At 31.8% G+C, this 136,112-nt stretch overlaps 2 protein-coding genes across 2 annotated transcripts in view; both read left to right on the top strand.

Annotated features, from left to right (window-relative positions):
* COX7B (Cytochrome c oxidase subunit 7B) overlaps window positions 1-6,460 on the top strand; it is a 10,929-nt gene extending 4,469 nt beyond the window's left edge. The window contains exons 2-3 of the mRNA XM_076506711.1: window positions 3,912-4,084; window positions 6,188-6,460. Of these exons, the coding sequence (XP_076362826.1) occupies window positions 3,912-4,084; window positions 6,188-6,241 (227 nt within the window). The 3' untranslated portion in view covers window positions 6,242-6,460. The remainder of the gene's footprint in view (window positions 1-3,911; window positions 4,085-6,187) is intronic.
* Window positions 6,461-51,748: 45,288 nt separating this feature from the next.
* LOC143251680 (uncharacterized) lies at window positions 51,749-135,689 on the top strand. The gene is made up of 9 exons (XM_076502933.1): window positions 51,749-51,921; window positions 52,973-52,979; window positions 108,108-108,171; window positions 109,494-109,579; window positions 110,899-110,991; window positions 118,335-118,394; window positions 122,650-122,730; window positions 131,240-131,693; window positions 134,224-135,689. The coding sequence occupies exons 1-9, from the start codon at window positions 51,749-51,751 to the stop codon at window positions 134,424-134,426; spliced, it is 1,221 nt and encodes a 406-aa protein (XP_076359048.1). The 3' UTR covers window positions 134,427-135,689.
* Window positions 135,690-136,112: the final 423 nt, after the last annotated feature.

Raw genomic sequence — 136,112 nt, 5'->3', positions numbered from 1 at the left:
CTGGCAAGTTATTATTAAAATATTGCTACAAGTCTTTTTAAATCTTTTATTAGATTACTTTCTGAAAATGGCCATAATGTCAAATAAGTCAACCAGGACTGGAAAGGCTAACTTCAGGTGACTGCTGGTGGTTTTTATACTTACCTGTTAGTCTTCCTGATGAGTTACGATAATTACAGTTATGCTACAGAAAGTCTTCTACAACTTGTACTACTGTAGTTTTTCTGTTAATGCTGTAGACTAGATGCAAACATTGGTTTTATGCTATTTATGTTTGTTTTTAACTTTGTTATTTTACCTCAATTTCCTTCATTGAATTTTATTAAATTTACTTTAATTTTAACTTTTTACCAAATTTTTGGTGCAGATAGCCTAGTTCCTTTGTCCCATAAAACACCAAATCAACCAACCAACCATCTCCATTTGTCTTGTATAATTGATGGTGATTGGAGTGTTGGCTTGATCAGTTTTGCATCAATCACTTCTAGCTTCTCCCTGTTTTAATAAATAGTCTTTGTTCACAATCAGGTAAACAATTTCTGCAGGACTGAGAATTCCCACTGTACACATTCTTATTTTTAATTTTTTGGGATGTTGTCCTCGGTTTTTTTCACTTAGTGATTTAGTACCAGTCTTGTAGCTTTACCCTATGAACTAGTTTTGTTCAAAATGCATTTTATCAAGTGATCTGCATTGTACCCAACATCTCATGGTGGTTGCACATTTTTGTGTTTTAAATTGTTTCTTCTGCACTACCAATTGCTGTATTTATGCCAAAGGTGTTGTGTTTGAAGTGTTTCTGCTCTATTTGATTTGAGTGGGATATGTGTGTGTATTATTTCATGTCTTTTGCATATTTTTTGTTCACAGGTTGTTAGTGGAATTTCTTCCTGTTGACTGCATTGCAATAAAAATAGCATGATCCCCTTTCATATTTTCCTTGTGGCTGTTGGTTTCCAGCAATTAAAATTTGGATGTGGTCAACTTGCTATGCACAATCTGTTGCACTCTGCACCTTGGACACGTCTTTTAATTTATCCACATGCTGTTCATTGGGGAGATTGAAATTATATTGTGGTTAGTATCACTGTCCAACTGCTTTCTTTACCAACAGGATTTGTTCCTTTCAGTTTTCTGTCCAGATCTGGATGAGGAGTATACCTGGTACAGACATGGTGTAGTCTCCCATATATAATCCTCTTATTAGAAGGTTCCTTTGTTAGCGTGCCCTTAGGACACTTTCTCAGGATGCTTCTACTTTCTCCCTTGTGTTGGTCTATCCACTTACTCAGTGTGAAATTTTAGCTATGTAAGTGAGTAGAAATAGAGTAATTTGGAAAGTTTTAAAATTTTCCTACACTGAAAATGTACTTTACAGGTTCTTACTTCTACTCAAACTTCTGTTCCTCCCCATTGTTTCTTTTTAAAGTTCTTGACTAATTTTCACACTATACTATTGTATTCTTAGCTAAAGTGTCAGTCAAACATTTTTTTTGATCAAACAGTAGGTGTAAAAGCATAAAATGGTATGCTTATAGAGAATTTTGAAATTTGATTGGTATAAAATTTATTTACAAAAAGATAAATCTAGAAGTGTGATGTTTACAGTTTACACAGTAAGTTGTATGAAAGGTATGTATGTTTGAATTATTTTTAGGGATAATTTGCAAAATAAATATTTCACATTGTTAAAATATAACTTATTAAAGTATAATTGAAAAAATTCATGGAATAGAGCTAGTTGCATTTTTTATTGAATTAATAATGTTGTGTGTCCCAAGCATGAGACCATTAAGGAAAATTGTGGGATTGGTAGAAAGAAGTATTCTTTTTTCTGCATATGTTACAAAATTTAAGAGCAGGAACATTATAGTAACTATTTGAAGCAAAATACAGTTAGGAAATTTTAATTATTTTGCATTATTTTTAGTAATAGGTTTTTCTATAATTTTCATAATATACCAATTTTGTATTCTAAATTAATTTCCTCTTAAAAGGTATTATGTAAAACAAACTTATTGTACACCTATAGGATGTAATGATGTTCTGTTTAGTCCATGCCATTCCAAATCTGTACATATTTTACACGTACATACACAAGTGGGTATTTTGACTGCCAGAGGTACTGAATTTTTCTTGATTAATATAAACATTACATTATGTTGTTAAGGCAGAAAAACTCTAAACATAATATAACTATTAGGCATGAGTTAACATAATTTATGTATACTTATTTCTGGTAGATGAGTTTACACCTTTTAATATGAACAAAACTATATGAAGATAATTAAGCATTTGATGGTGAATGCAACTTGCTACTATATTCATGTGATCAGTCATCTGGTGACATGAATACTTTAGATACAAAGGGACCATAAACTTAACATTATTTGTTAGAGGTAGAGGAGAAGATTATCCAGTTCTACAGAATGAAGTTAAGGTGAAACTGAATATAAAAATTGGGATACAGGAATTTCTCCCATACCTGATATATAGAATATATTCATGTCAAGCCATATGGATGTGGTAAACATTCAATATCAAGGAAAACTGTCTGTGGATACATATCCTCCTTAAAAGAGTTGACTAATCCTGAATAACCTTAACATGCTAACTTAGTAGTTTGAAAACAAACAAAATTGATATTGAAGTTTTCCAATTTTTTGAAAATTAATTATATTTTATAAAATAATCTCTATCATCATTGCATTAGCTGTTGTAAGTAGTTTAGATTGAAGAAAACAAATACCACAGTGAAATTCTACAAACCAAAGATTGTAAATTAAATTTTCAGCTTTTTGTCTTTTTTCCCATATTAACCAAAATGTACAGTAATAAAGTATCCAGCTTCAATGCAGAGTATACAGATATAACTGCTGTTTACATTTCTTGTTCTTTTCTGAATTAGAAAAGTTTGTAACTAAAATATGTTTAGGATATTTCTTACTTTGTGATGCAGAATACAGTTTCTGGTTTCTCAGTGAAATTTAAGAGTTATTAGATTTATCAAATTCCAACTGCAGGGCTCTTAACCATATCTCTACTGTGAAATGGACTACATTAAACAAGTAACAAAGTGCATTGCAATATTTGCTAAACTTTTCAACTTATGCATTTACTTGCTTCCAATCGACTACCCTTGCCTTGGAGCATTTTTTGTAAAGATTAAATGCTACTAAAAATTGCTGTACAAATTTTATACACATAAAAGTTATTATGTGTATCATAAAACATTTAAAGTGGATTACAAGAGCTTCAAAAAAACAAAATGAATATGGACTAGATTTAGTTTATTTTTAGTCTTTTAATGAATCTGTTGGGCATTTACCAAGGGCAGATTTGGGTATGCAGTTTGCCTCTCCAAAAGTTAGTGAAATTTCTCATCTATTTAATTATAGGTACGAAATTAGTTATTTTGTACAAAATATTTTGGTACAAAGTGAGCCAAAAGGTTATTATTTGAATCAGTAATTAAGATGATTGAACAATCATCAATTAATTTAAAATAATGAAATTCATATTGGCACTATATCGAATACTTGGAATAATTAAAACAATCATAATTCGGCATGTAATTTGATGGTTACCATGACAAACTGACTTAATCATAATTCCAGTTAACTAATTACTTTTATCTGACACTAATTCATGTGATCAATGCTTGTGCATGTGACGTAATTAATGAAATTAATTGCTTTTATATAATGTGTATGTATAAACCATCAGGGGCTTGAGCAATAACTGATCTATATTTCATATAGACGTGTAGTCTTGTGTATTCTGAAATGCTATCCATTAAAAAAAAAAAAGTGAATTATACCTTCTAAATACATCATTGTAACAGTAATGAAATTACTTCTTAAATGGTTATTATCAACTGAAAAAAGTTTTTATTCTTTTTTTTTTTATAGGACAATGCAAACGAGGGATGGCTGGACATGCACCAGTTCACTTTAAACCTCCTTCTATGAATGAACTCCCAGTTCCTTCAGTATCATGGCAAGAATTATATAATAAGAAACAAAGCAAGTATAACATCCAGCTTCTGCTGGGAACAGCATTCTTTATTGCATCAGTAGCTTACGTAAGTATATAGAATTTTAACCTCATCCTCTATTTCACCTAGCATATTTTGTCACAAATACAAAGTTAAGTGACAAAATAGCAAATTCCAGCACATTAACTAGAATTGTAACTATTGGCAATTTTTATTTAAAAAAATCTTGTTTATTTGAATTAAATGACAGTGCAATAAGTATTATTTTAATGAAAAATTTCATAGCTGAAGAAACAGAAGTTATAGGATTATAAAGTTAATGTAAAGTTAACTGAAAATGTTGAAATTTGAACAAATTAAATTTAAAAAAGTAGAGGTGGGATGTTACAATTTAAACATCTTAGAGCATTTGACAGAGGTTTTTTTTTTTTTTAATAAATTAAGTAAGCATTCTAAAATATCAGATTTATGAAATTTTAGAGAAAAAAGTATTAGAGTTCAACTTATATTTTTGAAGTGAATTATTAAAGTTGAGTTGTGAATTTACATTCAAAGTTATGAGTGACCATTTCAGTCAAAGGGTAATTAACATGGATTCAATGCACTTCCGATTGATAGAAAAATGTGATAGTTTACTCTCAAATCATAGTCTTTTTCTTTTCAATACTTTAGAATAGAACTATTTTTATACTAGTAATATGAATTTTAGAAAAAATGTTTATGGTCATTTATTTACTTTTTTCTTTCCTTTTCATTGTGAGGTGAACAGTGATCCACAAGGCAGTTATGATTTTCCTTCTTTCATGTGGTAATTGCTTTCAGTTGATTATCAGATAATTCTTGCACCACATTAAAGTGGAAGCTTCAACAGGTTTTTTATGGTCTGCTCTTCTATGGTATGTCAGCTAATTGGTGAAAAGTATGACAGATTTAGAAATGAACCTGGCATATCTTTTACAAACATCCCACTCTTCCAACTACATAGCCTTTCTAAAGGCCCATGGCCAACAGGTCAGGTTCAAAGCCAGAAGGAGTGTTGGATTAATTTCACTTCCAGCATTTCTTCTTCCACCAGTAGACTGAAAGTCTCTTCCAACAAGACTGAAAACAAGAATGGGAAATAAACATTCCATCATTTTTCAGTCCTGAACATAATGACCAAGAAATGACTGACAGGAAATTTCTAGTTTTTTTATGGTCTTTTTCCCACCACCCTAATGCCTTCACTTGTTCTCTCCTGCTTTCTTGTTTATTCAGATATCAGTATCAATATTCTTACTTTCTTTTTGATCTAATTATAATTTTATCATAACTGACCATTTACCTTTTCGGAACTGCAACTTGGTCTTGCATCATTCATCTGGCTGTATATCGGTCAAATCAGATGTTTGATATGAGATGATATGCTATCTATCTTACTTTTTAATCAGATTTGGCAGGAAGAGGAGTTTCTTGATTTATGTTGTCTCAATATTATGAAGCCTAGGAATAATCCTGGCATTTCTATTGCTGTGACATCTCTTAAACACCATGCATGTAACATGCATTCCACCACTATGTGAAACCTAGTCTGTTTTTCAATTTGCCTTTGGCCAAGGTTACTACTGATTAATGAAACTGGTACCATCTAATAATTGAGTAAATTTAATGATAGATTGAGCAACATATTTCTTTTTTACCTAAGATAACAGTCTTTTGTAATTGAAAACTGAATGCATGTATGAGAAATGTATAGTTGCCAAAATTACATTTATGGTAGAAGTATCTTTTTAAACAGTTGAAAAGAATACTAAATAACAACAATCCAACAGAAGCAGATAAAAAAATCAATGTTATTGACATTTTAAATTTACCATATTTGTGTTACTTTTGGGAATCTGATTTCCAATTTTATATTATGTTTTGAGAAATTTATGAATATTTTCCTATTTACTAATAGATATTACGTAACAGTTTTTCTGTAATTGCACTGTATGTTATTTACTTGTAAATTTTAGTATTTATTAAACTGTTGTAAACTGCAAACAGTTTTGTCACTTTTCTACCTAGTAAATATGAATAATTGACATGTAGTGCAAAGGTTGTTAATGTAAAAAAGCATGGTTGTTTTCTTTTTTTATTGATATAGCAAGAATATGTTATGTATTTGTTGGCCATGTGGTGTTTAAATATCTAACTTTTCCTTTACAGGCTGTAATAAGTGGTGATATTGACCTTAATTTGGCTCCACCAATGAAGAATTAGGTACAGAAGTAAAAAAAAAGGAAAATAAAACTCCTTTGCTATTAGAATTTAAATTACATTTTGAATATTATTATAAAAATTAAACTTTGCTGTAAAGGTAATATATTTGGTAGCCATTCTGTATCACTTTGTAAGTTGTACATAGTGTTCCAGTCTGCGTATAGTGTAAAACATGGTTGTAGAACAGCATTTTAACTTCCAATAAATATTGGTATGGACTGTGGTAGACTGTGCTCATTTTCCATCTGTTTTATTATTTCTTTGCAAAATTATAGTGGTTATTGCTTTTTATACATTGTTTCATAATTGTATAAAGTGAGACATGGTCTATTAGTTGTCGTGACCCAACTGAGAATCTGACCTATTTGTGAAAAGATGTGCTATGCTCTTTAAAGCCCTGGATTATTACATGTCTTTCAGTATTAGTTCAGTTTCCTGAGACTGACCTCATAACCATTTTGTGCTTGTTATAATTTTCATGCTATAATGTTTAAATTAGTTAGTGTATGTTAATGAAATGTGACAGATTACACTGGTTTACAAAAAAAATATTTTGTCTGAGGCAAGAATGTGAATAGGTGTTTTTTACTAATTTGAGTGTGCTGAATTCAAATTTATAAACAGTTTTGCTCTATCACCTCTAGTTTTCTGGCTTTTAAATAGTCTCATTTTAGTATATACAGAGTTTATACGTGCTTATTTCAACAGTTGCAGCAGCTTATTACAGATAAAACAGGATAGATAAAGAACATTGACGGAATAAATATACTTGGATGACACAATATACACAATTCATAGTACCGCAGACAGTTAGAAGTGTGTTTTCTTAGATGATCTGGTGTATTTTGCCTCTGGGATGTCACGCAAGAGCATCCAGCAGAAGTCTCCCATCATGCTGTGGTTCCACTTGCCTTGGTAGTTGCTCTCCATCTTCGTAATGTCTTGGTGGAATCTTTCTCCGTGCTCATCACTCACTGCTCCAAGGTTTGGAGGGAAAAAGTTGAGGTGGGAATGGAGAAAATGAATTTTGAGTGACATTCGGCATCCCATATCCTCATAAGTCTTTAGCAACTTCTCAATATAGGCTTGGTAATTTGGTACGCGTGTGTTACCAAGGAAGCCACTACAGACTGACTTAAATGCTTCCCATGCTCTCAGTTCCTTTAAGGTAAGAAGCTCCTCAAAATGAGTATCCTTCAGCACTTCTCGGATTTGAGGTCCGACAAAGATGCCCTCTTTGAGTTTAGCAGCACTGAGACCTGGGAACACAGTAGACAAGTGTTGGAAGGCAGCACCATTTTTGTCCATGGCCTTCACGAAATTCTTCATCAAACCAAGCTTGATGTGAAGAGGAGGAAGAAGCACCTTCTCCATGTCAACCAGAGGATTCTCCTTGACGTTGTGTTCGCCAGGAACGAAAGTGCTTCTAGACCCCCAGTCTTTCTGTTTGTAATGCTGGGATACAGCTCTACTATCCCAGAGACAGAGAAAGCAACAGAAAGCATGACCACTTAAATAAATAAATATATATATATATAAATAAATTATTATTATTTCATTGTAGAATGACAACAGAATATAACATAACACAAATGTTTAGACTAAATAACTTATCTTGTAACATTTTTATATATTTATAGTTGTTATATTCACCTTTCAGCAATACCTTGCCAACAAATACACAAGTTAAAACGATATGGGTCATATGTGCTCATTTTCCCATATCTAACATTAAACTGACCTTTAATTCTTTACAAAACGGACGTCTTGGTTGTTTTAGTAGACTAGTTTCTTCTTTTTTTAATATACTATCACGTTTTAATTATTACACTATATATATTATTACTATTTATAAATAAGTTATTAAACTTTTTTTAGAGTAATAAAACAGTAAATAAAGAAATTAAGCAAATAATTCTCTTCTAGCTATGACCTTTGTAGTTTGTTGCTGCTTTATATAGGTTGCTAAGCCTTTTAAAGTTTAGTACATGAAGGATATGAAATAAAATAATTAAGGTTTTGTATATGTACAGTTGAATAACTAAATTTGTGAAGTACTATACCAATACCATAGGATTTTGCTGTAATTTATCAAGCTTAGTAACTAAGATGCATTTCTGTCTAAAAATATGAAATTTCGAGCAGACCTTAAAACATAACCTACCTGCTTGAAATCATATTTCAAAAGAATGAGATGGCTTACTAACATGTTAAAATGACTGAGAAAACAGTATGGAGACATTATGAACCTTCAGTTAGTTATTCACATGTCATATGTTGGAGTAAGGGATCATTTCCAAAAATGGAAAAAAGTGAGCAGGGCCACTGTGTTTGATTCAGTACATAAGTGATGTCTCAGGAAAATTAAAGGATACAAATTTCTTGTTTTATATTCTAGCTTGTTAATATTTATAAATTGAGTTCCTAATTCATACAAAACTATAAACTTAGTATTTTCATATGGCAAACATCTAATTTGAACCAGTGCTGCATTCAACATATCATGTGATTCACAAAAATTGATATTTAAATGTATTTTTTTAATATTTACTCTGAAATTAAGAAATTAACTAATGTATAATACTACAACTTGAATACTATAATCTACAATCTGATACCAAACATATTGATATAAAATAAGTTTAAAATTTTATTGAATGTGGGTCAAAAGCGTGATGATTAGACCTGTGACCTCTCTAGAAACGGATAAGTAACAGTAAAATTCCACCAGTTGATCATATAGCAGTATCCGAAAAGTTGGCTATAGGTGCTAGTCACAAGCTGCCACTTTCCTAGTTTATTACTAATTTCTTAAAACAAAAAAGGATATGGAAGTATCTGGTGAGGTAGTGTAGACAAAATATATTGAACGTTGCTAAAAACCATTGAGTTATTCCTACAATTAAAGGTATTTACTTAAAACAATTAATTGCTCATTAAAAAGTTCTTGTTTTGTTAGATCATTCAATGACAGTTTACTTGACTCCACTGTGTATTACATTAATTATGCAACTTACTAGCTAACTGTTTGCAATGAACAATCTTAATATGGCTGCATAGTACTTAATTTCTTCATGCAATTACTATGTATTTTAAATCACTTTATGGTTTAATGCCAATAGAATATTCTGCCTTCTAGACCTTAATTCAACTTCTTTAATATCTTGTCCAACTTGATCAAAATATTGTAGTTTATTTGTACTCTAACTTTATGCATTGTTTGATTTTGCTCACCTACTCTCTTCTGTGATTTAACTGTATCCTTTCAGAGTTTTTTAACTATCTAAAGATCTCATTTGAATGTTGAAGACTTTGTTTAATTTCATATGCCATCTCTTTTACTAGACGTTGCACTATTTCTTCTCAACTTCACAATTTTATCTAGCCATACTTATTTTGCACATCACATGAAACATTTATTATGTATTATTTTAACAAATTCATATTCAGTTGAACTTTATTTTTCTTATGTGTGACTAACACATTTTTTTACAGTGAGTAGTTTGGTATATTTTTATAATGTGATTAGTGTGTATTATCTTATTTTATAATTCTTTCAGAATTTTTTTAAGTTTGATTTGATACACCTCTGGGAGTGATTTTAGTAATTTGTAAAATTGTTTGTGTTGAGGAGGCAATAGGTTCTGTAGCAGACTTATTTTTATTATGTTTATCTCTATGATGAAAGAGTAAATATCCTTTTGACTTATTTCATAGTTATCAACTTTAAATGTTTTGTCGTAATTCAGTTTGACACTTTTTTAATGTTGTCCACTTAAAATAGGGATTTAATATGAAGTCTCCATTTGTCTTATTATTTATGCCATTTTCTACATTTTAGGTTTTTCTCTTATTTTCGATGAGATTAGAGTAGTTTGTTTATCATACTTTCAGTAGATTCATTTGATGTGTTTTACTTTACACAAGTTTGCATTCACTATCCAGTTATAAACTCGTGACTGTTTTGAAACTAGAACTCTCAAATGTGATTCTTCAGTTACGAAACTTTTTGGCTATGCATAAACTATTCCCTGATCTTAAAATGAATTTTAGCTAACCACATGTTTCTTTTCTACATATCTGGCTTTGTAATTTCAAATTTGAAGTTTAAATGGGATATTTGTATAGAAAAATATAATATCAGTAACCATGAGGATATTTGCTTGCCTAAAGTTTAACTGTGCATCAATGAGTTTGTGGGTAAAGTTATTTTGAACATTTAATATTTTTGAAATATAACTGAAAACATGGTAGCTTTAAATGATAATTTATAATATTAGTTTAGACAGTAAGCAATACAAAATATCAAATTGTAGGTAGAGTAATTTGAACATATTACATTAGATGTTCAAGGAAGTTCACACAAAATTTGAAATGCAGTGTTGAGGCCTTGAATGTTTAAGGCCTTGTTTTACTGTAACTCAGTGATGATTATTTTCTCGTGTATTGGCTCTTATCCTTCTTGTGAGCTATATGCTGATTGTGAGAGTGTCATAGTTTGACCAGCAAATTTACGATGGAAGAAAATGTTGTATGTATCCACCCTCGTATGAAAACACTTCTTGCATTGGAATGGTGACAGAATTTTTTTTTAAAATTATTTATGGACCAAACAGTTAATGCACAAGAATTGTTTACTACTAGCTCATTAATAACCAGTGAACAACAATTAAGAAAATCCATCGGTATTGCGATTGTATTATGTTACTATTTATTGGTGAAGTTTATTGTGTATTTCATCTAAATATTTCGGTTGCAAAAAATTGTTCAGTGTTATGTAAGTTTCAGTTCTCTGGTAGTGAATGATATGAAAACAGTTTCATGATGTAGGGGGGCTTAATGTGTCTGACGCTATCCAGCACTAGAAGTCAAGGCAAACAATTAACAAAGCTTATTTTTAAAAGGAAAAAATGTTAGAAAATTGGAGGATAAAACTTCTGTTGTTTACTTTTTTATGTACCTTTGCATGTATATATTTCTCCGATAAACTAGACATAAGTTGGAGCCCACCACTCTTCCTGCATTCTCTGTTGCATTTAATAATAATGTGCAGTATCTGATAATTTTCAGTTTGTCAACCAACTGAAATTGATTTTGTGTGTGTGTGTGTGTGAAATTTATTTTTCAAGTGAAAGAAAGTTTGATATTTAATTTCTTCAGTTTATTATTGCACTTGGTTTGGGAAGTATTTGTATAATACAGAATTGTCACTGATCTTATATAAAGATATTTAAGTCAATTTTGACTTTTTAAAGATTATTTACAGTTTTACCTTTTCAAATTTGAAAATAACTAACGTTAACACATACACACACACGTTGAAAGCTGGAATATTTGGCTAACTAACTTAAAAGTTACCACTCGTTTTACCATGTGGCTTTGAATCTTGTGAAGTAGAAACACTTAGCGTTCAGAAGTTGGACATTTAGTATAATTTGAAACTTTTAGGTATGCGATCTTTAAATGAAGAGTGATATTCTTGTGATTATTTAAGACCAATACATTTTGAAAACTGCAACATGCTCTAACACCTAATGAGGCACATCCATTTATTATAATTGGTTGATGCTTGTCGTATACGTAATGAAGGCTTCGGAATTTGAAGGTGAAATGTGATTCTGATATTATATGGTTGATTACATCTTTATTATTTTATTCTGAAAAATAATTTATTTGAGGAGGAGGTATTTATAAAGAAACATGTAATTACGCAAAGAGCTACGAATTGCCAACTCCTAGTCTAGAACATTCACGTTACTTAAGAATATTAATATAACTAGTTTTCCTGTCAAAGCTACAGCATTGCTTTCATAATTGCGTGAGCAATGAAGGACGGATTAAAAGAAAATTGGCTGAAAAACATCTTTTAAAACACAATCATCGTACACTTCCTTCCCTTAGGATGGTTGAGACTGGATTTTATAGCATCTTGGAGGACACCTTGTACATGGCTCTGTCGTGCCAACTACGAAAAGTAATGTGATAGTATCTACGTGTGGATCTGTTGTATTTATATCTTACTCGATTTACTGGTTTTAATGTGAGTAGTTAGTGTGTATTGATCTATTGCGACATTAATAAAACAAAATATATACAAAAAAGGAAACCCATTTTCAGCTCTTAATGCATCATCAACACGTAACTAGTGCTGCAGCCGGCAGCGGTTTGATAAAATGCCTAGAATTGGTCTTGACTACTCGTAATGTTTGCGACTTTTTCGAACAGCAACAAAATAAACAGATCCTAAAATCTCTATGCACTTTATCTGAAGTGGGATCATCTTATCCAAATTAGATATTAACTGCGAAACGTAACGTCTTTTTAAGGTGTGCTCTCATAACAGTGTAAATAACAGCGCATGTTATTTCGTTTAGTGTGTGTAATAAACATATGCTTTTACCAGTAAAGTTATCTCATCCACATAAACTTCTGTTCAGCTGTAATTCCGTAAATTTAGTTTTTGGTTTGTTTTTCTCTATTACGGGCTAAATGTGACCACATGGGTTGTGGAGAGTGTGTTTGGCTGTGGGTCTAACAATTTGTTCCCTTACTACAAACACAAATAAGCGACACAGTATTTGTAGCAAGTGAAATTCTTTTATGCAGGATTAAAGTAATTTATGAGAGCTTGAGTATGATCAAATTCATCTATCTAAAGGGTTTGACTTAACTCCTGAGTCCACAATTATAATTATATATCAAATCGGTCGAAGGATGAGGGAGTTATAAGTTAAAAGTTTGTACTTACTTACAAACTCGGAGCTATTTTGTAAGACATCATGCCGCGGCTAAACATTGTAAGAATAGGACTCCTAGCTTCCATAGACATTCAAAACAAAAGTATAAATTATAGATAACAAGCTGAAGTGACTATACTTTATCCTTGCTATAAAATTTAAAAAATCTGGGTGGGGATGTTATGATAAATAACAAACAATTCTAAACGTTCACACAAGTTATTTATTATAACGTATTGTTACAGTATTCATTATTACCTCACCAAACGTTTTGTATAAGTTTAAGAACTAATACTTTTATACTTAAAATATGATATACACTGTGCGATGGTTAGAGTGACTTTGTTGGAACAGGTAGTGGATCAAATAGTGGTGGTATGGGTGAATTCTGTTAAGCGCTTTCAATTACCATTTTTAATAAATTTCCACAGTGTTTCACGTGATTAATTAATTTTAGAAGTAACTTCCGGGCTCAAGTTGAAAGGTCACGGGTTAAAGTAGGAAGTGGGTGTAATTCACGAAACAGATCTTTATATCAGCCTTATGGTGGCTGTTGGAATAGAAACTACCTCTTAAGTTATGTTGCAGTGCAGTAGTGACAACTATATTTTTTACTGCATTCTTCCATAAATAGTGTTCACACATACACTAGATGTATAAAAAGTTTGTGTACGCTCTTCCCACACTTTGTATATGTTGTGTTACGGAAAATTGAATGTTTTCTATGTGTGTGTGTGTGTGTGTATGTGTGTGCAAGGAGGTGGCACCATTTATGACTGTAGTTAATTTATGTTAAAGATAGTAAACGCTCGGTAACAACATAATAATTATAGGGGTTGTGAGCCCCCCATCAACATATACCCTTGTTTCACACTGTTATCTCACTACGTTTGGTTGATATTGGCCAGCGACCCAGAGAAATAACATAACGGACATATTTAAATAAATAAAACAAAAAACATTCAAATGCTGCAAGAAAATACAGATTTTTGTACAGCATTGTGATACATTAATTAAAAAGCAAGAGGGTTATGAAACATAAGTAAGAAAATAAAAGTAGACCACTGCCGTAAAACAAGAATTTGTGTACTGTTAACTACGTAACAATGCAACTTAAATATTAACATTTTATGTTGCTTGCAGTAATGTTTCAAAAAATCTGTAAATAGGCATACGTGAAAAGTTTAAAGTTACGTATCTATTAAATTGATAAGTAAAGATGTTAAAAGGCGAAGTAAGTGGGTTGATGGTAAGTTTACAGAGTTGTAAGTTTGGAATAGATTGTTCGATTCCCTGTGGGAAACAGAGAAAAGATAGCTTATTATATAGCGTTGCGCTTCACAATAAACAAACAAAGCGGTTTAATTCTTTGCAACATAATCACTTTACATGTATTTTCTCTTTAATAAGGTATTTAGAGAAAGTGTCCATATTATTGGCTAGATAACATTTTATAAATTTAATTTTGAAGATTCTAATATTTTTGACTACGAAGAACAAGTTATTGTGAGGAACTTCAAAGCATTTAAATTGTTGTCACAAAGGAAGTATAACACAAGTTAAGAATGGAAATCCATGCAATCAGGCAAGAGCTGTAAAAAATCAACCACTCAAACTTGAGCTACTCAATACAAAGATAAATAGATGAAAACAGAGTTTTAAATAGGAATGAGAAGACACCTTAAATATCATATATTTGTTACTAAATCATGTGAGTGTAATATTTCAACACTTACGTACAGAGAAAAACAAAACATATATCCAGTATCCTTCAGTCGGTAGCAAGATAAATAAATGCAAAACATTTATTATTATCATTACTATTAATAAGGGAAGTTCCCCGGTGGTACAGCAGTAAGTCTACGGACTTACAGCACTAAAATCAGTGGTTCGATTCCCTTCCGTGGAATCAACAGGTAGCTCGATGTGGCGCTACCCCAATAAAACACATGTTAAGGGACCACAAGTATCGATATCGAAGAAAAATAGCATATTGAAAAACTAAAGCTCTAAGATGATTAAAGTGAAAAGTACTTAAAATCTTAAGTTTAGTGGTAAAGAAGAAATGATTCCTTGAATAATTCGTGTAAGTGATTCAAATAAAGTTATACATCTCTAATAATAATTTTTAATAGAGACGGAGAGTTGTATCTTCCAGTTTTACAGAGCTTTAAAAACATCAATACTCTAACTTTGAAATGTGCTAAGAATTATGCATCCTGAGAAAGGTATGGTGGAAGTCCAATAAAACAATCCTGACCAGGTGGTTAGGATGCTCGACTCGCAATCTGAGGGTCGCGGGTTTGAATCCTTGTCCCACCAAACATGCTCGCCCTTTCATCTGTAGGGTCGTTATTATGTCATTGTCAGTCCCACTATTCCTTGGAAAAAGAGTTGGCAGTGGATAGTAATGACTATCTGCCTTCTGTGTAGTCTATCATTGCTAAATTAGAGACAACTAATGTAGATAGCCTTCATGTAGCTTTGTACGAAATTCAAACAATTCAATTTATCTGAACTTCAGAATAAAAAACTTTTTAATGGAAGTTTGTGTATATAGAGTTCGTAATTTTTACGGATTCTGGAAATGCTTTTCTCTTTCAGTGGTAAATTTAAATATATACGAAAGTCGGATCATCGTCAAAAATTCTAGTATTTGTAGATGAATAACGTTGCTTTCTTTTGGTAGTTTCATAAACTCTATACTAAATTTTAGATATTTATCGATTGCCTAGAACCATAAGCTTCTTACAGTATTAGATCAGGAACTACATTTGATTGTATTTCCATTATTTATAAAATGCCTCTTATTTTAAAAGTGTAGGACTTTCTAAAACAAGATAATTGTTTTAAGTTATTGTTTAATAGAATAAATGTGATAACTTTTTTGTTTTGAATTTCGCGCAAAGCTACTTGAGGGCTATCTGCGCTAGCCGTCCCTAATTTAGCAGTCTAAGACTAGATGGAAGGCAGCTAGTCATCATCACCCACCGCCAACTCTTGAGCTACTCTTTTACCAACGAATAGTGTAATTGACCGTAACATTATAACGCCCTTACAGTTGAAAGGGTGACGAGCATCTTCGGTATGACGGGGATTCGCACCCGTGACTCTCAGATTACGAGTCGAGTGCCTTAACCACCTGGCCATACTGGACCAATAATGTGATGGTACGAGCGATGGGGGTAAATGTCTTCAAACTTAGAGGAGATATGTTTATAAATGTTTATAAGCCTAAAATATGTTTATCCAACGTTATCCGACATCAATTTTTACTGCAAAAAGAGTTTGGGAAAGTCGGCAATCTCAATCTCAGACCTAAAAATCTTGAAAAATTTTGGAAACTGTATAACGTAAGTAGATTTCAGAAACGGTATTTAAAGATATTCCAGCATAATACATTTTTAGTCTGAATGTCAAGATTTATAAGTTGAAAAAAAAACGAAGTTAACGTAGCGACAGTTGTGCTGCTACGTGGGCCAACAAACTTCAAACTAATTATCGCCTTGACTAATACCCAACAGATGCCGCCACATGGGATGAAGTATCAAACTCCTTTGTACAAAAAATTTCTAAACAAATGAGTAACAATTCTTCATTGATAATATCCATATTTCAAAATAAAAATAATTAAATAAATTAAAGATCCACAAGAATAGTAATGTATGACAACTTTGAGTATGTTGAACCTTTGTTACTAAGATTTGGTTTGAAAATGTGCATCGAACCAATGGAATATTGCAAAGCATTATATTTTGGTATAATTCTTGGGGAAAGAACCTAATTATTTATTTTGGGAAACTGACAATAATGTTGTTTATACAACCTTTAATCACTTACATCAGTGTTGTCTCTATAAGCAATAACAATGCAGTTAAAGTTTCGTACGAAGAAATTTTATTATTACTATAAGATAGTATTTTAAGGACATTTATAAGAAAATAAAATTGCATGTTTTCAAAGACGCCATATTCTATAACGCTATTGTAGGAGTGTATGCTTTCTTATAAAAAAGTCACATCAAACTATCTTGTTGGTTGCACCGAGAGGAATCAAACGCCTGATTTTAGCGTTGTAAATCTATAGACTTACCGCTATACCAACGTGGGACTTGTCCTAGTAAATAATACTTGTTGAATTATAGAAAAAAGTCCAAGGTTTTAAACTAATTATGTATCGAAGTAGTACATATTTTGTTGTTATTTTTGGGGAAGGGGGAATAAAATGTATGTTTTCCTTCATCATATCTTACTCTCCAATATTTTCTCTTTTACTGCGACATTTAAAAAAATTTTAAACAATGTATATTCATATACAATTATACATCGTCTACCACCCCATACTCATCAATTCTCGATGCAGATACAGACGTTTGTGACCAGAATATGTCAGAAAAGGTTCGTCTATTTTAGAATTAGTTCCAGTAACGTTAAGTAGAAAAAAAAGTTACAAAATCTCATAGTGAAATATATAAAAATTAATTGCCATATTCTATGACTTCTCATACGATTTCATTAAAGCACAAAAGTCCATTTGAGCTGATCGGAAAAACTGACAAGTGAACAAATGGGATTGCCACGATTAGAATTCTAGGACCACCACTCACATAAATACAGCCATTTATTTTAACGTGTTACGAGAATCTTACACACCTTTGACTTACGAGATTTCGTAGCCATCGTTTTCACTTTGTGGATGAGGGCGTTGTTCCAGATTAGCATGAGAAGCGGTTTTTACGCCCGTTGTTACTCCAGACATTATGCTGTATGAGATTTTCTAATTTCTCAAAAGCTTTTGTTTGTAAGGTTGTGTCATTTGACCCTACCTTGTTCAATAGTCACCCTGTATGAATATCCTTCATTGTAAAAGTGTAGTGACATAGTTATGTACAGACATTATGCATACTTAATATCATTTGAAATACCTTTTGGGTCTATTTTACAAAGTTTTTCAGTTTACCTATTTTTGTATATATCACAATACCCCAGAAAACAGACTACGCGTGAAATACGTTATGATAAAGTAAAATTACCTCTCTGTAAACATGGACTTTCTTAACACACTACAAAAATATATTGTGATTGAATGCATATTTCAAATTTATGCCACAAAATAACATGTATTGCTTTTAGGGAGTTTAATTTCATTTATAATATCTTTATGGTCTATAAAATATAAAGTTTTTCTGTTTTTATATGTCTTAATACTCCCAAAATATCTTTAACTGCTTAAACAAACTAGCTGACTGTATAGCCACGCCAAATGGAAAATTTGAGACTCATTTGCCTTTTCAGCCCACTCGGTTCCCCCGGTAGGACAGTAGTAAGTTTTCGGATTTACAAAGCTAGAATTAGGGGTTTGATTCCTCTCAATAGACACAGCAGATAGCCCATTGTGGCTTTGCTACAAGAAAATATATATAACTACATACAATCCACTTGCTATACTAAATTAGCGTGAACTTCTCTCAGCATGAAAGTGAAAAAGCCCATGTGTTCACAATACCTTAAGATTATTTGAATAATGATATACAAACTTCCATATGTTAGGTGAAAATTAAATATGTTAATTAGAATTTATTTTCAGTACTTCAAACATCAATTTCAAGTGCGTAACCATTTCTCTTTTTAGAAATGTTTGTAAGCATTTAACTTTTTTGTTTGTTTTTGATTTTCTCAGAACGCTACACGAGGGCTATCTGCGCTGGCCGTCCCTAATTTAGTAGTGTAAGACTAGAGGGAAGGCAGCTAGTCATCACCACCCACCGCCAACTCTTGGGATACTCTTTTGCCAACGAATAATGGGATTGACTGTCACATAATAACGCCCCCACTGCTGAAAGGGCGAGCATGTTTGATGTAACGTGGATGTAAACCTGAGACCCTCAGATTACGACTCGAACGCCCTAACCCACCTGGCCATGCCGGGCAGGCATTTAAGCATATACAAATTGTAGGATTAGCAAGGCTCTCATTTGTAGTGTAATAAATTGTGTGAAATAGGGATTTGTGTTATACAATGAGTGTCATAAAATCATTGCTATAATTTTCATTTGATTTAACAGTTGAGTACAGATGAAGTTAATGTACGCCATGGTTAAATATTACTTTATTTTCATTGATCCACACAGAAACCGTAGTGAAATCCTTAATGAAATTTCCTGAGAAAGTAGATTTAAAAGCATTTATGTATCCGGAAGCAACTAAATTAATTGCTTCTAAATTAATTTGCACATACACGTACATATCATAAGATAAAAATGTATACACAGCATTAATAAGTTCCCTTTCTGTTATAAACATGAAAAATATAATTACTATTTATTAAAAATTTTCAAATATACTGAAAAGCTTCAATAATATTTAAGAATTTGTAAAATAAACGAGTAAAACTGTGTTAAAACCAATTTTTTTGTGTTTTTGTTTTGTTCATTCCTTTTTTTATCAGTTTATCTACACCGTATGGGTTTGACATTTTCACTGTAAGACTCTAGAAAGAGCTTTCTTTGAACTTCACTAACATGCTCTTTTGTTGCGAATTTCAGTAGCTGCTTGGTATTTCTTCTAGTAAAATGAAGAACAAGTAATTATTTCTAGTGCAATTTTTACGAAGATAAAAAAAGAAAATAATCCAGTGTTTATGAGCAATACGTAATTGGAAAATATCATAAAAGTAGATTTTTTTTTATATTCTAAGTGAAATATATTTGTTTAATCACAATATCAGAACACAGTTTAAGTAGCATTGAAAGATCCTGTACTGTATATTTGTTTTGAATTTTTCACAAAGCTGCACAAGGGCTATTTCTGTTAGCTGTTCCTAATTTAGCAGTATACGATTAGAGAAAAGGTAGCTAGTCATCGCCACCTATTGCCAACTCTCAGGTTACTCTTTCATCAACGAATAGTAGGACTGACTGTAATATCTTAACATCCCCACGGCTGAAAGGGCGACCCTCAGGTGACGAGTTGAGCTCCCAAACTACCTCCCCATGCCAGGCCAAGAAAGACCCTGTAAATGCAACATTGTGACATATTGTAAATATTTGTACAATCTACCTCCTTTTGTAAATTGTTGTAATTTACAAGCATAAGTTTATAAAATAACGTTAAGATAGAAATACTTCACTAATATAAAGATATACTTACTTGTATAATTTCATTGGTCATTGAATATACATGATGAGTAATTGTGGTCTAAATACTTCGCTTCTGGCTTACTGATTGACTGTGCTATTCGTATCTATATCTGATGTATCACTTCTAAATATTTATCAAAATTGATAGATCTTCTTGATCCTCGTCACGTCAAACATGTTTGCCCTTTCAGCCGTAGGGATGATATAATGTGACGGTCAATCCCACTATTCGTTGGTAAAAGAGTAGCCAAAGAGTCAGTGGTGGGTGGTGATGACTAGTTGCCTTTCCTCTAAGCTTATACTTCTAAATTATGAACGGCTAATGTAAATAGTTCTTGTGTAGCTTTGCGCGAAATTCCCCTTCCCCCCAAAAAAAAAGAAATATCCTCTTGGCGTCATTTAGAATATTTCAGCTATTCTAGGTCTACTTTAATGTTATGCGCCCTTTAACTGACATCTAAACTGAAACGCTGAAAATAAAGCTTATTACAATATACCAATACTTATTCTTTTGATCGTTCTTTTGTGTGACATTGCATCATAGCAAAACTGATAATAATTTTAGCAAATCTTTCTTTACTTGATTTTTAATACGTGTTTTCAGTAAGAAGAACATAAAAACATTTTTATCAAACACATTGTGAGCCAAATAACACTGTCGACATGGCCTTTTATTCAATAAATCTAGTACAAAAATATTAAAAACAAATATTATTAGTCTTATAGCAATGTAATGTCGCACAAACTCTGATCAAACAAATAACCTCTTTATTCGACAACATAACGAGATGCGTTTATTAAATTCCTAAGCTTACTGCTTGAAATTTCTTTTAGTTTTGTTTTTATAGAGAAAGAGTTTAGTTTTCTATGAAATGTTTTATCAAGTGCAAATTTAAAATATAACTAAACACTTTTTTGTTTCAGAGAAAATATTATGTGAATGGAATATAATTATATATATCTTAAATTGTGTTATTCTACTAAAAACAAAGCAACAGAAATTTAGAGAGTCTCAGAATCCATTATTAACTCTAGGAGTTGGTAGTGGCCAGTATTATGTTAAAGTCTTTAGTAGATGTTCTCTCTGGCCACTGGTTATTATTTTAGCCTGTATTGAATCAGATGCAGCCATTACATCAATGGTGATCGTTATAAACTAACATTACTCAGAGCTTCTCTGCCATTGCTCTATTGTTAAAGGTAGATAACAGAATCATGAATAGTTCTCATTATGGTATAGCTTAAAGACATCTTTCATACTTTATAGAGACAGATGAGAAAAGCTAATTATAATAAAAAGAACGTAGTAAAATATAACAGCAACTTTAATTTGTCTTGAAAATAAAAGTTGCTTATTAGTAGCCAGCGTGGTCTACAATAGGTCAGAGATCTGTCCCATTCCTCATTCTATCCTTATTAACCGGCAACTTTATAATCACTGAATTTATTAAAATGTTTAATATTAGTTTGTTTGATAACAAAAAGAAATACTTGATTTTCTCCTAACATATTTTAAAAGTTGTCCTAATTGCAGTACTTCAAAAGATCTTCATAATGTTAATACGAGTTTTGATACCCGCAGTGGGGACAGTACAGATAGCCTAATATTTAGCCTCGTGCGCCACTGCAAATCAACAAATTAAGTGATTTGACTAGGTTAGTGCTACACTTTTTAATATTACATCAAACAAATTATAATTCTCAGAATATGACCAGCAAAAAATGTTATCAATGAGCAACGGTTATATAGCTGTTTAAAAATCTACGTATCAGAAATAACGTATGAGCTGTAAATTTTATTATAATGCCTTTTGTTAACGTCTAACAATCTGTATATTCTAAGCAAGACGCTAGCATTGTAAGTAAACAAACCAAATCATGGAAATATATCCTACCTTTTCACACACGATTTTAATATACTTGTTTAATGCTATTCAATTTAACTGAGTCTAATTAATAGCACTCGTCCCCTCATCTCCCATAAATTGTAATACGAAATAAAATTATTACTTTATAACATAATCAAATAAATGATACATTAATAAACTGAGTAAACATTTACTAAGTAACATGATTAGAAGCATTACATATTTATGGAGTGAATACTTAAATTAGAAACTAACAAAGAGTTCAAACACGAGTAATATCAAAGTTACACTACATTCTGAGAGCATACTAGAACAGAGGTTTCCAAACTGTGATCAGAACCCCTGAGTGTCCGCAATAATACTTAAGGGGTAGTGAATACTGCTCAGTAATACCCTAAATTTATGAAATTATAGCTCACTTAAAGAGTAATGAATAAAATAAAATGCGAAGGCGTTATAAAACTAATACAGTAATATTATAAATCCTGACTTAGTAATTGTGCTTAACATAAACTGAATTATGTAAATTCATTGTGCAACTGGCGCCGTTGCCCGCTAATCGCAAAAACAAGTAGACAAACAACAAGACAATTTATTTCCAGTTGAATTGACACATATAAAATCGAAGTATAGAAATAAGATGAAGGTGGGGCCTGATCATCTTTTGAAATTGTCAGACATTGATCCAGAAATCTGCAAGATTGTTTCAGCAAAGCAGTATCATCCTTCACATTAAAGTAAGTCGTTTTGTTTTTTTAATTTTCAATATTTAAATATCTTTTAATTGATCTTTTCTTAAAACTAAAATGAAGTTGTAAAGGTAGTAATATATACATGTGATACACCAGTTATATATGATAAAATCTATTTTTAATGGCAGGTGGTCCACCAATACAGTAAAGAAATTGGAGTAGGTCCTCTGGTTGGCAAAGTTTGTGAACCCATGTACTAGAGAAATGATGTTAGCGCTTATCATGTTTATTTTTTTGGTTTTTGAACTTCGCGCAAAGCTACTCGAGGGCTATCTGCGCTAGCCGTCCCTAAGTTAGCAGTGTAAGACTAGAGGAAAGGCAGCTAATCATCACCACCGACCGCCGACTCCTGAGCTACTCTTTTACCAACGAATAGTGGGATTGACCGTACCGTTATAACACTCCCACGGCTGAAAAGGCGAGCAAGTTTGGTGCAACGGGGATTCGAAAACACGACTCTCAGATTACGAGTCGAAAGCCTTAACCCACCTGGCCATACCGGGGCCTCGCTTATCATGACAAACGCGAGTTGGTTAATCGACAAAACATCAGAAATGAGTCTAACAAGAAAGTAGCTCATTTTAGATAACCATTGGCATAATTTTTATTTAATATTGAAAATGCTAGAGCATTTGGTTCATCTACAAACTTAGAGAATATTTTACGTATTAATAGTGGATAAGCATAGAAAACTGTAACAAGTTTTTCCATGATATAAGGGCAACTAGTTAGAACTACAGTACTCAAGGAAGTATGTACAGAAAGCTCATTATTATGAACATATTATTATGAAAAGTTTAAAAAAGGGAAAGAAAACCAAGTAAAATAGCATAGTTTTCACGTGCATAGCGAACATTTTAACGTTCATTCAAGAAATTTCTAAAGAGAAATTCCTTGACCTCAAAAGAAGAGATGCTCTGACCAAACTGGATGTTTTTTATACAAACACAAAGAATTCACACTGCAAGCCGTATCCATATTTAAAGCTGTTTGAGCTTGATGTTACAGACACTTACTCAGTAAGGTCTACTAGCCAAGGGGTGTCCACCAACCAATAGTATTTAGAAGCTAGTTAAAGAACATTAAACATCAGCCAATAGTCTTTCTTCTTTGATGAGTTTCATGAATTTGATTCAACCGTAACAGAACAAACTTCAACTTCTGTATAAAAGTTTTATATTAAATACGTTAAGCTGTATAAAATCATGTGTAACTGAAGGTAATATATATTATTGTAATAACTGTAGACGTTGCTAGTCATTAATTACTGTTGACTGTTTGTGGATGGCGCACAGAATGGTGAATATTTTGCTTATCTTTCAGAAATATATACTTTAAAATAGTCAATAAATGCTTACTTTATCAACACTAACTAAAACTTTATTTTCTTTGTTTTTCTGTAAGCTTATTCGAGTTATTGACCTATGTATTACCACAATTTGTAAATTATTGGTATGTTCAATAAATATTATTATAATTGAATGTTCTAATCGCTCGTTCTTTAAAGAACCATACTTCCTCGTTTCAGGTGAGAAACACCGATCATTTTAAGCTGAGGTGAGGCCCGGCATGGTCAGATGGTTAGGGCACTATACTCGTAATCTGAGGGTCGTGGAATTGAATCACCGTAACACCAAACATATTTGCCCTGTCAGCCATGAAGGTGTTATAAAGTGACGGTCAATCCTATTATTCGTTGGTAAAAGAGTAGCCCAAGGATAGGTGATGGCTAGATGTCTTCCCTATAGTCTTACACTACTAAATTAGGGACTACTAGCGCAGATAGTCCTCGTGTAGATATGCGCGACATTCGAAAACAAACCATTCATTTAGTTGGATGATGTAAAAAAGTTAACATATCTTCAGCATATGTATTCCACTTCATATTCAGCAAACCAACCATTAACTTTTACAACGAGTCAGTAGCAACTATTTGTCAAACAAGCAAGCAAACAAAAAATAACAGCTGTAATTTTGGGGTAAGGTATTTTGATACGAAAAGTTACAGCTTCGTTTGTTTGATTAATTGGAGTATTCTAAACATGTTTATGCCTGTTGGCCTGGTTTATACATGAAGAAAAACAGCGACTTTAAAACTCATACGGCTATACCATAAATCTATGATGTTGAATGGCTTGATTTATTTGCCACTTTAAATATTTTCAGTTATATCATCATTGTTTGTTAGCAAAAACTCTACCGGTATAAAGTTTTTGTTATTTCATTTTTGTTTTTTGATAGAACCACCATTCTCATTCGAGATACGATGTAGTTTTCTGAGAACTGTACCATTCCATTCAATTTCATTATAACTGATACAGTTGCGAAACATCGAGATATTAGAATAAATGAATTGTAACCTATCGAGTGCCTCATACACTATTTAGCTGAAATTCCTCCTGGGAAAATAGCAATCATATTTCGTGCATATGACAGTATGTGTACGTGCACTGCTCTCTTTGTGCTGTTACCTCTCTGCACTGTGTTATAATACTTAAGATCATTTGTCTTCCTCAGTAATGCATTTTAACATGTTAGATATTCACTGCTTGGATTACTATTAGGACTCACACCATCATTCTTAGCAGGACGAAATTTATTCCTTCGATTTTTTTGACACGATTCCTGATAACTGAAGGGTGACAGCTAAGTTTTCATCTTACAGATAGTCTAGTTAATACTTACGCGTCAAGATCAATTGTATACTCATTAATTATTGTTTATGAGGTCAGACTGTGATTGTTGAAAAGAAAGGTGATTTAGACTTCTATACTTGAGTGAAAAAAATAATTTCATGTTCCTGTTCTCTTATTAACCTCTTTTAGTGTTTCACTCCAATAGCTTATTATTTATTTATTTTGACGTCAGTCGAACTTACTAGAAGTGTCTTATATTTTTCAAAAAATAAAAGTAAACTAGGGAAGGTAGAAAGCCTTAACACAGTTTGAATTAGATCAGTAGCAGCTCAGTTTAAAACTTAAGCAAGGAAGACAACCGCGAAAGAATACGTATTTGTTTTAGATGTTTGAGACATATGTTTTAGGTTCTGTGGACTGGATAAGCGATGGTGCCTTGTCAATTTACATTTATATTGACAGTGAAAACGTGTCAGAATCAAATAACTATTGTTACACGTTTCGTCAGATTCACACACGTTCTGTTTTGTTGTTGATCGGCCTGTGTTAGCTAAGTGTTGCGTTTCACTTGTGAATTTTTTTATTGTCAAGTAATATATAAAATATACAAGTAACATAAGAAAACGAAATTGTTCTTTATGTAAAAATATTTAATATTAATGATTTTCAATAAGATCGTGAATTTTATGGATACTGAAGATTATGCCAAAACGCTATATACATTGCGGGCGATCTCGCAGTATATCACAATACCGTTGAAATAATAACACTTTGTGTATTTCGGCTCCACCACGATAATTTAGTGAAATGTTTGAGAGCTTATAACATTAAAATTCCACTTCCCGCTGTCAACACAGTACATGCAATCTATTGTGTAGCTTTGCAGTTAAAACAAACAAATTTTTGGTGTGCTTTAAGATATAATTTGTCGTTAATGCGTATGGAAAGATCCAGAACATTTGAGACAATGCGCCCAAAGCAGCTCATCAACAGCTCAACTTTTGCTTATTTTTTTTCACTTCTATTTTGGTACGGCCTACCGGTTAACCAGACAGATTGTGGATACATTTTTGCGCCTGTTACTGCACCCCCCTCCAAAATAAAAGAAACAAAAAAATGATCACACTTCTGACTCTTTGGGGACGTAAGTGCGTTGTAAGAATGACGATTAAATAACACTATTTGATTTGGCGATCGATGGTGTTGATTAACTGCCTGCAATCTAGTCTATCATTTCATGATTAGGAACGTCAAGCGAAGATATTTCTCGAGTAGCTCTGCGCTAAAACCAACATACAATAGTTTTTAGTTGTACTTAATTCCATTGTTTTAATGCATCTTATCGCTAGTAAATTAATGAATAAAAAATTAGTTTTTATTACAACGATCCTCAATATTTTATTTTCTTATAGCATTGATTTGTCGGTTTGTCTGTAGTTAAACGCAAAGCTACATAGTAGGCTATTTGTTCTGTGCTTACCATGGTTTTTAAGAGTTATTTATAAGTCCACAAACCTATCACTGTGCCTTTGGCGAATGAGAATTATAGTATCAGAAAATGTAGTTACCAAAATAAAATCGAACTTTCTCACGCTATAGATCATGAGGCATGAGTATCTAAATCTCATTGTTGTTTTTATTATGTTATCTCTTTAACTGATGATGAAGTAAACATTATAGACGTAAGAGGGTCTTGTTTTTATGACATAGCATAACAATTTACAAAATAAGTTTACCTTTAGATTTATATTATATGTCATATATATTTAACAGACACAACAATACTTGGTTTATGCCTTATAATTACATGGAAGTACTTTTGCGATTGGAAATATGAATTGATTTTTTATACCTTTGAGCTATTTTGTTTCCATACCTTTCTCACATACTTTAAGTATGCAAGATATAAAACACTACAAAATATCTTCATTACATATTTTTATGGATGGAGGGGTCAGACTCTTTATGTGTCTTCAGGCTTTGGACTCGTTCGTATGTTCCGACTATCAACTCGCAATCTACAGGCCACAGTTTTGAATCGCTGCTCTTTTAGCTTTGGGGCCTTTATTATGTGACGGTCAGCGTCATTATGCATTGTAAACAGAGTAGTCACAAAGTTGGAGGCGGGAAATGTTGACTAAATACCTTCCCTCTAGTCTTAACTTCTAAATGAGGGACGGCTAGCGCAGATAAACTTTGTGTAGCTATGTGTGAAATTCAAATCAAACAGATCCTGGCATCGTAGTTGAATGGTTGTGATTTTGAAACTGGTTTTCGTTATGCTGTTGTGTCCTTAAGCAAGAAACTATAACCCTATCATTTCATTCCACTCAGCCATATGATAGTACTAGGTATAATGTGTTGGATAACTTGCGGCGGACGGACATCTCATCCATAATGGATTGTGTCACCATTTTCGTCCGTGAATAACAATTAAGCCACCGTTCAGCATCAATTCCCGCATCTTGGTATGGGAGGGATTTGATATTGTTTTTGGTATTTTGTCTAATTTTTCAATACGTTTATTTTTACGCAGATAATAGTGTGTATAGTAGTTACAACTTTTTTTTCTTTGCTTACTTTCATTTTTAGCTATTAATGATGCACGTCATTTCATTTAAATGATTTTGAAAAAAAACAACAGAACATTTTGTTTTAATTTTTTCAAAAATGTTAAGTTGTTAAAATTACATCTATTCGCAGCAACCCTGTTTCCAAAATACTTTTTTATAAACTAGTAAATTTTTGATTATTTTATTTGATACGTACGTCATCGTAAAGAGAGATGTGTATACAGTTATACACATAAATGTGTCATGGATCTACACTTATAATTTTTATTACGTAAAGCCATATTAAATAATTTAATGTGTTACATAACGTATTTACGTATATGCGCTTGAATAAGGATGAAGGATTATAATGCTAAATATCGTGTTTTAATACCTGCGATGAGCACAGCATTGTCTAGTTTCGTGTTTACCAATAAACAAATAAACCTTTGGTTTACACAGAGCATTACATATTATTTTGATACCTTAAAGCTAATAATAGCACAACTGTGGAAAATTGTCCAAGATCTCATATAATACTCACGTTAATTTAAATTAATCTAGTTGGTGCCTTTTGACTTCCTCGATTTCAGTGTAAACCAATGCAGACTCAGGAATTTTAATATAAGGGAGTTGCACAGATAAAAACATGAATAAGCGTTTCACTGATTTTTTTTTTTTTACCATAAAGATATCGTTTCACCACATTTGGCATATGGTTCAGATTACTGTGCTGCTGAAACATGAATCCCTTGACAGTAACATGAAGAATCAGACTGTATTTGTATATGTCAGTCGTCAGGGTATTACCTGTTTTATGTAAATTACTGACACCTTTAGCTGGACTGAATGTAGCCACAGAATTGCTGCAATCCCTTAAAGTACTTCACTATAGATATTGCACATTGGTTATGACGTCATTTTTCTCTCTGATGTCAAATAAACTATTGCCAATTGTTGCCACTCAATCATATTCTGGATTCATTGCTAAATAGTATATATTTCTAGTTTTACTCATTTTACTGTTCGTGTTCCAACGCCCACTTCACCTTTTACTGCGATTACCTCTTCAAAGCAACGGTATTTGAACAGCCATATGCCAATTGTAATCACCGCCAGCTAATCTTTGTGTATGTTTTTATTATAGCAAAGCCACATCGGGATATCTGCTGTGTCCATCGAGGGGAATGGAATCCCTGATTTTAGAAATGTAAATCGAAATAATGCTGTCTCAGTGAGAGTCAGTTAATCTTTCCTTCTTTTCTCGAGGTAACTTTCATATCTGTTATTACAATATGGTCGATGTCCAGATTTGTTCTCGAACGACGTCTAACTCAAAAAGAGCATATCCAGAAATACTTTACACCAGATTTGAAGATCTGAATTTTTATCTCGAACATTTCTGTTATAAACAGTGTCAGTTTCTCGTAAACTTTCCAGAATCTTGTATACAACTGCTATAATATTGCTACTCATTATTGACTTTAAAGCCATTAATTGGCAAAACAAATCTGGTTAAGTCAAAGAATATTTGACTTAAAAACGGATTATAAATTAAGTACAGTTTCTTAAACTTCACTATCTTCGTTTTGCAATATGTTACTCTGAATGAAGAAACTTTCATCGTTCAGAAAAGACTGTTGGAAGGCAATGATAATTTATCATTAATTTATTTATATTATGTTTATAAAATGCATTGCATTTTTTGTGTACAAAGGAAGAATTTAATAGTGATGTATTTTGTGTAACGGTCAACTATAAACAGATAGTTTTTTTGATGCTATTGATTTTGTTATTATTATTATTGTAAATTATAAGATGATCTATGACGAAGTTTGTGATAATAAAGAAAACTTCCCTGGGCGAGCCTGTTCAGATGTCATATAGCGGAAGATGTTTTTGTTAATTTGCTTTAAGTTTTCTTTGGTAGTATTTGTAAGTTATTTTGTAAAATCATGTGTCAGTGTTTTTGCAAAAACTAGTGTGAATAAAGCTGAAATCAGTAATGTAGTATTTATTGTGAAGCGACCTAATAGCGCTACGTTTATCAGAAGCTTCTATTATAATATATGTGTCAGCCATAAAGTATATAATGGTAGCTATTTCTAGTCACCGGAAGTTGTTATGAGCGGGTTTGAATGGTCTCAAAGTTTAGACAAAATGTTTTTTTGTTTTGTTTGAATTTTCGCGCAAAGCTACACGAGGGCTATCTGCGCTGGCCGTCCCTAACTTAGCAGACAAGAGGGAAAGCAGCTAGTTATCACCACCCACCGCCAACTCTTGAGGTACTCTTTTACCAACGAATAGTAGGATTGACGATACATTATAACGCCCCCACGGCTGAAAGGGCGAGTATCTTTGGTTTGACTGGGATTCGAACCCGCGACCCTCAGATTACGAGTCGACTGCCTTAACCCACAGGACAAAAATGTAGAGCCTTTGATTTAATTCTGTCAGCTGTTGTCTGAAACTAAATGCGTTTTTACAACTTCGGTTGTAACTTCTTCAATTTTAAACAGAAAAACGAATTAAGTATCAATATTAGTTTCTGTTACATAGCTGTTTTTAACCTTTACGATTTCTCCCAGAAGAAATGTATGCAATAGTGTTGTAATCACAAATTTTTAAGTTAATTTCCAACAAAATGGTACCAGTGAAACCAGCCCTAATAATTTTGGAATTGATAATTATAACGCACACAATACATATATAAATTAATGTAATAAGGGAAATATGTTTTAGTTAAAAATCATAAACATACAGTTTTTTTTTTTCTCTCTCTCTCTTTCTGTATTTTGAAAAAGTTAGAACACCTTATGAACGCCTGTATATTTTTGTAACGTTTTTGGATATATAGATGTTTAATCTCAGTTTTAACAATATTGAGAGTATAGGAATATAACTAAACAATTAAAACTGAAGAAAAGACTTTTCAAGATCTTCTGTAAATGTAATTCTTCAGTTTTAATTGTTTAGTTATATTTCTATAATCTTTCAGTATTGTTAAAATTGAAATTAAATATCTATATATCCAAAATTGTTACAAAAATACACAGGCTTTCATAGGGTGTCCTAACTTTTTCACATGACTGTACATACACATCCTCTTTGGAGGGGTAGGGAAAACAATGTTATTTAAAGCGTCATTGTTTTTCTGGATTCCTTCGAATCAATAAAAGAATTATTGTGGAATAAATAAACGAAAATCTGAGCCATACAGTCATTACAGCCCAATAAAAGTGATATTTTCATATAATAGTCTAAATCAATCACTCATAACTTTACTGTTAGCCTGTAATCTCCCGTGGATACGTGTATTTTGATTGCAATTATTTTTTGGCAGCAATCCCATTCGGCTTTCTGATATATTCTTCACACATACATAAAAAAGTAATACCTCAATGTAAAATCAATGATCGTTTTCACACATTCAAAATTACATATATATATATATATATATTATCCATTTATTTTCATCGGTGTTTTTGTTTAAAAACACTGAGAATAGATTTTTTTTATTATGAATAAATTTGTGCCGTTATACTTATGTACGTGTGTTGAGAATAAAGAGAAAAAAGTTATTTCTATCTTTCTGAGTTTACGGGATAAGCAACGTAAAATAGTTTAAAACTACAATATGATGCTGCTTTTGTGCTTATTACCATTTTATAAGAAATATTCAAGTATTTAAGTACTTTATTCCATCTTTTCTTTGGGAGGGGCAGTGCAGTTTGGATATTTTATTTCTTATATATAAGAACTAAAAATGTAAAGTACCTATTTTAATGAAAATATATTTAATCTTCATGACAACTTTTAATATTCTATTAACACAGGGAGCTATAGTTTCAACAGGTACTAAGTTTACTACTAATAATTTTTTATTGCTTTTTAAACTAAGTACTGATTTTGCAAACGGATGGCTCCTGTGTTTGTCAAAATAGAAAACGATTGGTTGCGCTCGTTTGTTGTCTGTGGACGATTATTTATTGATCGCGGACTGAAGGAGACGACATCCTTTGTGATTTGACTACATAAGTATGGGTTGGTAGCGTGAACGACTTAGTCAACTTGCCACTAACATGAAGTAAAGACCGTTTCCCCACTTTAACTTTTCACAATTGGTTGCCTTTCATATTTACTGTTCTGACCGATATTGACATCAAACCATTTATTACCGTATCAACTTGATATTATTTACTGTTGCGACCAAGGCAGACATTTCAAAGACAGTAAGAATATCTTACAAAGATTAAAATGGCCATATTAAAGTCCTGTTGCTGTTGGAGGTCTGTACGTCAGGGATGTTTCGCAAGCGCTATCTTTACTTTGGTAAGTAGTTTCAGTTGTTAAGCGCGTAGTTACGAGTTGGAAAGCTTTCATTGTTGTTACTGAAAGACTACATTCTTTTTGCAGTTTAAAATCATATGATAACAATTTCGTCAAACAAAATGCAAAATAATATTTGACTAAATAACACGCATCGTAACGGTAGTGAAAAGATATATATGTATTTTTAGACCAAACTAATTCCTCGATGTTCCATTTGTCAAGAAATATTTTGTCGAGATATAAGATACATTAAACCAGTCGACTGAAAAGTTAAAGACATGGTCTGCGATTAGTAAGCTGGTAATGTAAGTTTTATTTCCTTGTTTATTTGAAACTTCGTTTAGTAAACGCCTTTTTTCGCTTAAGTTAAAAGCAGATGTTACTTTACCAATCGTACCTAACTTTGTAAGAAACAACGATAAAACTGAAACCATTTGCTACATACTGTTGTGAAACAACATAACATGGATTTAGAATTAAAGAGGCCATAAAATCAGGTTGAGCAGAAACGTATAATTTCAAAGATTCGTTGATCATAATTCTTGTGTGAAACATATTATCTTCAGTCATTAACGTAAGAGATAAGGCTTCAATTACATATCAGAAATTGTAGTAAGTATTCTGAATAACTTAAAAAATTGAAAGAAAATTCGTAGGAAATCCGGTTAAATCTTTATGTTCTTCGTAATACTGTTAAGTTGTACAATGACATTGGAATCTCATACTAAAATCGACCAACAAATTATGGTTAGAAGGGGGCAAATTTCGAATGCTTTTAACACTATTATTTGATCCTAATTGTTAGCACGATTTTATTTAGTTCAGTTGCTTATTGTAAAGTAGATAGTTTATTGGTATTTAATAGACACATCATGCGTGAAATACTGCTTTAAGTTACAGATACTGAACATTATCAGTGTTATATTTTGCAACTTATGATAATCATATCACAATATGTCTGAACAAACGCTTCGTGAAATTGGCAAGAGCATTATTGATATATCACAAGGACAATAACATAATAATAATTAAATGATCAGTGTGTATATAGAAATTCGAGCATTAAAGCTAAAAATTAGCAAGCTGTAATACATTTAATGCCAGCACAGTGAGATGCATTCATCCACAGAAAAAAAACACTTCAAAACTGAATGCGATATTTGATCTGATAAAAAAAAAGTTTATAGTCATAAGATCGCCTGATTTTACATACATATATGGAAATACAGAAGTTGTCTTTATTTATGTTGTAGTCTTCTGCCTTTCACGAATACGTTATCGAAGACGTAGTTAACACAGTCTGTATCCTGGAGCAAGTGGGGTCTCTTGACTTTAATTACTAGTGTTGTTTATTAACAAAAAATGAGCTGTAGACATTTATGAATACTATTACAGCTATGCTCGTAGATCAGTAAACTAAGTATTAGCTAAAAAATACACGTTATGGAAAAAATCTTAGATATATTTATAAATCAAGGTTATACTTGTAATTTAGAGAATTGAAAACCTTGTAATCCTTGTCTGGAATGTAAGTTGTTTCACAAGTTATCTTTACAAATAGTTAGGTTGACAACCTTTGAGTAATGGTCTTAAGATTGAGCAGTATATACTAAAAAAGAACCTATCAACAAATAAATGAAACTTCAATATTACTTTATTACGAGAAACGTCTAGTTTTTGTTGTTTTATAGAAAACGACGTTCGTTCAAAACAAGGACAATAAAATATAATTCTGAAAAAAAAACTTGTTTTAAGACTGAATTTAAAGCTATCTTTCCAGTTGTAAGTTGTCAAATGAGGCTTGTGCCATAAATTCAATTTTACCAACCAAACATGCATTTTTCAGTAAAACTAATAAAGTTTAATGAATTGTTTTTTGTTTTTTTCTTTTAGCAATAACACTGATTTGAAGCCGGGTGTGCAACCTAATCGGATTTGTGATAATAAATTTTATCATGCTGTATAGATACAATGACATAGAAAAATAAAATTAACAACTTCAGTGCAGTAAAAAATATTTATTATATTACAGTCATAAACATTTCATAAATTAAAAGGATCTTTGAATATACTCTGAAAAATGTTTTATTGCTCGTTATTGGTGCTCATTTGTCATTTGTTCAGCACTAGATACTTCACTTTACAACCCGGCATGGTCAGGTGGGTTAAGGCGTTTGACTCGTAACCCGAGGGTCGCGGGTTGGAATCCCCGTCGCACCAACCATGGTCGTCCTATGATCTGTGGGGCGTCATAATGTGACGGTGAGCTCACTATGCATTGTTAAAGAGTAGCCCAAGAGTTGGCGGTGAATGGTGATGGTGAGCTTTTTTCCCTCTACTCTTCCACTGCTAAATTAGGGACAGCTAGTGCAGATAACCATTAAAATAGGGAATACTACTGATACCAGTTAATGATTCAATTAATGTTTTGCGAAGTTACAGATACATCAGTGCAATATGAAAGAAGTAACAGTGCATTTTAATTATTACAACATATAGAAAGTACATAGTATGTTTGATTTTTTTTATAATTAAGGATGTTGTTTTATGTTTTTAGTACTTTAGTAAACATAAATGTTAATAGTATGTTATGTAAATCATTCGATAAAGCCCTAATTAACGGTCACAAACATTAATAGGTATTGTAGCGATAAAAACCTTTTGTAAAGTTGAAAAAAAATGCAGTTATTATACCAAAACTAACAGAGCTAAGATTTTATAATCTGATTCGGATTTTCAAATATTAGTTCAGATAATCAGGAGATTATGAAGGAATAATGACAAATAATAGGAAAAAAGGAATGAGCCAAATCTTTTCTGCTCAGACAGAGAGATATCTCTAATCTAGCGGTTCTGCTAAATAAAATATTTCGTAAAATATTCCATTTTTGTTTGTAGTAAGTTGTACCAAATCTTATTTGTTTTTGTGTTTAAAAATATTTTGATTGCAATTTTAGTTATAAAGGTTATTTTACACAGTTGGCTTACATCGTGTATTCATGTCTAACCTAAACTTCCTTGGCTGACTTAACTCTGTGGTTATGGTTATGGTTAGAAATATCATTAACAGTGAAGACACTCTGTGGTGATTTAAAACACTCTAATCATTAAATATTTAATTTTTGATTCATAAAATTAATTATTTTCAGACAGTTGTTTTATGGGATTGTTTTCATTAATAAATTTAATTTGATTTTGAAATTTGTTTAAATGGCTGCTTTTTATCAGAACCTCTTAGTAACTGTGTAAAGAAGAAACCTGGCAAAAGAAATAAATTAAGAAAATCAGCAGATATTTATTTGAGCAACGTGATATGAAACAAAACATGATAATGAAATTTTAGAGAAGCATAACGTTGCTAGAAAAGACGTAGAAGTAAAACACGCGAGAGGATTTAAAGTGCAAACTTTATTTATATGTCACTGCTATAACTTTCAGTTATAATGGTTAATTCTTCTGATCTAAGGGTTAAAATTATCAATTTTATTTTATGCTACAAAAGTAACGTTAAAAGTAACTCAAAGTACAATTCTGAAGTTATTCACAGAACTATTAAACCTCACGAAACAACACATTGCTGACGCTTCCAAGGGTTATTCTTTCTCATCGCCAGATCTCTTGGTTCAGTTCAACCCTCGTGAATGATTTTAGATCGATAAATTTACTTTTACGATTACTTATGCATTTAAACTTAACATTTTAATTATACAAATAGTTTATTTATCAGATTATATCGAAATCGATTCATCTTGACAATAGACGTACAAATAACTCTGCTTTATACAAGTCTAGACAAAAACAATGAAAAACCTGATTAAAAAGTACCCATCTTTTTCTATATGTTATTTGGACTAGCTAGATCTTTAACTGACTGATCAACTGATTACTTCAGTTACGTCTAAGATAGCTCATCTGCATCATTTAAGCATGTGCAAACTCTATTTCAACTTAGTTGCCAAGCAAAATACGAAAGAACAATGATTTGACTGTTACTTTCAAGGAAGAAAAAACGATTATAGGAAGTCGGTTTATAAGTGCTTTATTTAATTAAATTGTACAATTTTGGGCTTTGCAATAAGATTAACGTCAAAATTTATTACAGCATGACATACTTGTCATCAAATAAATATATTAGTGCTTGAAAGATCACCATAATGAGACTTCGTGTCAAACTGTGCTATATAATTCAGCTTCTAAATGCTCTACTCTAAAGAATTGAAGCAGGTTAATAGATAAAAGAGGAACCTCACGTCATTTAAGTGATAGTACAGCTTTTTTTATCTGATATTGTATGTATAGATGATAAAAACTCCATCTCAACGTCTATCTTACATATATCTGTTCTAAGTAGTAATAAAATTCAAGTTATTTTTATCATAAGTTTGGGAGCCATCTTCGATAGATGTAATACTAAAATTTGCACACAAGCGACATAAAACGTAAAAATTAGAATATAGAAGTTTTTTTTTTTATAAAAGTTTGGCAGTGAACTGCTGCTGAAAAGGCTCACAATTTTTGTTGTTATATTCATTGATAGTATAGTTCTCTTATCCGTTATTTTAACGCTATTTTAAGCAGTGTTAGGTTTAATGGAATGTTGCTCTCTATTTCTATCACGGGAACGCACTAAAGAAAGACACTTCAAAACTTATAACTTTGACTTCGATTATTATAAAATCTTAAACGTTGTCCCAAAATAGTCTATAAAAACTAAAACTCTGCCTTTTGTCAGTTGTTTCTGCTTTTATTGTTCCAAGGTTTGCATAACTGTTCTACGTTTCATTCACCAGGTTTTGTGGTAATCCCAAACAAATATCTTTCTTGAGTGATGATAAAAGTTGATAATATTCTTATATATATAAATGATAATTTAATAAGGACGAAAAGTAATTAGCGACAAGAAGTTCAGCATTAATTATACATTAGGAATGTCCACAACGTTTCACCTTTTTTATTCGTAAAAGATAAATGTAGTTTATTATGCGTGTCAAAATTATCTGCGATACAAATAATTTCTAATTTACTTGTTTCAGTGTTTCTGGAAAAATCGATGCTAGCTTTTTTCAGGCATTTAGTGAATGGGTATATATATATGATAATAGAGTTAACACATACATAAGTTATCTTTCTAAAATGGTACTACGTCTTTCAGTTTTAAGTAAAATAAACTAAACGGTTCGTTCCCTGGTGATACAGCGGTAAGTCTACAGATTTACAACACTAAAATTAGGGGCTCGATTTCCCTTGGTGGACTCAGAAGACAGTCCAATGTGGCTTTGCTATAAGAAAAACACACACATACACAAAACGATTCAAAGAGATCAGGTTTTTAGATATATAACACATAACGTTGAGGATACTGAATGAAGTTAAAATAGTTTTGTTCTGTAAAACATATTAATATTTTAAACTCAAAATTAGATTCCTGTCGTTATCAAACTATTAAAACTAATTTCTTTAGTGCTACAGAGTCTATCCTAATCATTCTGTATCATCTAAACTCGGTGAAACTTAGTTTTTAAATCTGCATTAATTTATTATTTAATATCTCAAACCAAGTTAGATTCAACTGTAATATTCAGTTCTATCATGGAATTTAATTCTAGAGAAACAATTTAATTTGAATTTATCATAATTATTAGGGCTAGCAACGTTGAACATGGATTTATTGCACACCAGTATAGCTTAATTCACTGCATCATAATAATGTTAGGTACATACAGGATAAAAAATGTGATCACGAACACAATCTCTGTGGTTATAATTACTAGCCCTAAATGCCGACGATTTCCTTAAAAAATAACACACTGATATGATTATAGTTGAGTTCCTTATTAAAAGTTTCGACTCCTTATTTCAAGTTTTTGTAATACATTTCTCAAAATAATGTATAAGTTTAGCAGATGAAAGACAGTTTTGTGCATCATTCTTGCTCACGGTTCGCCATTTGTTAGCAATATCTTCCATGTGTCGTGAAAACATTCTTATAATTATAAATTTGGTAACGGATGATACTGGAAAGCCACGACTTTTGAAATATTATTAATAATGTAACGTTGACATATAAAAACATAAATGTAGTACATTACACACAGTTGCACACCTACAAGTTTTTTTTTCAGTAAGCTACATTTTTATCTCCAAAACAGACACGCTTTAGACCAAGTAAGTTTGAGAAAATATCTGAAGTTTTCTATTGGTAACTAATCTGAAATTGACACCCAGCATTCTAGAACTAATTATCACCATGTAAAAAAAAAAAAAAACACTTTTTCTTGTTCTTGAGCAGGAAGTGTTATTTCCCAATTCCTTATTCCTAAAGTAAATGGAAAAGACCTATTTTTTTTAAACCTTGCTTTTGTGATCTGGGTAATGAAATTTTCAAATTTATCCATTTTCCAGAACATTCCAGGTAGATTCAGTGCTGAGTAGGTAATAGAGAATTTTCTCAAACTTTCTAGAATGTTGTATAACTTACAAGAAATTTCTAGAATGTTGTGGAACTTATAAGAATTTTCAAGAACCTTTTAGAATTTTCTGGAACTTTCCATAGTAATATATATATACAGGGGCTCACCACTCGCCACTTCAGTTTAGTTACCTGCCTAAGTGAACACACAGACCTATCTGATTTTATCAGAGATGGCATCAAGAAGCTGCAAGCATTCTCCAAACGCATTCTGCTGTGTATGTGGCCAATTTATCAAGACAAGAGTGAAAACGTATTCTGTGACAGCAACTGTTAAAATGTGTGAAGCCTTACAAGACATATTTTGGCATGCCTGTCGGGGATCAAGACAAACTCTGGACATCTCATTTTACCTGCGAGCAGTGCAAAAAACTCTATAAGGTAAGACGTACAATTTTTGCTTGATTGAATAACAAGGTTTTATATTATACAAATTTTAGACCTTTTAAAATTTAAATATCTTTTAATTTATTATTTTATTTTCAAATAGTATTGAAAAAATATCACATATAAGATATTTTGCACGAACCTCTTACACATTAGTTGTGGGTGGAATAAACTTATTCTTCATATTAACAATTTTATTTTGCTCTTTTGTAGGATGGTACAGAGGGGAAAAGATGGACACTGATTCTGCCCCAGTGTATCCGGTCTGTTCGATATTTCAAGAATTTTGCGTGAACCCACTGACCACTCAAGACATTGATACTTCTGCATGATGGACTCTTACAAACGTCGGGCTGGCAAGAGTGCATCTGCTATCATGTATCCGGACGTTCCATCGTCCATCGCTCCAAAGCCACACTACCCTGAGCCCCCTGTACCCAGTCCATCAGAGAGAAAGAAGCCATTTTCAGAAATGAGCAGCAAATTAGAAGAGGAGGTAGACGTTGAAGATCCAGAGTACAATTTCAGAGGTGCAGCTGGAGAGAGAAACCCATACAATCCCAACCAAAGAAACCTCAATGACTTGATCAGAGATGTTGGTCTAACAAAGTCGAATGCCGAGCTTTTGACATCTAGGCTCAAGGAGTGGAATTTGTTAAAGAAAGTGTTCAAGTCACAAGTCAGAGAAAGCAACACCGACATTTTTCAAGCTTCTTCACTCGTCAAGATGGGCTCTCTCCCACAATGTATCCGGTTTGTGGGAGGCAATTGGAATTGCCTGTAACCCGAACGAGTGCCGCTTCTTCACTGATATCTCATCCTGAAGCCTCAAAGCTATGCTGCACCATAACGGGAATAAGCATCCGTCAGTTTCCCTGGCTCATTCTGTGCACTTAAAAGAGCAAGGCGAGCGCTTCCATCAAGATATTATGGGCTTTGAACGCCGCTACCAAGGAGCTTATAACGAAAACATGATGGGAGACTATATTTGGGGGCTCATATGTGAAAGTGATTTACATTACAGTCGCAAATCTCGAAAACCTACTCACTTCTAAACATTTTTGTATAACTTTAGTAAAATAAACGTAAATCTTGATTCATATGTTGTTTTATTCAGACCTTATGTAAATGAAATTGTGCAAATTTCCCGTTTTTACACAGAAAATAGGTTTATTTCTAAATTTCATTATCCAGGTCATAGAAGCAAAGTTTGAAAGGAATAATGGCCATTTTCTGTACCTTTATAACACAAGCAATTAAGAAATAACACATGCTGTTTATTTTCTTTATAAGAACATAATGTTCTAATAACTTAATTGATATTTTTGAAGTTAGCTAAATTGAAATACTGGACGTGGTCCAGTAGTTAGCTTTCCAAATACTGGTTTCGCGGGTTCAGTTATCACATTCTGTTACCCCTCTTCCCCCCCAGCAAATCACTATTTTCACTTTGAAGCCACGAGTGCTTAAAAGAATGGCGATCAAATACACTATAGAGAAATCAACTAACATCTATCGCCTGCTTGAATATAATTCTTATAACATATTAACGGTCTTAAAGTTTCTAAAGCGAAATTATTATAACTGGATGTGAACCACGAACGAATAGTTCGGCATGCTAACAACCAGGCCACGCAAGTATAGGAAATTTTTATATAAATATATCGCTAATTTGTTATATTATCTTACGAATCAGTTAAAGTGAGAAATTATTTATTTTTTTGATTTTGATGTCCTCTACAGTAAAACAATCTTATTTCAGTGGATCTACGATGCTATAAATCGCCTTTCGATACCCGTTTGAAAAAAAACACAGATTGATACTACATTGATAAGAAAGATCAGTTTACAATGATATTAGACATTTCATAGATTAACAATTGTCCGAAGCCAGTTTCATAAATCATAATTTTTATTATTTTAGAGGTTTGTGTCTAAGACCTTAAGTATCAGCATTAATCAGAGAACTGTAAGCTAAGGAAGAGGATTAATGTTTTTCTGGAAGTGTGCTTTGTGATTTTTAAATTATATTATTTTGTAAATTTCCGTTGGATTCATGAAGCATCTGTGTGTCTCTTCGTAAACTTTGAAATTTTCGTGAATTATCTTAAATCGCAAAAATTTTATTGGTTGAATAATGATAGACCTTACGTTTAAGAATGTCCTGATCTTGGAGATTTTTAAAATGAGACTCAGGTTATAATTTCCTTGTTTCCTGTTCATCTGTGATTGCATATTACTCTTACTTACTGTGGTCCATAACTAATACCTCCTTCCCTGAACACACAATTATTGATTATTGCATTTAATAATCCCAATAAAGAAAATAGAATTTTATTCCTTTGAAAATGTTGTAACAAATGTAAATGAAATAGTGATATATTTAACGACTTACCCTGTAGAACATACACAAGCTTTGCCAGATTATACGAAAAGCAACCAAAATTTGGTACTTCTGTTTTCTCGTTGAGGCCATTTACTTTAGCCTTAACCCACTCATATGCATGTCCTTTCGCCACTTATAAATTTGTATTTTTAACTTTAGTCTGCAATATTTACCTTTTATAAGCGTTAGGCAAAATTCTAAAAAAATTATGTTAAAACAACAATACTCGTATTTACATACATAGATCTACATTGTTAATTATTGCACTCAAGAATCTTCTATAATTTCAGTGAAAAGACGGGAATTTCGTAATACAGATTTAACAGTATACTTTAATGCATTTTTAAATACATATTTAACTGAAACGAACATCGTCGAGTATTACATGCCCCCTTTTTAGCTCTCATAGAAATGATGTAAAGAAGAAATTAAATGAACTACTAATCCTTATTATCTTCAAATGAAACTGAGATTTAATACTAAGTAAAATTTAAGTTCTCTCGTTGAAGTATTGTATGGAAGTTAGCCACCGTTCATACTTCTGATGTAAATTATATAATCTTCAGTTTTGTTAAATCACGGAGAAGGTTAGATCTTGCGTCATTCTCAGTACTTTTAATGTTAATGTTCAGTACAAATTTACTTTTAAAAATTATTTATACCGCTGGAGAAGCACGTGTATTAATACGTGCTTTATTAACTCACCGTACGGTAACCTAAATTAATTGAGATGTGTGAATAGTATTAAATGACGTTATGGTATTGTGACTAATTTATAACTTTGTAATATACAACGACCGACTATTACTAATAAATATACAATGAAAAACATTAAGTACAATTTAAAATTGTTCCTTAAATGCTTAAAACAACAACAATAAGATGGGTATCGTTTAATTATTAAATAGTAGTCGGATTACACGTTTATTGCAAAGTATCTTCATATCAGGGTAAAAGTAGTTACAGAGGACACATTCATTAAACGCCTAATATGCCTATTAGTTTCATCATTTTGATTTGAATTCCGTTCAATATGAATGAAAAAGTAAATAATAGTATTTGTTGTTTTAGATAGCACTTAGTAATTCTATATCACTGAAAGTCCTATTTGAGAATAATGTTTTATACGTATAATCGATAGGCGCGTAGATGTGTTATACAGAAAGTTAAGTAAAATATTAGGAAAGCAAGTTGATTTTGTTCAAGGTGCAGATCATAAATAACTTTCTTTTGGCAATAATAATTCACATTCTTCTTTCTAGGCTAGTAATGTGTAATAAGGTGTTACAGAAAGAAATAAGTCGAAAGTACGCCGATGTCCGGATATCTATTTATGACATCAATCACAATCAAATATCATTTTAATGCATTTAGACAGTCAGCAGAGAGCGGCGTTCATCTTTTATGGCCTTTACGAGATCATTATTCTACTGATGTACCCTAGCAATTGAAGTGTCCACTGGTGAGCTTAATATATTCTGTCGGAAAGCTTCGTAAAAGCAGAATGTTAGTTTTCCAATCATATGAATAACAGTAGTCTACTTCCATACATATATATATGTACGAAAAAGTAAAATTTGATTGCATCTTTTCATTAGAGACAAAACCTATATAATGATCATGTACCACTTTGCATCATGTCGTAATTGTCTCTTTAAAAAAAAAAGAAAAAAGAGAACAGTCAACTTTACCTTAGTCAAATGTTGACCGATTTATTATATTTCACACTTGTAATTAACCATTTATAAACTGTGTATATTAAATACGTTTAATAACAGCTCGATAATACATCAATCAGTTCCAGAAACCGTGAAAACTACAAAAATTTACAAAGATTTATTAGTTTTCTCGATTACTCAAGAACTTAAGCTCCTAATATATGACATCATGGAAAGATTTATTTTAATGAAAAAAATGTTTCTTTACGGCATAAATAAAATAAAATATAAATTTGTTCTTGTGCATGAAAGTTAATAAGGTTTAACATGGTATCGCTTTCAGTTTTTCCGTGATGTAGAAATGTCTACCTTTCAAAAATGATCATATACAGAGTTTCTTACTCTTGTGTTTAAAAGATTTTGACAGATACCACTGAAAGAACGCTTTAGTATTCTGTTACTTTCAAAACAGTGTGTTATATATTATCACTGAACCATGTGACTAATAAGTCTGGGTTAAGTCGTAAATGCTCTAGTATACTTTTAAATTTAGTAGGAATAATATGAAATAATATAGAATGATGAAAAATGACAGATAATTAAAAATGCAGCGTTTAATTTATTTAGTTTCTTAGTTGAAATAACGACAATAATTCTTTTATATATTCTTCCTTTATATTTAATATTGAACTGGTGTGATAATTTGTAAAACATCTTACGTTTAACCATAATTGAGTGAAACTGTTTAAGATACAGCTACGATGGCTTTAAGAATTCCTTTCTTCAGATATAAGTTCTGAGTTTTTACGTACGAGTTTTAGTTAGTTTTTCAGATGAAATAAAAGTTTACAATAATCAACAATTTTTTCCATATGATTAATCTTATTACTACAATATACATAGCGTGTATGTCAATATCTGTGTATGCAACCAATACTCCTGTAACATCTATTGAATGGCATCACAAACAAAAATCCATAAAAACTTTACACTTTGGGTATACAGGATGTGGACAATTAGAAATAAAATCAATTTAGTATGTGTAACAACTATCTGTTTATAATAGGACACACTTTTGAATAAAAGTCTTTTCCTCATAAAAAGAACGCAGCTTTCACTAAGACTGTACGTGACGGTTAGATTATATTTTTATTGACCCAATTTTTAAATTTAATACTGAGAAACTGTTGTTGTTAAAAATAAAACTTTTACAATAAACTGTACTACTTTTAAAATATAAAAATATTAAAGTTTATATCAGTAACATTTATGGGAATTTTCAGCTCTGTACGTTAAATAATTGTGATGCAATGTGTTGCGTAATAATAAAAGAAACAATCCAAACATGTTACCTGGGCAGTATTTTACATTGTTTTCAATGCGATGTTAACACTAATTTTAGTAATTAGTATGGCCAGGTGGGTTAAGGCGTTCGACTCGTAATCTGACTGTCGCGGGTTCGAATCCCGTTCGCACCAAACATGCTCGCCCTTTCAGTCGTGGGGGCGTTATAATGTTACGGTCAATCCCACTATTCGTTAGAACAAGAGTTGGCGGTGGGTGATGATGCCTTCCCTTTAGTCTTACACTGTTAAGTTAGGGACGGCCACACGAGCTTTGCACGAAATTCAAATCAACAACAACATAGTAATTAGTAGCACAAACAACCGCTCATAGGGTGGCGTTTCTGCTAATATAAATCAATTGAGAAAATTGTATTGCTATTATTAAATTACGTTTAAATTGCTGATACATATCATTGAGAAAATTATATATTGCTACTATTAGATTAATTTTTGATGTACTATATAGTATTTTATTCTAATGCATGCTGTTCGCCTTACAATATACTTCGGTATGATTAAAGGTGAAAGAAGTAAAATAGTAAATAGATGTTTAATTGAATAAAATTATTTGAAAACATTCGGTAAGTTGTGATAAAAACAATCAATGGCATATGATTCTGTTTGTTTGTTTTGGAATTTCGCACAAAGCTACTCGAGGGCTATCTGTGCTAGCCGTCCCTAATTTAGCAGTGTAAGACTAGAGGGAAGGCAGCTAGTCGTCACCACCCATCGCCAACTCTTGGGCTACTTTTTTTATCGACGAATAGTGGGATTGACCGTCACATTATAACGCCCCCACGGCTGGGAGGGCGAGCATGTTTGGCGCGACTCGGGCGCGAACCCGCGACTCTCAGATTACGAAGCGCACGCCTTAACGCGCCAGGCCAGGCATATGATTCAGGATATCAAAAACGACATTTTTTAAAAAATAAAAATCAGGTGAAATATATCCAACTTCTCGCTATATGTAATTAATACAAGAGTTCTTCAATTTCAGAATATCAATATGCTTTGGAAAAGGCTAAGAGAAATAACAAACGTTAATTGTAAAAAAAAAATGTTGTTTTGAATTAAGCACAAAGCTACACAATGGGTTATCTGTGCTCTGCTCACCACTGGTATCGAAACCCAGTTTTTAGCGTTGTAAGTCGCTAAAGTTTAGCGAAGAAAAAGAGATGTTTCAAAACATCATAAGCTTTTTTATGGGGAAATCATGATTGAAAATTAGTATTCACAGTATACACATCTCCCATATTGTGTAACAAAAAACATCTTTTACAATGAGAAAAATAGTACCAGAAACATATATTTGGAGCATTACCAAAACAATTTCTAATAATATAGTTTTCGTATTTATCAAGTTATATTAAGCTGTATTTATTTTGAATATTACTTTTATGACAAGTAAAATACTATCTTATTAAAAAAAATACTGTTCTATTCTCTTATCCAAAAGTTTGTGTTTATACTTATCCGCTCTTTGACTTCTTTAGTGAGAAGTAAATCTTATATAAAATGAAATATGTGGTGTGTGTGAGTGACGTGCTTGTCTTTTCGTAAATTATGGTCCTGATTACAGAATAATTTGTTTTTGAATTTCGCATAAAGTTACTTTAGTGCTACTTGTACTAGCCATTTCTAATTTTGAAGTGTTAGAGTAGAAGAAAGACAGTTACTCAACTCCACCTACCACCAAGTCTTAGGCTGCTATTTTACTAACGAATAGAGGAATTGATCGTCACGCTATAAAGTTTCCATAGTTGAAAAGGCGAGCACGTTAGGTAATGGGATTTGAGCCTTTTTTAGAAGAAAATCAGGCTTGAATTTCTTATTAAAGCTCAAGAGAAGCAATTTTTAATGGTTGATGTTTTATACTAAAATATCAGATTGTCCAGTATTTATCTCACACAGAGTTTGAACGCTCTAATTATTATATTCTCTTGTTATGATTATGAATTCTAACGTATTTCGTAGGGTAATATACTTTAATGTTTCATGATATAGATAATATGTAAAACCTGTATTTGTGTACAAATGGATACAATAATATTTCTTCTAATAATATAATGAATCATACAACCTGTCTTCTCAGTAGTTATCGTATATTTTTTGTCTATCTTCATTGTAATGCTTTGTTATAAATTAAAATTTCTGTTTAAAATCCTCTGTAAAATTCAATACTAATATAAGCTACTGTTTTACCGATTAAAATCAATAGAAATAAAAAGTTAAATTATTCTAGGATTCGTAAGATATCAAGACACGTATGTAATTTATCTAATTATTTAAAATAATATTTATTATATCATAATAGGTATCATAAGATGTAGAAAACAAATTACGGGGTAGAAAGTATTTTACTTTAAACCGGTTGGAGTATCTATCCTCTGGACAGAAGTTATTTAAATTCATAGTTAATGAAAGCTATCTCAGGACATGAAAAGTTGTTTCCCTTATATGTATCTGTAAAAAAATACATAAACGCCTATAAAAATTGCAAAATACAAACTATGAAGTTGCAGATTTGCATGTATCTTTCCATTCATCCAATAAACCTCCGCACCAATTTTGATGAAGATTCATGAAGCAGTTACATGGACCTACAACAGACAGTGCTATTATATTTATATAGACTTGAACCAAATATAACATATTTATTAGAAAACAACACAACAAAACAACAAAATAGAATATAACGCCTTCAAAGCATTTAATTTAATTCTAAATAAATTGAAATTTTAAACTCCATAACTAGTATATGATCCTGTATTACCGTAATGTATAAAACTTAAAACGAAGAAAATTACAACTCTATAATTTGAAGTTTTATATATACATATTATGTATCGTAAAATGAAGAAAACAGAGACATAAAATAATAACTTATATGCAAATAGTTTACAATACAACAAAGTCGCTTTCTCTTGGTAGATCCACGAAGGTACTGTCCCTCCCTGCAATTCAGTGCAGTCACTTCAAACGTATTATGTCAAAATTCATCTTCAGGTTGTAAATTGAAATTTCTCATTCATGCAACATGTACAGTTACACAAGTTTACTGTTCAATGCCCACTGCAGTAAAATTTACAGATATTTTCAAAATGGTTTTCAACAGTTCTCAAAAGCACAAGGTTTACTATAGTTACAAAAGACAAAATCTTAATTTTACTAACACTTTAGAGTCGTAAACAAAAACTAATAATAGCTTATAACAAAAACTAATAATAGCTTATAACAAAAACTAATAATAGCTTATAATAAAAATTAATAATAGCTTATAACAAAAACTAATAATAGCTTATAACAAAAACTTACGATCAATGCCTGAGTTCAAAAACACTTTCGAGCTCAATAAAGACAATCTTTGTTTGAAATGGTCACTCAAATTCAACTAAATCAAGTTTCTAAAAAAGAAAAAAAACAACAAAGCAAATTACTTCTCCCTTCTTTAACGGAAAATTGAAACTTTTTATATAAGATTAGTAAAAAAAACTGTCAGAAAGCGCGTATGCCAAACATTGTTAATTTACATGTCAGTGATCAGGCGATACACCTGCAGCGCATCTCAAATAAGTTTTTTACAAAGATATTACAGAAGTACGTAACAATATTTTTAATACAAATTTAGCTGTTCAGATTATTTTCGTAATATTTCAAACTTCCTTGTGAGTGAACAGTTTTTTTTTACCATTTTATTTCAATATGATATCGTATATGTAAGTTATATATAAATGTCTAAAACGTATACTACTTGCGAAAACAAATCTGCGCTCTTGACGCATAAGAAAAACAAGGAAGCATTTGAATTCTTTCTTTAGTAGGTGGATAAAATTACATACTTATTATCATTTATCTGTGTCACAAGAGCGAATTTTTGCGTTGTAACACCAGTTTTTTTTCCTAAGAAGATAGCGGAAATTCTCAGGGCGCAGCTACTTTTACGTATGGATATCCATTTGACTAGAAAAAGCACCCGATAATAAATAAATAGAATTTTTTTTGACGAGTTCTAGACTTTAAGAATAACATCTTAATTATTCATTGTTTGGATGAGTTACGGAAATAAACTTAACACAGTAGTGTAACATTCGCATAAAGAAAACATAAGCGGAGATATAAGTTAAATATACAGCGATATTTAAAATAAATTTGATGTCATGACAGTAATATATACCTCATCAATAAAAATCTAGTAAATATATAGAGTTTTTAATGTTAAGAAAGATGCTAAAAGAAGTTATTTGGTGTACAATGCGATAAGTATATCATGTCTAACAAGAAACATTAGGTATCTGTGGGTCCATTTGAGTGCTTTTGCGCTAATAAATAAAAAAGTGCAAAATTAATACTTGAATTTATTTATCCCCAATTAAATTATTTAAATTTTTGAACAATTTATTGATAAATAATTAAATTTATAGAATTATTGCTTTGCATTGAATTATTTAACTATATTAATTTAATCGAAACCAAATATTCTAGTCTTCCTTGAGCTCACACAGTGTTACCTGGAATTACTGTTAGAAATGTCTTTAGCAGAGAGAACTAAGGACATTATACAGTATAATCAACGTTAGTTATATTTTGTTTGCTTTATGCTCTAAACATTAAACCAGTGCTTTTAAACTAAGTACTTAGATTAAAGTTTATACCAACAAATATTTGCTTACAGAATAAAATAAAATTATAATCCAGAAATCTGTTTGTTTATAACGAGTAATTTTTTCTGTTACAGTTACTACTGCATCAAGTTTTGACGTTACTATTATACGATACATAATAAAAAAACTCCATTGTTATAAAACACAGAAATAGGAAGATTATATAAATGTTTTGATTGTTCTGACTAGTTTTAACTTTATATAAGGCCACAAAGTGTTTAATACACATATTGAGGAATATTTATGAGTAACATATACTGATATATTTCTAATAAATAAAAATATATCACGCGTTTTCTCATCTTAAGGAGTTCTCTACTTCATTGATTTAAACCGTGTTATGTGATGATCAATGCTGTAATACGCATTTTTTGTTTATTAAGATGGTTTTGTACTTGCTGATTTTGAAATCTAATAAAATTAAGAAATAAATGATTTAAATAGACTGTTTACTATTATCATTATCACTGTTTAACATATATTTTTTGTATTGCATTTCAGTCTGGAAAACATGCCATATTCTTTACTGTGGCTAAAATTATTATACGAAAACAACATAAACACTACCATTGTACATTTAATATTATTTATTTATGTTTGCAACCTTCGATAAAATCATACTACTTCACCATTTGTTGTATGTTTCCTAATGTTTCTTTTTGTATTTTTTCTGAATTAGGAGAAAATCGATTTTCTTAGACACTGTGAAGGTATTGGATCTCTGAAGAGAAATAGCATCATCACATTGGTATAATAAAATAATTTGAACAAATAGGCTTTTAGAATAGGTAAATAATAGCAATACAGTGATATTGAAATATTATTTAAAAATATCAGTATAAATTGCAAAATAAATATACATATACATACATGACGAAATTAATACACAATTTTTTTTACAGAAAAAAGGACCTCAAACAGAAAATTTAGTACATAATATACCAAGAGTTAAAACAACTAAATTAGAAAAATCGGTATGGATAGGGTAAAATATTGTTTTACTAAGAGAGGTGTAACCGTAAAAAGAACACTCACAGTAGTAGGAATACCTTGTCTATCAGATTTAACCTGTATTTGAAAGCTTTACATGTACAGTTATTATTCCGAATACCATGAGAGTATTGATGTCTATATACAATTGCTACAGTACTCGTTGTTCATAATTGCTTGTGCTATTGATTATTTGGAAACATATAGTTTGAAGTTTGATAATGGAATACTCAATGCAAAACTAGACATTAAGCTATACTCTTAATAAACATGATGTAATACAGCATGTTTCTCTACATGTTCTCCCACTTTCCATTAGGAATTTCAAATTAAAGTTATGCAAAAATAAGTAGGAAAAAACAAAATTTTGCAATTCTCTTCCAGACAGACCTATTTTTCAATATTAGAACTCATCACTGGAGCAGAAACATAATGATAACAAATACACAACATCCGAGACCGAATAATGTGTATAATGCTCTGATTTTATGCTTTAAAAGTAGACAAAATGATTGGACCAATAAACCTAATATTCTTAAAGTACTGGGCCTATCAGTATACTCAAGGTTGAGTTTTCGACAGACCTATAGACCAGAAACTCATAGTCCAGTTTCGAGGAGGAGGAAAGGACATGGGGGACTTTCAGTGCCCTTGTAGACGTGATTCAAAGCTGCTTGATGTGTCATATAAAGGTCAGCTTATGGTCAAAGATAAGCCCCGAGAATTTTGTCTCAGGGACCACAGTTACGAGAGAGCAGATAAAGAGAACCAGTTGGCTTGGTACAGCTTCTATCGGGGCATGCAGGTCGGGTGGCATCGACCAGTCAGTTTCTCTCGAAATGATAAGAAAATAATCATTGTCTTGTGGTTTACTGTCAACCCTCCAAGAAAAGTGGGAGAATAGTGAAGGGGAGTAGACAGAGAGATCAACAGCAGTAAAAGACTGAATAGATGCATAAAAATAAGTATAAACACCAGTATTGAAGAGAGAAAAATTGTGATCCGTGAGTATATGCCCTATGGAGCGACCCCTTCCGTCAATATTAGCACCTTCCCAAAAGAACTTATGTACATTAAAGTCCCCAGAATTAAAAAGGGAGACGGCAACTGTTGAATAAGAGCATCAAGGTCTGATGGATACAGGTAGAGAAAACAAGCAGTGATGGTACAACCCAAGGAAACACGAATGGCTACGGCCTCCAAGGATGTGTCTAGTGGCAAAGACAGGATGGGGACATGCTGATCGACCAGCAGTGCATGCACTCGTCCGTCACACAACCTGTCCTGTCTGTAGAAAGAAAACCACCGAAATGTTTCAGAAATGTTTCCTGTAAGAAAGGACACACAGGATGGTAAAAATCAATCAGTGCTTTGATGTCATTCAGATTATAACGTAAACATTGACAGTTCCATTGTATCAAATTGGTCATTTTTACTTTTATGTAGGCGAATTGGGTAAAGAGTCCTTCTGTTTTAAATCACGTTTATTTTCTTTATTAAAAGGAGGCCTATCGAACTCCATGGATCCTACAATGGGTCGATTGAGTTAGTCTCTGTCATTGGACGAAGTTTCCAGTGACTGAGAATGTGAACGGATGACCATTCTGCATCTTGGGTCTGAAGAAGAAGATGGACCCAAGGAAACGCCAGAACCCAAATTCAAAGAAAGCAGATATGAGGAGCCACTGGAAGACGTGATGGAGGCAGAAATGGGAGTAGACGGTGTCTCATCTACTCTCTTAATCATAGAGGGCAAAAGTCTTTTGAGGTGATTTGAAAATGACGCTGCTGGAGAAATATGTCTGCATTTTCTCTGTAGCAGTGGAATGGAGTGCAAAAGCATATGTCCGTGATGGAGTGGGGGGCATTAATTTCCAAGCCTCTAAATAAGACATATTATGTACAGTCTTCAAACGTTGTACCTCTTTCTCCTCCACCCACTTAGAGCAAGAACGAATGTACGACGGGTGTGAGCTATTACAGTTGACACAATATGGTTCAAGTTCTCATTTATATGCAAAAACGGCTCGTTTGGGCTGAGAAAACACTTTTACATAGAAGAGCGAACAACGTTTCGACCTTCTTCGGTCATCGTCAGGTTCACAAAGTGCTTTGTAAACGTTGTTCGCTCTTCTATGTAAAAGTGTTTTCTCAGCCCAAACGAGCCGTTTTTGCATATAAATTTCTCAACAAGTGGGTTTCTCGTCATCACTGAAGTTCTCATTTGTAAGTGTCGTGTTTTTTGAATGTCCAAATCTCTGGCATTGAAAACATCGGAAAGGGTTTGGAATATGTGGTCTAACCTTACTACTTACGTATCCTGCTTTGATAGTAGGAGGTGGACGTGGTGATGTGAAAGTAAAAATAATTACATTTGTAGATACCATAATTCCGTCTTTGCGAGTGGAGGTTCGGCGCATTATAGAAATTCCTTGGCTGGAGAAACCAACGAGAATTTCCAACTCAAAAAATGTTCTTTAAATCCCTCTCAACTATAAATCCTCTGGAAGAATTCAAAGTTGTAAGGGGAGTAACTTCAATGCTCTTCGAATTTAGGAGAAGTTTAGTATGTTGTGGTGAAGATATTTCCACCAAAATAACTCCAGATCATAACTTCCTTACTGATTTGGGGAAGCCAACAAGCCCCTATAATTTCTTTTGAATAAAAAAGGAGACATTTGCCTTAAGGATTTCTCAGATAAAGAGTGCATGATTATAAATCGAGATACAGAATCTGACTGAGACGGTGACTATACAACAGTCGTGGTCGTTTTTCGATAATCTGTTTTTCTCAATTTTTTCATTTTTATTTTTTCAAGTATTGGGGTATCCATAGCAAAGGGAATACATTTCAGCGCCCACTAGCCCCACCCACCATGGAGTCCTAGGAAGGGACGCACTACAATGCCAATCAAGGACACTGCTGCAGCATCAGGTTTTCGTGAGCACTACACCAAAACACCAGCTTCAGACACAATGTCCACAACACCCATTGAGAACCATAATACATCATGTTGGCCTTGAATTCCTGTAGATGGACGGCATTGAAGTGCTCCTCCAGGGTCAATCGGCTGGTCTACTTGGGCTAGGGTCAACCAAGTACCAGTGTTAGACCCTTCAACCACCAGGATCCTTTCCTCCCGTTCACAAATCGCCACGCACGGTAAACACGTGAGTGAATGTTTAGATCCCAGGAACTACGTACTACGTACAGGAATCCACAATAAGAAGAATTTACATGGGAAAAGGCTACTTATCCACACTTCCTTAGTCCAAAATTTGTACACAGAGTCCAATGAACCTCCTCTACATCTCCGTCATTTGCAGTTGGCTTTCTTTATGATTCAAAACTTCGATCCTTACCACAGCGTCCCACCTGGGGTTGTGTTTTCCTTCGTCAGTGGGCTATGCTTTTTCAGAACAGGCGGACTGCCATTATTCCTTTTGGCTTTTGTATCCAGGCGCAGTTGGATGAATTGGATAACATTGCTGTAGCCACTGATCAGTCCATCTCAAATGGCTTATTACCATTCCCACCATTATTTGAACCATCTGAGAAAGGCGAATACTCCCGATTGGAAGTAGCGTCTTCTTTTTGCTGAACATCTTTCTAACCATCATTCCATTCCCATTTATACGGATGGTTCAAAATCAGGTGACTCTGTGGGCTCTACCATGAGTTATTGTGGTTTGGTGGTTGTACAGTTTCTGTGTTCATTGCCAACCGGTACACCATTTCTCTTGCCTTGAATCACATAGAAGCAAAGCAGTACTCAAATTGTATAATTTATACTGACTCGCTTAGCTCTCTACTGGCCCTAGAATCGCTTCACGTTAGTTCTCACCCTGTTCTCGCCGATATCCAAAACCAACTGGCCCTTTTATCTTTAACATCTACTTCTATCCAGTTCTTCTGGATACCAGACCATGTTGGTATTCGCGGGAAAGAGTTCACTGACACCGCAGCTAAGTCTGTTTGCTCTAGTGCTGTCATTACTGTGCCTGTTCCATACATGGACTACGGTTCTACATTCAAGGCTCGGCTCCACGCCAGTTGGCAGTTTATTTGGAGTGAGCAACGTGATAACACGTTTTTCCAGATAAAACCCTCTATTGGACTTTGATCGTCTTGCTTCAATAAGGATCAGAAAGACGTTGTCCTCACTAGACTATACATTAGTCACAGTTTTTTAGCTCATTGTATTATTTTATATAGTACTGATGTACCAATGTGTGGTAGATGTGACAGCCAAGTCACAATAGTCCACATTTTACTGTCATTCCGTCGTTACGACTCTCAACGACGGCACCATTTAAGACATATTTTGCCCACAGTTTTACCTCTGACACTGGCAATATCATTGGCAATGGTAACACTGTCCACCTTACAAATGTTTTTAGTTTTTTAAGGGCCATTGGTATTTTTAATGCTATCTAAGTCTTTAATTTAAAAAAAAGGACTTTGTTTTACACTAAAATGATTCTTTTACGAATTTTAATAATTTTACTCAATTTTTAATTTTTTTTTACCGATTGTTTGGCGTAGATATCCTAGTTGCTTTGCGCCATAAAACGCCAAACAACGAATCAACCCATGTAAGTTGCAAACACAATACTGTTACCATTTAGATACAATTTGAAACTTCGTATATATAATTATTTACACTACACAGTGTTTGTTTATAAGCTTTTATTAATAAATCATTTTCATATTAAAATATGAGGTATAATAAATCTGAAACATATGGTTTAGATTTGAGAAGGTTAGCATCATCAATATAGGATAATATATTAATGACATATAAGAAGTAAATTTTCTTTTATTTCAGTTATTTCTATCTGATAAAAATGTCCCTCTCCTGAATGTTCATCAGTGTTATAACACTAAAGTACGAGTTCTGATTTCTAGATAGCAATGCGCCTGTACGTTGAAAATAAATAATATCTTTCACAAAATTATCTTTTACGACAAATTATTAGTACTTAACGTCCCCTTAATCTTTGAAACGTGAAAGGGTATGCAAATAAAGTTAAAACATAATTAACTTAAAGATATCAAGGATTAGAAGTATTAAAGCACAATGAGAAAAGCTAAGGTTTTGAAAAGCATAATCTTAGACACCCTATTACATAAGTAAATGATTTGCCAAGAGCAACATCCCAATTGTGTCTTAATCAGGAATTACAATTCTTCTGTTAGATCTGGCACTAAATGTGACAACTTGTAAAAGAGATTTAATGTTTACTAAGCTTATTCTTAAACTTTCTCACATGCAGAAGCTTTACATGTACTTCTTTTGTTTTCTTCCTATACTGTTGATCCAACCAAACTATAAATTTTCCGTTGAGCCACAAATCTTTAACATTAAATTCTGTTGTATCCTTCCACGAGTACACTTTATGTACATTCGATCCTTCTAACACTTCAAAGCCACCCCTTTCTTTTTCTCGATTGTTCTGAAGAAAATAGTCTCTAGTGACGTGAATATATTTATGACAGCCTTTTTTTGTTTCATAAAACACTGTCTTATCTTGAATATGGTAAGCAGTAGGCTTGTCTAACATTATTCAGGCGAAAGATAGTTCTAACAGTGATTTTACCTATAAATTAAATTCATATGTTAAATTATTCGACCAATTTTACTTGAACATTATTTCAATTAATTTTAACTAATTCAAAATTTAGTTTGCCAATAGAAACGGAAGTTAATTTTGAGAATTGTTGACTAACTTAATGTGTCTTTTCAGTTCTCACTTGATCGAATAAAATATAATGCTTAGATTATTGCTAGTAATACACACAAAACTCTTATGTAAATGATTTATCTGCTTTTCGGAAATTGACATCTTAGTAAGTGTTAAAAATGTTTCAAAATATTTAGTAATAACTTATAAGATATGAGAATTACACTGTATTTACTAAACTGTACAAAGCGCAAACATTACAATTCTTTGTTGGCAGTGAATTTAACCGTTAACTGGTTATAGTACTAGAATTATTAAATCCATTATGTAATAATCACTATGATATAGCTGTATATCATATCTCTGTTAAAATAGTTAGTTAATGTATTGATTTAACAGTCGATTTTAGTTCATTGTCATCACAAAACTGTAACCTTCCTTGGTGTTTTTTTTTCAGTTCAGTTCTATCTTTAAAATAATGCCTCAGCTTATATAAGATCTTCGGTTGCTCGATTAATTTTAGGAATAAATCCAAGATCGCTGTCATCGACGTCTAAAGATCTTCGTTGTAGTTCTCGAATTTGTCTTTCATCTTTGAGAGGTAATAATATACATGTCAGTTAGGGCTTAATCGGATATGTAACTCTTTCGTTCAAAATTTAAGTTGCATAAAAATAAATATATAATTAGGACCACATAGGTGACCAAGGAATCGAAATAAATTCCCTTTGTTGTAAACTGTACGATCTAACGAACGGCGTTAGCTCCAAACGTTATCAGAACCGATATGGGCAGTTAATTAGGTCGCTAGACTCATAACCTGAAGGTCACGGGTCCGAATCCCTTTCACAGCAAATACATTTGTCCCTTCACCAGTGCGGGTGTTGTAAAATTTCAATCAATCCCATTATTCATTTGCAAAAGAGTACTCCAAGAGTTAGCAGTGGATGGTGATAGCTGCTTTCCCTCTAATTTTAGTTTGCTAACTTAAGTACGTCTAGCACACATATCCCTCGTGCACCTCAGCACGAAATTCAAAAACAAACAAATGAAACTTCATCTTTCTTTAATTAAAAATATCACCCAAATTTGACGATTGTTCAACATATTATTTAATTTTAAAATTTAAGGTACTCTATTAATATATAATGGTGTACTGTTTTCAATAAATAACACATGTGTTTGATGAGTTTTAATTATGTGTTTAACTTACACATATAAGTCAAAAAGATAATATTGATTGATTTTTAATTAGTAGGTATAATTCTTAGATTAGAGTAAGCAAGGTAAACCAATATAAAGATGAAAATATTGAACCCACGTAACTGAAAATCATTATAACTAAAATCACAGTTTTTAGTGCCCTCTAAATTTTATAAAAGGCATTCCATCTTTGGCTTGTGTACAAAGTGTAAAAGTTTAATTTATATTTTTATCACCCACTCCACGTAAGTATTATAGAGTCTTGACAATTTATCATAAACTATTATTCCTTTGACCTGTATATTTATCTTGGTGATATCTACTGGCTATTATTAGTTATTATGGCAGATAGTATAATTTAACAGCCTGCACCGAAATCTATATTCTGCACGAGAATATATGACTTAATGATTTAAATACCCGTCATTATAGATTTAAATTAACCACGGTACTGATTACGTTTTTTGAGGTTGGCGAGAAACCCGATGATATAAGAAAGTGTTCACTATTTATTGGGAAAATAAAATTCAATTAAAATGTGTATATTATTTTACCATAAAAATATTGTTACCTTAATAATTTTATATCAAGAATATTAATTGCACGTGGTTATTATAAAACTACCTGATTTATCATTGCTTCCTGTCTAAATAAATAATTTCCAAGCTAATTTTTTTCATTGTATCAAATGCTGATTTATCACATACTAGTGGCGTCGGTTACAAGTGTTTAGTAGATATTACCGTACCGTATACAGTATCTTCTAAAGTAAAAACTGATGTACAATGTAATTTAAACTTCTTTTCTTGCTAGTCGAGTGGCGTTTTTTTTTTTTAATCGCTTTTAGTTTTTCAGTATTGAGGTTTACTCCAATGTTACTTGTCAACCACACGTTTCATTAATACTAAACGTAGGTGTTGGGTTTCTTGCATTTAATTTTATCCTTAATGTTTTATTATCTACGTCAACGTTGTTTTTGTCTGAGACTTAAATAACCATAATGCCTCTTTTTTAAATGATTTATTTTATATAATAAAATTGGACAAAGTTTTCGTAAGAAGACTCACTATTTATTTCATTATCATTAGAATGATTCCATTGATAATTTGATTTCGGAAAGTTCAAGTTTAAGGTGCATTTAATGAATTCAGCAGAAAATTTGTTGTAATCTTTTCAAATTTAAGAAGTTAGTAAACGAGGTTATTTTTATTATTCTACATCAATTATTCAAATGTATATAACTAAATGTTCAGTTAACTATAAAAATATAGGTTTGAGAGGAGAACACTATCAAATAAAAATTGCTAAAACAACAACTAAAACATTTTAAAATAAATTTTTACTCTCTCTGATGGCTTAGCGTTAAATCTAAAACAATATTAGATATAGTTAGGACTACATATAATACCATTATATAGCTTTTAAGCATAAATATTTGATTGCTCGATTTTGTTTTTGAGCATAAAACAAAATCAAACTTTCATTAATATTCGTGGTTTTACTGCTATATTTATTATAAGGAAATTATTTAAATTTAGTATAAAAGCCCGTCAAAATGACTCAAAACTATTATTGAATGCTTAAGGAAAATTATAAAATTTAGCTAACACGAATTTGTCCGCACCTTCAAATTTCACTCACTCTTCTCTTATTTCATTAGTCTCGAAGTAATTCTTTACTCATCATATTTTCAGCAAAAATGCAGAAAAAATGAAATATTATCGTGAACAAAAGTACATGTGTACTCTAAAAGAGTCTCAAATAGCACTCTTGAGCCTTTTCAGTGTATTCTAGGCCAGGAAGTAGAAAACATACTGAGGATATTCTGACACAAAATTTTCAACTTTTTCAACTCTACAATAAATTAAAGATACTTGGTAATAATAAACGTTTGTTTTTCTCTATGTGTTAAGGCCAAGTAGATATTATATGTGTTAATATTTATTAACATTTATTCACTACCTGAAACTTTAAACAGTGACTATATAACTTTAGTAATAGTAGGGCTAATTAATACATTAACGTAACGTAAGGCTTAGTTGAAACACTACAGATAAATTTTGAAGAATAAAAAACAAATTTTTCTAACAAACCAACATGAGTATTGCGCAAAACAGATTATAAATTAGCAGTGAAAAACTTGCCAAGTTAAAATAACTTTATTAATAATAAGTTGTTGTTGTTTTGAATTAAGCACAAAGCTACACAATGGGCTACCTGTGCTCTGCCCCCACGGGTATCGAAATCCGGTTTTTAGCGTTGTAAGTCCTCAGACATACCGCTGAACCATTGGGGGAAACTTTATTAATAAAATAAGAAAACGATGTTTCGGGCAACAGCTCTCTACCAAGTTACCATTGGCAATGAAACTGTTAATATAAGGGTTATTTTGGAAGAACAAATAACAAGTGGTTTGCAGGCTCGAGAACATAATACTGAAGCTACAAATGAGCTAATAAAAGTAACATATAAAAATAAAATAGAATTATAAAAATGCATTCAACATGTACACCACAGTTGGTCTAAGAACAATCAAGTGAGTTTTGTTCCTAAGCGACAATACGAGTATGTATTATTGAGTATTACCAAACAATGAGCGTGAAAGTGTTATCGACAGAGTAACAAAGTGAATAACTCTTTTATACTTAATTAACTGGTAAATCTAATTGGCACATTTTACTGATAAAAGAGCTATGAAAATGGTTTGAAACATATATTATATATGATACATTAGTCTACAAAAGGCATTTTAAAGTAACATTTTTTTTTCTGTCATGCAGAATAAAAATCAATTGATGATTATTGACTGCATGGGTAAGAAACACAGACGTCAGCTAAATGTAATAAATTATATAATACACCAAACCAAATGTCTAGAAAATACTATTTACCTTAAATTATATACCTATTAAAACTATGATTTTTCGTTAAATAACAGACAACTGTAAATTCTTAGAGATATTCTGGAATATCAAATATTTATTGTGTAAAATAATGTTAACAGTTGTTTTTTAATTAACTTAAAGGTAATTGTTGTGACTCTAATTTAGTTTTGTATTTCTCTTAAAACCGTGTAATTAGTTTTATTAATAGATTGAAACTTTACAGATTTTATTTACAATGTTTTTAGTAAATTTAAACATTCATTTTAAAAATAAAAATGTAAACTATTATTAATCTAATAGATCGTTATTTATTTAAACACTCTTCTTGTTTGTAGAATTTTCTCAAAAACCTATATAAACGCCGTTTTCACTAGCTGTCCCTAATTTTGAACTTTTCAAGTAATAGACTAGAGCTACGGCACTTGGTAAACGTTACATACTTCCAACTTATGAGCCGCTCTTTACCAGTTAATTGTGATATTGACAGTAACATTACAACCCCTCCCCTCCCATCTGAAAGATTGCGTGTATTTGGTAAAGGGTTTCAATATCTTCATAAATAAATTTAGTTTTGAGAACACTAACCATCAAGCCATGTCAGGCTTACCCCAGAAAAATAAAAAAAAACCTAAAAACATTTGTATAAAAGGTTTGCAAATCAATGCCTTAAACTTTTTGCAATACTGTCGTAAACCTCTCTGTTTCACTTAAGCATTAAGATTAAGGAATGTTCAGATAAATATTTTGTAAAATTTTACATCCGTAAGAAAAAGGCATTATGCTAGTCATTTCATTGAAAGTAAGTGTGTTATTACGTATAAAATCATCTGGAGATCCTGCTTCATTCTTGAATATCATATGCAAAATATATTTTCCATTTGAGTATTAGGAGCTCATTATACAAAATATTTTTTATACAACGTGGTTCGAAGAAGTAGGAGGTGAAATTGTTTGTTGTTTATTTGTGATTTTCATGGAATCATATAATATATTCTTGAAAGAATACATTTTGATGAATACATAAACATGCAAAATGTACAAGGTTTCTTCAAAAATTACATATATAAAAGGAAAAGGTGAAAAAATATTTTAAAATTTTAAGTCATTATAAAAATAATTTTCATAAATGACAAGAAAGCAAAGAATAGAATGATAACGAACACGAAATTTCGGAAGGTTATTAAACTAATAAAAAAATATAATTATACCAGAATAATATATAATGATTACCTTGCTAAAGCAGAAGGTAGAAGATTTTGTCTTAAAGAAAAATTAAATCTGGCAAATTTATTAACAGTTAAAGGTGAGAAGGAAATTAAGAAGAAACTTTCATTCTGAAACCAATCTTCAAAAACCAGAATTCGGCTTATATTTTCTCCCATACATGATGTCTTTATGTATATATTTATTTTAATAATTATTTGGGTTATTTTTTAGTCTTAGTCATACATACTTAAAACTTTTACAATAATAATTACGGTAGTTCAAAATAATATAAATTTTAAAATTTAGACACGCACTTTTGACTTTCACAAACTCAACAAAAATGTTTAAGAAACATTTCTCGTAAGGAAGAGGAAACATTTCAATAAAAGTAAGTTATCTTTACTACAAAAAAAATTCAAAATTCTTTAAAACTATTAAAACTTCGCTCGATAACAACATTTATTTGCTATCAGAACGTGGAATGATTTAACCTATTTTAATCAAGAACTAACTGATAGAAACAGTTCCATTTTTCAAGAAAAATAAAGATCATTTTCACCATCTGAAAAGTGAGTTTGCTTTCAATTAATAAGGAACCATGCTTTCTTTGTTTAGAATTAAGCACAAAGCTATACAATGAATTATCTGTGCTCTATCCATCACGGATACTGAAACCCAGTTTTTGATGTTGTGTGTCCGCAGATATACAGCAGTGCAAATGGGGAGAAGGAGAAAATCATACAGTTAGCTAAGTTGTTATATAGAGCAATTATCCTGAAATATTCACAGCCGACATTAAATCGTAAAGAAGGCATTTATACACTTTGGTCCATAAAATAGTAAAGCATTAGTAGTCTTATTTTTTATGAGGACCTGAGGCAGCCAATCAGTGTACGTGTCTAAAGTGTAACGATGCTAAAATATTCAAGAAAAAATTCCAATGAATATAAATATTATTATATACTTGAAACTGTTTAACATACCTCCCTGTATTTTATGTCTGAAAGAATAAATATTTATTTATTTGAAATGTCAAACTTTTTTTCAGAGGGTTTGTTAAATAGTTTTATTGTTTCATGCAAAGTTACACAAGAGCTATTTACGCATAACCTGCTATAATTTTTTACTTATAAAATATATGGAAAACATTCATTTTACAACACTTGCTGCAAATTTATTCTAATCTTATATCGTCACTTTTATAGTGCATCTGTGATTCCAAAGTGCGTATCAAGTTTTTTTGTAAAAAGTGAACGCGACCATCGAATTCAAATTACAAGCACAGAAACCAAAATGTCATGTCGAGCCTTTTTCCAATGTAATTAAAAACCAATCACTCACTGCAACTATTCAATAGGTAAGTCAAACATTTCTCATGATGTTAGAAATCATATACGTTCGTTTATATATTTTGTTTTTGTTTATTCCAATGTACTCAGTGGGGCAAATTACAAGGTATCAATAGTTTAGAAATTGTAAGGTAAGAGCGGCACCACTGCTATTCAACTCGATCCGGCAATGACGAGAATAGCATTTTATTTATCAAAAAAAATTAATTGTTTAGAAACTTGTTTTATTTCAACCATACTTGATTTTACATTATAGTTCCGCAAAGTGGTGCTAAAGGAAGTGTTACTAGGGAGGTATAATATTGTAGTTCGACAAATTGGCACCAGAGGTTACAAAGGATAGTGTTATGATGTTAGTTCTGTAATTTACTAAGTGGTCATTGAACTACTTACAGATCTTAACATGTCTCAACTTATTCTTTTTTCGTAATTTATATATGTACTTTGTTTATATATGCTGAGAAGTTTTTATCATGCGTACTGTTTTGCTTTTATAAGGTAGTTGATAACTGGAAAATACACATCTGAGCTACTTGTGCATACACAATTCCTGTAATAGTAACAAATAACTTTTATAATCTTTCTGGCTTCTTAGGTATCTCATTATGGGTTTTCTAGACTGACCAGTTACTGAAATGGACTGGATATTTATCCATTTCTTTGTAAAAAGCTTTAGTATGCAACAGAATGTCTTAGAGGTTATCTTGAATTTTCTTGTATAGATATAAATGTGTTATAGAACTACTTTAACTTCTAATTTATCACGTGACATAATATAAAAAGAATCTTGCTTCGTATGAATTGACGTTTCAAATTTATATCATTTAACACGACTTTAAAACGATGGCCAGATGTAGATGACTGATCATGTCGACAGTATTATTACTACGTGTCTGTTTTAATTTCTTCATCTTATCATTATTAAAGCTGAGATAGTCAAAACTACCTATCATACCCTTTATCCACAAAGAAGATATCTAATGATTTCTCCTAGCTTTCCCATTATAACTCAGTAAAGTTTCGATATATGCCTTATAAATGTAAAGATTGTGAGATGAAGAAATGGAATTGTCATTACAAAGAACCTGAAGATTTAATTGTTAATGAATGTATTTATAATGCAAAGATTCCAAGTATTTCAAATGACTGAGCGTAATGATTATAGACAGAGCCCTTTCACAATTTTAGTCCTTTTAGATTCGCCAGAAACAAGACAATCTGGTGAACGAGGCCTCTTTTTCTCCATCTTGTGAACGATCGCATTGGTATTTCTATGCCGCTTAGAAAACGAGAAATACCCATCTACGCGAGCGCTGATTGGCTGACAAGCAGTGATGACGTAATTATGGATTCCCCAACGTACCCAGTATGGAAAAGCACCACACTCAAACTATTGGTAGACGTCGGAAATACAAATATTTTTTTATTATTTCAAGCACAAACATGATTATCGCAAGTAGCCATTTGGACTATGTCTTTTATTTATTATCAAAATATATTTGTATCTCACTAGAAATTTTCTTTTTACCCCTTTCAAGCCGTGGGGGAACAATTTATCACTTTATTGTATAGGCCTATATAGTATATAATAATTTGGGAGTTGCAACAAGTCGTAATATTTGTCTGTATGAGCGTACAGTCGTAATGAATACACCAAAATCGTAATGATTACGCTCAAATCGTAATGGTTGGCATCTCTTGGAAAAAACAACACTCGTACTATATATATTTCGAACATTACAGTATGATTTTTTTTGGCAATGAGTGAGGATGAAAAACAGGTTTCTGTTTGACTTTCAAATCCAGATTTTGAAGGTGAACTGTATGCATGGAGTTATGAAACATTATTTCGTGATATTAAGAAACAGTTTCAAGATCAAGAAACTGATATGGGGTATGATGAGTAATCGAGAGGATATACGATTTTTGTTGTTGATGATTTGACACCCGATCTATCTGCTAGATGCTCACACTTTAACTTGGTGAAGCAGGGACATTTACAAACTGAGATGCATTTCGATATCATCGCCTTATCCAAAACTATATGTGCTCTCACCTATCCAGAAGTACAGTCTATATTATTAATTGAGCAGTCTATAAACATCAGAATTGATATCTAAAAAGCTAGGAATAATATAGAAATTTATTAATTTCTTTCACAAGATTGCTGAACACAAAAGAAACTTGGAGGTACGTGTCCATCAGCGATCAACTGTCCTATAAAAGCGAAACGTTGGGTGTGATAAAATTTCTCAGGACATACAAGCATATTAAAAATAAAAAGTGATAACGTAGAATAAGTTGATATATGTAACCATAATAACATTATCCTTAGTAAGGTTTGGTACGGATTTGTTGAACTATGATGTCACCCCTTTCCTAGCAATACTCTTTCTATCACCACTACGTGGAACTATGATGCCACCTCTTCCTTAGTAATACAACCTCTGGTGCCACTTCGTGGAGTTGTGACGTCATCATCTCTCTATGTATCGTCTGAGACATCCAATCAGCTCACGCATCTGGATTGCATTTCATATGAGTTAAATGATTTATTATTTTATAAAAATGAAAATATTACAAATTTTTCCCTAGCTTTCCATTTGTATTACATATTTAAATTTCAAAAATGTCTGATCGAAATGCAAATAGAAATACTAAAAATATATATAAATCTGGCCAAGTTTTGTTTAGTTTTTCAAAATTAAAATATACACAACCATCATCAAAAGAAGGAAAGATATCAAATCTATTACAACTAATAAAAATCATACTGGTATGCAATACAGTATTAAATTTGTTTTCATTAAAAAATGTTTTGCTGGGCAAAAGATTTGAATTCAACACTATGAATATCTGCTTATCAATAATATAAGTCGAATAATACCCAGAAACATCACAGAGAAAACTATCCGTGAACTATACGTTTTATATAGAGACATGCCCAACTGTACAAATGGCAATAAAATGGAAAAAAAATGAAAAACTTATTTATGAGCTGCTTCTGTTTTTCAGTATTTTTATACAGTTCTATCAACCTTAATACGTTTCCTAGCGAACAGTTTTTGTGATAGTTCCAGAAGTTTTGATTTATTTAACAAACACATTTGTTATTCTTATCTTGAATTCGTTATTTACGTTTTGTTTTGGCTCTATTGCGTTTTCATCATGTGATTTGAATACAATTTTTGCACTCTCCTGTGCTGAGAACATCTAGTTTTTATCCTATTAGTAGCGTAATATTTCCGCAATCAGTGTCTTGGCACCAGTAGAAAATCATCTAGTAAACATGTTATACAGAATAGAAAAAACCGTTGTGCTAAAATATTACAACACAAGTTCGGTGTTTCAGTAGTTATACCACAAGTTCTAGTAATAACAAAGCTAACAAAACGCAATACAAGTGTTCAAATCTTCATTCTCAAAATCCAAATGTGACTTCACCAAACAATAATATATTTAAATTAATAAAATTTTTTAACTGAAAACAACACTTCAGTATTTTTCTTGGAAAACATAGAATACCTGTATGCTTATACTGCTAAAACAATAAATTTTACTATAGTTCACACAGGTGTCTGGGAACACAATTTTAGTAGTTGTGAAGTAACAATCTGCATTACATCACAAAACAAGTTGTTTACGCTTAATAAAAGAAGTAACAAAGGTGGTCTTCGTAATTCATTGTTTTGAATTTTCTTGCAAAGCTACACAAAGGCTATCTGCGCGAGCCATCCCTAATTTAGGAGTATAAAATTAGAGAAAAGACATTAGTTATCATTACCCACCGTCAAATCTTGGGCTACTCTTTTTACCAATGAATAGTGGATTGACTGTAAAATTATAACGCCCCCACAACTGAAAGGACGAGCATATTTGATGTGACGGGCATTTGAATCCACGACCCTCAGATTACGAGTCGAGCGCCCTAATCACCTGGTTATGCCAGACCAGGTGTTTGTAACACAACATCATAACTAATAGTGTATGTTTGAAGACTAGAATCGAAAAATAAAATCCAAATAAATCTATCTTAATGCTCCAGAAATGGTTTCGCTATAAGCGGATTTTTTCACTTGTAATTCTTAGAAGTCAGTTGGATATTTCATTTCTTTTTTTCTACAATGACCATGTTAACCAATTATTTATAGATCGATATCATTTTAAGAAACATTTTGATAATTCCTTTTATTTAAGTATTTGAACGATACACAACATAAATCATATTATTTGTCCTAGAAGACGGTAAATCTAGTATTTACTTTGTTTTATTTATCCACTTATGAAAAGATTTGCAGGTATCGTTAGAGCTTACAGGATTGGATAGAATACATGTCTTCATGGCACACAAATGCTTTCTAGGATTTACTGACATTCTTTTCACGTCAATGTGACACCAAATCTTGATCTATGTACGTAATTTTCAAGAAGTCAGGAATCCTGACATTTCATTTAGTGTAAAAATAAGTGAAAAGTAAAGAGCATATTATCTCAAGTGTCTGGTTTTTTCTCACGTAAGCGTTTGTGTGACTATTTTTTTCTAAACTGAAAACGAGATCTACAACTGATTGAGCTATAGGTGATTTTTGTTATACTAAGTGTAAAAATATTATCATATGGTGTTTATGATTCATGATATTTTTAGCTTACAATAAAAGAGATCAAAATAGCTAAATGTTTTGAAATTAATGTTTCGTAACACTGGATTTTACGAAACTTTTAAATACTTGAACGTGTGGTTAGGGCGATCGACTCGTAATCTGAGTGGTCATGGATTCGAATTCCTGTTACACCAAACATGCTCTCCTTTTCAGCCGTGAGGGCATTATAATGTAATAGTCAATCCCAGTATTTGTTTATAAAAAAGTAACCAAATAGTTGGCGCTCGGTGATTATGACACTCTGCCATCCCTCTAGTCTTATACTGCTAAATTATGGACGGCTAGTGCCAGATAGTTTTTACGTAGTTTTGTGCGAAATTAAAAACAAACCAACATTTATGTTCATAACTGGAAGTAATTAAAGACTTAGAGTACGTTAGGTTTTTGTTCTTGTGGTTGTGGATACATTCTGCTTCTTTTTTAAACAATTAAACCTTCAAAATTTTGGGTTATTTTGGCATTATTTAAAGTCATTTCATTTTATCTTTAATACAGCATAACAAAAATTCAAGAAATGGTTTTTACACTTCAACTTTCTTAAATGTAAACAATCACAGACCACTTCTTGCATTGTCAGTATTTTATCATGCATGCTTAATAAATTTATTATTTTTTCTAGGGAATTTATTAACAAATCCTTCTAATGCTATACTATTCAAATATACTGGGAAATGATGATATGTTTCTTTCAAAGATATAAGGGGTATGAAGAAAGTGAAGCTTTATTTTCACTGATGAGTGAGTGGCTCATTTTTCGCTAATATTATCAGTCATATAAATTGTTATTCTTCTAATAAAATGATTGTTTAACTTGATTCAGTATGGCATATGTTTGTATAACATTTAATTATTGTGTCCAGCTAGTCGTATTACAATAAAGTAAAAGTCAGATAATTTTATGTTTTGAGAAGTGACTTCAGTATGCTACATGTTTTTGTGAGAATTATAAAATGACTTTAGAAAACTACATGTTTTCTCGAAGTTGTATTGTAGCTGGCGTGGATATAAACAAAAATATTGTTTCCAATACTTATATGTGACAAGAAATCCGTGAAAATTTTAAGAGATGACATAGAGAAAAAGGAAAGAAAATGAACAACAAATTTTTACCTTACAAGTTTGCCAATATTTCAACTTGTTTTAATGTGACAGTCAACTCACATCTATAGATCTTGTATGTAATTAAACTGTGAAATAAAACTACAAGGATGCTAAACTTTGGTCATGAATTGCCTTTATTAAGATTTTATTGACCAACACTTCAATGTAACATTGGAGATTGAACTTAAAGTTACCTAGCTTAGATTGTCCAAGACTGAATGCTAATGATACATATAAGTAAGCCCACCACCGATTCTTAGCTAACTCGTTTACTATTGAATAATGGGGCTGATCATGATATTATAACGCCCCCATGGCTGAAAGGGCGAGCATGTTTGGAGTAATAGGAATTCAAACCCACGATTATGAGTCGAGTGCTTTAATCACCTGGCCATACCGGGCCTCATAAAAAGGTAGAGTGGCTCATAATCGTGTTATTTTTTCTAAGTATAAATTAACATGTTATGTTTTTTTTTTGGATAATCATTACAGTTTTGAGAGTAGAGTTCCCTAATCACCCGGCCATGGCGGTCCCATTGGTTCATAAATGTTCTTGTAGAAGGATAGAAAAGACTACTTTATAAAAACAAACGTAGGGAGAAAGTGCCAGGCTTTTGGAGGACGCACTGTTTTTTAAGTCACAATTAGCAACTGATAATATTTAATTCGTTTCTTGTAGTTTTTGATCGATTTAAAAATTGTCATACAAACTATTTAAATATTTTGATAAACTCACAGAACATAAATAGTAACTATCTAACAATGTCATTTCCTGCAAGCAAACCTTTGGTTAGATGATGTATGCAGAAACGATGTGGAGCTGGATATTCTAGCTAGAAAGAACAGTCAAAGATATTGTTGGTGTGAACGTGCCTTAGAGTCGCCGTGAAAATAGCCTACACACTAGATATAGTGCAGTGAAGAAAAAGTGTAATTGGCATTATTCAGTTCTTCACATAAAATACTCGCACAATAGCAGACATAATAAATAAAATTAGTATTCCGAAGTCTAACTTCAAGGTAGGTCCAGGTCAGCGTGTGTTATTAAGTTATACTAGTTTTGGAAAATTGCACTTCTCATCTGTAAGTTTGAAACTTTTCACTATTTAATAGGTCTAGTATATCTTTCTTTACTTAACTTGTGTTCAGAGTTAGTGGTAAAGAGTGCAATTCTACGAAACTAATATAAAAAAAACACATTGATCAAAGTGTAGACTGAACTGAAACTCCCTTGAACTTAGACTTTGGAATTAAACAATTTTCGGGATACTAAGTATATTTATTAAAAATGGAAGTGGTTTGTTTTATAGAATGCATGACCTTTACACTGCACGATCCCAAGAAGTAATTTTGTATGTTGATGCTCTGCAAAGCTGTTGTTACTTGTGAGGTGTAGCAAGGATTTTAAGAGTGGATTGAAATACAGCTCCTAGCCAATCGTAAAAGGTTCCTTGTGTTTTTTTAATCTCATCTAACTGTGTATAACTAATATCTATCATTGATATTGCATATTCCAGGATTTACATGATAAATATTTAAGCATTAACTGGTTACCTTTTTCAGTTTTCTTTCCTACAGTTAATTTCAATGCACGGAGACCTGTGATAACTCTGATTATAATTTTGTAATTGCGGCTATTGAAATTTAGTTCTCTATCAAATGTTATCCCAAGGTGCTTCAGTCTTTATTTTATAAGGATAATGGGGCCAGCAAAGGATAGTTTGTCATTATCAACGTATCTGTTGTTAAGTGTAAAAAACATAGTTGTGTCTCTCATAGGATTCATGACCATTTCTGTGTCATTGAACTATCTGATAAGAAACGGTTGCGTCTTTTTTTTTTTTTTTCCAATATAGTAGTTTTCAGGCTAATTTTCGTCATCAGTCAAGTTGTGGTTATAGTTACACGTGACAGAATTCTATTGTAAGTGAGAAATGTGTGGATAGTTCCATTGTTTGAAATGTTTAATAAGATGAAACGTAAAATGACTTTTCAGAAACTAAACTAAACTACCTTAGCTTGTTTGTAGGCAAGCACAATGGGATATCTGTGCTCAGCATGAGATCACCATTTCATTATTAAAAATTAAGTTCACAATTTTAACTTATTACCTGAACATTTTTGTCCCCGTCAATGAAATATTTTGCTATAAGTCTTAAACAAAAAAAGCAGAACAGGGCTATGCCTTAAAATGCTATATTAAATAAATCTATTAAGTTTCACTAAGCACCGTAAACGAAATTTATCTAAAAAATATGTTGTTTTGAAAGCCCTCATTTGTAACGAGGACTGTTTAACATTCAATATGTAATACATAAAATTCTTTAAAGGGGTTTGAAGGTTTATTTTATTTTCTTTCTTTCTTTCTCACAAGAAACATTTTTTTGGTGTCGATTCAAAGTGGTATTTTGTATATTCATCGAGAGATTTGTGAATTTTTGAATTCATTAATATTGCAATTTATATTTGATTTTTCTATAAGGAAAGTGTCAGCAGTGTTGTCACGGTATTAATAATTTAAATTTTAATTATGAAGAAAGCAGCGAACATGTAAAGCAACTCTCATTAAATTAGAGCAACTAAAACCAAGAGGAAGTCAGTTTTCATTTATCTAGCGGTGTTTACCACAGATTAATCTATATACGTAAGAATAATATCGATCGGCAAACCTAAAAACATTTTAAAATGCCTTTATAGTTACAAGTAATCCAACTATACGAGATATCCGACAATGTGGTCTGTTTCAAAGAGATGAATATTTGTTCATTTATTTATTTTACGCACATATAAATACTTTTGTAAATTTTGTTGAAAAAAAATGAGCATTTTTCTTTTTGTAATATTTTACATAGAAATACACGTATAAAATTCAATATTTCATCTTATTTTCAATTACCATTTTCTGTTTTATTCATATATATATTGTACGAATACAAAGTCAAGAATAAGAGAGAAATTTTTGTTTTACATTTCGCGCAAAGCTACTCGAGGACTATCTGCGCTAGCCGTCGCTAATTTATCAGTGTAAGACTAGAGGGAAGGTAGTTAGTCATCACCACCCACCGCGAACTCTTGAGCTACTCTTTTACCAACGAATAGAGGGATTGACCGGAACTTTATAACGCCCATACGGTGATTACGAGTCGAGCGCCTTAACACGCTTGGCCATGCCGGGCCTCTAATAGAGAAATAAAAAATAATAAATATATATGGATGAAACAGATTAACAAAAGAAAAGAAAGACAGACTGAAAATTTTAATCACTAAATATTCTTGAGAGAGATGACGTTTTCTTTTCAAATTTTACAGAAATTAAATTATTTTCTAGCCCTTATGATGTTATCTACTTGTGTAAACGTAGGGATAAATTTATTGAGTTAACGACGATTACTTAACACGTGTATACATTCATCTTTTTTAACTGATAGTCCTTTAAGCACAATCGTAGAGCGGATGCAATCCATCACATTCTGTTAACAATCTATCTTAGAATTTTCGCCCACAGGACTACTAAGTAGACACCATTTAAGTAAAAGCAATTAGTGTGACGAAGATATATTGGACTTTTGATATTTTAGCACACATTCCTTTATTGTGAACAAACACACGGCAGAGTAATTACATTCTTGTGATTAGAATTACCAAATTATGCTCTTAACCGTTAACGTAACTAATTCTGTGATGATACTGATAATAAAAGCAAGGGGTAACAAGCCAGTCATTAGTAGCTTTGTTTGTTTGTTTTGGAATTTCGCACAAAGCTACTCGAGGGCTATCTGTGCTAGCCGTCCCTAATTTAGCAGTGTAAGACTAGAGGGAAGGCAGCTAGTCATCACCACCCACCGCCAACTCTTGGGCTACTCTTTTACCAAAGAATAGTGGGATTGACCGTCACTTTATAACGCCCCCACGGTAGTAGCTTTGTACTCGTACCATATTTCAGTTGGAATATTATGAAATTACTGTCTTATTCTTTAAGCATTAAAAACTCATTGATTCTATTGAAGTTTATCTACATTTATTACACTAAGAAACAAGTACAGGAAATACGATTATCACCTCAATATAATGATTCATATTTAATATTGATGAACAATATTGTGTTTCTCTATCACGTGGTTCAGTTATAAATAAAAAGTGATATATCATTATTCTCTTAGTAACAAGTGAAATGTATGAAGAATACTAAAATAATAACATTAATCTATCATACATATATACATATACAAATATATTGAAATAACTCTAGAGAAAAGGCGAAGAGTTCTGAAATTATGAAGTTTTTCAGTTTATGATGTATGGGTATCTAAACTCTATTTCTAGCGTTGTATGTCCGCAGAATATGATATACATTATATTAAGATTAAGTAAAACTGCTTTTTGTAGCAATATTTAATATGAGTATTTTGAGGAAGTACCAAAAAACAAATTAGACTCAAATTTTGCTTATATTTACATTCAGACAAATATAGTCTTAACTATCATCATTTATTACTCTATAATTAATAATAATATTGCAAAATGACCCTTGTAACTTTTTTAAATACATTTGTTTATTCCAATGTATAAAAAACTGAATTGTGTTTTATTGTTTTTTAACATTATAACTTAACATAGATGCTTAACGATTTCTGAACGTGTTTTGTGATAAATTTTTAAATCGATTTACGTCGTAAAATAACATTGTTCTTAAACGACGTCACGGTTTGAAACACAGTATCTTTTCACCTCCTACCCAAATATTTTGTGTTGCTATGGTACACTTTAGGTTTCAGAAACACAGCTTCTTCACCTTAACTTATCACAGAATTGACATTGAAGGTAATTTCTATGATATGAAACAATTGCTGATATGCGATAACAACTCCCATTCTATATAATCTATATGCCGCTTCTCGTTAGGCAAGCTTGGTCGACATTGGAATGTTATTCAAAAGAGCTTTAAAAATATAGAGGCGTAGAAAACGTTATCCTTGCTGAAGTAACGAGATCTGATACAATTTGAAACTGCATGTCTCAGCTAGTCATGATGCGGGATTTGCTGTCTAATATAAGCAAGTCTGTTTCCGTTGAAGTTCCCTCGAACAGAAAAACCTCAAACCTCAAACATCGTTTTGTTATAAAACAGTGCAAAGTACTTTTGGTCTTCGTAGAGTAACTGTTCTGATTTTAACTGTCTGCTTTAAAGATAAGGAATTGTATCGAACATTCAACTTATCTTGCGAGCCAGGCTGAGTGTTCTTGAATGCAAACATTAACAACGCCAAAAATGAAGAGAACATGTCTAACTGTATAAGTAAAATTAAATAACATTTGTTCTTACGCTAAAAATATACAGTTACAACGCCTCAATGGATTGTCGATAAACTAACACTTTAAAAATTCATAAACATAATACCTAATTGCATTACAATAACAATTTATATAGTTTATAGCACACTCATATTTCAATCAAAATTTTCAAGTGTTTGTGGAAAATCAAATGCATCCGACTTTTCTGTAATGTATATTATGTTTCTTTTACAAGAGAATTAAACAAAGGAATGCATAATCTTTTTGTATAAGTTTACTGTATATCAGTGACTTTCAAGTTAGGTAATAATTAACATGAGACGAAAGCTGTACCACGTCTTTATTTATTTTATTATTTCACATTTGAGATTCTTTAATTCTAAGTAAAAATAAGGCCCGGCATGGCCAGGTGGGTTAAGGCGTTTGACTCGTAATTTGAGGGTCGCGGATTTGAACCCCCATCGGACCAAACATGCTCGCCTTTTCAGCCGTGGGGGTGTTATAATGTATCAGTTAATCCCACTAATTTTTGGTAAAAGAGTAGCCCAAGAGTTGGGGGTGGGTGGTGATGACTAGCTGCCTTCCTTCTATTCCTACACTGGTAAATTAGGAACGGCTAGTGCAGATAGCCCTTGAGTAGCTTTGCGCGAAATTCTATAACTGACCGAGGTACAGTTATGATAAATGTGTCTCGTAATTTTATAAATAGTGAAAAATATATCTGACGACCGATATTATTAACAATCTCAAAGTAGTACAGGCTGTAGATTAAATAAAACCAGAATTCTAAAATATACTAAAGTCACCCATTCAAGCAATATATCATTTTCAGGTTGTAAAGCTATCAATTATGATTATAGTAATGTAGGTCAATGTTTGTTATTTGGAATTTCTCGCAAAGCTATCTGCACTAGCCGTCCCTAGTTTAGCAGTGTAAGACTAGAGGGAAGGCAGCTAGTCATCACCATCCACCGCCAACTCTTGGGCTACTCTTTTACCAACGAATAGTGGGATTGAGCGTCACATTATAACGTCGCCACGGCTGAAAGGGCGAACATGTTTGGTGCGACCGGGATTCGAACCCGGACTCTCCGATTACGAGTCGAACGCCTTAACACACTTAGCCATGCCGGGCCCTTAGGTCCCAACGCAAACTAACGTGGCAGGGGTTTAGTTTAGAGAGAGAGAAATCAGAAGAATTCTCTCTCCAACTGGGGTGTTCAGGAACGTTGTGGTTCCTCTTCGTCCCCTTTCGTGGAAGGTTATTGAATTTAGCTAGTTTTTTGTTTTTCTTTTATTTTGACTCTTTTTGGGTGAAGGAGTGAAGTTGGTCATAATTAGGTCAATGTTCTGTATGTCTTTTATGTCATGGTCACGAACCATAACCATCGTATGATGAGAAGGGTTAGATATAACGAATAAACTTGGTATTTCGAAAGTTGTTTAATCTTAAAGGGAGTTCCAGTTCAATCTATATATTGATCAATGTGTTTTGTTTAGTTATACTAGTTTCATAGCGACTACTAAATACGCTTGCACAGCAGTATTTTCGATTCGTCTCAACAATTTAGATAAATAAGTGCATGAATAAATTTGAAGATGTAAAATTTAAAATAAAACTAAAATATAGGATGGATGATGTCTTGAGTTTATCGTCTAGGGATGTGAATCAAACGGTCTAAGGTTCGAGACGTAATGCTACTAAATACATCTCAAAGTTTGTAGCGATGGCGTGTTTTAAAAGTAACATTCAACGTCTTTATTCACTTCAAAGTAACGTTGGCGTTTGCAAATGCTGACGGTTTATTGCCTTTTTTTCTGATTGGTAATTTAAAATAAAGGAAGGCTAAGCCTAATCTCACGTCCACAATCAGATTGAAAACTCCAATCTCAATAACGTTTAGTTATTATCGTTTTCTCCATTACATTTTATCATTCGTTTGTTTATTCACCTCATATGTTGGTAAAAATGAAAGAAAACTTGAATCTTAAATGAAAACATGCCAAGAAAACAAACCTCGCATACGTTAAAGATTATTCAATCTATTTCTAACTGAAACACGTATGCTGTTCCTTTTCAGTGTTTGATATGGAACTCTAAAAAATAAACAAGTAGTAAGATCACTAAAGAAAATATATAGGATCGACATCAGCTACCATTCGCCAGCTAGGTGGATAGCGAAACATGTTACTCTAACATTATATAATTTCCAGTGGTTAAGGTTGGATGAAGTATTTTTATTTGTATTCTTATTTTTATATAATATATTTGTAATAATGTTTATGAGTCTGTAAGGTTTAATTTATATACCAAAACACTAGTACCTCAACAGCTGGCATGGTGACTTATCACGTTGAAATCTATCAATGGAAGAAGAAGAGCATAGTTTGAAACTTCGAAGTATTGTAAGTTTCATTATGTACTAAGTATTGACCAAGTAACTCAAAGATACCTGTGCCATAATAGTCTCACAACCTTAATATTTAGAAGATGAAACAGTTTTGATACTTAAGGCACCGTAGAAGTCAGAACCTTGCATAACGACTGAGAAAAGGATATTATAGATATAATACCATTTATGGAATATAGCAACTCTAAGTTCTCTGTGCACTCTGAAGAACATGGTTTGGAGCACATTTTAAATTATATGGTGGTGGATATAATGTCAGATGTACGATGTCGACCTAGGTATTTCAAAGTTACCAATAACTTAAATCTGGTTATGTTTAGGTAATCATACCATTATTTCTCATTAGCACGTCTAGTAATCTTCCATTTCTTAAGAGCTACCTAAAATAAATTTGCATAAGTACATTTGTTAATACATCTCTAACACTTATATCATCAGTGATACACATAATAATTATTCTCTTTTTATAGCAGGTTCACATTTTTGTGTAATATTTACTCCAATAAACTGTCTGTTACGTTTTCTTGGTCTTTAAGAACTATTTACATGAAGTGAAAAAGAACCTATATCCTACCGGGATACTGTTCGAATTCTTTCATAACATATATATGAAGTAGCTTTGTCAGCTAAAACTTGTATTTTAACTCTGATAATTAATTGTATTGCTGTAAGAAAACATCTGCAATCTGCAGATAATTTGTACAACGCAAGAAAACTCGTGAACTTTAATATCAGAAGGTTCAAATGTGTCTATAAAAATAATTTGTACTTTTGCGAAGTCGTTCTCTACACTTGTGTCTCCACAACAGGCAGTTGCTGTCCATTCTACAAAGTTTCAACATAAATACTCTGCCTAAACAATCTATCAAAAATAATTTGTACTCTTTAACAATGTCCTAGCAGTTTGGCAAATCATGTAACAGCCATAACTGATTTTAAAGTCGCAGCGGAACAGAATATATCCGAAATATTATTCTGACATTGTTCAGTGCTATGTGTGACGCTACCGTAAACTGATCACTTTTGGGAAAGATATGCAACAAGTGTTTCCTGTGCAAAATATTCATACACTCAGATATAGACTTTATCCGAGCGCGGATTCAGAATTTCAAGGACGGGGGTATCATGTGCTTAATGACATTGGAAAATAAAAGAACGTAGATTCACTTGGAGTACCAGAAACATCTATAAAGAGACTTGCAACAAGGTATAATCCAACTGTGATAAGCAAACGCGGTATTTTGTGACAGGCGTCATAAGAATTGTCGAGCTGCAAAAGCAAGGTCTCTCTCAATGTGCCATCGCTGGTGAGATTGGGCGTAGTAAAACTGCTGTTGAAAATTTCTTAAAAGACCCTGAGGAATACGGAACGAGAATTTTAAGTGGTCAGCTCAAGAAAATTTTGCCGGAGGATACGACGGGTTGTCCGACAAGACACCAGCCGATCGTTGAACCAGATTAAGGCCCTTACGGACGCAGAATGCGACCCAAAAACAATAAAACAGCATCTACGAGAGAAAGGCTTTAAAAACCGTAAACATCTTCAAAGGTCACGCCTTCTTCTACACCACGAAACAGCTCGGTTAAACTTTGCTGAGAAGCACCAAACATAGGACGTAAAAAGTGGACAAGGGTTTTGTTCTCTGGTGATAAAAATGTAACCGATAAGGCACGATAAGGACATCCCATCAAAGACATTTTCCACATGACACAGTGGAGGAGGTTCCATCATGATCTGGAGTGCTTTATCTTTCCATGGAACAATGAATCTTCAGGTTATACAGGGGCGTCAAACAGCAGCTGGCTACATTGGCATGTTGGAGAGAGCATCCTTATTGACTGAAGGCCGTCGCTTGTGTGGAAATGGCTGGATCTTTTAGCAGGACAACACTGCAATTCACAATGCTCGAACTACAAAGAACTTTTTCATGGCGAATAACGTGATTCTTTTGAACCATCCAGCGTGTTCACCTGAACTTAACCTCATTAAAAATGTTTGGGGGTGGATGGCAAGGGAAGTTTATAGAAATGGACGTCAATTCCAAACAGCTCATGATTTCGTGAAGCCAACTTCACCACTTGGAATGACATTCCAGCCAGCCTTCTGTAAACGCTTATATCTACCATGCTAAAACGAATGTTTGAAGTTATTTGCAATGACGGCCGTGCAACTCACTACTTAGACCTCTTATTGGGCATTTCCTATACTTGTTTAGGACTTTTTTTCTGGTAAGGTCTCAAACTTTTGACCAGCTAGTATTTATGCTAATTTCATAGTGTTTACATTTTCCATATTAAATGCTAAAAAAAGATTTTTGTTTTTATTTTTCCTTTTCTTATTTTCATCTTTCGAAGCTCCACTCAAATAAGTGGTTGAGTTTAACAACGCAAAATGCACATGTTTTCTTTATGGTCATTGGCCTTAAGATTTTGGCCAGCAGTGTATATACACACTTAATTAAATAAGATTTATTATTGTTGTTCTTTCATAATAAAGTAAAGTTCTTGCCTCATTTGGATAAAATAACCTCCTTTTCAAGTATTTTGTGAGTAAAACTATTTTATCTGAAGAATAGATTGACAAAAATAGTAAATTTATAGTGAACGGTTTTTCTGAAACCTTTTATCTATAGCTAAGATGCTCCTTGGTTCGTTACTTAGTCATTTGTTATTTACACCGTGTGTCAAATACCTCTCATGCTCTAGTCTCTTTTTGTTCTTATTAATTACTGATTGCTATCTCCACTCAAATCAAGGTACTAATCTAGCTGTTCAGATAATTAAAACTTTAATGATCTCGCATTCAGTGTTTATACGTATTGTGACAAATCATATAAAATTCGAGCAAAACAGAATATGAAATGTTTTATAAAATTATTCTTAAAATAATTTACTTTGACAATATTGAAAACACTATAATGCCATTCTTTAGGGTGAAATAACTCAAGTATATGATTATCTTCATTGCATAAGAACTCAAGTAAAAATATACATGAAACAAGTAAAAAAAAATGTGTGAATTAAAATTGATACTTTATCTAAACCGAATGCAGAACTTCAAATTGGTTCACTCCAAGCATTTCTAAATCAATATATTTATACATATGTTAGACCTGTTATAGGATAAGAGAGCCACAATTTACTCTTTGTTACACTATATTTTCAGTAGACTTCAAATTCTTTAAAGTCGAATACATGACTAGTAGTAAGTTATTAAGATGAAACTATACAAGAAAAAATATATATTCATATTAAAGAAGATACTCCGTCACTGAGAGTTGAAAAGTTGTTATAAAAAAGATTATAAGAAACATATATGTATTTTTCGTAGTAATTTAGTTATATGAAATTAAATTAACGAATTTGAAAACAATAGATTTTCATTTCTGTGTTTCAATTAAAATTAGTGTGTGTTTAATTTTAATTGAAATTTATTGTACTTCCATTATTTCTTTTTTCTTCTGGATTTTTTGGAACTTGTTTCATTACCTCCGAAGCCGCTCATGTAGTTCTGTTTTTGGAATTTATTCTTATTTTGTGTAATAATTATGCTTATTTATTGCTAGTTTTAAGTTACAAATTTATTTTATTTTTTCATGATTATATATTTTCTTTAATTTTTGGTTTTTCATTTATGCTTTTGGCCATCTTTGTATATGCGTAGAATTTATTTACTTACGAATTATTTCAATTTAATAATCGTGCTGTGGTATTATAAACTTATTTTTGCCTGTTTTTGTTTTCAAAGATGGTTGAACTTTAAAACTTAATTAGTTAAATAATCTTACTTATCTTATGTTAAAGTAAATTTTTAATTTGCTACATTTATTCTTTAAAATCTCTGCCTCCGTACTTTGTCCTTGAAACTTTATCTGTAAGAGAACATAATTAAAATTTCATTTTCATTCGCCAGTTCTCTGAAGCTATTAGAATTGTAAAGCAAGCATTATGATCAATGCTATCAAGGGCTCTAGTCGTATTACGAGTAAAATAATTATAACTGTCTGTCATAAATATTATAAGATTAATATTGTTTGAGCACAGTGACCAGAAAGCTTCAACATAGCGTAAAGAACGCTATAGATATCAAGCCCTAAAGAAAAATCAGCTCATAGAAAATTCTATTCAGTTCTCTAGTTAGTTTGAAATTACTCCAAGACAAAACATATTGAAATATAAAATTTAGAATAATAGTTTTTTGCGATATTTGACACTATATTTTAATGTTTTAGTAATTTTATTTTGATTGAATGTGTTTAACCGGTTTTAAAAAAATCATTATTTATCCATTGTTTCAAAATATGGGTACTGTGTCTTATGTTAAAATAGTTACCTTTTCTTTACTAAAAATATTATACAAAAGCAATAAGTGACATGATAAAATTAAAGCTAATTTATATTGTCTCTTGGTTGTTGAAGTGAGCTAAATTTTCCTTCTATAACGAGTGTTCGGACATATGCCAATGATTCTCTTTTGTTAAAATTTTTCTTTTGTTTTTATTAATTTAGTCAGTGTTTTGCCACTATTTTATTGCCCAAATAACAATACCTTTTATTTTCATCTCAAAGATAAAAATGTTGTCATGTTACGAAAGGATTCAAAACAAATAATATGATTTATATACACTTGTAACATTCATTACTGACGTATTTGTGATATTTTTCACGTGAACTATAATTTGTTTGAGTAGTAGGAAATAAATAAAATTATATCACATTCAAACAGTTAAAAAGCAACTTGAATAATTTATTTATTTATTACGTATTCCCAAACACATTATTTGGAATCTGTACACCAAATAATTTTATAGTGATTATTGCAACTTGTTTGTAACAATGTGTGCGATATTTTCAAATAACAACGGCATTAGTGAATATATTATTATTTTATGAACTAATTGTGATAAAAAAAAATTTACTGTAAAATATAGTGGATGTAGCAATCTGTCTTAGAAACGATTATAACGGAATCATATAAAAATCATATCTGTATCTTAACGTACAGATAACTTACGAAATGAAATGAAGGTCACAAATTGATACATTAGCTTATAGCTTAGGCTTACGGAAAAACGCTGTATTTATGATAAAAATCATGTTAAATTTTAGATGATTTCTTTGTATATATTTTTTTCATTTTCCGGCTAAACATGACCTTTGGTTAGCGTACCAAGTAGAGGATCGTAATTTCCATGTTGTTTCGTTTATTACTGAACACTAGTAGTACTTGACCTATGAGGATATAATAACTATGGCAACCAATCCTGATAGGGCTAAACAAGACTGATCGGTTTCCTCGTCTGATTAGCAGTTCTAAACTAGGAATGATTATACTTCAATTTTAGAAGTATTTGACCTGTCTTTTTTTCTGTGTAAAATAATATATATGTCGATCAAGTATAAAATATCAAATACCAAACATTTTCACTTTATGTCTAATTTGTTCATCATTGATTTCAAATAAAAAGTATAATAAAGAAGAAAGCCTCTACACTTATTGTTTTTTTTTTCCACGTTTTAATGTTAAGTTAAACTCAGTAACCTATTTCACCTGTATTAAGCGAAAAACAATTTAACATTATATATTTATCGAAAGGATTGAATTATGAAATTGTGTAAAAGTATAAAAGAAGTTCTCATGTCAATTCCAAATTACTTCTCTACACATAAAGTATGGTAAAACAAATATTTCTACCACATTTATAGACAAATGACAAAATAATTTTTCAGATTAGGCTTTCTGTGCTTTGTTCTAGCTTTGTACACATTGGAACAGAAAAAAACGTCACGTCTGCGTAATACAACTGAAATATTTGGCCAATAAAGAACCAAACAATTTAAATTACACAGGCTTGTGATATTTATATCGTCTTGAAATTTTTACACATTCTACAGTAATTCCTGTACCATGAATTCGAAAATGACGCCCGTTTTTCTCCATCACAGCAGATTTTTCATAAAAAGTCGTGTGTTTTTTTATATAAGTGAATAATTTCCATTCAAATCTTGTCACATTTCGTTATGCTTAAAACGTCGACAATTTCTGACTATAGATTTCTCTAGACCAATCGTGACGTGATAATCTTATCGATTGTTTTAGAAACCAAAAATAATAATGAAAAATGTTCATTGTAGTAAACGAAATAGTAATTTGATCTAAGTAAGAACTTTTTTTCTCACTTTCTAGACATATCTTAGGTGATGGAAAAGAAAAGAATTTTATTTTCGAAATCTTTGGAGCTGAATTATGGAAAATCCGTTATTTAAACCAAAAAAGTTTTCATGAAGTTTAAATTTGTAGGCCTGTCTTATTATTAGCATCACTACTAAATATTAGTACAATACTTTATCTTATTATTAGAAAGTGTGAGAGAAAAAGCTTTATAAAATAAATATTCACACGACCAACGTAATATTGTTCATTTAGTAGCTGAGATATATAAATTTTATGACTTGTAAATAATAATAAAAACGTCTTTATATAAAGGAAGAACACTTGAATGTGGTTCAGATTTGCGTAAGACACGTTGAAGCGAACAAGACTGTTCTATAAGGATATTTCTGTCATTACTTTCTGTTAAATAACTTTATTATATAATAATAAAAGTTAAACAATTTTTACTTAAGCAGAATTATACGAAATAATAAGTGAAATAGTTTCCATCCTACAGGTTCTATCACGAAATGAATAAATATTATATATAGCAATGTTATATACACATTTCCCAGCATTCATCTCTATCTGTTGAAATTAGTTAGAAAGGTTTTTCGTGTTTTGTAGGTAGCTGTAAGGTTTGCACAAATAAGCTTTATTTCTAAATGTTGAGGAAAGGTTGTTTGTTGCTTTAAGGGTTTCAAACTATCAGACGTTATCAAGTTCTTACATTACAGTTCGTTACTTAGATTAATTGGATGAATGTTACTGGGTTTATATAAGGGCTTTACTAAGCCGGATACAACCTATATTTTCCATATTAACATATGTATCTCTCTCTCTCTCTCTGTATATATATATATACACGCATGAAATCAAATTATAATATCATTATACTTATAATAATACCAGGTGCTAGAAAGGTAAACCATATACGTAAATATTACGCATGTGTATGTGTAAACGAATGAAACAATCGTATGATAAATTAATATAAAATACCTCTTACAAGCATCTACATAATAATGAAAACTTAAAAGAAATGTTGTAAAATAATTTAATTCAATAATGAAAGTAAAACAAATAAAATGTCTTAAATAAATTATCAATGTTTGTTTTAATACAAAGCCACAGAACGGGTTACATGAGCTTTATCCGTTATGGGGATCGAATCCACTTTAGCGTTATTATTCCTGAAGCCTACGATATAAAATATAAAATCAACTTCAAAACATAGTAACTCATGTTGAAGCTAAGAACCAATTTTATAGTATATACAGGCTATCATAAAAACGTTTTGCACATAAACCAGGCCCGGCATGGTCAGATGGTTAAGGCACTCGACTCGTAATCTGAGGGTCACGGGTTTACATTCCCCTCACACCAAATATGCTCGCCCTTTCAGCTGTGAGGTCGTTATAATGTAACGGTCAATTCCACTATTCGTTTGTAAGAGAGTAGCCGAAGAGTTGGCGGTGGGTTGGGATAACCAGCTGCCTTTCCTCTAGTCTTGCACTGCTAACTTAGGGACAACAAGCGCAGATAGCCTTCGTATAGCTTTGCGCGAAATTCAAACAACATGAGCAATTAAATCCATATTTTTCTTGTTAAATCCCTTTACTAACCGAGACTTCGAGTTGTATGCTTAAAAGTTTACAATTTTTTTTTTAAATAATATAGCACGTTAGAAAAAAAACATCTATTTAAATGATGAGAAATCAGTTTTGTTTTAAATGTATTTATCACGTAAAATAAACGAGACAGATCTAACAATTTTCATTATTTTCTCTTATCCTAGATTTTGCTTCCCGTGGTAGGCAGAGCACAGATAGCCCTTTGTGTAACTTTGTGCTTAATTTAAAAACAAACAAAATTTTCACGTTATTATTTTAATAGGTGAAGAAACATCGAACATTTAACAAATACCTTCAAATATTACAAATATTTTAATTGTGAAACAGACAAGAAGAAATAAAAAAAATAAGCAATAATTTTTTTTTCAGTAAATTATAACGACAGTATTTGTATAATGATAAACAAAGGTACGAAGCCCTATAATCCAATAGCGTTTGCTTTTGAAAAAGAAAGATCCACCTTTTAAAAGTACTCGGTTGATATTGTTACGTATTATCCTAGACGATCCCTAATTTATTATTTTACTTATTATAATTTATCTCGGACAACACTCCAATTAGTTATGTTAGGTATTACAACTTGAAATGGCTTGAAACTGATGAAATTTGATGTATCAAATTTATGATATTTGCCAACAAGATTAATAAACACACTTTTATTTCTTAACACAAATATATTTTAATATACAAGCAATTATACAATGTATAATAATGGTTATTACAAATAATGATTTATATAGAAACGTTTTATAAACTTACAAAAAATATCGAGTCTCCCCTCTTCCGGAACATTGCTGTTATCTTGTCGATGGTTTGTGGCGACTGAATTTGTTCTGACAGATCACAAGTGAGTTTCTCCAAGATGTACATTCGCCTATAAAACCACGATAGTCACAGTTAACTTGGTATACTGAATATGGTTCAGTACCGTGTTAATCAGTGCCTCTACCATATTGGGGCCAAAAATGCTAACTTCAAGAGGTAAATTTTATCTTATTTACCTTTAAATGGTAGTACCTTATTTTCTTTTATTTTTTGTTTTATTTTCATCTTTTTTCTTACTGTTATTTTAGCTTGGGAGAGCAGTTACTTCTCCACAACTGTTTGCAAGCAGTGAAGGGTTGATATAGATGTGGGATGTTGTGTGCTTGAGCACCCACATCTCACACTCCTAATTAATAATCTTCTTATGTGATACTAGTGAATTGGAGGTTGAGAATGATAGACGCTGTATCCCCACCGCAATGTGGGTTCTACTTTCGCAGTCACCTCCAAAACCCAGGATACATTTTATAATCGCACATTGTAGCTTATACCCTAGGATCTTTTTTTAAAAATATGCAACGTATTTTGTTTAATTTTAATGTGTTTTGTTTATGGCTTAAAAAATTGTGGTTGTAATATAAGTAACCAGAGGTTGGGATTTGCTGTTTTTAACGCAGTCCTTTCTCATGAGTTTGTTTACTTATTTAACTTCATTTAAATGTAATTATTTAATTTCACTATAATTATATATATATATATATATCGATTAACCCTAGCGGAAGAAAAAATTAAAATGTAAAACAATATGATAAGTTTTGAATTTCGCGCAAAAATCAGTTATTATCAGTTTTTAATTCATCTCCCCCACACAAAAAAGGTACGCTCAGTTATTTATTTTGTATATAAATCTGATTATGAAAACTATTGAATTCCAAAAAAAAAGTAGTTAGTTGAGATTGTGTTTTTCTTATAGCAAAGCCACATCGGGATATCTGCTGAGCCCACCGAGGGGAAACGAACCCCTGATTTTAGCGTTGTAAATCCGGAGACTTACCGCTGTACTAGCGGGGTGCTAGTTGAGATTAAAATCATTGCGGAGAAGAAGAAAGTATATTTCACATAAATGTATTAATTTATCAAATCTTTACATGTTTTTAAAGTCAACTACTCACAGATGTATATTTATTCACATTCAGATATAGCATATGATATTTAGGAATAAAATGACAACTGTAGAGTTATATACAGATGTTACGGAAATATGTTTGTGTGTGATTTACCACAAAGACGGAAATGGCTTATCTGCTGGGCTCACGATCAAAAATGAGCCCCGAATTTTTGCATTGTAGGTTAGCGAATTTACGGTTTACCCATCTCGGGACATACGAGTGTGTTCAAATTATATAACAAATGAAAACACTTTTTGTCTACTATAAAGTGAGCAAAAGTAAGATAAATAAAGTACAAACTACAGAAATCCTCTAACTTGTTATAGAATATGCAAGTATTCTTAAAGTGGCAATATTTAAGTCTTAAGTCCTTTATTTTTATTTGTATTGAATAACTGTTTTTATTTTCTCAAAATGTTCGATATTTTATACATCTTACTTTATAAGGTACAATCTTTATTACATGTTAACCTTTCACACTAAATGGAGTAGATATGATAACTTTTGTCTACTGAAATATTAGGACCCAGCGCTTGTAGTTTATTGCATTAGGTTTGTTTTCATATATTTAGATTTTTTGAGGAAACATTTTATTTTAAATCAGTGAAGTTATATAAATTTACATTTTAAACATATTTTATCTTTAGGTAGTCAAATTATATAAACCTTCATTCTGTGATCATCATTAAAAAAACAATTTGCAAACTTTCGACATATCTTTAATTCAGAAAACCTTTTTAAAGAATTGGTATGCAGCATTAAGCGTTAGTGAACAATACGCTTGGAGATTTGATATATACTGTATTTCGGAGTGTTTTGATGAGAAATATATTTCAAGCTCACTATATTTATGTAATTAGACAGTGATGATGTTACCAAAGCTACTGAAAAACTGCAAAGAATGTGTGTGTTGATAATTATTTGTTTTGTTTATTTTGCTTGTGAAAATGAACAATAATGGGAATTATCAGAAGTTTTCATACATAGCTATAACACCAGCATTATTTTCATTTTGCTTAAAGTTTAATAAAGTGGGGAAGCGTTGATATAAGTAGAAAGAAATGTATTGAATATTCTTGATTGTCCACGTGAATTATTAAAAACAAAGCAATATAAACATATATGTAGTTCTTCAGTGTTTGGGAGAGATAAATATATATATACAGCTTTCTGTCTGATATGTCTTCACCACCCAAGAGAGTTTTATATAATTATTTTAAACCGATTAATATTTTCGGAGTTTAAAGTTGACAAAGAGAAAACGAATTATTCCGATTTTAAATTAAAAACTTTAAGATTCTTATATTTGCGCTGTAACAGCTCGTTTACACTAGGAAATATTGTCTTATTTTTATTTACCTTCCTAAAAGTGTAGCCTAAGAACTGGCTGTGGATGATGATGACTAGCTTTCATCCTTTTAGTCTACCATTACTAAATGAGGGATGGCTAGCATTTCTTAACAGTTAGCGCGCCGGACTGTGAATGCGATCTAGTTTCTGTAAAATCGTGTTCCGCACTTTGACTCTGTGAGTGCATTAGATACGCGACAGTCAAATCCCTCTATTCTATCAGAGTAGTTTTAGAGTTGACAGTGAGGCCTTAATTAGTTGCATTTCCTCTAGTCCATCAGGTCAAAATTAAGTTTGGTTAATTAATGCAGCCCTTATGTGATTTTGCACTAATATTCGAAACCATATATACACAGCTTATTAAATCATACTTTGAATATTGCTTTAGCAGTGAGCAACTAAAATGTTTTAACATAGGTTTATATATATTGCATTTATTTAAATATGGAATGATTCTCACTGGCAAACGCTATGTTTGCGGAATTATAACGGATTTCGATACCTGTGATGAGTAGAGCATAGATAACTCATTGTGCAGCTTTGCGCTTAACTTCAAACAAACAAAATATGGAGCAGCAGTACTGAACATTAAATAACACCATCATTCTTATATTTTGAACAGATACACTAAAGAAAAAGACAACCAACCAACAGCACTACCACTAACTCTTGTCTGATGGAATACTTGGTTTGGACAGTCAATCTCAAAGCATACCCGCTGCCCCAGTAGGTGGAGTGTGTTTTTGCGGCTCCAAAACACGAGCTCAGAACCCTTGAGAAGGCTGTTATAGTTTACATACGACACACGCTTTTCAGATGATTAATTTAACACAGTCATAATAAAATCTAAAACTATCATTTAGTACTGATAGTGATAATTATTACAGAAATAATTTTTAATATTCCTCTCCAATTTTCAGTTTATACGGTCAAGTACCATTTAGAGATTATAGCTTAAAAGTCCTAAATTCTGGCTTAGCATTGGAAACAAATGTTATATTTATATTCATCTTACATGGATTGGTTGGTTTTGAGTTTCGCGCAAATCTACACGAAGGCTATCTGCGCTATCCGTCCATAATTTAACAGTGAAAGAGTGGAGGAAAAGCAGCTAGTCACCACCACCCACCGCCAATTCTTGATCTATATCTTTATCAACGAATTGTTGGATTGGCTGCACGTAGTAACGCTCACAGTTGAAAGAACGAACATCTTTAGTGGGTCGGAGATTTGAACTCCCTAGTCGATAGCTCTAACCACCAAGGCATATCGGGTCCTCTGGCTTGAAATTCGAAATCGACATATGAAGGGATAAATGTATTTACAGGTTTCCTGAGAAACGTTTATGCCTGATCGTTCAGTGCAAATAATGTGTTTTGGTATTGAACAAAGTGTATCTTAGGTAGGAAGCTGTTGGAGGAAAAATATGATCTGAAATGTTCTTACACACTTAAGATTTGAATAAATTAAAATGAATGAGTGAAAAAACAAAACATTTTTATCTATAAAACTAGAACAGGTGAAAATGATCTTTTACACAAATGTGCATATCAAAATATGAATATCTTTCAAAATCATGTATCAAATAACTATTTATTATATGATGCATAATTGCTGAAACTATCTATAATTTCATATGTTTGACAAGTCAGCCAGCTGACCTAAACAAATCTAAAAATATGATAACACAACATATAAAACTTTCATATAGTGAACCACACGGTAAATTGATAATTAAATAAAGAGTGGAATCCCATATAGTATGGGTTCTTTTTGTTTTGACAGAGCATAAAGTGTCCATTACCAGAAGCTATAAGAACATATTATACTTTGCGGTTTATCGGTTGAAAACTTGTTTGGAAGCAAAACATCTATAGAAGGTACAAACAACCTTAATGGAAAACGATAATTATAAACAACACATAAAGAAACGGATATGGAGAGAACAAATATCGAAAATCCAAATTAATTAGTTATCATCACTCTGTCCACAGCAGGGTATCAAACATCGAATTTTCCATTCACCTACTGGGGAAGAGGAGAAACAGTAGTCTTGTTTTCTATTTTAAAGTTTCAAACACTTGTGATGAATGAAATGAAAATTGATGAGAAGAACCAAGAATACTTAAAACCATCTTATAGTATCTGAGCTTATTTCTAACCGGAAAGCTACTGGTCGTTTTCCTAATGTACACTAAATATTAATGCATGATTACTCTAAAAGCTACACCTGTATATACATATATAAACACATACGCACATACAGGAGCTTACACCACTCTGTTGTTTTTATAAAACACGTTCACAAACCTAATGATTTATTGATATTTATTTGCATCTCTCTTTTTCTGGTATTGTTATATATGCAACCTTATGTACAGTCTAAATCTAATGATACAAGGAAATGAGAATATGTAAAATGACGGGTTATATTTCCTGAATCGACCCCATTTTTACTACATACAGCTTTGGAAAATTAAATTCAAACAAGCTGAAAAGAGTAGACGAACCCGTTAAGCTTTAATAATGAATCACACGCTTTCGCTTTAAAATTTATTTTAAAGAAACTAAAAAACAACTACAACAAACATGCCAATACGATTTCTTTCACAAGTATCACAAGTTTATTACATTTTATGTACAAAAATTGAATGCCGCAACCAATGAAACGAACTACTAAAGATTAATCATGATGTAATTAGTTTGAAAAAAGAAACTAACAATATAATCAGACATATATTTTAATTAACATTTGTAAAAGAAGAAATAAGATGATAGTGTCCTCTACAACAGCGGAAACTGCAATGTTGAGCAGAATTAGTGAAATTATAATAATCGCTGCTAGTTAAATTATTTTTCCCCATTGCATAACATTAATATTTTTAGTGTATTTTCTAGCTACTTAATTACGGTTGTTTTCGATGTCTGGAGTCTTACTCTGATGATAGCAGTAAATTTATTTCAGTTTTACTGCTATTCTTAAATATTCCAATTACGATTACACGAGTGAATTTAAAAGTTTCTCTAAACAAGCTGAAAAGAATGGTGGAACCCATTAAGCTTTAATAATGAATCACACGCTTTTGCTTTAAAAGTTATTTTAAACAAACTAAAAACAACAACAAACATGCTAATACGCCTTATTTAACAAACATCACGTTTATTATACGTAATGTAAACAATTTGAATGCTACAACTATTAAAACGAACTTCTAAAGATTAATCATATATTGTAAAAGAGCTCTGAGTTTTCATTGTCGTTCTTCGTATTGCGTCGAGTATAAAAATTATAAAAGTTTTTATAATAATTATTCAAACAATTACAAGTGTCAAAACATACGTAATTTTATAATTTGAATCTACTGAGAAAGAAAACTCCATTTCAAATGATTTAAAAAAGAATACAAAAATAATCGTGCTACAACTTGAACAGACAATCTAAGATCCACTCTTAGCTAGAATTACACTATGTAACAAAATTTTTACTTTTTCTTGTTCCTGGGCAGAAAGTGTTATTTCCCAATTGCTTATGCCTAAAGTAAATGGAAAAGGCCTATTTTTACCTTGAAACTTTGCTTTTGTGATCTGGGAGCGTATAACGAAAACATGATGGGAGACTATATTTGGGAGCTCATACGTGAAAGTGATTTACATTACAGTCGCAAATATAAAAAAACCTAGTCACTTCTATACATTTTTGAATAACTTTAGTATAAATACATGTAAATATTGATTCATATGTTGTTTTATTCAGACCTTATGTAAATTAAAATGTGCAAATTTGCCCATTTTTACATAGAAAATAGGTTAATTTCTAAATTTCATTATTCAGTTCACAGAAGCAAAGTTTGAAGGGAATAATGGCCATTTTTTGTACTTTTAGCACATAAGCAATTAAGAAATAACACATGGTATCCAGGAACAAAATTTGTGTTACATAGTGTTATCAATAATTTCTGAGAAAACCTCCTACAAACATTAGTAATGACAATTAATTAGCAAATAATTAAATAATTTAGTATATTTGTATAGTGTGTTATCATAAAACGAAAACACATAGTAATTGTAATATATTAACTCACCAGTTCAGTATTTCTATATTTTGATAACATCAACAATAATTCCAATATCTCATGAGGTTTGAGCAACTTAGTTCAATATGGTTAGTCCTAAATCCGTGCATTTAGTTCACAATCCAAAATTATACTCGTATGTGTGAAAACTAAAATAAGAATAAATGAATAAGATAAAAAATAGTAAATAAATAATTTAATATATATGTATAAATATTAACAAATACTATTAATGAACCGAATTTTAAGTATGAGACGCATAAAAATTAGTATTTTTTCATGCATCGTATCTGAATCCAACACGCAACATTATGCACAAAGTGTTATGTAATATAATATAGATTCTTTTACAATTAAAATTTTTAAATGCATTACATTCAGTTTTAAGTCGATCGTTAAGGCTATAATATTTCTTTTCTGTTATTCAACCTTTCGTGATTATAATTATTAAAGCATATGATAAAAGCTCACATTCGTGCAAACATATTATTTTTATGAAGCAAAAGTTGATAAATGTTAACGCATTGTTAATTTGAAAATGTTCATATGTAAATAACTAATTGTACTATTTGTAATTAACTAAATAATCCACGTGTTTCTTCAAAAAATATTTGTATAAAATGGTTGAAGATATTTGGCTACATCTGACTCTGTGCTTGTTCATTAATTTTATAAAACTGGTAGGACATTAGTGTCTCAACGATACTTGTATTTGTCTAACTTGCCACTGCATCATTCCTATTCCCAGAATGGCTAGTGTCGCGCAAACACTAAGTGATTACTGTGATCAGTTATCTGAATACATCTTTTACCATTAACGTCATTATGAGTTACAATAAACTAAATTGCTGTGTGTTTGCTAGTTCATGGGAAAGCTAAACATTGGAAATATCAAAAGAATAATAATATTTAATTACATACCATTAAGAAGCAGCGACATTACAAGAAAACAACAACACACGTTTGGATTAAAGTGAACATACAGGAATGCACACGCTCGCACACAAACACATAGACACATTCATACATACACACACACACACACACACATATATACATATATATATATACATGCACCTGTTAACATTTTCATTTTTATTTGAAATGAAAATTAGTAACTGTTAATAAATACCACTTACTTAAAAGCTATTAGATATTTTTTGTACTTTGCTAACAAATGATCTTAACGTTTGGTAACAGCTCCTCCTCCTAATTATGGAATCTCGTAATATCACACTTGTCACTGCGAAGTAAAGGTATCATTGCGCCATTCATTACTTCGAGTCGTCGACAACATAGCTAGTATATATATACAAAAAGTAAAAATGAACTAATCACGTACTTGATATAGAAATTAAAGCTTCACATGACGATATTAAGGTCGTTTATTTGCAGTTAGACGTTTCATGCTTCACTGATCACACTACATTATAAAATGGCGGGAAAATACAGAACATTAGCATGTTCGATTGTTGATGAGATCGTCATCAGAGTCAAGTGATTTGTAAAATGTTTCATACCATTATTTTAGAGGAATTTCATTTAATTCCGGCTCATATTTAGGGATAAAATGTTTCTCTATAGTTTTTATGGTTTGCTCACAGCCTTTTCCAACCTTATAGAATGGTATTACACCACTAAATATCGGGTGTTTTTCCTTCGCACATTGGTCTAAATGTTTACTCAGTCCGAGTTGTCGCAATTCTGGGTTTTAACTGTTTTCTGCGAATAGTCATTCTATTCTTTAATTGGCCCCCAGTCTGTTCAATATAATTTAATCCACAATCTGCACATTTTATACAATATATTAGATTTTTAGATGTACAATCCATCTCTGTGCTGATATGAAAAATTTCTCCTGAACTTCTGAATTTTAAGTCTTTGCTTTCCTGAATAAGTTCTCATGTTTTGCAACGTGAGTGATTGCATCGTTTGGCCCCGTTTTCCTTGGTTGACTGCTTAAACTCCGAATTTGTAAGAATTCTTTTCAAATTAGGTGCTTTTCACCCAAGTTGCGTTACCAGATTTTGTAGACTTCCTTTTTCTGATTCGTGGAGTATTTCCTTTGATGCTTGGATTATTTTGTAAATATCTTGATTATTTGGATTGTGTGTTTGTACAAATGTAATGTTTTTGTCATCGTTTATTCTTTGTTTGACTCTCCTCAGGATTTCCGCTGGTATATTTTGGCCCCTTCTATTCCTGTCTCAAATAAAGTTACTGGGTAGTTTCTTCTTTGAATGCGGACTGACAATTCATGCAATCTTTGTTCTCTTATTTTGGAGTCTGAGACTATGGTACATATGCGCCGTCATGTGAAGCTTTAATTTATATATATATATATACACATCTTATAACCTAATTTTTAAGCCAAAACAAAACACATTAAAATTAAACAAAATACGCTGCATTTTAAAAAAAATCAGGGACATTTTACTAAAAATTACTAATAATTATTTTTAGTTACAAACAAGGTAATTTAAGAATTTGGCACTATTTTACGCAGATGTACACCTTGAGCCGGGCATAAAAGCACGACAGTCACAGTAATCTTACGCAATTCTTCCTCATGATTTTGTTTACGTATTTAATATATATGCAAAAACGGCTCGTTTGGGTTGAGAAAATATTTTACATAGAAGAGCGAACAACGTTTCGACCTTCTTCGGTCATCGTCAGGTTCACAAAGAAAGAGGTAACTGACCGGAAGCTGATCACATGTTTCAAAGGGGTTGTGTAACTGTGTGTCGGAATGTAAAGGGCGGTGTTAGATGTTTGAATATATAATTTTATTTATTTTATTATATTAATATAGGTATAAAGGCGTTCCTTTATATTGGTTTATTTTGGGTTTACGTTGTTGTATAAGTAAGGCTTCTTTAATTTTGCGTATTTTTATGTTTGTTTCTTTATTTAGTATTTGAGTGTTTTCTATGGTTATGTTGTGTTTATTTGACTTGCAGTGTTCGAAAACGTGTGAAGGTGACTTTTTATGTTCTTTGAATCTGGTTTCCATTTTTCTACTTGTTTCTCCAATATAGAAGTCGTGTCAGTTATCACATTGTATTTTATAAATAATGTTGGTGTGATGTTTGTCAGGGTAATTTTTACATAGTATATACCTCCATTTTGTGTCTGGTTTTTGAATAAATTTGGTATTAACTGGTATTTTGTTACTAGTTTTCGCCAAATGTTGGTTATTTTTCTGCTGATGTCGGGAATTTATGGTATGCAGCAGTATATGGTTTCATGATTTTTTAATTCGTGGGATATATTTACTTTTGTTAGTTGATTTTGCTTTATGTGTACGTGCGTGCGTATATTGTTTTCTACGGTTTGTGGAGGAAACTTATTGATGTTGATGAAGTATTGTTTTATTTTGTCTAATTCATCGTTAATTTTATCTGGTGAGCATAGTTTTATGGCTGTGTTTATTTGGTTTCTTAGTATGTTGAGTTTTTGTTTTGTTTCATGTGCTGAGTCCCAAGGAATGTATAGTCCAGTATGGGTGATTTTTCGGTGGATTTCTGTTTTGAATTGTGTGTCGGTTCTTGTAATTTTGAGGTTAAGAAATTATATTTGATTGCTTTCTTCCTGTTCACATGTGAAGTTAATGTTGGGATTATAGAGTTAATGTGATTGAAAATTTAAGTATGTGTTCTATAGATTTGAATCCCGCAACCGTGTCAACTTTGTCTTTAACAAAAAAAAATTCTATCACGTATTCAGAAAAAATCTGATATTAATATTATATACGTTTAAATTAAAATAAATTATAGAATCACTATTTACTGCCCCCTTCCCCCAATGATACAGCGGAATGTCTGCGAGCTGCAACCGCCAGAAACCGGGTTTTAATACCCTGGGTGGGTAGAACATAGACAGATTATTGTGTAGCTTTCTGCTTAATTTCAACCAACCAACCACAATCAGAATACCCTAAATATGACAACCAATTACCAATTTTAAATTTTTTTATTTGAAAATATTTTTTGTATTTAGACTAATAAAAGCGTTATGGTCAAAATATGGATATATGAATGTTACTCTCATACGAGTAACAGCATAATATGTCAGAATTTCATCTTTATTTATTTTTGTGTGAACCTTATAAGTCTGAATAGACTTTTTGAAATAGCTTTGAAAATATAATTAATAATTACAGGAAGAGCGCTTAATTCGGACTAATAAAATCATATAAATGCAACTCTTAAATAGTATATTTTCTTAATTTTCATTAACAGTTTAAAGAAATATCTATGGATTTTCTGTAATCACTTAAACCAGTTTAAAAAAAATTCTAGATGTGATTAATCGTACTGTGTAGAAAGTGGCATACGTTGAGTTTGTTTACTTGGAGATAATCCTAGAGGTTTCAACAAGATGCACTGACATCTTGTCAGCAGACTGGCAAACTCGTTGAAGGTAGAAACGAGTTCCTTCATTGTTGTTAACAGTGGCCTTTTGATTGTACATTGTTCTACTGATCCATTATTTTCTTAGCTAGACTTTACGGTACTTTATTTTCCAGCAGTCTCATTTTCTCTGAATGTAGCCTTTCCATGATTGTCGTTATCGCCTCAGTAACTCAGATAAAGTCGATATTCTGTCAGATGTGCTGGATTTGATAATTGTTTTACTCATTAGTTTCTCAGCTTCTTCGTTTAGCTTACCTTTACCCCTGCATATAGATGTAGGTAATCGTCTTAGTGTGTAGTTGATTTGGTTTCTGTCAACCATCTACGCAACTCTGAGTTTCACGCAAATGTACATGCATGTCAGTCGCAAATAATATGAACTTAGCATATGCAGAAATGATGAAGTTCACAATGAGATAAATGTTCTTTTATTGAGAAGTTCATCGTTGGTAGTTCTTGTACATTACACATATTGGATTACCTTTATAAGTTTTCTACAAAACACTGCTGTTTTAGAATTTATTAGTCTTATTTGATTCTAATGAAAATTAAAACTTGTTTCTTTCCCTTTAAATAATAATTTTAATATACTCTATGAAAGATCCCACTGGATCTATGTGTTTCACAAAATATAAGGTGACAATAATATTATTATTACACTAAAGATATCTAACTTAATTAGTTTGTCGAAGTTTCTCCTAGTAAGAATAAACTTTTTACAACAACAACAAAAAATTACTTGTTTCTGGACACGCGCGTCAAGCTACTCAAGGAAAATCTGAGCTACTAACTTTCTCTGATGTTGACCAACAATTTTGGCAGTAACGGATTCAAACTGTGGCGTCCACATAGCCATAATACAGCACGCTCTCAACTGGCCACGATTCGTTTTAATATTATAGAGCCTCACACACTAACCTGTGGTAATTCTAGTCTGCTGTTATCAAGGTAAAGCTCGTGAATTATTTGTATCTCTCTTTTAAAGATATTTTAATTTGTTAAACCACCTGTTAGGATTTATCAACTTACAGTGAGCACCATCGTTCTACATATTTTATTTGTTCGTATACTAATGTTTGCTAATACTTCATAATCGTTATGAATCTGTATAACTCTGTCAAAACACGTTAGACAAGTGCCATCTTAGTACCCTCTTCTGTATTATGATACATTATATTTTATTCCCTCACCTGCGGTTAAACTAATACGAAATAATAATTATTATTTTCACTTATTATTGGGTCCAGAATGGCCAGGTGGGTTAAGGCATTAGACTCGTAATCTGAGGGTCGCGGGATCGAATCCCGGTCGCACCAAACATGCTCCCCCTTTTAGCAGTGGGGCGTTATAATGTGACGGTCAATCCCACTATTCGTTGGTAAAAGAGTAGCCCAAGAGTTGGCGGTGGTTGGTGATGACTAGCTGCCTTCCCTCTAGTCTTACACTGTTAAATTAGGGACAGCTAGCGCAGATAGCCTTCGAGTAGCTTTGCGCGAAAATCATTTCTTTTTTTTATATTGGATAATATGGATATTTTTAATAATAATGAAACTAGATAAAATTAAAATGTAACCACATGACAGCACCATACTTACATAAATTTATTTGCTTAGTCCCCAATATTTTAAATAAATGTGTTTGTGTTGTTAAAAAATTCATGCCTCTTAGCTTTCAGCATTTTAATTATCTTGATAAAGTGAGTCGGTTGAGCGTCACCAGTATATGGACTTTGAAACCGAGATTTCATTGGTCATGTCTTGTTGCTCTGCTCTAAATATAGTTAATATTAAGTGATGAAATCAGAGTAAAACTTTGGAAATAGGCAAAATTTATTGTAATATTCGTCAATAATTTATCTAAACCTGTTAGAGTTTTAATAAGAACCTATTAGCTTCGTATAATTTATTACTAAATAATTAATGACAAAAGGTCATAATCTTAATTTTATTTTGTTCATGCACATCAGTTTTATCATTTGTTTATTACTGAACCTTAAAGGTTCATTCCAATGTGTATATATATTACACATGTGGCCCCAAAACTTATTTGAATGTGAAGAAGTACAAATGCTGGTATCAATAATCCTTTGAATTTTCTGTTATCACAATGGGAATTTAAACAGGATTAGAACTATAAAAAATACCAGTGTATACGTACAGTAGGCCAGTCAAATTAATAATCATCACGACATTGGGAACACAAGGAAAGAAATCGAATATAGTGGCTATCATTTTAATTATATTTCATATGTGTCTAATTAACTTATGTGTTTTTTTTTGTGTGTGGTTTTTCTTAGAGCAAAGCCGCATCGGGCTATCTGCTGAGCCCTCCTAGAGGAGTCGAAGTCTGATTTTAGCGTTGTAAATCAGGATACTTACCGCTGTACTAGCAGAGGGCTAATTAACTTATGAAAATGAATCCCAGAACGGTGAACATTATAATATGGTGAACAAATCGTAACTTGTCTTTCATGTAAGCATAAAATTGTAACACCCAACAATATTCATAATGAATAAGATATATATCTATATAAGATCCATATCACCCCTCTTCCACATTTGTCTATTGTAATAAACATTTTCATAAACACTTATACACTTACTGCACAGATGATATGTAACAATTAACGTCGTTGTTTAGTATCACAAAATGCCACATTAAGTCTCAAAGTGGAAAATTTGCATAAATAGTTGTTTGGTTGTTGCAGTTAAACATAAAGCTACACAATGGGTTATTTGTGCTCTCCACCACGGGTATCGAGACACGGTTTCTAGCGTTGTAAATCCGAATAAATACCGCTTTAAACTGAATGAGGGGCAAATTTGCCACAAGATGTCGAAAATAAGCTTATTTTAGGATGTTTAACATCAATACTTATGATTAACTCCTCTGGATTATTTTCTTCTGTTTCTTCTTGGCTTCGATTCACTAGAAATTCACTGTTCCTAGTTGCTTAAACACAGAATATATTGAAACTTTGAAATTCTAAAATACTTTATTAAGAAAAGATAAAGTTGCAGATACAAAAAGACAATATATATAAATAATAAGGCATTTAATCGTAAATTACGATAAACCTTTACATATTCACGACATCCAATAACGTATAAAGGTTTTACTTATCGACGGTGGTCTCAAAATGTATGATTTATAACATGATATAACTTTTTTGTTCACAAAACTTGTGTACGTATTATACAAATGAAGTTGTTATTTTTAATAAAATTAAGTTATTCATAGTTTCCTTTTCACAATAATGTCTCTCCAAATTTATGAAACAAAATTAGAATTAATTGGCCAAAGTTCTTAGAAACTCCCCATTTATTACATTTGTATAAATGTTTGGAATAAATACTTCACATTGTTTCTTCCTGAATCTGTTAAATTCTGAACTCGAAAATGTTTCTTCCATTATCAATTATCAACTCTAACTTAGTTACTTTTTATAGAAACTTGAAGTAAATGTAGTATAGTTAAGTTATAAATTATAATTATATATAACTATAGTTATACGATGAAGGAGACTTTAGCACCAACCAAAGCACAGCCTCTCTTCATTCTAATTATAGAATTCTGTAGTATCACACTTGCCACTGCGAAGTCCAGGTATCATTGCGCCATTCGTGACTTCGAGTCATCGACAGCATAGCTGGTATAGTTAAGAAAGCTAACAAAAGAATTTGCCTCACCTATAATAATAAATAATTAGACAAAAAAGATAAAAAATTAATAGATAACGTGATAGATAGGATGAACTTGTTGTAGGTTATATATGCTCATATATAACCGGAACTATCACATATTAATCAATATCTCACTCTTCTGCACCTTATATATGAACACTAAATTAGTTCAATAGCCTCTTTGTCACATAAACACCGAAAGCCCTTTCCTTACATCCCTTCGTTTATATCTGGCTTCTGTGCGACTCGAAGAATCCATAGCACCCCTCTTCAAATCATAAAAATTGTGTTTCACCTGTAACGGATTTATTAAGGTATATTTATTTTAATATCGATAATTGTTTTAGTTGAAAATATGCTGTTAAATATGTGTTGCAAAATTCTCAATCATTCACTATATTTGTAGACGACTCTCAAGAGTAAGAATCAACAATAGGTATATGTATGCCAGTACTGTTTCCTTACTTGAAATATCTAGAAAATATTCTCTTAAGCTTATAAAAGGTAACCAACACAATGCGAAGAGACACTTTTATATTATTGGTTTGCTACAGTTAATATACTGTAAGCGTCGAACATTATAACAGTAATAGATATTTATGAATCGAGAAACTACAAATATTTCGAATATTATAAACTGTTTAACTTCAGGGAATTAACTTTGAAAGTTAATATTTCTACGAGGACATTAGATATCTTCGTTGTTTAAAAGTCAGCTTGTAAACTGCGCGTGACTACCCAAGAATAGAGAACTAGCTAGATACCCGTTAAGTGAACTGTACTGATATCAACTCGGAACTAATTCTCTCATCGTGAACCGTAGATAAAATATCCAGTTTCATGCCAGATAGAAGACTCAGTGTTGTTTGTAAGCTTGTAAAACATTTATATATAAATTATTTTCGTAATAACACTTTGTAATAACCGTTATTATAAATTTATTATTGTTTGTATATTCAGGTATATTTGAGTTAATAGGTTAAAAAAACTGTGTGTATCAGTTTTGTTGGCACACATGATAAATTTGATATCTCTTTACATGTAAATAACTTCTAAATATTTATATTACAATTCAACTCATATTGCTATTTGAAATTGCAATGAATTGTAGACTCGTCCTGGATAAATAATAATACGTAAAACACCATATACAAAAAGAAGCCTACATAACAAAATGTTAGTGCCATAGGAAAATAATTACTTGTATCCACCTGTAGGGCCTAACATATTTCACGTACAGCGGTAAGTGTCATATTACAAAAAGAGTTCCTATTCCGATTTTTAACCTTCTTTTCTGTTACATTATTGAAATTTTAATTCTTTAACCTTATTTTTTACTCGCTATCTTCGTTAGCCGTCCCTAATTTAGCAGTGTATGACTAGAGGGAAGATAACTTGTCATCACCGCTCATCGCTAACTCTCGAGCTACATTTTACTAACGAATAGTGGGATTGACCGTGACATTAAAATGTCCTCACGGCTAAAAGGGCAAGTATGTTTGGTGTGACGGGGATTCGAACTCACGACCCTCAGATTACGAGTCGAATGCTTTAACCACCTGGCTTTACTCACTGGAAGCGATTAATCTATCAAAGAGCAGAATGAATCCTAATGGTAATGAACAACGATTTCGATAACATTAAGTTCATAGTGCAAATAAAATGATTACTTTTGGATCTACATTGCTATAAATTTCACCATTCTATTTTTGTTTGTTTTTTTCGTCGTTGTATACAAAGACTTCAAGACTAAAGTAGAATGTAAAACAAGAAAATCTCACTGGTCAGTTACCCAAAACTCTTCGCAGATGTAACATTACTCTCAAGTGGCAATTTGTATCAGTTATTGGAATCGATAAATTTATTTTGTGTCATTTTTTCTCCTTTGTTTCAATTGCTTTTGTTTTTGCTTACATATTTCCCCCAAGGCTGACATTGTGACTTATTTTACCAAAATAAAAATAAAATATTTAACAACGGATAAATCACTTCTAACATGAGATTTCTTCTCCACAGTAGGAAAACATTTCTCACAGTTACCAAGGCTGATCCATGTTTTTACACATAAAAAACATCTGACTTCCATCACTACCTATACAATTGGCATAAATATTCCTGTATTTGATTCCAACGTACAATGTGGAATAAGATAGAAAATTCGAAACATCAGTGTACTATTATACACATCTTATGTTTGTATCTATAGGCCTATGTATTTGTTAACTCAAAAAGATTCTTGGAAAAGGGGAGACAATACTCTGCTCTGTCGTATTAAAACCAAACTAGAATTATTTAGTACATTACAGAAACATATAAATCCTTTCTGTAGAAACGCTCACTTTTTTCAAGTTCGAATCTTTCTTGTACAGAACAAGTTAAAGGTTCGTTGTGAAGGGCGCTATTATTCTTTTCTTACCACATATTTCCGCTCTTGTACAGTTTAATCTTCCAAACAGAGTGATATGAACGGGAGTTACGGTTAACTAAAAGTGCTCTCTTCGTTTTTAGGTTATGTTGTTATTGTGTGAAATTAAACACAAAGCTACACAAAGGACTATATGTGCTCTTTCCACCACAGGTATCGAAATCTTGTTTCTGGCGTTTTAAGTTTCATACAACTTTAGTCATATAATAATTCATAGAATAAGTTTAATTTTTGGTACTTTCCCTAAGTTGTATTGTTTGTTTATTTGTTTAGAATTAAGCACAAAGTTACACGAAGGGCTATCTGTGCTCTGCTCACCACGGGCATCGAAACCCGGTTTTTGGCGGTGTGAGTCCCCAAACATTCCGCTATGCTACCGGGGGGCCATGGAATAAGTATACAATTTTTCTGAGAAATTTTATTCATGAGGTGCAAAAATATTTTACTTTAACTAAGAATATTGTGTTTCCAAAAACTTATTTAAGTTATTAATAGATAAATGTTTGAATTCCCTTTTTAAGTAACACATTGTTCTTTGAATTCAGGCTTTATCTTCAGTTATAATACGCCTTTTGTACATAAATGATTCACTTAGAATGTGCTTTGTTGTGACTTATATAATGATCCTTTAGAAGGTGCTAATAACCTGTTTAATACGTCTACGTTAAAAACTTTAAGTGTGAAGTTTGATATGGAAATTATATCGTTTGCAATGGTGTGGTTGGTCTATAAGTATATTAAGCTATATGGCTGGAATTGTAAAAAGAAGGATCACTGATGTGCTTTTTTATTTTAAAAAACAGTTAGTTTTTTAACGTTGCGAGTCAAGCATAGATTAAAAACGTTATATTTTAACTTAATTATGTATGATTGTTAAATTTTGTTTGTTGTATTGATCTTAGGCGTTATTTACTCCTAGTCAGGCTCAATTGATTTCAATCATTTATCATTATTTCTGTCTCCGATTTTTATATAATTTTCTTTTGAACAGAAATTCTAATTACTAATATACTTTAGTTTCTTCAGTGATTTTTATTCTCAGTGAGTTACATGCTTAGATTATAGAATATTCCATATTTCCATTTCAATCAAATACTATTTATTAGATTGATTGGCATATGAGAGGACATTGTTTGCTTAACTTTTTTCTTCTTTACTTTTAAATGTTCCCAAATTTTCCTAAACTATGCATTTTCACATAAGTTTTTTATCTCCTCCATTAACGGATAGACCATTGTTTGTCAACTAGTTTCCTTTACTTTGAGCAGAAAAAAAAAATCGTTTTATCGAAGAAACAGGAATCAAAAATTATATTGGTCATGAACCAACTAATAGGAATTGAAAAGAGGTAGGTGAATTTGAAAAACAAGGACATGAACAAGGAAAATGTCGCGTGGATAAAATTTATAAGAAGGAAATGTTTTTTTCAAGTTTTATGACAACCTCTGCAGTCACGTGAGTAATTAAGTGATGTAATGAGTAAAGTCGAAATTATTATGATAGAGTTAAAAATTCAAAAGTTATTGAAATGTACCACAGAAACATGCTGACAATACTAGTGCAGACAGTTTACGTTCTTGGATAGAAATAACATAATCACAAATGATTTATTATTAGACCACCTTAACAATAAGGTATAGAAAAAAGTGTCCCTTTCTTCAAATTTATTCTGAATACCTACTTAAATTTTAAATAAAATGTTTGTATTGCATGTGTTAATTCATAATTATCAACATTTTTAATCTCGCACATACAAATATCTATATTTGATCTATATGATAATTCCATTAATTTAACTCATGCATTCCCAGAATGCGGAAATGCCAAATTTTCTTAATTGAAAATTAAATTGAAAGAGTAAGTTTATAAGGGAGATCTTAGTAACTTTGTTTTTCTTATATATATATATATATATATATATCAAATAATCCCGTAAAACTAAGTCGTTATTTATTTAGTATCGTGCTTCAGGAAAACATTACAATTGTGATGTGTAAAAATGAGATTCGCATAATTCAATTAGTAATAAAATAGTAACTTTTCAAACGATTTTTATTCATAAAAGAGTGGAAAAAATTGAATGACACTGTCTATGCATTATTTTAAAAAATCATTAATGCATGGTTTGAAAAAAAACAGAGTTAGGAAACTAGATGAAAAAGTTGAAAAAATGTCTTAGCGGTGTTCGATAGGCTCTGTCAGAGTCTTTGTTCTCCTTAATGGTGAATTCTTACTGGAGGTTTAGCCGTTGAGAGAGAGTGTGTGTGTTTCCTTATAATAAAGCCATATGGGGCTATGTACTAACTCCATCGAGGGGAATCGAACCTCTGATTCTAGCGTTGTAAATCTTTAATTACCGCTGTACCAGCGGGGTACACGAGCCCTTGCTGCATATGATGTTGTCTATAGTGCAATGTGTACATTGACTGACATGGATGTCGTTTTGGTTGAGCTAGGCGTAGGATAATAAATTTCGCATACACTGTTTTCGTAAAGTTATTGATTTATGTGTTGTAATATGTATAATGGAATGCTAAAAGGAATTGTACACACACTTTTTAAAAAGATCTTGTTGAATTAGGTTCTGGTATGCCCAGATGGTTAGAGCCCTCGACTCGTATTCTGATGATCTCGGGTTCGAATCCTCGCCACACCAAATACGCTCGCCTTTTCAGCCGTGAGGTCGTTATATTGTGACAATCAGTCCCACTATTCGTTGGAAAAAGAGTAGCTTAAGAGTTGGCCGTGGGTGGTGATGACTAACTACCTTCCCTCTAGTTTTACACTACTAAATTAAGGACGGATAGCGCAGGTAGCCCTCGTGTAGGTTTGCGCGAAATTCAAGAACAAAACGAATTTGTTGAAGTAAAGGTGTCATGGATTACGGCTTTTTAAATTTGGAATTGATATAATCCTCAAGTACACAGTTTTTTTTATGAGTCACTTGTCTTTTGTTGATGCTCAGAATTCCAACTCGAATGCTCCGTATAACTCAATGTAATAATTAAATAGCCCAAACATCCTTGTTTAAACACATTTGTTGCTGTTAACACAGAAACTAATTGTTAAAAGATTAAATAATAATGTTCAATGTCTTTAAGAAGATTACCGTGAATTTTTTTCTAAAAAGGAAAAAAAAAACAATATGCTCTTAATTAACGCATTTGTGCCACACAGCGTGTGTATGCGTGCAGCTTATAAAATGTTTGTTTTTTTAATGAATGCTCGATTTTTGATACTAGCCGTGTAGTACTTTTGGCGTCCTGTCGGTGAAAGTACGTTTTCTCAAGGCCATCTCCAACCCCCTCTCCCCTTCAACTCTACGACATTGGAATTATAGATCACAGCCAAGACTTAGTATTTATAGATTCTGACATGAAACCATTTGATATTTAGATTTATTCATTTATTTTTAATGAATATATGTGTATTTAAGTTTTATTTATTTATCAATTTGTTTTCAGGTACGATTCTACTTAGAGTTAAAAATTAGTGCAAATATAAATCAGAAAGAGGTCATATTATGTTTCCTTCTACGACGGACTTTGAGCATGTCCGGCTTTTTCTCCCTCCCCCCCATGAATGAAGTGAGGAAACAAAAATTAACTTTTTTCCATCATATACAAATTTATAACGCTTTTAACCAAGATTGACTAGGTGGATTTTTATCAAAGTATATTCAGTTGAAAAAAAAGAAAAAACACTTTGAAAAACAGTCTCACAAATAGCAATTTTTCAAAATCCAGTAGGTATGTTTTAATAATACGTATGTATATTCATGTGTATGTACATTAGTAGAGAATAAATTACTTATAAGCAATTAATATTCCTTTCTGTTAACAAAAAATTTGTTTAAGAATAGAAATAATATATTTCTTGTAGAAGTGACATCCAAACCAATGAATGATTCAAGCACTGTTTTATTAATCAACTAAGATTGAAATAGAATAATGAACTAAAGCGCAAAGAATATGACAATGAAAGTGTTTTATCTGCTATATCTCTGATTCTTTTGTAAATGCAGAAATTTGTATTCGGTTAGTTGTCAATGTTTTGATTAGTCAAAATAAAGGTTAACTATACATTGCAGTTTTGCAATGGTATTTTCATAATTACATTCAAAAGTAAATGCGAATTTTAATACATTTCTGCTATTACACTGTAACCTTTTTTAATGATCTGAGGAAACTGCGTCTTAATGTTAACTGCAATTTTTCATTCCAAGTTTTTTATCCTATTAATTGTGTGTATGTTCTGTATGAGTTTAACGTTTACAATCAGTGAATTGATATAATTGAATAAATATGAGTGGTTTTACGACTCTATCTTTAACGTACATTACTACGAAGTGACCATAGAACACAGGTAATTTTATTTTAGTTTTTCATGTATAAAACTAGTGTTTATTTGAACTTACATGGTGTGCGTTGTTCAATTATATGAACACAAACTGGAAAATATCAACTTTTTATTTTTTTATTTTTTGCGTGTGTTAAACTAATTGTTTGAATTGTTTAGCTGTTTTTAGAAAACGCAATAATAAACTGAAATATAAAATAAAATACATGGAAAAGCAAATAGCTTCAATAAACCATGACAGCGGATCGATTCTGATATACTTTTATACTCTAGTATATATATTTGTGTGATTAGGCTTGATATTATTTTGACTAATTTCTAAGTTTTGTTAATGTTAAAACGTTAATATTTGACGTAATTTCAGTTTGTTTTTCTGTCAAGTGGTTCTATAAAATAATATTAAAAATGATTAAAATCAAGTGTAACATTCTGCGATGCAGTTTCAGCAGTAATTTTCTTTGCTTCTGTTTAGGCCTGGCATGGCCTAGCGCGTTAAGGCGTGCGCTTCGCAATCCGAGGGTCGTGGGTTCGCGCCCGAGTCGCGCCAAACATGCTCGCCCTCCCAGCCGTGGGGGCGTTATAATGTGACGGTCAATCCCACTATTCGTTGGTAAAAGAGTAGCCCAAGGGTTGGCGGTGGGTGGTGATGACTAGCTGCCTTCCCTCTAGTCTTACACTACTAAATTAGGGACGGCTAGCACAGATAGCCCTCGAGTAGCTTTGTGCGAAATTCGAAAACAAACAAACAAACATCCTTCTGTTTAAAATTAATTTACACTATATGTTCGATTGTTTAATGTTAAACAATTTAAGCTTCCTTTCACTCTAAATTTTATTGTAGCTGTTTCTGGCATTTGATAGAATATTTATAGTGACAATAGTCCAGCATCATTATACATATTTTTGCTACATTAGTTTCTAAGCCTTAGGTTTTGATTTAGCTGACATCTACGCTTTTCAAAAAAAAATACATTAATGCAATATACATTGTACGTTGCCCTTTATTTGTTGGATTTTATGTTTAAAAAATGTCTTACCATCTTATTTTTTAAATAATCATTTCATGTATACTACGCCAACAATTAGGCAGTTAATACGTCTTTGCCGTGCCTTTGCAAGGCATATGGAGCCAGTGCTTTCTAATTCCAGTTTCAAGTGGCAAAATTAAATGAGAATGTTGATCCATTTTCTACCGGGATGGGATGTCATTCCGTTGCAGATAGGTAAACTGGAGAAAGTGGGTAAAATATTTTGTCCAAGGCCAGCATCAAAGTTTCAACCACTCGACTACAAGTACAAATCACGAAGCTTGTTTGTTTTTTTGTTTTTTTGAATTTCGCACAAAGCTACTCGAGGGCCATCTGTGCTAGCCGTCCCTTATTTAGTAGTGTAAGACTAGAGGAAAGGCAGCTAGTAATCACCACCCACCGCCAACTCTTGGGCTACTCTTTTACCAACGAATAGTGGGATTGACCGTCACATTATAACGCCCCCACGGCTGGGAGGGCGAGCATGTTTGGCGCGACCGGGATGCGAACCCGCGACCCTCAGAATACGAGTCGCACGCCTTAACACGCTTGGCCATGCTGGGCCAGTCACGAAGCTATCTAGTTACGATAGCCAAAACGTCAACATACCTAATCTTAAATCAGCATATTTTATGTTACTTATATACTTATACTTATATATACGAATATAGCTTAAACTTTTGTAAATAAATATGTTTATAGTTCTATTGAATTATTTATGCTCAGGTTGATCATAAACAATTCCAAAACTACCAGGCTTAATAAATAAGTAGGAGATTCAATATATTCATTAGAGATACCTCCCCTTTCTATTTACCAATTTTGAGACTCCATTGAAATATTTCTTGTTGTTTGGTGCTGGTAGGATCTCCAGATTAGTTCATTTTATAACCGTTTAACTCTGTTGTAGTTATTTATGTGTAAGAAAGAACAATGTATGTGATGAGCAATCGCACTTTCTAAGCCCGACAATAACGTTTTATTTGTTTTTACTGTATTATTTTACCTTTATTATTTTGTGTCCTTTTTCACTTGTGAAACATATAATAGACTGATAGTTCTGTGATTTATTTTGTAATTAATTGTTTTACTATTCTTCATAGATATTCTACTCTATTATCGCCATTACAGGATCACTACATGTAAATAATGTTCTTCATTCTTCAGGTAATATAACACCTGATTTTATTTGGATAATTATGAGTGACTAGCATTACTCTGATTTACGAATTATGATTATAAATATATATTAATTAGTCATTATTTAAAGATGCCACACGTATTGTACGCCACATACTCATGTGCTTTTTCTTAGGTTCTAAAACTTTTTTTTTACTTTACGAAAGTGTTTCTTCAGTAATTACTGAAGTATGACATTTTGGTAAAGTTACAAAGCATTGTACGAATGGGATTTTTCCGATTTACTCTGATTTGCTGGGTTTTGTATCATGTCCTCTATTAAAGTTTCAAGAACCCTGGCTTAAGGTTTAAAATGTTACAAGTTAATGTCAGTCGATAATTTTAACAGAGTTACCTACACTTTGATACGCAATTTAACTCCTTTGATCTCGAAAACTACATTTAATACAATCAATGTATCAATTAAACTGCGAATACATATTATTGTAGAAACAAAATATTTATTACATTTTCAACATTAAAACGTACATGCCTAAGTAGAATAAAACTACAATAGTACATTTAATACAGTTAATTTATTTATTGGTGTTATTTCATTTAAACAGAACGTTACGTTCAAATTAACACGTACAAAGGGGTTTTGGAAGGAGTTGTTTAATACAATATTGTATACTGTTATCTTGTTTATTTTTATTTTACTTGGTGATGACCAGAACAAATGTAATTGGAACTCCTTAACTTTTTTTTATTTTTGCAACAATAAGTATTTGAAGTTTAAGTTGTATATTGATTGTGTTAAATGAATATCACAAGTTATACGAGTAAACCAATTTAACATTTTTTCATACTGGTAAACTTCTAAGTTAACATACTTTCGTGACTTATAAAAACTTAAAATCTAACAAAACAGGATTGAAACTGGTAAATATTTAGACTATAGTTTTAAAGTCTGTATTTTTAAATTATTTTACTTTCTAATTTTTTTCATTGTGAATATTTCCATACTTAGAATATCTTTCTAGTTTTATTTCTCAACGTCTGCTGGTTAATATAAGAAATTTTGAAATTTTATTTTATAAAGTTTTCTTCATTGTTTCTTTCTAAAATCGTTAAATTTACTTCTTTTTATTATTGAAAATGAGACTATTTTCATTTTAACTGTTTCAAACATTTTATAGGATGTGTATAGAAATTGTAATGCCTCAGTACATAAATATATGGTTTCGGTAAATGAACAATGTATATTTTTAATACTATGGTGTTAGAAACTCATAAGCGTATAAATCTGAAGAAATGAAGAATGGTTTGAATTGTAGACATAATTCTATTGTTGCTCTTATTATTTTCAGAGCTTTTGGTTCTTAGTCTTCTAATTATTGTGTTTGCTGGACTCTGTGTTGCGTCATCGGTAATTCTTCTCGTTGGATTGTTTTTGGTAAGCATAGTTCGAGATTATTGGTCCAAGGAAAATGTTAACTTTGTGTACACTTAAATTATCACTACTTTTTATTCAGTATATATTACACATTAATATAAAATTTTTATAGTAATTATAAATTAATAATAATTACTAATTTTTCTGATTCATTGGCTAGAACTATTGAGCATGTCCCTAATACCGTCCCCCCCCCACTGGCACAGTAGAATATTTGTGGGCTTGCAACGCTAGAAACCAAGTTTCGAATCTGGTGGTGATCAGACCTCAGATTGCCCATTGTGTAGCTTAATGCTTATGGATCAATTAATCCTATTTCCTCTAAGTACTTAGATATGTTCGATAACTTAGATTCATTACTGTAAGAATGTCAGTGATTTAACAATCCAATAAACATGTTTTTAATTGTAATAAATTGCTTATATTTCGTCTTGAAAAATAATTCAACAAAATTGCATGGAATATTCATCTGGTTTGAATTGTTGTACAAAGTTACTGAAGAACTATCTTTACTACCCGTCCATAATTTAGCATTAATAAACTAAAAAAAAAGGCAGCTAGTCAACATTTCCGACCCTTGATCTCTTCTTTGATGAAAGAAAAGTGGGATCGAGTAATACTTTATAACGTCCCCATAACTGACAAACATATTCAAAAACAGAGGTTCGAGTCTGCGACTTACAGTTTGTGAGTCGAGCGCTCTAACAACCTGGCTCATGAAATTTTATCATACATATTTTTTGTCTCTCATCCAAATACTGATAACTTTAAAGACTTACAATGCTAAAAGCCGGGGGTCAATTCCCCGTGGTGGACACTGCAGATATTCCAATGTGGCTTTGCTTTAAAGCAATCAAACAATTTTTGTGTTATTTTATAATGTAAATAAAATGACAAGATGATTTAAATTTATTAATTTATTTACTTAGCCACAACATCCCAATTTCTTTGAAATTATTCTCTTTAACAGTAAAATCTATTTTGATAATGAAAATTTTAATAATGCTGTGATGCACGAGTGAAAGTAAAGATGGTGCAATCTAGTGGATTAGAATAAATATCAATAATTAAAACAATAAAATTTAAATTGTAATGCGATAAAACAATTTCAAATTACTTTATCCACAATGAAATAAAATGTAAGCATACCTAATTTTAGCACGTTGCCGTTTGTTTATAAAACGAAATGTTAGCACACCTAAACAATTTGATTCTCGTAATACCGTATTCTTGTTATGACACTGTGCATTATTTAAGAAAAGTACAGTTCATCGACACTTATCTTAGAATGTAATATAAATATTTTTTTCTTCCTACAGGACTATCGACTGATGTTACTTCCTTGGATATTTTCTGTTACAATCACAACATTAATAAATATAATCTCTCTTTTCTACCTGTTCAATGACGCGGTGAGTTCATTAAACTGTTTCTGTTGTATGACACATATTTTGTAATAATTTTAGTTTATGTGTATAATTCTGACTTTACAAAACTAATCAGAGAGGGCGAGCACAGACCTCAGCATATCGTTTCATATGCTTTGAGGTAGCAGATAGAATTTTTTTGTTTATGTATGATGAACTTATAAAGAGCAACGAGAGCGTATCGAAGCCTTATAGAAAATATTCGTAATTTTATTGAAAATGAGAAGGGGAAAGTGATCTTCAATAAATTCAAAAAAAAAATGAACAAAGTCTTACATTACTGAAGAAAATCAAATATAGCATAACAAAGGCACCAAAACATCATTGATTAAACTTACCTAGAACGGCTACTATTACTATAGTTTATAGGATTATCTTGAATAATTCTTTATTAATAGCTAAACATTATTCGAAATGAACATTACGTGGTTCCTTCAGCTAGAAAAGGCTGCTTATAAAGATTATAAAATACAAAAAATTATGGGTTCTTATAGTTTGTTGAATTTCGTACAAAACAACTCGCCTATATTATTTCCAATACCCTTTTGCCATTCTGAAGTGATAAGTTAAACTGAAGGAGGGTAATCAACCCCACCAACGATCAGCTCTTGGGCTACCTTTTACAAAAGAATAGTGATACTGAAAAAGCAAACACATTCAACGACAGGTTTTGATACAGCGTGTCGTGTATTGCGAGTTGAATTCCTTAACCTCTAGGTTATGAAAGGAAAATAGTTAGAACAAAAGTATAATATAGTGGCTAAATATGTCTTCCTATTATTGAAATTTGTTTTTATCTTCCATAAAATGGGTATTTATCTATAGTACTATGTTAACTTTTTGTCAAAAATTAAAATACCAAAACTTTTTTCCCAGAGCAAAGGAAGGTTTTAAAAAAGAGTTAAAAAAGAAATGCGTCTACTTAAGATTAAATTTACATTATTAGAGAATGTGTAAGAGCTGATACTCTTGGAAAGTCTTTTTCCTCTATGTGAAAGAAATCACTATACACATGAATAACTGTACTAAAATACCTGGCGTCCGCCAAACTAAACGAGCATATCTGATAACACTGTGTAAAACTATACAGAGTAAAAAAAAATCAGCCTTTTTTTCAAATCGCCTAACACATCATTAATAGTGCCATTGTGATCTAAACTACGTACAAGAAGATGAGAGAAGGCGGCCGTATAGAGAGGGAGTATCTAGTAGGTTTTCTGAAAAGAAAACAAGGAGCTGTTGTAATTTCCACATTAAATATTATATGTGTTTTTATGAAAATAAGAAGTTTAAAAAACGGCAGATAAAAGCAAAAAACAATTAAAATATATAACGAAAATAGTTGAAACAACTCTCATATTGAGAGTTTTGTAATTCAATTAATTTTGAAGGAAACATTATAATTTGATAAGGACTAATTTTTACTTTCTTAAATACGTTTTTGCGATTCATAGTTATATTTATAATACTACTGTTTTGTCTGCTTGAACTAAAAAAAATTGCATTATCAACACTTTTGTAAAACAACTAATAAAAAATATTTTACATATTTTTAGTTCATATCTATTTTTTTTAGATATGAAGTTAAATATTTTCTACTCGTTTAAAGATTACACATAGGATGAAAAACCTTTTAGTGAATAAATGGGAAGATATTATGAATATTCTCACTTAAGTAAAACTATATATATTTTTGGAACAAAGGAAGTTGTTAACTGTATCATTATAAGTGATTGCTATCAAGATTTACTCAGTTTATATGCATAGTCTTATACGATTAGGTTTATACATTCATAAAAGGAGTGTGGTGTTTGATAGTCATCATTGCTTACTACATATCTCCCTACCTCTAATATTTCTATCCTATATTAATTCAAGCTGTGCTCTTGAGAATATGTTTTACCTTTCATTTTCTCACCGTTAAAATAAAGCTAGAAGAATCAAATTTGGAAAACTGACTCCTGATAGAAAATGTCTTTATTGTATGGTGTATTAAAGCGGACACCAAAGGATATTAGAACGTCTCCTGTAGGTTACCCAATCGTGATAGAGGTTCAGGAGTAGGTTTGTAGGATCTCTGAATCCGAACTTGGCATCAGACGTTTTGTTCCTGGCTACCCTCTGGAATTTCTGTAGGTCATTTTTGAAACTGTGGTTATGCACTCAATCACAAGTTTGTTATTTGAGACACCTTTTTTGGTATCATAAGCAGATGTTTAACGTATCCCATTGGGTATTTTTATAAGTAGTTTGATATAATTTATGGTATTTATCAATATTTGGCCTCTGTGAACCATTCTGGGGCTTTAAATTCCGGATCTGAGCACGAGAATTGATGATGATGTAATAGAATGTTGCTTTTTGCCTATTTACTTATTTATATTATAAAATTAATTTTTTTTTTGCTTAGGGTTTTCAAGTTTTTCACTTAGTATTATAACTTGTTTTATTCATATTATATTTTTTTAACTGAAGTATTAAGTACAGAATCGAATTTAACATTTAATAAGTATATGTGTATTTATCTTGTCTTGTAAACAACGTGAAGTATGCTATTTTCAAACAATTTTGAAGATATAAATCACCAAGTCACTTGAGAACCACAAGTGATGTAAAACTACAGTGGAACGGAATGTATCGGGACTGTTTTATGATATCGTCTTCTTTGTAGCAGCGTGATGTCAGTTGATCGGTTTTTGGAACAGTATGCAACAGATCCTTCTGATGTAAAATATTCATCTATTAATATCATAACAATATACTTAGATCGGATATTTAAGATTTTTAAGACGAATACCACTTATATATAATAGTATTGGAAAACAAAAGAATAGGGATCAGATTGAGGTGCCACGACCACCCAGGTAAAGACTTGCATAAAGCAGTACCCAATCCAACATTTTGTAACAAACAAGAAGCAACTAACATAAAGGTTGGTAGCAAAAGTCGTCCACGCACTCGATGAATCGGTATATAACATAATCAAGAATAATTCAAGTCATGTGCACACAAGCTGCTTCCACAATATCACACAACTCGAGCAGCAAAAGGATGGGTATCCATGCCATTCTATACGAAAATATAACAGTCGAGTCACCTGTGCGTTTGTATCATTGATACAGGCACTTAGAAAGATTTGTTTTGTTTCTTTTTGAATTTCGCTCAATGCTACACGAGGGCTATCTGCGCTATCCGTTACTCTTTTACCAACGAATAATGGCATTGACCATCACATTATAACGTCCCAACTGCTACCCTTAGATAACAAGTCGAGTGCTTTAACTACCTAGCTGTGAGTGCTTAGAAATTATCATTCACTAGATAGACTATAGAAAGTGTGAGAGAAGAACGGTGTGCTTCGGACATGATAGTTTTACAACGGAAGCTTTTTCAATGAAGACTATGCTTCTTGGTTGTTGCACGATAGATAAAGCATGGTCGGGCGTAATAAGATTGACTTTTATGATGTGGTGAGGTTTCAAAATATTTTAATCTAAAGTACACTTTATCTACTACACAAATTTGTAAGCGTAGTAAACGATCAGCAAATCAAATGAATGTTCTATCAGTTGAACAACTTGCTTTATCTTTGAGCAGAGAATAAATGTTTTTCTTTTGGCTTTCAAAAAATTTAGCAGTAAAAATTCGAAACCAAGAAAAGCAATAAGTTCCTGAGGTTTGAAAGCGACATTCCAAGTGATATCTACTGTGAAACACGTGGACAGCTTTCCATCTTACTAGCCTAAAATGTAATGACAGAATGTGAACATTTCGACAAAGAAAGGTTTCAACGCAAAACATACTCAAAATTTGTTTGTTTATTATTTATATCTACGAAATAAGTTTTTAGCGCTTGCGTATTAAAGAAAGTTACGACATTTCTAATTTTAAGCGGTATGCGTTAATATGGTTGGAATGCTTGCAAGGATTATTTATATGGAATTTAAGGCTGTACTAATTACTTCACACCACGTGCTATCTTTCGACTCTATAATAAAGAAATGTACAATAAACCCGACTGAAACAAGTTGCTTCGTGAAAGTGTTTATATTATATGTTTTACGCGTACCAAATTATTAATGATGTTTCTCTAACTTAGAACCGTATTTTACAATCTAGAGAAAACAATCTGCAAAATAAATGTATAATTCTGATATGTGTCTTCTTCGTGCAGAAACCAAAGTTATTTTATATATTTTAGTACTTCGACAGATCCGTATAACACATTTGATCTTGTTAGAACAATACAATTTTGTAGCATATGCTAATTCTAAAGTATTCTACGAACGACATGTGTGTTTAATGAAATTGAACAATTAGTATGAATGACTATTTTGTTATGAGAGGATTTTTTTAACCCGGCATGGCCAAACGCGTAAGGCGCGCGACTCGTAATCCGAGTGTCGCGGGTTCGCGCCCGCGTCGCACCAAACATGCCCGCCCTCCCAGGCGTGGGGGCGTTATAATGTTACGGTCAATCCCATTATTCGTTTGTAAGAGAGTAGTCGAAGAGTTGGCGGTGGGTGGTGATGGCTAGCTACCTTCCCTCTAGTCTTACACTGCTAAATTAGGGACGGCTAGCACAGGTAGCCTTCGAGTAACTTTGTGCGAAATTCCAAAACAAACAAAGGATTTTTTTAAACAAACGATAGCTAACTAAGATTTACGACGACTTATTGATAATAATCATAAATTTAATATAGGGAAATATGAAATGCGAGCTGTTATTTATTCCAAATATTTAAACAAAGCTACACAAAGGCTACCAGTGTCAGACGTCTGTAATTTTGAACATACAGACTAAATAGAATGCAGCAAGTCAACGGCGCCCGCTGCCGACTCTTAATTTACTCCAACTGAATAATTGGATTTGACCACCTCTGTTAAAACCGATCACGGATCCATATTGTGAACACCATTTTGCAACAACAACACGCGAACCACAGACCCTCGGTTTCACATTCCGGTAAGCTAAGCACTTAACCACGTCTGGTTCAATAAGCTTTAAGGAACAATAAGTCCATAAAGAATAAAAACTTCTTTTATAAAAACATAAACTTAAAAAAACATTAAAGATGTAGAGAATCCGTTTGTCGAAATTTACAAGAATATGGACGATACTTCTTAGCTTTTCTTTCGGATCAATTTTAAGTATGCATGTTAATACAGAAGGAGGAATGAGTTGATTCCATAAACTAAATGAAAGATAAATAAGATATTACTTTGTATATAGTGAAATAGTATAACAAATAAATGTTCTAAAAATCGACGCTGACTGAGGCTTGAAATCAAATGCTCTAACTCTACATCAGCGTAAACAATGTTATTTTTTTTTAGATTTCTCCCATTACTTGAACTTTGAACTTATTTATTAAATAGTTAGCTTTTAGGCCTAATCGTCACGTTATCATCTACTCTGTCAAAGTCTTGCCCATGTACCCAAAATTCCCTACTAAATTATAACCACAACATACTTCAACTATTTTGCAACTGCAGAGATCATTCACTAAACTAAGAGTGCGTGCAAATGTTTTGCTAAATCATATATTCCATTGGACATTGGTTAACTGCAAATTAAATTCTAATATTAAGAATCAACATTACTTTGAAAACTTTGGTCAGAACTGTCTACTTAGGCTACTCAATGCTCTTCCCACTTATCTACATAGCTCAGATTGCAAGTAGATATGTTTTACTGTTTACATGCGTATACGAAGAGTGAGATATGTTATTGAAGTATGTTTTATTTACTAAAATCCTATATGTTTGTAATAAACTGTTTTGGCATGAAAAATATTTAGTATACAATTAATCTGAAGAGGGGCACGACATACTATTAACGTGTTAATGTATTAATTGAACGCCTAATTTCTCAGATTTTACTTTTTATTTGTTTTTATTAATCTTATAAGCTTTAAACCATATTTAATGTAAACCAAAATGCATCGATTTGTGGAAAACTTTCCATGTATGCAATATTTTTAAAACCAAACATTGGAGTCCTAATCATGTACTGGAAATATCATAAAGTATGCGAAAAAAAATCATATTTACATGTTTTGTCTTACGTTTCTTTCATATTCTTGTTAACGAGAAACCCATTTTTTTCTTTTATATTGTATCTGTTACGCTACTGTAATATTTTTTATGTTCCAAAAATATAGTTCGAAATTTCATTATTCATATTTAATATTTTAATTTAAAGTTCAATATTCTATGTGGTTTATTTAATTATTTATTTCCAGTTGTTTATTTGCATCCTTGTGGCACAACGGTAAGTCGATGGATTTATAATCCTTAGTGGATAGAGCACATATAACCCATTGTTTAATCAACTAATTAGTAAAATAAAAAAGTTTACTTAAAATCTTAGTAAAAGTATCAAGCTGTTATTTTAAGATTGGTTTGTTTGGATATGTACAATAAGGTTAAGATTATTATAACTTGAACTAAAATCTTGAAATAATTATAATGATCTGTTTTGGTCGGTTTGTTTAAAGTTAAACACGAAGCTACACCATAGGTTATTTGTGCTCTACCTACCATAAGTATCGAAACCCAGTTTCTAGGGCTGTAAATCAGCAGACATAGTACTGTGGGGAAACATCTCTTTTAATATTCATTTTGTACTGTGTAAATATTTATTTTCTATCTAGTTTAATTAGTAAGTGAACAGAAAATTTTTATGTAATGTTTTATGTAATAAAACGTTTCATTTTCATATTTGAAAGTAATTTACTCTAAGCGAAAAGTTAGGACGTTTACTAGTGTTTTTTCACCTACTTATATTGAAATTTATAAATGTTTTCAAGATGAGGAGAAGAGCACTAGGAATATCTTTTTCTTTTGAATTCAGAATTATCTAACCATCAAACATAAAAGTGAATCTATATTATAAATAAACAGTATATTTTATTTAGTTTACTGATGTGATTTACCATTATACATACAGAAGTCTAGAAGGTTTTAGCTTTCCATGTTCATTATTTTAGTGAAAACACGTATATGAAAACAAGAATATTGCAATGCTAATTTGTGTAATGCATATGTTTCTTTGATACGAAAATAAATTAATTGGATACCAAAAGCTATAAGTTTTGAATTGTTTTAATATTTTGTGATGACTTTTGATTGAAAAATATTATGTGATTGTTAGCCATTAATGTACAAACCAAGCATTTTCTGGGACAGTTTCCTATTTTTATTTATTTTCTTTTCACTTATTTTTCAGTTCAAAAATGTCATATTGACTGAGCTATTCATGCGTTATTTAAGCTTACAATTACATTATTAATGTAATTACATTTTACATATTATTATGGTTACAGACAATGGACCCAGGTCAGGCGATTTTCTTTGCCACTGATATTCTAATATGTGTACTTAACGTAAGTAAAATCTCTAAGCATTTTTCAGTTCTTTAGTTTTGTTATTGACTTAATATATAGTTATATGGTGTACATTAAAGATACTAAATAAAAAGTAGTGAATTAATATCATTATTACTAGTAATTTCATTAGAATATGCACTTCTCTTGCTTCTGATATTAAATAAGTAATTAAAAATCAAATAAATTACGAATAAGAATACTAAGTCAATTACGTATAAATATTACACATTTATATTAACTTGAACGTTTATATTATGAAGTGAAATAGTCGCTTTTTAACCTAGTTATCATATTATTTCTACCCAATAAATACTGTAGCTAAGTATTAAAGAAAATATTGAATAATTGTAATACAGATTAAAACTAGGGAAACTAATCTATAAGCTTTTTCAATAATAATGAAAATGGGTAATATATAAATTTTCATTATAGAAAAAATATTTGGTTTCAAGTTGTATAAATGTCTCAGCAGGTGTTCATCACATTGTAAGTAAGCTTTTTCAATAATAATGAAAATGGATAATATATAAATTTTCATTATAGAAAAAATATTTGGTTTCAAGTTGTATAAATGTCTCAGCAGGTGTTCATCGCATTGTAAGTAATGAGATTATCTGTTGCTATACCTATTTACTTAGCATAGTATATTTTATAGTAATATTCACAGCAGAGCTAAAACATTAAGTGAACTATACTGATTAACTGACGTATTTGGTGTTTGTTGTATAACAAAATAGCAGAAAACGTTAATACCTGTTATATTGTACATGTATAAGATCATTTCGACTTAACTAATCTCTGTTGTTCCGTAAGTTGCCAAATGCGTATACATTTGTTTATCTTATGTTTTATCTATACTTTCTTGTATATCTCAATACCCCTATTTTTAAATGGTAAAATATTTGGGCTGTTTTTGGAGACGATGTTTTCAAATTTAGACGTCGTATTATTGTTTGGCAAAAGGGAGTTTTATCTTCATGTTATAGGAATATCTAAATGACTAGAATCTTCTTAAAAGTGTAGAAAATGGTATGAGCAGCATAATTATATAAACGTTACGGATTTACTGTTATATTTGTATTTTAATATCGATGCTCGTTTCAGTCAAATATATATTTAGAAATGCATGTAACTTATACTGTTAAATCGGTATTGTGAAATTCCCGTTTATTCACTAAAGTTCTAGAAGATTGTCGAATGTAAGAATTACCAATGTATTATGTGCATATGTAAACACCAGTAACTGTTAGTATTGTTGCTAACTGAAATTTAGAGAACCTTGCCTATGTTTATAAATCGACACGCCGAGAGACAGTAAATATTGTTGGTTTGCTACAGTTGGTATGCCATAAACCTCGGAAGCTATAACTGTGATTAACGCAATCTGGAAGCTACAGATATTTGACTACAAACCGTTTAAGTTCAGTGGATTAATATCGGACATTAGTATTAGTACGAAGAGATTAGATAATTTCAGCAGTAAAAAAAAAAATTCACGTGTGGTCAGCGAAGAATCTCTTCGTTAAATGAATTGTAACGACATCATCTCAGAATTAATTCGCTCATAGTGAACCCTCGATAAGATACCAAAGAAGTTCCAGATCAGATAAAACACTCAATACTGTTTGTTTGTAAAACTTGTCAATAAATCATTATTTGTAATAACAATTATTATAAATTGTATTATTGATTGCACATAAAAATATATTTGTATTAAGAAATAAAACCGTGTGTATGAATCTTGTTGATAAACACCATAAATTTGATACATTTCTATATTTAATTAATACCTAAATTTAAATTATAATTTATTTATTTTTAGACTATTTCAAATACTTCCCTGTGACAGAACAGTATGTCGGCGGACTTATAACCCTAAAAGCAGAGTTTCGATACCCGTGGTGTGGAAAGCTCAGATAGCTCTTTGTGTAGCTTTGTGATTAATTACAAAAAACTATTTTTAATTATAATACGTAACAGAAGTTATGCTGAAATAGGTGATGATTATTATTTTCAGTCAGTGATTAGTTTAATGCTGTAAATAATAATTTTGCATTTTGACGAAGAAATAAAGACCCAAGAAATTGCAGTATATACGAGAAATGTTAGCAAGTATGTGAACTTGTTTCATTAACATCTATTTTAAACCTAAGCTTATCAGCGAACATTAGTGAAATTACATTGTAGGATTTGAATTTCATAGAATAAAACACTATTATTTTGTCAGATATAGTGTCAGATGTAGGATTATTTTAGTAAAAATAATATAAGATGAAGCTACAACTCCAGGATGAAGAAACCTGCAAGAGGCGAGATTGAACATTTAGTGGAAATTAGCAATAACAAAATAGATTAATGAAGGCCACGATTGAGGAAGCTGCAGGAAATGTGCAAAAGAGCATGGATGAATGAAGCAAAAATAAGAGAAAATACAAAAAGACATCGGCAAAGTACAGAATATTATATTTACAAAATTTACAAAGTGAGAAATGGTCATAAGTTCTGAGATAAAACATGTCGAAACACATCAAGGACAAAAGCTCATGATGGTGAAAACAACAAATCTAAAGTGCTATAAAACCCAATCCAAACACTGTGACTATCTTTTAAGGTACGTCAGCAAGAGAATCGTCTAATAGATGACTTCACAAAATATTTTATTAGGAATTAGTCAAATTATTGAAGAACCTAAGATTCCTGTAAGAACACTTCCTGATAGTTGTGATAAATGGACTCCTTCATCCTTCTGTTTAAAGGCAGCAGTTGTTGGTAATGGACTAGAAATTCTTCTGTGTATTTTTTTTATTTTTTAGCATAAGCCATTTAAAAGACAATTACTAGAATGATTTGCTGAATGAACAGCTTAGGGAGACTAGAAAATTAAAAAAAAAGAAGATTTTGTTCGAGAAAATAAATTTTCGACTGTGCTTTCAGTTTTACATATTTCAGTAATGATTTAATGAATGCAATTTATAGATTTAGAAATATTAATGCTCGTAATACTCACGACCTTCGTTATTGTTATGGAAACTTAAGTTTGATATTCCATTGTTTTCTTTGAATAGTAAAATTGCTTAAAGAGCGTCTTAATCCAGAAAGGTCAGAGTTGTAGGACATGCTTCTTTTCTTATGTAGACGTTTGTATTGTTCTTTCTCAAAAGGAAGTTTTGATGTTACTTGATAAGCATAGCTACAATAGCTAGACACTTTTGGAACGTTTAAGAACGATTTCGGTAGTGTAAAACGTAACTTAGACTAAAGTATATGATTATTGATTTTTAACTAGAGTTTATGATGATTTATTATTTATTATTGACTAGAGAATATGATGAATGATTATTGACTAGAATATATGATGATTGATTGGCGAGTCTGTTAGTTTAAATATTATTCTAAGTCAAATAATATTAACTCAGTTAGCCCAAAATGTGTCAGCTTAAGACGATCTTAATCTGAGTTCGAATTCCTGTCACACCAAACATGTTCGTCTTTTCAGCCGTCTGGGTTAGGTAACGATCAATCCCACTATTTGTTGGTTAAAGAGTAGCCCAAGAGTTGGTGATGGTTGTGATGACTAGCTGCCTTTCCTCTAGTCTTACACTGCTAAATTAGGGACGGCTAGCGTAGATAGCCCTCGAGTAACTTTGTGCGAAATTCAAAATCAAACAAAAACAAACTAAATTGGCGTTCACTATGAATATAAAGCTATCAGCCAAACTCAGTTAAATTACCTTGTTGAATTTCAAGAAATAAAACTCTTTTGTTAATATTATGCTGACTAAACTTTGCATTATTCTGTTATCAAATAATGCACAAGAAACTATCAAATAATATTTTTGCAATAAGATTTTTATTATATTTTAACTTTTGTTTCCAGTATTGGCTTAATTTGTATATATCACCATCCCGAACGTATCATCTGATGATTCAATGCAAGTAATTTATTATTTAAGGTCCCTTTACGGACTTACAACAATAAAATCCCGGATTCGATTCCCAACGATGTACAAACCAGATATCCGAATGTGTCTTTGCTCTAAAGTAACAAACAATCATATGCATTTTTCATTTGTTATGGTACATTAATTTATAACATTGACAATCGATCGATTCATGAGGCCCAAAATATTTGTTCTAAAAATATAAGTCCAGAATTACAACATTAGATTAATAATTTACATTGTTATAAACGATATAAACTGTAATATCTGAACAAAAAAATCTAGAGAAAAACATGTTTTTCGGTTTACAGATCTACTGCATCTTGTGTGTTGTATCTCAATACCAAGAATACTTATCAGGAAGAGGCCGGTCTAACTATGGAAGTGAAGAGGTTAGAGCACCTTTTTATTTGTATTTGAACAGCATAGGTTAGCTTAAAGAAAGCTTGTGACCCAAAATATACATTAAATAGATTTTTATTAGGATTATGAACGATATTTTAAGTCTATTATCTGGAGTTATGCTTGCATTATGGTGTCGAACTCAGTAGAATCAATTACTCATATTCGCTGACTCTCTTTCATACGAAACAATATTAAACAGTAATTCTGCTGGATGTGACCAGCCGTATCTCTGTAATTTGTAAACTATATATATTTTTTTTTCCGTAAATACTATCGTGCTTTATGTGACAGAATGATTTTTTTTTAAACTAAAACATTTACGTTATGAAATTTGTTTTTATATTACGTCAAAAATTTCTTGTCCCTAGTACTAGGTAAAAAAAAGACTACGAAAGGTAAGTACAGTTATGTCAAATATTTAAGTGTAGCATTCGAGATATACAGTTTTGACAAATGGGCGTTATGGAAACGACAGGGGCCCGGCATGGCCAAGCGCGTTAAGGCGTGCGACCCGCAATCTGAGGGTCGCGGGTTCGCATCCCCATCGCTCCAAACATGCTCGACCTTTCAGTCGTGTGGGCGTTATAATGTGACGGTCAATCCCACTATTCGTTGGTAAAAGAGTAGCCCAAGAGTTGGCGGTGGGTGGTGATGACTAGCTACCTTCCCTCTAGTCTTACACTACTAAATTAGGGACGGCTAGCACAGATAGCCCTCGAGTAGCTTTGTGCGAAATTCAAAAAAGCAAACAAACGACAGTAACGTTTCCATAAGAAATACGATTTTGTCAATTTTTTCATTGTATTGAAAATTACGAACTGATTTTATTTCATTTTCTTTTCAAAAAGTTGTATTTTTGTATCAATGCTAGAAGCGTTGATTTTAATCAGAGACGTAGCCAAGTGGTCTCGGCCTCCTGAAAAATTCCAGATGTATTGACCACATATTATTTTTCAGCTTTTATACATCATAACCTCGTTTTGTATCACTTAGTAAAAACTTAAAAGTTCTTTGAACACTATTATATTTGATTTGTTTTAATAACCATTTTATTAAAAATGTACATAAATTTCATTATTTTTCTGACTCACTGCTAGTGTAAAATCTGGCTACGCCACTGACTTTAATAACTATAGATTAAGATGTCGCAAAATTTAATGATACACGCACACACACACACACATAACATTAATTTTGTGTGTTTATTACCATTTACAAAGCTTTTTCTAAAACTTATAGGCATTCAAACGAAGTAATACGCACTAACCACTACCTCTTAGTGATTGCTGACAGCCCCAGAAAAGATACTAAACATCATAATATAAGAGCGAAACAAACAAAGTTATTTTACTTGTTATATTCTCACTCAGCAGGCCTCTACTGCAAAATTCTGAATCTAACTCTTAACTCGGAAGATGTTCCAGAAGAATATTAGGAGAGTTTGCTGATTTTGTGTCGCAGGTGTGCGTGGCTAGTATTTCCCTTTGTAGTTGTGAAACTTATAGTTGGAATTTTTCTCTTGAATCCGGGACTTGGCTTGAAGCCTTTCTAGAAGATATATTTTGGAGCACAAGATGGTTACTTTCAGTGTACTCAACCTTATTGGAAGCAATCGTCCTTCATAGGGTGTTAACAACTCTTACACAATGACAGCAAAAGTCATAGACAAAGTTTGTATATTGGGTTTCAATGTACAATGAGTAAAACAAATAAAAATTGTTAAACGACTGACACCCATTTTACGATTCAAACCAGACCGTCTCTTTCAGGCACCATTCATTAGTATGGCAATAAATCTTTTGGTTATACTCATGTTAATTCAAACGTTAACGTACTCTCTGTAGATAGTTACCAACAAAGTACAGAGAGTACTAAAACTGACGACATTTTATAATTACATGTTTTTTTTTACTATACCAGGACGTTCAATTATTGCTTATGAGTTATTAATTGTATGCATACAACTTTGTGATTTTTATTTTATTACGTTAATAATGATATACGAATTTAATTTTGTTTCATGCTGTTTTGTTATTTTGCGTAACGTGTTATTACATGAGAACATTATCATTAATCGACTTTCTGATTCAGGAAGTCCATTTAGTTTTATCTTCATTATTTTAATTTTCGTTGGATTTTTTTCAATGCATTTATGAATATCTCAGTTATAATAAAATTTTATCGATTTTAGATATTTTTCTATATATATATATGTTTGTTTTAAATATTTATTAAAATGTCAACATATGCTGTTAATTTAATTTCTTTCAAAGTATGAGTATCAGATATCAGCCTGTGAAATTCTGTTCTTGTTCTTATCTTTGACATCATCATCTAGGATTCCTAAATACTTGTCAAACAAGGGAATATTTGTGTGAGAGACGTTTTTTTCTCCAGTAACTACTATGCATCATATTTAACATCTTTCCTGAGGTTTACCATCTTCGTAAAAGATATCACTTTCTTTTCAACTGCTATCACGCACAAACTCTTCATCGTCACTGGTACATTGTTCCGCAAAATTATCTTTACAAAAAAAGTCTCTATTTGTGGAATAGTTTTTATTCTTTGTCTCATTATCAGTCGGTATTTTTCCCTGTCCTTGCTTTAGTCGTGGAATAGTTTTCACTCTTAGTCTCATCATCAGTCCATATTTCCTCTATCCTTGCTTAAGTTATTCATGTGTTTTTAACGGATATATTTTCCAGCAAAGTACTTTGTACATACTCAGAAATCTGGTACGATTATACAAACGTTTGTTTGCTGTCCACTTTTGTCAAATAGAACGGTATCCATTTTATATTTCAAGCAGAAAATAAATAGCCCAGAGCCAACATTATGGACTCATCCGTGACCTAAAGCAAATAATTGCTGTCCAGTTATAAACTAGAACTAAAGACTGGAAATACATTTTAAATTGCTCCTTAGTGGCACAGGGGCATGTATGCAGAACTACAATGCTAAAATCAGGTTTCGATACCCGGAGTGGGCTGAGCAAAGAAATCCCACTGTATAGCTTTGTGCTTAACCTCAAACAAACAAACAAACAAACAATCATATTACATCGGTACTTAGTTTTGTCTTACGTCCAGATAATAATAGTATTTCCTGTAATTATACATCAATAAGTTATGTATATAGAGTAATCTGTATACGATATGGATACTAACATCTTTGAGAAAAATACAGGCTTATAACAAAAAGAGTTTGGTAACATGTTAAAGATTTATACCAACTCTCATTATGATTGTAACCGCTGTAATGAAATTATTTCTGTCATTCCTGATAACATAGGAGTTATTTCAAAAAAGGTTAATCCTACTTTCAAAAAATGACCGAAAAAATTTAGTGGAGTGAAAACAACCTTAAATATGTTATTCTCATGGCTTTTTATTATTTACCTTTTGATATTACCAGCCGTAAGCTTAAAAACTTTATTTTTCGAAACTGTTATGAATTTCAGAAGAAATGTTTTTATTTCATTTTAAATTATTTATTTTGTTATGTGTTAACACTTATGGAGATAAATTTAATAAGATTAATTGTGTAATTCAAAAAAAATTATTAAAGTGAATAAGAAAAAAATACGTATTAAATTATTTACTTCTACAATTTTGTGTTTAAAAACATCAATTAATTTAACGTGATCAAATTTTGTTTTCAAAATGCGTTATTATTCTCATCTTATGTCATGAGAACATTGTTCTTCGACAGTCCTTATTTAAATGCCACCCAATGTAGTACTAGGCTTAAAAACAGTACATTGTTATCTATATATACGTGAGAGATTTTAACCTAATAAACTGAAGTGTTTGTATTATTAATTTTGCTTGAAATATCTCTCAGTACTCTCAGAAGAGCACTATGTATTATAAAATATAAAATACTTTTTAGCAGCTGTAAAAAAGCAATTCAGTCACTACTTTTTTCCGTACTGAGCAAGCTTTCAACTCTTTTCTTTAAATCTTTCCCAGTCTAATTGAATATTCTATAATATTGCGTACCTGTTATTCCGATATTTACTTATATCATGGTCTAACGAAACTCTTGAAATGTAGTATTCGACCGACAATTTCGTTGATTGAGAGTATATTTGGCACACCTAATCATGTTATCAATAAATTACGTTTAAATATGTTAATTATATGTGTGATGATGAATTATTTGTGAAACTTTTAATAATCGGAAAAAGAATATATATATAATTGAAGGTGATATGCCAATATAATCAATGATTGTTAAGTAAACAAAATATTTTTTATAGTATGTAATAAATAATAAGGTAATTTAATTTCACTCTCACAACGCTTTATATTATACACAACCACCGCAATACTCGGTCAATACTCGATCAGTATATTAAAGCAATATTTTATACCGTTAGATAGGTTCTGCACATCACAGTCTAAGGTTGAGTGTAACAGACGATTTGAAAATTATTAAAATCGTAAAAGTTCTTTTGTCTCATGTTATTCATAAAAGGGTAAAATAATCGTATTATTTTTTCTAAGTATAAATTAGCATGTTATGTTTTATTTGGTAATAATTATAATTGTGTACTGTTTGAGATGTCTGAGGAGTGACGCTAAGACCTTGAAACTACAGCAGTATTGCAAGAATCTTAAATTATTGAAGCAATATCTATCTGCGAGGTCTCTGTACTGATAATGGCAATAAACAAATTTACCAAGTAATATTACACAGGTTTACTTACTGGCTAAAAATAGTGTTTCGAATACCTGATAACTGCCTGGGAATAGTCACTTGTTTTGTCGGTTCCGAAAACCCTAAAACAAAAATCAATGAGACTTTGATGCTTAGAGAATCTCCCCCGATGGGACAGCGCTAATTTTAAGGACTTTAAAACGCTAAAACCCGAGTATGATTCCATTACGGTGGACATAGCAGATAGCTCAATTTGACTTTGTTATAAAACAAACATACATTGTTCAGGAAATTTATAAACACCGTATTTAAAAGATATAGATACCATTTAATGATTAAATTTTATATAATTAATAGCTTTACAGTGAAAATGCTTCTTTGAAAGACTTTTAACTAGATCGTTTCTCTCCATAGGAACGAATGATCTTTGGGCTGTGTGTAATTAAGAACGTTGAATGTGTAATTGCTGCTAATCACATATATATAAGCACCTATTGGCTGAAAAGTTGAGTTTGTAATTACTTAAAATAGAAATATCTGAATTAAAATTGTTCACGACATTAAATTCCAACACTTTCTTTTCGTAAAATTTAATATAACTGCGGTTGAAAGTTATATATTCCTGGCTGTTGGTATGCAGTTTGTTTATCATAATATCAAACTCATGTCAAAGTAGGCATTATTGCAATGTAACTAAGAGTATAGAACTTATATACAAGGAATACCAGGTTGAGCCAAAACACGTCTTAATTATTACGGACTTTTGCTATGAGGTCAATCAACTTGCGAGACTACGTAAAACCATTTTACACTCGTGCATTTTACATTCGAAAAGGCCTGGCTTGGCCAGGTGGTAGGACGCTGGACTCGCAATCTGTGGATCGCAAGTTTGAATCCCTGCCCAACCAAACATGCTCGCCCTTTCAGCCATGTGGGCATTATAAACTGAAGGTCAATCAATCCCACTAGTCGTTGGTGAAAGAGAATCCCAACAGTTGGCAGGGAATGATGATAACTAGCTGCCTTCCCTCTTACACTACTAAATTAGGGACGGCTAGCGCAGATAGTTCTCGTGTAACTTTGAGCGAAATTCATAACAGACAAACAAACCTCTATCGCAATGAAATTTCCACATAAGTATACGTTATTGTTCAAAGTTTTCTCAAGTGCAATAATTATTTATATTATATTGCATTTTACTATCGTTGCAATTAGAGATGGTGTATTAATATTTTGTAAATACGTTGCTTACGTGCACTCAGAACTGAATTTTTAAAACTTTGTACTTGAGTTATTAGGTTGCATAAGACCTACAAAATGAAAATGATTGGAATAATTATTAGAGCAAAATCTTCTAAAATGATCTGAAGCCATAACTCATAAAGTACATTCTAGAGTTAAATTTCCAGACATTAAGTTCGAAAGAGCTTTAATGGTGCTAACATATTTAATTTAACACACCATTGAACGTCATATAATTGCTTTTTGTCTCATACAAGGAGCATTTTTCAAGAGTGAAACAGTAGAAAAAAATATTTTTTATTGTCGCCCATTAGAAGGTTGTAAAAAATAGCAAGGGTTTGCTAGCAAAAATGTGACTCTTTACATAGTTTCTTATACCATGCTTATGTCAGTTAAGTATTAATCTCGTATCATCTGTAATACGCTATATAAAAAAAAACCTCACAAATAAAACCTTATAAAGATAATAACTCAAAGTTTTCAAATTAAAGGCAAATCCAGCTGTATATAGAAAAACAAAATAAAACTTGCAAAGTATGGTATAAAACTACTGTATCTTCTTTGATATCTCTGTCCTGATAGGTAGATATTGCAATTATTACTGGCATGTGAGTTTAAAAGTTCTAAGTAGTCTCGAAAAGCTAGACTTATTGAATAAATATAAATAAAACTATAGCCAGAAATTCCTTTATGTTGTTTTTTTTAATTTTGGCGTTGCTATATTGACTGTTCTTGACTTTTAAACAGAAGTGTTGCCATTACTCTCCCTCTGATCCTTACCTGCTTGTATAATGTATTAGTCACGTGCTTTCTTAAAACTCAACTTCTATATTGCTAGTCACAAGCCTTCTAATTATGCAGTTTCCATTCTTCCTTCAACATTTATTTACTCTGACAGGAAAATAATATCTTTAACTTAATCAATGCAAAATCTTGGAACTGATGCTAAGGGGACACTTTTTCTATAGAAAAAATATATTTTTTAAGTTTAAAAAAAAAAAAACATCACACATAGCCTAAATATTTTACATTCATTGTACTACTGGCCACCCTATATAACTTTTAACAGACTTTGGCAGCAGTTTTTTTCAAACAAAATTTGTGTGACAAGCCATATATTTTATGTACGATCTCAACGATAACTGCACACCAGTTGTGTCATTCCTTCACCTACTTTGTTCCTGTTGAAGGTATGGTACCAAAAATACTCTCAAAAACAATCGAAACTGAATTTCGGGAAATTCTAAGAACTAATTATGAAAATAGTTTGCTAAAATTATTATATTCAACCTTTCAATTTCGCAGTTACGTCACTCTTCTTGGAACGGGTATGATCAGTTTTGTGATGAATTAAGTTGAATATTAGGTGACGGTTTCAGTTATTGCAGTGATGACATCCTGACTCCCCCTTTAACTGGCAACCTCACAATAAGAATGGTATCCTTTATTCGTGTTAAAGTGGCTTTCTGACTGTATAACATCCCATCGAATTTCTATTTTTGCTTTCTCACTCCTTTTGAAGGTCAAAACAGACTAACTTGCAAGCAAAGATGTGATGAGTTTGATATAAGGGTTTATTTTGCGAGTTTGTCAGCTTCCTCGTTTAGCTTTACAATTGCATTACCTGGCACATACATCCAGGAGATAAGCCTACTATGCAGATGCTTAGCTTTCTTCTAGTTATCTAGGAAACAAACATTTTGAATATTACTTATATCTATGAGTCACCCGCAAATATGTTGGTGACACTATATATATTTATCGTTAATTGCTTTCAGCATTCCATATGAAAGCTTGCTTTTGTATCTTATAGGTCAGTCTTTGTGCTGTTTGTGAGGAACATAAATGCTTCTCGAATTTTGTGATAGATATGATGATATCCAAGAAACCTGAAAAAAAAAGAATAAATAAATACTAGTCAACTACATCCGCCAAAAATCGATACAGAATGACATTTATTTGGACAAGATTTTTATGTTTGCTGAATGAATTCTTTTACTTATATGTTTTGCTTTAGATCTACCAATTAAAATGCCCCCTGTTAGTGCAACGTTAAGTCTACGGAATGGCTTTGCTCTAAGAAAACACAAACCAATTCAAATACAACAAACTGGCGTTTTGCCCTTGACATATAATATTACTAGGCCTATTACTTAATTCGTATTATGTCCATGCTACTTTAAACATTATTCGGTTATATCTATATTAATAATAATTAAATAGTTTGTGTTTCACATTTTTTAATTCAAATAAATAAACGAGTATTTTCCAGCAGTTATTTATGGCAATGTTGACGCTCCACTTCAGTTAATGTTCGTCTCTAGTGACACAACTTTACGTCATAGGTTTACGAAGTTAAAAACCATATTTCGATACACTTGGTGAGTAGAGCACAAATAGTTTATTGTGTAACTTTCCAAACTAAGATAAGTTTTTGTCAAAACGTGTTTTGTAAGTTAAAGTACCTTAGAAATAAATTTAACTTGGAGCGAATAAAACTGTTGTAAATAAATTTTTACATAAAAATTGTCTGCAATGGAAAGATTTTTATTTTGTTAACAGTATGACATTCACTATATCTTTCATTAGAGATCTGGACCAAGACAGTACAACGTGAGATTTGATAATTCTAACCAAAGATCTGAGCATTCGGAAGTTACCATAAAGATAAGCGAAAATGGAACCAAAACGTCAAGCCAGATTTTACCTCCTTTCAACTCCATCTCAAATTCACGATCCCAGAAGTCATCGGAACTTACGTCTATCTCAGAAGAACATTCTAGTGACTTTCACAGGAGTGTAGACGACACGAGTTGTGAGGAATCGGCTGGTTACATACTAACAAAGAAAAGTCCTACGTTTCTCTCGAATCCGCAAAACTCAACAGAAAAAAAGAGTGAGTGCAACAAGATCAGGAGTAGTTGTATAAATCGATCAACGTCACTTGGTGGAAAAGTATCTTGTGTCCTTTCACTCTCTCAAGACTTCAGTGAAGATAACCCACTGATAACTTCTTCTTCAGGGAATAATATTAGATCATTCCGTAAGTATCGGCAAAGCTCTATCAAATTAATTACTAGAGGCATTTTACGTATTACTTTTAGGTGTTATATTTTGTAACGTACTCAATAATCAACTGTATGTAACTCATGTTTTTATACCGTTGAAATCGTTTCTAAAGCTTCAAGAAAATTCCGGACGTTAAATAACACACTCATCGAGTGATGTCAATAACCCTCTAGCTCCCACCCAAAAAAAAAGACAACATAAATGTTTACATGACTTTCAAATTTATCATTTTTGTAAGCATTTTCAATACATATTCAAAGCTTACTCAAAGTATTCTTTTGGCCTGTGATAAAAATTTTAAGTATGAATTTACTGTAAAAAATTAATATATTTAAACATTGTGAATGATGTTGATTGACACTTATAAACAATAAAGATTTGATTACTACGCTTTTTGTTTAGTACTTTAATTGCTTTTGTATTTCACGTCAAACTACTCGAGATATATCTGCGCTAGCAGTGGAAAACTGGGAGGAAATCATCACCTCCTATCGCCAATTCTTGAGTTACTTTTTTATCATGGGATTGACCGTCAGCTATAACGAGGATATATGGTGGGACAGGGATTGGAACCTGCGATTCTTAGATGGGTGCCAAACGCCCTAAGTGCCCCTAGCTATTTTGAACTAATGGTTATTATAATATATATGTGTGTGTGTGTGTTCTGAGAAATGTGTTTTTTGTTGTTGTTGAAAATGTACAAAAATTTGAAAATCTGATAATGACACAAGAAATTATAAACGAAGTTACTGCAGGTATTTTAACACAGACATAAGGAAATTACTGTATTAAGCAAGTTGTTTTCAATCGAATGTCACTTGCATTTGTTTTTAAAATACGTTTTTGTTCACACGGTCCTCAATGAATGATGAAATAATATTATCTCAATAAGTACATATATAACAAACGTTTCATCTCCTAAAAATGATTCCATTTCAGCTTTGTGGAAGATAAGGCTTAAATGATTGCTTGAACGTGAACAAAATAGGGGTTAGTGGGTGGGGATGTGGGTCCTATTATTCAAGGTTTAAGAGGACGTTGTTGAACACTCTACACTTACAGTTGTGGGCACTTTATAAAAGTGCCAGTCGATCACGTTATTCAGTTCATAAAGTCAGACAAAGTTCTCGTGGCATCGGGAACTGTAACGAGGGACGAATAAACCAGTCTTAGATATCTCTGACCTAGTCATTTATTATACGTGCACTTTTAATATTCCATTTTGGTTAACAATTTTGCAAGATATGTATTTCTGTATATATACACACATTAAATGAAACGTGGGTATGTATTTCTCCCTATATTTTGCACTAAATCAATGCTTTTTCGCTCGTTTTTGAACACTGCATATCAAATAAACACAATTAATCGTAGAAAACACCAACATACTAAGTAGGAAAACAAATATATACCAACGAAAAATCAAAGAAGCCCTACATGTACAAGAACTAAAACCAAAATTGAACCAATACAAAGGAATATCTTTACACCTATACTAATTAATAACATAACATCTAACTGCAACGCCTCCTATAACCTCGTACCCTTTTACACTCTCGTCTCTAAGACATCTACCTAGCAACGATCAGTTGCAAGTTCTGTTTGTTAACCTGAAGATGACCTAAGGAGGTCGAAACGTTGTTCTATACTTTATTTTAATTAAATTTTTAATACCCGTATCAAACATCTTTAGAATACATTTTTACTTCAGTTGGGTTTTTCTCACCATGAAATGAATATGCCGTTTTATTCGATTTAATCCTCGCTCCTCAATGACTCAAAGGTAAGTCTGTGAATTATAAGTTAAAAAAGCAGGGATCCAATACTTGTGTTGAACGCAGCACGAATAACCAATTGTACGGCTTTGTGCTGAAAAACAAACAGAAAGACAAAACTTAACATTTTATTATGTGTACAGAATTTAACATAATAATGTTTTGTATTAAATTTAAACAAAGTACTTGAGGGCTATCTGTGCTACAGGAAAAGTTACTACTCATCGCCAGCTACCCTCGACTCTTGGACTACTCTTTTACCAACTAATAATGGGATTGACTGTGACTTTCTAACACTCATACGGTTGAAAGGGCGAGCATATCTGATTTGTTACATTAGATTTGCTGTCGATAGGATAATTTCAAAGCTTTTATTCTAGTTTACAGCCATATCACCTTTCAATGTTTTCCTCATACGTCACCTTTATAATTCTCTGAGTTAATACTTTTTAATGGTTTAAATTATCTAGTATCATATTTTCAGTGAGTATGAATGATCCATCAAATTACGAGTCGAGCACCATAACCACCTGACCACGCCAGCCATATTAGTTTCACATATCAGCTATTCACTGCAGTATTAACATTGTATTATGATGATGATTTAACAGTTATCATTCTTACTGCAGATGATGTTGACTTCCTAGTTCTTTAAACGTACAATTCTTTTCTTTATGGTGGAGTAAAACAAAATAACAGTGAATGTTTCTATTTCTCTCTAATTCACAGACTTGACAGCTGCTTCTAGGTCATGTCAACAAGAATGCAACAGAAAACGATCGAAGCCTGAAGGAACAACACTTTATTTCAGATCCTATACATGTCCTGTTGGATTTGATAATGCTACTGACAAGAAGACATTACCTTTCAAGAAGTTCAGTGACGCTCGACAAAAAATCAGTAGATTATCTATCTATTCAACAATTACGTGAAGTTTTCAAGATAAGTTTACAATGGTCAAATGCGACCTGAAGAACTGACATTTATGATCGATTTTGACTTGAAAAACTCCAGTAAAAATTATTTCATTTATATTCCTGATACTTATTTTACTTCTTCCGTGTCTTGCAGGAGTAAATCTTTACATTGTTTATAATTTTTATTAGTTACACTTTTTCTATTATTCATATAGTATAGCCAACAGTTTAAGTGTTCCCTGTTTTCAACAAATTGTTACTTAAGTTTCTATGATAAAAATAAAACACACGACTTTAAAAGAAACAAACAAGTATAAAAATACGGCATATGTATAGCTTGGAATATTGTATTTTTATAGAAACGTTTGTTTGTGGAATTTTTCATAAAGCTACACGAGGGCTACACTAGAAGGAAAGCATTTAGTCATTACCACTCACTGCCAAACCCCTAAGCTACTATTTTACCAACGGATAGTGGGATTGACCGACACAATATAACGCCCCCACGGTGTGACGGGAATTCGATCCCGCGACCCTCAGATCACAAGTCGAGCGCCTTAACCACCTGGATGTGCCGAGCCATTATAGAAAAGACAAATGTCATAACGGTAATAATTATGAATTAACAAAAAGGAATAAATGTATTAAATATATGTGTTAGGTTATAAATAAACATCGTTAGCAAAAAAACATATTGGTCGAAGTAGGCCCTTGTACAAAGTGCTAATGAATAAATAATATATGACTTATTACAATAAATAAATTACTGGTCGTTTTGGAAAATTTTCTGATATGCACTTGCTAATGATAATACAATTAAAATGAATTTTTTCAAGCTATAAATTACAAGTAATTGCAATAACGAATATTTACTTATTTACAAAGCTACACAATGGGCTACCTGCAAGTATCGAACCACAGTTGTTAGCAATAGAAGTCCATCAAGGCTACCGTTAAGCCACCAGAGTGTTTTACTGAAAATATATTTACAAAGCAAACAGAAAAGTAATTTGATAATACACAAAAATTAAAGCTTTCGATGAGCATCGAGAAAGAAAAGAATGTAGACTGCTTCAATATGAAATTTTACTTCGAAAATTCCATTTGAATGACGTTATAAAACAAACAACCAAAGTTCTTTCTCATGTTATAATTTGTTCTTCTTTGCACAGAATGTGTGACTGCATGCACATTGAACATAAGAAATTTGCACAAAACAGTTATAATGTAAAATAATTTTCACTAAATAATAAACACTATAGACTATAAACTTTGTTAACATAGTTTATATGTGATACAAAGAATAAGGTATAGTAGAGGGGTGTTCTTATAAAATATGTTTATATTTTAAAAAAATTATAATGTTATAATTTATCTCGTACGACTTTTCAATTTATTATGTTTCATATTACGACTTGGGTTTAGAAGTTAATTAAATTTCGATATGTATCAAATTTATGATATTTGCCAATATGATTGATTGAAGTAAAGTAGAGAACAACGTGGGCCCAAGCGTGTTAAGGCGTGCGACTCGTAATCTGAGGGTCGCGGGTTCGCATCCCGATCGCGCCAAACATGCTCGCCCTTTCAGCCTTTGGGGCGTTATAATGTGACGGTCAATCCCACTATTCGTTAGTAAAAGAGTAGCCCAAGAGGTGGCGGTGGTTGGTGATGACTAGCTGCCTTACCTCTAGTCTTACA

The sequence above is a fragment of the Tachypleus tridentatus genome, chromosome 6, assembly GCF_004210375.1.
Source record: "Tachypleus tridentatus isolate NWPU-2018 chromosome 6, ASM421037v1, whole genome shotgun sequence".
Lineage (NCBI taxonomy): Eukaryota > Metazoa > Arthropoda > Merostomata > Xiphosura > Limulidae > Tachypleus > Tachypleus tridentatus.
The sequence above is the reverse complement of the archived record's forward strand: the minus strand, read 5'-3'. Positions and strand labels throughout refer to the sequence as shown.

What these genes read in the sequence shown, in the direction of transcription:
- LOC143251680 (XM_076502933.1), top strand. Translation starts at nt 51,749, where the DNA reads ATGACCATTCTGCATCTTGGGTCTGAAGAAGAAGATGGACCCAAGGAA. An exon ending in TTCTCGTTGGATTGTTTTTG is followed by an intron (nt 109,580 to 110,898) that starts GTAAGCATAGTT and finishes TTCTTCCTACAG; the next exon opens with GACTATCGACTGATGTTACT. An exon ending in TTCTAATATGTGTACTTAAC is followed by an intron (nt 118,395 to 122,649) that starts GTAAGTAAAATC and finishes TTCGGTTTACAG; the next exon opens with ATCTACTGCATCTTGTGTGT.